The 133,423-nt window shown below is 48.2% G+C and overlaps 1 protein-coding gene across 2 annotated transcripts; it reads right to left on the reverse strand.

Moving 5' to 3' along the window:
- Nucleotides 1-19,635: 19,635 nt before the first annotated feature.
- Nucleotides 19,636-118,491, reverse strand: GALNT16 (polypeptide N-acetylgalactosaminyltransferase 16). Of its 2 annotated transcripts, XM_050797379.1 has the most exons (16): nt 117,956-118,491; nt 56,937-57,094; nt 53,014-53,112; nt 52,402-52,469; nt 51,779-51,844; nt 49,220-49,341; nt 46,239-46,326; nt 44,628-44,712; nt 44,194-44,297; nt 39,009-39,135; nt 38,166-38,258; nt 35,996-36,079; nt 29,944-30,085; nt 29,130-29,255; nt 24,752-24,891; nt 19,636-23,226 (listed from the first exon to the last, which is right to left on the reverse strand). In XM_050797379.1, the coding sequence occupies exons 1-15, from the start codon at nt 118,130-118,132 to the stop codon at nt 24,754-24,756; spliced, it is 1,677 nt and encodes a 558-aa protein (XP_050653336.1). In that variant the 5' UTR covers nt 118,133-118,491; the 3' UTR covers nt 19,636-23,226; nt 24,752-24,753. The 2 variants fall into 2 exon arrangements, with proteins under 2 accessions (XP_050653336.1, XP_050653335.1); XM_050797378.1 differs by lacking the exon at nt 19,636-23,226 and having other exon boundaries at nt 23,947-24,891.
- Between the last annotated feature and the right edge of the window lie 14,932 nt (nt 118,492-133,423).

Consider the following 133,423-nt stretch of genomic DNA (forward strand, 5'->3'; position numbering starts at 1 on the left):
TCTCAAAAGTAAAAAGTATGACAACAATAGTGTAAAGGACAATGGGAGAAATGGAATACATGGTTGAAATGTTTTTTAACGTTGAAGGTAGACTGAAAAGTTAAAGATGTCTATTTAGAGGGCCAAGCATGATGGTTAATGCCAATAATCTCAGCACTTTGGGAGGCCAAGGCAGGAGGATCACTTGATACCAGGAATTCTAGACTGCACTTCAGCAACATAGCAAGACCCTGTCTCTACGAAATAAAAATTTAAAAATTAGCCAGATGTGGTGGCATGTGCCTGTAGTCCTAACTACTCAGGAGACTGAGGCAGGAGGACCACTCAGGCCCAGAAGTTCACAGCAGTGAGCTATGATTGCACTCCAGCATGGGCAACAGAGTGAGAACTTGCCTCACAATAAAATAAAGATCTCTATTTGTAAACCCTAGAGAAATTATTAAAAAAAAAAAAAGAATCCAAAAGAAGGTAGGATATCAGGATAATGTGGAAACCTGGGGTTGGAGGAGTTGCCATGGTAATGCTAACTCCCACCTTCATCTATAGGCTTTTGTTGTGGAGTATCTACTCTGTGCCAGGATCCCAGAACAAAGAACAGGTGGGAAAATAGATAACAAATAGCAATATGGTAAATTCAGACTCAGTCACTAATAATTTCATTAAATATAAATGGTCTAAACACATCAACGAAAAGACTAGGATTGTCAGACTGGATCATGAAGCAAGGCACCACTATATGTAGTCTATAAGAAATTCACTTTACATGTTAAGACAGGATAAAAGTGAAAAGGATGAGGAAAATATGTCATGCAAACACTAAGCATTAGAAGCAGGAGTGGCCATACTTAATATAAGGCAAGGAGACTTTATAACAAGGAATAATACCAGAGATGAAGGGGAATGCTTTGTAATGATAAAAGTGTAACTTCATCAAGAGACATAACAGTCCTAGAAATATATGCACCTGCTATGGTTTGAATGTGTCTCCCAAAGTTGATGTGTTGGAAACTTAATCCCACATTCAACAGTGTTGGAGGTAAGGCCTTATAAGAGGTGACTAGGTCATGAGGGTATGAGCCTTGTGAATAGATTAATGTCATTTCCGCAGGAGTGAGTGAGTTATCATGAGTGGTCTTGTCATAAAAGCGAATTCAGTCCCCTTTGCTCTCTTTCTTGCTCTCTTTCTTGCTCTCTTTCTTGCTTTCTGCCTTCCACCATGGGATGACACGAAGGCCCCTGCAAGGTGCCATTGCTATGCTCTTGGACTTCCAGGCTCCAGAATTGTAAGCCAAATAAGTTTCTATTGTTTGTAAGAATTACCCAGTAAGTATTCTGTTACGGCAACAGAAAACGGACTAACACGTCACTCAATGACAGAACTTCAAAATACATGAATTAAAAACCTCAGGACATTCTAATGTGCAGTATACCAGTACTGTTCAAAATGTTGCACACCTGAGTATCTCGCAGATTTTTATTTGGTTGGTCTGTGGTGGACTCAGTATACAATTTTAACAAACTTCCAGGTAACCACACTTTGACTAGCAAGACATCCTACATGATACTGCTTTTCATGAGGTAGCATAGGAAAATGCCTGGTATATAGTAGGTGAACGGTAAATAGTGATAGAATCTGACTAAACAGTGCAAGGCACATAAATGGCTACAAAGTTGAACAAGAATGATCTTAGGCAGTAGGGATAGAGAAGAGCATCAACTTTAGTACATGGAGCAATATAACATTTTTTATGGGAGGGAATGCTGGAGGACTGTTAAGTTGACAAGGAATCATAGGTAAGTAACAAGCATAATATTGAAAGACTACTCACACTAGGCTAGACATTAAGACGAATGATGGGCTAGGAGATAGGAGGGGCTGAGAGGCTGAAATCATGAGGACACTTGAAAGATGGAGAAGTTGAAAGAAGCTAGGTGATGGTCTGAGGGGAATTTCAGTGATAGAAAGCTTAGAGGAGGGCCAGGCATGGTGGCTCACGCCTGTAATCCCAGCACTTTGGGAGGCCGAGGTGGGCAGATCACTTGAGCTCAGGAATCTGAGACCAGCCTGGGCAACGTGGCAAAACCCCATCTCTACAAGAAAATGCAAAAATTAGCTGGGTGTGGTGGCATATACCTGTAGTCCCAGCTATGCAGGAGGCTGAGGTGGGAGGATTGCTTAAGCCCAGGAGGTCACAGCTGCAGTGAGCCAAGCCAAGATTGTGCCACTGCACTCCAGCCTGGACAACAGATTGAGACTCTGTGTCAAAAAAGAAAGAGAAAGAGAGAGAGAGAGAGAGGAGGGAGGGAAGAGAGGGAGGGAGGGAGGGAGGAACGAAGGAAGGAAGGAAGGAAGGAAGGAAGGAAGGAAGGAAGGAAGGAAGGAAGGAAGGAAAGGAAGGAGAAGGGAAGGAAGGAGAGAGAAAAGAAGGAAAGAGAAAAAAAGAAAAAAGGAAGGGGAGAAAAGAGAAAGAGAAGAGAGAAAAGAAAAGGAAGAGAAAGAAAGAAAAAAAAGAAAAATAAAATAAAATAAAATAAAATAAATTAAAAAAATAAAAGAAAAAGAAAATAAAGAGAGGGGGATAATCTCTTAGTGATTTGCTTTCCTGTCTACTCCACTACATAGTTTGTCTCGTAAGCCTAAGAAAGATGTTTTGCCTTTGAAGATAATAGTAACCCCTTCAGCTACATTTAGAGATCCTATGTCAACATATCTAGCATACCCTTTCTTTTTCGTAATTATACACTTAAGCAGATGTTCAATTTGAGACATATTGTGAAAAGATTGGTTTAAAAGTCTCTTCTGTGCCAGAGGTAATTTTCTTTATGCTTTTCAAGAGAGTATGAAGAGGTTAACAAGAACTGATGACATCACTTAACTGAGACAGGCCCTGCGTTCTTGTCAGTAGATGTTTGAAGTTAAAGTGTGTGGACTGTAATTTAAGAGAAATGGGATAGATCACTGTTTCTTTCTTGGAAGCCCAGGGTTGGAGGAGTTGTCATGGTAATACTAACTCCCACCTTTACCTATAAGCATTTGTTGTGGAGTACCTACTCTGTTACAGGACACTTGGGCTTGGCCAACTATATTGCCTCTCTAGCATTCGAGAAAGAGAGTATGGTTGAGTCTTTTAGTGTCTGTTCCATGGTGAGTAGTTTGAAGAGTATCCAACATTTCTGGGTCCTTGCCCTGTGATGGCCCTGACCATTCTGGAGATCACTTTGTGCTTGACACTGTCAGTGAGCTCAGAGACCTGTTAGAAGCGTGGTCACCAACTTCCACCTACAATGCAACTTCAGGAAGGATTGCCACAATGTTCATCCCAATTATTTTGCAAATCCCAACGGGAGGTTGCAGGTATAATGACAGAGGAGAAAATCTCATGTTTCTTGCAGAGTGTTAGGACAAGATTTGAAGGTTCTGGTACTGAAAGACTGTTGAGGACAAATGCTCATTTGAATGAAGTTGATTAGAGATCAAAGTCCTGCTTGATACCTCAATGTATCCTCGATACCCTTGCTTCTCTAAGCCAGGCCCTCTGAATCTTTTCAGGTACTTGGATTGAGAAATTACTTCTTTCCTTCTTATAAAAGACTAATGATCCCGGGCATGGTGGCACGCGCCTGTAATCCCAGCTACTCGGGAGGCTGAGGCAGAGTTGTTGCTGTTGCAGTGAGCTGAGATCGTGCCACTGCACTCCAACCTGGATGACAGAGCGAGACTCTGTCTCAAAAAAAAAAAGCTAATGATCACTACTAAGACAATTATGTAGTTGAGCCTTGTGACCTATATGTGAATGGTGAGCATCTCTAAATACTACCCAGTATTCCTGCAACAGACCATTATAGATATTGGGATTCCACAGTTTGTATAAGATTCTGTGTCAACAGACCCCCTATCAGTGAGTCAGTGTTTGCAGCCAACACAGAGCATGTTGCCCCGAGAGCCTGTGGATAGGAGGATCACTCAGGCTTCCCAACAAGGACAACTGCCTCACCTCCCACTGCCCATCGCCAGCTTTGATAGCCACCCCAACCCCCAGCCACCCTCTGCCTAGACAAGCTCCTCTTCCTACTTGGGCTCTAACTCCTCGCTGCAGGCCACTCCTGCACAGGGATGCCCTACTTATCCTGCTCATCCATAAAGGTAATTCCACATTTATGTGACTGGCTGTCCTAGTAACTGTTATGCTGTTTCCACCTCATTTTCACTGTTTAACTTAATCCTTGGGTAAGTGTAGTGTCGGGTGAATGATAACTATTATTATTTATTGTTATTATTATTATTACTATTTGAGACAGAGTCTTGCTCTGTCACCCAGGCTGGAGTGCAGTGGTGCGATCTCGGCTTCCTGCAACCTCTGCCTCCCAGGTTCAAGCAATTCTTCTGCCTCAGCCTCCCGAGTAGCTGGGATTATAGGCTCACGCCACCATGCCCAGTTAATTTTTGTACTTTTAGTAGAGACAAGGTTTCACCATGTTTTGGACAGGCTGGTCTCGAACTCCTGACCTCATGATCCACCCATGTCGTCCTCCCAAAGTTCTAGAATTACAGGCATGAGCCACCGCGTCCAGCCAATGATAACTATTATTATAAAACAAACTCTTAGAGTTTTGCACACCTTCTATATGTACATTATACTTAATCAAATGTATTCCCCATCAATATTTCATATTGCTGTTAGGCCGGGCATGGTGGCTCACGCCTGTAATCCCAGCAGTTTGGGAGGCCAAGGCGGGCAGATCATGAGGTCGGGAGACCAAGACCACCCTTGCCAACATGGTGAAACCCGGTCTCTACTTAAAAAAATACAAAAATTAGCCAGGTGTGGTGGCATGTGCCTGTAATCCTAGCTACTCAGGAGGCTGAGGCAGGTGAATCGCTTGAACCAGGGAGTTGGAGGTTGCAGTGAGCTGAGATTGCACCACTGTACTCCAGCCTGGCGACAGAGTGAGACTCCATCTGGGGGAAAAAAAATTGCTATTAATACAATACTACCAGAAAGAAGTCTAAAAACATTCATGTTACCGTGAAGTTACCCCTGTATCTTAGTGGAGGCAAAGGACCCCAGGGGAGTCCAGTCACCAGCTTCTCAGGCAAGGAATCTTGTTCACCTTCGGCACTTCTTGATTCTCTAATAGGCTGTCCTTGGCCCTTTGGTAAGGGCCAAAAGATCTGATAAAAACATAAGGACTGTTTGTTAGGTTTTTAAAATTGTATCTATTAAGGTATTTCAAGAAATATTTTTAAATTGCTAAAGCTGCTCAGAAAGCAATAATGACCCTGGCATAGGTGGGATCTTGCCTTGTCTTGATCCTTTGCCTTTTGCCTTGATTTGCACTCGGCGCACTGTTCCTGTTGGAGATGGAGGGCAAAGGAGAAGATAGCACCAGGAGGCTCCTTTGCCCACCAGTATAAGATTCCAGCAGTATTAAGGAATTACTGTGATTTTTAGATTTGATAATGCCATTGTGATTATTTTTTCAAGTTGTCTTTTAGAGTGTATACTGAAATATTTACACGTAAAATGACATATATGAGATGTGCTTCAGATAATCCAGTGGAAGGGTGTAGATGAAACAAGATTAGCCATCAACTGATAACCTGAGTGGTGGATTTTCACCTCTTCTTTTTCATATGCTTGAAATTTTTGATAATGAAAAGTTTAAAAAAAAAAAGATTCAATAACAAAGTTATATCCTGTCTTGGCTACTGCATAGCTATAGTGGTAAAGCCAGTAGGAACACTTCTGAGACTGGCAATGCATCCATGACCCTTACTCCTCCGTAGGACTTTACTGTTCACAGAGCACGTTCACTGCTCCACTCCACCTGGATATGCTGCCCTACCCTCTCCCCTCAGCCTGAGCAGAAGAGGGAATGATGCATTCTCAAAGCCGGGCATATTTGGGCCACAAAAGAAGCCTTTGTTGAGGACGACTTGTCTGGTTGCTTGGCAGGGGGAGCTTTCAAGGAAGCTGAAGTGGCTCTGCTGTGTCAGGGTGGCATTCTGTAAGCCTGGGAGCAGTGGGGAATATTTGGAGCCGCTGAAGCTGCATTTCTGACACATGCTAATGAGCTCGCCCAGGGATGTAAACAGAGTCAGTACTTCAAACTAAATTCTGGTGAAATTTAACAACCCTTGCTTAACCACCTCCCTAGACTGCTTCTGACTGGGCACAAGATTGCCAATAGAAAAGGGGGCATTTCCCACCTCTGACAGCTTTCCAATGCCAGTTTGTAAAATCCTGCCAAATGTGCCCAGCCTCACTCAGTGTGGGCATCCCCAAAGGAGAAGAGCAAATGTGTTTTCTGAATTTCCAATTTCAGGCCTCTCCACTCATCTCTACAATCTTCCACAGTCTGGTCGGGAAGTAAGCTGTCCTGGGGGGCGGACCTTAGAGAGATCCTTCAGGGAGTCGGAAGACTCATCAAGCTGACAGTTGACAGCTGATTTTGTCATGCTAACTTTAGACCGTTCCTAATCAGGAGCCACTAGTCCCTGAGGTGGTTGTGATCATTGCCTATTTGCAAAAGTAGGTCTTTCTCTAGTTTTGAGTGCACGTGGTTGCGTCACTCTGTAGGTAACGTGGACAGAGCTGGGGGAGGCCAACAACATGGACGTTCCTCATGAAGAAAGGTTAACCACTCCATTCCCTCAGACCAGCCACTCGCCTTGAAAACACATGCCAGTGGTTCACAGTGGAGCTCAGCACCCCTCCTCATGGACCCCACCCAAAGCGGCTCTTCCTGCCTCAATGGAGTTGCTAGCCAGCCAGCCTTTCAAGGCTGAGATCTGGGTACAAGCTTTCATTTCTTTCTTCTTCACTTTCCGCATCCAATTGGTCAGCAAGTCTTGCTTTTATCTTTGTCTCTCTGCCTTTGTTCATTTATTTAATTATTCATTTCCACAAATATTTACTGAGCACTTACTATGTGCCAGACACAATGTTAACATCTGGAGATATAATGGAATAAGACAGTCCCCCATAATCCCTCTTTCCATTCCTATGTGTTCTCCTGTTTGGGCCCTAATCACAACCCCAGTGCCTTCGTCAGGCCCTCATCAGTTATCATCTGCAATAGTTTCCTAATTGACCTTCCTACCTCAGGGTGAGTCTCAATCAGTTAGTCAGTCATCACTCTCATTATGAATGACAGAAACCCATCTTGACTTAGTTCAGGCAACAAGAGTGAGGGGTATAGTTTATTGAGTTGTGTAAATAAATTACAGGAATGGCCAGAGCGCAGGTGAGTCTTAGGATCAAATGGAACCAGAAGCTGATGGGCAGCAGGAATGCCTGCTATTTCTGGCCCCTGCTTCCCTTTAAGTGTTAGTGTCATTCTCCCCAGAGGCCAGCTTCTTTCCCACGGGGATGCCCAATGTCTTGGAGTTTTACCAGTTTAGAAAGATTCCTTCTTTCTAGTCGAGTTCAAAAATCCCAAGAAATGTTCTGACTGGACTGGCCCAGCTTGAGTCACCTGCCCTGAGGACAAAGTGGGATCTGTGTGGTGGGCAGCCTTTGAGATGGCCCAGTGATTCCCGCCTCCTGGTAGTCATGGCCTCGTGGAAACCCTACTCTTAGGGGAAGGCTGAACTTATGAATGACTCTCCTAAAAATGGGATACAGCAGAAGTAATGAGGTCTCACTACCAGTATGAAGTTACAGAAGGACTGTGGCTTCCATCTTAGGTGCGCTCTCTCAGTCTCACTGGGACTGTTGGCTCCAGGGGTAGCCAGCTGCCATGTGAGACAGCCCTATGGAGACAGCCCATGGAAGTGAGCTTGGAAGCAGATTCTCTAGCCCTGCTTGAGCCTTGAGATGACTGCAGCCCCGGCTTGACACACTGATTGCAACCTCATGAGAGTCTGAGCCAGAACCCTCAGCTAAGCCACTCCTGGATTCCTGACCCATGGAAACTGTGAGATAATAAATGTTAATTGTTTCCAGCCACTAAATTGTGGGGTAATTTGTTACACAGCAATAGGTAGCTAATAGAGTCTATAATAAAATGGAAGCTTCTATTCAACCCACAAGAGAAAGAGCTTTTCCCAGGAAAAGGAAGCAGGCGGTTTTGGCTGTTAAAGAATAGACATCCATCACTACCCTCTAATAGTCTGTCCTCTTCCGTGCTATGGAAGAGGACGTTTTTCATAATGAAAATCTGATTATGTCACTTTCTTGCCATTCTTCCTCTTTTCTTTGTCTTTTTTTCTTTCTTTAGAGATTGGATCCTGTTCTGTTGCCCAGGATGGAGGGTAGTGGCACAATCATGTCACTGTAGCCTCGAACTCCTGGGCTCAAACGATCCTCACACCTCAGCCTCCCAAGTAGCTAGGACTAAAGCTGTGCACCACCATGCCTGGCTAATATTTAATTTTTTATTTGGTAGAAACAGGGTCTCCCTATGTTGCCCAAATTGATCTGAAGCTCCCAGCCTCAAGCAGTTCCCCCCTACCCTGCCCTGCCTCTGCTTCCCAAAGCGCTAGGATTATTTAAGTGTGAGCTGCCATGCCTGGCCTTCCTGCATGTAATTCTTTTTTTTTTTCCCCCTGCACAGCCCCTGCTTGGAATTCTTGAAACTCTCTATCACTCTTAGTTTGTTCGTGCTGTTACAACGAAGTACCATAGACTGGGTGGCTTATAAACAACGGAAATGTATTGCTCCAGATCTGCAGGCTGTAAGTCCAAGATCAGGTGGCAGGATGGTTAGGCGCTGGTGAGGGGAGTCATCCTGGTTGCAGATGGCCACCTTCTTGTTGTATCCTCACAAGGAGGAAAGACAGTGAGAGAGTTCTCTAGGGTGTCTTTTACAAGGGCATTAATCCCATTCATGAGGGCTGTCACCCTCATGACTTAATCACCTCCCAAGAGTCCCCACTTTCTAATACCATCACTTTGGGGGTTAGGTTTCAACATATGAGCTTGCAGGGGTGGAGCACAAACATTCATCCACTGCACATTCTTAAAATAAAATCCAAATTTCTTAGCTTGCCACCCAAGGCCCTTCATGATCAGCACCTGCCAACTTGTCAAAAATCAGCCTCCACAAATCCCACTCCCTGTTCCCTGTACAGACCATACTTCTCGTGGTTCCACTAGTACACCCCACACTCTCTCCATGCCTCTTATATGTTCTCCCTTTTAGGGGCACATCTCATTCCTCAAGGCTCATACACTTTAACCCTTAATCATAGGTTAAGGATCCATTCAGGCATCACCACCTCCAGGAAGCCTTCCCTGATAACCTAATCCCTCCACCCCGCCATGTTCTGTCATGGCTTATATCGCACTGTGTGGGATTGTTGGTGTGACTGTCTGCTTCCCTCAATCATCTCTGCTCTTTGAAGAGTGAACCACATCTTTCACATTGGAATCCCCAGTGCCTTCTAAATAATAGGTTCTCAACATATGTTTGTGATTAATCAATTAGCTAGTTAATTGATTTATGGTATCAGGGAATTACTCTCACTTGTGTCTGCCTATTCATACTGGTTCCATTATAAGGGAGTATGGGGCAGGGAGGGAGGTCAGCCTTCATTTTTATTAACTAAGGTTCATAAATAAAGTACACATGACCCTTGATCCATGATACCCTCAGAGAGGTTTACAGCAAAAACTATAAGCTAATTTGGTTGTTGTTATGAAGGAAATCATCAGGGTTTTATGAGAGAGAATAATATTTTGAGCTGCTTGAACATGGATGAGCAGAGGCCCCCGTAAGCCCTGACATTTAAGCTGAGATCTGAAAGATGAAAAGGAGGCCCCCAGGCAGAGTCGGGGAAGCACTCTACAGGCAGAAGATCTGCTGTGGGAAGGCGCTAAGCAGAGAAGAGCTTGGTGCCTTGGAAGGATTCAAAGAAGACTGGCACAGTGAGTGAGAGGGAGGCTGGATAGGTAGGCAGGGGGCATCATGGGTTGAGGTGGTGGATAGCCAAGAGACTGGAGCTTACTACATGGGAAACCCCCGTGGGCATGCATCCACTCTACCCATGCTGCTCATTCATTCATGTCATTCATTCATTCCTCTATGAAACCTTGCGTGTACTACTTCCTCTGCCCAGAATGCTCTTCCCCAGTCTCTCTGACTCCTATCACCCAAGTCTTGCATCAAATGCCAACTCCTGCCCCATCTGAAGTTAGCCCTTACCCCTCCACACCATCTTCCTAGTGACTTTCCATTGTCCCATTTTATTTTGTACATAACACCTATTACTATCTTGGAATAAACTTGTGCATTTTTTGGTTTACTTGTTTCTCTGTCTCTCTAGACTATATGTGCTACGGGGTCAGGGACCTTATGTATATTGTCTGCCGCTGTGTCACCTGTGCCTAAAGCCTGCTTGGTATGTAGTAATGATAAGTATTTATTGCATTATTTCATTCAAATAGCCAGCAGTGTTTTCTTTTTCTTTCTTTTAAGCTCGGGGGTACATGTGCAGGATGTGCAGGGTTGTTACATAAGTAAATGTGTGGCATGGTGGTTTGCTGCACAGATCATCCCATCGCCTAAGTATTAAGCTCTGCATTTATTAACTATTCTTCCTGACGCTCTCCCTCCTCTCCCTGAGCCCTCCAACAAGCTGCAGTGTGTGTTGTTCCCCACCAATGTGTCCATGTGTTCTCATCATTCAGTTCCACTTATAAGTGAGAACATGTGGTATTTGGCTTTCTGTTCCTGCATTAGTTTGCTGAGAGTAATGACCTCCAGCTCGATCCATGTCCCTGCAAAGGACATGATCTCGTTCCTTTATATCAATTAGCCAGTAGCTTTGAATGTCTACCATGTGCCAGACCCAATGCCAGAGACCAAGACAAAATAGACGTATATTCCACCCAGAACCCTGACTCAGGGCCAGTTTCATTGGCATGCAACTTGCGTGCTTGTACAGGGCTCTGAGCTTAAAAGAGCCCCACACTTGGTTTAATACTCTGCTGTCATCATTTTGAAATTATTATTTATTAATTAGATGACCCATATTTTCATTTTTCACTAAAGCCTCCAAAGTATATAGCTGATCCTACCCCCACTTTAACTCCAGAAAGCTCCTAGCACATTCGCATTTGACAACAGTTTAGGGACAAGTTGGTAGACTTGGCATACTATTGTTAATAATTTTAATAGAATTGCCTAATATATTTAAAGAGACATAAAGAGTAAGTGGTTTACAGAAATAGCATAGGTTAAGACTCAATTCTGGGAATCAGACATCGTTGGATTCCAGGCTCTGCCATTCCTAGCTGTGTGACTTTGAGAGATTCACATAACATCTCTGAACCTTGATTTCCTCATTATAAATGGGTACCATGATAGTGTCTACCCCGAAGAGCTGGCTTGATAATTAAATGAAATAATACTTAAAACACTTAGGTTCTGGGTGTCCTGAAAAATGGGTTCCATCACTCAGCCACCCGCTCCCCTTCCTTTGGCTCCTTCCACTCTCCTGCACACTCCTGGGGTGGGAAATCTGGGTCAATGTGAGTGGCTCCTAAGTGAGAAGAAAATTGAAGAGAAAAAGCAAGGAATTATGACCTTCAGGGAAGCAATAACATTTTGCTTAAAAATTGCTTGAGCAAAGAATTTGTAGATATTTGCAATTTGCATGCAAATAAACTAAAGACTCCTATATCCTGAGCTGAGACATGGCCCTGGGCAAAACCTTGCAGAAGACGACTGTTGGACCACAGAGAAGCCTGCATCAGTTTCTCTTTGCTGCCAGTTTAAGTGAAGACCTTAGATAATTTCAAAGCTGCAGTTTCCACTGCCTTAGCCTTTCAACAAATCCATTAGTATGGAAGGCAGCTTTCTAGCAAGGTAGGTGCATCCCCATCTGTATGTACTGCATCATCTCTGCTGTATAATCTTTATTCTCACATTCATTGTCTGTTTAATCAAGCACTGATTTGGCATCCACTTGCAAATGCTGCGTCTCCTATGCCTGATGAAAAAGAATTTTCAGTGGGTCAAACCTCACCTAATTTCATGAAAACGCAAGTCAACAGCCAAATTAAAAGAGGAAACAGAGAACAAACTGACAAAGAACAAACCCCCAAGACTCTCAGAATTGAGGGAGAACAGTAGGTTTATTGTACTGATCGCCACTTGTTCATTCATTCAAGAAACACTTACTGCAAGCACCCACTATGCACAGGGTATTATACTAAGTGCAACAGACAAGTCTTCGTCTTCATGCAGTCTGCAATCCACCTGGAGTACAGAAAAGCACAGGCCATTCCAGTGCAACCCTGATTCAAGGTAAAAGCAGGGAAGTACAGGCACTCAGGGAACCTCTAAGGGGGCCCCTCATCCAGTGGCTAGGGATATGGGTGGAGAATCTCAAGGAAGCTCCTGGCATTCTTTCCCTTGAATTGCATCCATTTGTCCAATCCATCCCTGACAGGATTCCTCTGTCTGCAAGGTTAACAAGCTCGGCATGCCTCTGTCTTGAATGCGTGCCGCCTTTTAGAGCCCGGGAACCAGGGCTAGGACTGGGGTTGGAGTCAGCGCCTTCCAGGAGAGGCTCATCTTGCCTCAACAGAGCCTCACTCATTCATTCATTCATTCATTCGTTCATTCATTCATTAGCAAACACTTACTGACCACGTCTTCTGTACCAAGCTCTGGCAGGCCAGCCGTGAGCAGGACAGATACTTCTTCCTCAGGGAGCTGGGGCACTCTTTTGAGCACCATGCCTCTTTTTCTTTATTTACTTCTGCTCATTGAAAAATGTTATTTAAATCTCACAGCACCCCTAAGAAGCAGTTATTATTATCGCTGCTTTGCTGGTGAGGGGACCGAGGTTCAGAAAGTTCGAGTAACTAGCTACAGGTTGCCCAGCTAGGAAGAGAAAGGCTACAACTCTAGGTTAGACCCCAGCCTCTTCTCTTTCTCCTCTGCTGGGCAGACAGAATCCTGGGCTGGGAAGGGGCTTTCTGACAGCAGCTTTCTCTGTGTTGTTGATAAATATGTGTGGGTCCTTCTCGGCAGCATGACTGCCATCCTCCCTCAGGCCTGGTGATGGCAGCAAGGCCATGCGCTGCATGGCCCGCACAAGCAGAGGGCACCGGCCGAGGACTGTCTCCACAACCTGCATCTTTTCTGCTCCACGAGGCAGGCCCAGGGAGCCCTAAATCATTTCAGGCAGGGATGCAGACAAGGGTGGGACAGCTGTGCTCTGAAGACCCCAAACAGAACCACTCTTCCTGCCTCATAACCTTCCCTCCTGGCCCCAATATTCAGAAGGTTTTCAAAGCCTTGTTGGAACATCAAGTCTCCTGCGGAACTCACTTTCCTTTCTTCACAAGGTAAAAGCAAGTGCCATGAAACAAGGTTTCAAAGCCAGACCAGCAGTCTTCCACTCAGGAACTAAGTGGGTGCCGGGACTCCCCAGCCTCCTCTCTCTGGTTAACTTCCCACCATTTCAGGCCACCATGTCTGAGCTGAAAAGTCTTGCCCCGATGGCCCGAGAAAGTCCTGACCAGCTGGAAAATTCAAAACTTTAGGGGCTAGCAGCTCTGGCCTGCCCAGGGTCGCATAAACATATCCCCAGGATTTCCAGACTCTGTTTCCAGTGTACAAGGCCTGACGACGGAAATTTTCCTCTTTGATCTGCCCCCACATCATACCCATTTTTCAGCTGAGAACAGTGAGGCTCAGGATGCCTAAGTGGTTGGCTGAAAGTCTCCCAGCTCAGAAATAGCTGGGCCAGGCTGGGCGCGGTGGCTCACGCCTGTAATCCCAGTACTTTGGGAGGCCAAGGCGGGCGGATCACGAGGTCAGGAGATCGAGACCATCCTGGCTAACACGGTGAAACCCCATCTCTACTAAAAAATACAAAAATTTAGCCAGGCGTGGTGGCGGACGCCTGTAGTCCCAGGTATTCCGGAGGCTGAGGTAGGAGAATGGCGTGAACCTGGGGGGCAGAGCTTGCAGTGAGCTGAGATCATGCCACTGCAGTCCAGCCTGGGCAACAGAGCGAGACTCCATCTCCAAATAAAGAAAGAAAAGAAAAGAAATAGCTGGGCCAGAGCTACAGCAATTGTTCTCTTACTGTAAGGCTGAACTCTCCTCTCCATCCCTGCTGTCCAACACAGAAAAGCAGCCAAGAAATAACTGAGATGGACACATTAGGTTATAATAATTTTAAATAAGCCTCACTGCTTAATGAGCATGCAGAGATCCAGGCACTTGGTGGAAGCTGTGGGGTTCCACAAAGCACCCTGGAGCCTCCACCTCAAGTGGACAAAGCCACAAGGCAGGGTACACACGGGTCTGAACAAGCACAAGATGTCTGAGGACAAATAAGGCACAGCAGAGAACCTTGAGGCCAGAGGGACATTGGGAACAAATAGTCCTGGCCAGGAGGCAGGGAGAAAACAGGCCATGCTGGTCATAGCCCTGGGCCCTGAGCCAGCTCAGTCAGGGGGCTCACCCTCCCCAGCCCCAGAGAAGATGCCTGGCCCCAGGCAGACCATTCGCAATCGCCTCCAGAGCTGCGTCACGGGACATAGTATTCTCGGGTCTACCGTGTCCTGTACTCCCAATTTCCTGCCCTGTGACTTTATTATTTATTTATTTATTTATTTAGAGATGGAGTCCCCTTCTGTCACCCAGGCTGGAGTGCAGTGGTGTGATTTCAGTTCACTACAATCTCCGCCTCCTGGGTTCAAGTGATTTTCCTGCCTCAGCCTCCTGAGTAGCTGGGATTATAGGCGCGCGCCACCATGCCTGGCTAATTATTGTTTTTTTAGTAGAGACGGGGTTTTGCCATCCATGCCAGGCTGGTCTTGAACTCCTGAACTCAGGTGATCCACCCGCCTCAGCCTCCCAAAGTGCTGGGATTACAGGCATGAGCCACTGCACCGGGCCCCCTGTGACTTTAGGTGCTTCAGCCTCTCATCCTGTTTCTACATCTGCAAAATGATGACTGTGGAAACAACCTTGGCCCACCCTACCTCCGTTCTAAGAATCAGCCATGTAAGCATATGGGATGTGGGGACAAGAGCTCTCAGCCTGTTAGAGCTTTGCACAGGGCCTCAGTGTCCTCAAGTGCAACATGGGGATAACAGGGCATACACATCAATGTTCTATGAACATACAAACTGATGCGTGAAAGGCAATAAGGAGCAGCAAGGAGCATGGACCCTGGATCAGACTTCATGATTTTAAATCCTGGCCCTCCATCCTGCTAGATGGGCAATCTTGGGCAGATAGTTAACTTCTCTGGGCTTTAATATCTAGTTTGTAAATGGGGTGGTATTGAAAATACCTGTCTGATAGGGTTGTAAAGATCAAAGAAGATAAAATGTGTGTCTCAGTGTTTGGTCAGTGACTGACAGGACCAGTTATAAATGTCATTGAATGGAGTGCTCATAGAAAGTACTTTGCCATGTAACTCATGATAAAATGTATGCCCGTCCTGCAGGCTGGAGGATGCAGCACCGATTCCTTGATTAATCGATCTTCTGAGGCAGAGGCTCTTCTAGAATGAAGTCAGCCATATGTGGCTGGTATTGGGGAAGAAATTCATAAATCATGCAAAGCGAGGCTGGCATGTGGCAGCTGGTTCAGCAGCAACCCTCTGCCCAGCCCAGTGCCCACTCTCCCTCCGCCTCAGAGGGATCCATCACTGCCCAGAGCTCTGTGGCAGGCATTTTGCTTAGCAGAGGCAAGGCCCGCAGCACCCAGCTCTCTGAGCCTTCTGCACCACGTGCTGACACATGGCCCCCATCAGGGGACCAGAACCCATCTCAGTCACCAAAACAGTGGCTCTCAAACCTGAACATGCATCGGAATCCCCGGGAGGCTTGTTAAACTCAGAGGGCTGGCCTCACCCCCAGAGTATCCGATTCAGTAGGTCTGAGTGGGGCCCAACGGTTTGCATTTCATTTCTTTCCTTTTCTCTTTTTTCTTTTCTTTTTCTCTTCTCTCTTCTCCTCTCCTCTCCTCTCCCTCCTCCTCCTCCTCCCTCCTTCTCCTCCTCCTCTTCTTCTTCTTCCTCTTCTTCTTCTTCTTCTTCTTCTTCTTCTTCTTCTTCTTCCTCCTTTTTTGAGATGGAGTCTCACTCTGTCAGCCAGGCTGGAGTGCAGTGGCACAATCTGGGCTCACTGCAACCTCCACTTCCTGAGTTCAAGGGATTCTCCTGCCTCAACCTCCCAAATAGCTGGGACTACAGGAACTTGGCACCATGCCTGGCTAATTTTTGTATTTTTAGTAGAGACACGGTTTCACCATGTTGGCCAGGCTGCTCTCGAACTCCTGGCCCCAAGTGATCCACCTGCCTCAGTCTCCCAACCGGCCTCTTTTTATTCTTTTCTTTTCTTTTTGAGATAGGGTCTCGCTCTGCTGCCCAGGCTGGAAGTGCAGTGCTGCAATCATAACTCACTGCAGCCTCAATCTTCTGGGATCAAGTGATCCTCTCGCCTCAGCCTTCTGAGTAGCTGGGACTACAGGCATGCGCCACCACACCTGGCTAATTTTTAAATTTATAGTATAGATGAGGTCTCACTATTTTGCCCAGGCTGGTTTCAAACTTCTGAGCTCAAGTGGTCCTCCCACCTTGGCCTCCCAAAGTGCTGGGATTATAGGCAGGAATCACTGTGCCTGCTGGCCAAGAGTTTGCATTTCTTTCTTTCTTTTCTCTTTTTTTTTTTTTTTTTTTTTTGAGACAGAGTCTCACTCTGTCACCTGGGCTGGAGTGCAATGGCACAGTCTCAGCTCACTGCAACCTCTGCCTCCTGGGTTCAAGCGGTTCTCCTGCCTCAGCCTCCTGAGTAGCTGGGACTACAGGTACGTGCCACTACACCCGGATAATTTTTTGTATTTTTAGTAGAGACGAGGTTTCACCATGTTAGCCAGGAAGGTCTCGATCTCCTGACCTTGTGATTGCCTGCCTCGGCCTCCCAAAGTGCTGGGATGGCGTGAGCCATTGCGCAAGGCCAAGAGTTTGCATTTCTCATAAGTTCCCAGCTGAAGGGGCTGGTCTGTGGGACCACTGACAGATGCTCCTGTGGGAGTGAGTTTAAACCTAGCTGTTTATCCTTGGGCAAATTTCTTATCTCAACTGAGCCTCCCCTCCTCATCCATAAAGTGAGTGTATCAGAATCTACCTCGTTGGGGTGCCTATGGTAGCCTTACTGAGATTCTGGGTACCCAAAAAGTGCTCAATCTGTGTCAGTCCTCAGCATCACCAACACGTTGTTGTTGAGACAACTAATGAACAGGGAGGGTGGAGTTGTGACGATATCAAACTTGTAAGAAGTGAGAGGAAAAATGGACAAATGTATATTGTGTGCTTTCTGTATGCAATATACTAATTCCTAAATGCCAAAATGCTTTATCATTAAAAGACAAAACAAAAACAAACCCAGTTAGAATGCTTTATCTTTAATTAATTCATTCAGGAAACAAACATTTGCTGTAAGTCTGAGAAGCAGGCTCTGTGCTACAACAGTGGGAGGTATGAAGCTGGAGCAGGCATGGTTCCTGTCAGCAAGGAGCTACAATCTAACAGAAAAAAGAGGATGAGACTAGAGAAGACGGGAACATGCCACAGCGTACGGAGGAAGGTGATGACAGGCTGGGAAGGAACACTCAGCACCCTGAAGAAGCAAGCTGGAGAGGTTCTTTTCAGACAGGTGGGGGATCAGGAAGGGGTTCCTTGTGGAAGCAGCATTTATTTGTCTGGGAAAATGGGTAGCATTAACCCATGGAGTTAACAAAGTATGAGGCAGAAGAAACAGCAAAAGCACAAACAGGAGAAAGCAGAAAGCAACTTCACACTACATGACTTAGGTCAGTTTGGCTGACTGTGGGGTGAGGAAGAGAAAGTGGGAGCTGAGGTTGGCCTGGCTGTCTGCTGTCAGGCATTGGATAGTTGTGACCATCAGTGGTTCACGGGCTCCTCCGAGAGCATTCCACGTCCTTTGTGGGGCAGGTGTTCAGCACACCACTGTGGGCTTGATGATGGGCGTGATGATGATGCACAGGTGTGAGAGCTTGCATGGTCTAGGAGGGGGAACCCCCAGGAGCTCTAAGCACTGCCAAAGCCAGCTCAGCTTCCCAGCATCCTTCAGAAGGAGAAGTCAGTCCCAAGCCCCCACCTGATGGCTGCAGGACCAAGGCCACACCGCACACCCAAGAGAAAGCCCCCAGTGCCACTCTGCTGCTCCACCTGCTGTCCCCACAACTGACTGTGACCTGATTTAACCTTAGCATCCCCCCACTCTCCTACCCCCATGGAGACCAAGGCTCTGGAAGGCAGAGTCATCCTGGGCAAGGGGCAGCCCCTGCCCTTGTGAGCAAAGAAACCTGGGGCTCTGCAGCTGCCCGACAGAGTTGTGGGACCAGAAGTCCACCCATGGGGAGAGCGGCAAGCCTCCTGCCATGCTGAGAGCGGTCTCTGACTCAAAATGTGGGGAGGGGCCCAGAGACCCCATTGAAGTGGCCCTACAGTAACTGTCTCCAGAGACTGTTACCTCCTGGTTCTCCTGCCAGAGAGTCCCTCAGACTCTACCGCCATCCCTGGTTTCCCATCCAATTGAGGGTCTCCCAGCTGGGGACCTTCTCCACCACTGCTGGGCTCAGACCTTCAGGTCCAAGATGTGGTCCCTACATTCTTCTGGCTCCTGGGGAATTACAGTAAGGAGTACAAGGGTAGCCTTCTTTCCTCTTGACTTCTCCCTCTTGTGGTGAGTCCAGTGCTGAGTGTCAGGGTACTCAATCCGGGGCCCAGCTCATCTTGACTCTCTCCTGCACAGCTGCCCCTCCCTGGGCCTCCAGCTCTCCTTCCTGGTGCATGGGAGTTGAAGACTTAAATGTGCAAATGCATCACTTGGGCCACTCAATACAAACACAGGAATTTTGAGCCTCCCAGTCTTGGTCACACCCAGGAGCATACAGGTCTACAGTCCCTCCAGGGATACTGAGCAGGTTATCTGGACCACATCTTGAGACACATATTTGAAAGACAAACCGTTGAAAGACAGGCTTTGTTTGCAGATGGCTTGAGGGGATCAGAAGCAACTTGAGAGCATGGCAAAAACAAGTCTTTCCTGGAACACCTCCACTATGAGTATCGTTCTCTCCAGACAAGCGTCACTCATTCCCATGACTAGTCCCACCTTCCCGAAGGAAGAATACCGAGTCCTGGAGGAATGGTCCCTAGCTCAAGAAGCACAGGCTGTGTCTGTTGGGGTTGAAATGGCTCCCATAGCTTCCTTCTAGAATTCTCCTGTTGTAAAGGCTGGTCTACATCACCATGATGCTGCCTGCAGGGTAAAAAGCCCAGGCCACCCAGCAAGGTGCCAGCTGAATTGCCAGCTCTGCTAGTGTGGCCAGTGGACTTCACCGGACCTTATCCAGCCCAACCTTTATCCAGCCCTGAGGCAGGCATTGCCTGGAATGTCATTTCAAGCTGTCTTCTGGGAAGAGAGCACCAGCTCACTGACACCCTGGGTGAGAGCTCCCTCTCCTTGCTCCCATAGCTCCTGCCTTCCCCTGTAGCTTTTATCATGTGGTATCACAGTTGCTGCTGATTGGTCCATCTCCTCTGCTAGAATATTCGTTCTCGAGGGCAGGGACCATTTCTGTTTTGTTTACATTTGTGTCATCCCCCCTAGCGAAGTGTTTGGCATGTAGCAGGCACTCAGAAAATGTTTATTAATAACAGTAATAACATATTGATTAAGCATTTGGAAAGGGCCAGATGCTTTGCGATCAGGCTTCACAAAAAAAATCCTTTAGGGCTATGAGTACTCCATTTAACAGGTAAAGAAATCAAGGCTGAGAGATGAAATAACTTATGCAAGAGCTTGGCCGGGCACGGTGGCTCACGCCTGTAATCCCAGCACTTTGGGAGGCTGAGGCGAGCGGATCACAAGGTCAGGAGATCGAGACCATCCTGGCTAACACGGTGAAACCCCGTCTCCACTAAAAATACAAAAAAATTAGCCAGATGTGGTGGTGGGTGCCTGTAGTCCCAGCTACTCGGGAGGCTGAGGCAGGAGAATGGCATGAACCCTGGAGGTAGAGCTTGCAGTGAGTGGAGATTGCGCCACTATACTCCAGCCTGGGCGACAGAGTGAGACTCCCTCTCAAAAAAAAAAAAAAAAAAAAAAAAAAAAGAGCTCACAGCTGATAAATGGCAGAGTAGTGAGGGATCCAGCTGACTGGGTATTTTTTTTTAATTTAATTGAATTTTTATTTATTTGTAGAGATAGGGTCTCGCTATGTTGCCCAGGCTGGTCTTGAACTCCTGGGTTCAAAGGACTCTCCCAACGCAGCCTCCTGAATAGCTGGGACTACGAGATGCAGAGGTGTGAGCCTCTGCATCTGACTTGAATGGGTCTTTAGAGTCCATGCCCCTCGTACACTCTTCTCCACGCTTCACAGGGCTGAATTCAGCAGGAGAAGGTGTCCTCAGATGGCTCTGGAGCCTCAGTCCAGGTCAGCTACTCAGACAGCCCAGCTGCCAGGCCAGGAGAGAGTAGGCCCTCCCCTGCTCCATCTCCAGGTCTTTCCTAAGGGCCTGGCAGTGAAGACCTCTTCCCATTAGAGAAGCTGGCTGGGTCGCCCCCTCCTTCTGGAGGAGCACTGACTCAGACCATCACAGGGACACACAAATACCAAACACACTGAGAACATTGTTGGCAATGAAATTACAGACGTTATAAATGCCAGCCTTTCCCTTCCAGGTTTCCTTTCCTGTTCCCTGGTGGGAGAGGACCACACCCCATGCAGTGCTGGGAGACATCCCCTGCAGGCCTTGGGGTGCTGGAACCCTGGGAGGACAGTCATATTGTCCAGGTTGTTTCTCCCAGCTGCAAATGGAGACAGCCTTCCTGAGGGGCCAGGGGGAAGAGCCCTTATAAAAACTGAAGCCAAGTCACAGAGGCCCAGGGATCCAGGAACTGCTCCCTGCTGTACAAATGGGAGTCTGGCCCCGGTGCAGAAGTCCCTCCTGCCGCCCCGCCCATAGGCTTTTGGGGGACTCTCCTGCCAGTGACTCAACTGTTAATACCGAGCCTGGGGCTTTTGCTGATTCCTCCAGGGGCTGGCTAAAGGCTGACAGCCTTAGCTCCCAAGAAAATAACTGGGTGGCACAGAAAATGGCCTTTGGGAGAGGTAGGTTTGGAGGAGAGAAGGCAAGAGGAGAGAGCCTGACTCAGGAGGAACAAGAACCAGAGCCCTCCAAGGCTGAGAGTGAAAATAGATGGAGAGTGGAAATGGGGCTCAGTGCGCCAGGAGGGAGCCCTGAGTAGGCGGTGGGTGGTGGGCTGTGCTCCCTGAGAAGATGGAGAGATGGATGGGGGGATGGAGACTGCAGCCAGGGTCTTTTACAGTGACTTGCCTCCCAAGCCCAGACCAAGCTGGACATTGTAGCCAAGGCGTATTCTCTGCAGCCAGTGAGGGCTTTGCTCCAGGCTCTTCAGGCCCAGGGGTCAGAAGTTCTGGGTAACTCCAGATCAGCAGCCCTACGGCAAAGTGGGGCTGAGGGCAGAAATGGCTGCGTCCAGGAGAAGCTAGTGGTGTGCTGGCCTGCCGACGGCAGTTCATATGTGTGTTGAAGCAGCGTTTATTTTTACCTGGGTAGGTTCAGCTTCTGATCACAGATATGGTGGGGGTTTTCCATTGGTTTCCATGGGAACATTAGGCAGAGCATCTGCTACCCAATCAAGCAAAGCTGGTCTGGTAAGACTCTTTTCAGAATTATTTTGCTGTTTTTACCCAGGAAGTGTGTCCTGCCTGAATTTGTACCACTGCCTTCTTGTGTGGTAGAGCAGGGGAGGGCAGCTCCAAGGGGACAGGGCTGGCTCTCAGGGAAGGAGAGAGGGCTGGCTAAAGGCAAGCATGGCGGCAGGGCCATACCTATTTGGAGAAGCAATTTGCTTTCCATTTCTTTCTTTTTTTTTTTTTGAGACGGAGTCTTGCTCTGTCCCCCAAGCTGGAGTGCAGTGGCGCGATCTCCACTCACTGCAAACTCCGACCCCCGGGTTCACGCCATTCTCCCGCCTCAGCCTCCTGAGTAGCTGGGACTACAGGCGCCCGCCACCACGCCCGGCTAATTTTTTGTATTTTTTTAGTAGAGACGGGGTTTCACAGCGTTAGCCAGGATGGTCTCGATCTCCTGACCTCGTGATCCGCCCGTCTCGGCCTCCCGAAGTGCTGGGATTACAGGCGTGAGCCACCGTGCCTGGCCTTGCTTTCCATTTCTAAGCCCCAAGTAGGATCCTGTGATGAGGCCACAGGAGCCTGGACTCTGCCCGACCTGAGCTGGTTCCTGGTTTTGGTCCAAGGCCTGCCCTTGCAGTAGGGCCACCTGTTGGCCCCCACCAACAGGAGCAGTCAGGAGTTCCTGGGGCACCACAGGGCATGGAGGCCGACGAGCAAGCTACCAGGTGCAGCAGAGGGCTAGACTTGAGCACGTACAGTTTCACTTTTACAGAAAGGAGGCCCTGACTTCCCCCAGGAGGCGGCGGAGGGTGGTGCTGAAGGGCTAGGCCTGGAGGCAGAAAGGAAGGCGCTGGTGCGTGTGGACATGTAAGAAGTGGTTTTATTCCAGGTGTGTGTTTCATAAAGACGAGGTCCTCAAGGACAGCTAGTGGCACATGCTTTGGTCAAGAAGAGGAAAAGCAAAAACAGAATAGGGCTGAGTTGCCACAAGGGACTGGCTGATAAGTGCAGAGCCTGATCTGACCACAGCAAAGGAGAGACCCTTTTGAAGGCCCCCTGGCCAGCAGTCCTCTTATATTCAAGAGGAGAAGCCCCCGCTCCCCAGCCCCAAAGGTCCATGCCCGAGTGTGGCCCAGGCCTTCTAGTCCATCCTCTGGGGAGAGGCCTTTGCCCTGGGCCCGGTTCTGTCCTAAGCTGTGGCTGGAGGCTTCCCAGATGAACAGGGGATCTGAGGCTGCACCTGGCTGTGGAAGAAACATCACAACAGACGACGGGCAAAGCGTGGCCCTGGGGGCGAAGGGCCCTGCACTGGCAAGTCCAGGGGTGTGCACTCGGGCATGGGAGCGCTGCTGAGAGGACGCTGGTGAGAGTCAGGAGGCGAAACTGCTGGAGAGCCCTCCAGAGCAGGTGCTGCGGACCACACACACTCGGCTGCCGACCCCAAGGGCCGCGTGGAGGGAGCAGGCGATGGCAGTTTGAGCACACCAGGGAGGAAGATTAGGGGGTGGCAGCTTGGGCAGGCAGTGGCTTCAATCCAGAGCAGAGGTTCAGGCCCTTTGGGGATCAGGGACCTCTTTTAGAAGCCATGGATGCTTTCCCCAGGAAAATGCATGTATGCACACACAGGCAGTATTTTAGGGACAATTTCAGGAGATTCCTAGACCTTCTGGAATCCATGAACTCTACAGGTGTGTGGATCCTTGGCCTATGAAAGACAGGGGGCTCCTGTGGTAGGTATATCTGCCCCAGGCTGGTCTGCTTTGTAGGGGAGACCCCCAGGGTCCTGGTACCAACAATCCTTTGCCCAAGAGCCAGTGGGGCGAGGGAAGCAGGGCGCAGGGATAGCAGGAGCAGTTCCAAGACTAGGCCATGGGGTAGATGTGTGAATGTGTTCTCAGCGGCTGTGAAAAGGAACTGGGAGTTCTCTACACAAACAGGAGCCACAGCCAGGCTCCCAGCCCAGTGCAACAGCTGACACTTCAAGAAAATCCCTCCTGTAGTGGGGAGGGGAATAAGGGTGATGTTGAGCCCTAATGACTTAGGGGCTGTTCATGGTCCAGAAAGGAGGTTCCCTTCTTTCCAACCACCCTGACCCATGATGCTGTATTGACAGAGGCCAAAACCTTTGAGAAAGCAGGAGTCAAAAATGACAAACAAGGCTGGGGCTACTCGGGGGTGTGTGTGGCTACCCGTCCTTTCAGTGGGTCCTGGCCGCAGGGACAGGGCACTAGCTGTTCCAAGAGAGAGGTCTCAGCCTGACACATGGCCAAACAGAAGCGGAATCTGTTTAATAAACTATGCCTGAATCTTCCCCTAGAGATCCCTCTGCAGCCTTTTGCTAAGAATGTGGGCACCCTCAGGCACAGGACCGGAGGCACAGTGCCGGGCTCAGACCCCGGGGCTGGTAAGGTGTGGAAGGGACTGCGTCCTGGGTAAGAGAACTTGTTCTTTTGGTGCTTTGCTGCTCTTCTATTCATGTTCATTTGCAAATTACCCATCCTTTGCTGCCAAGATACCATCCGTCCCCACCCAACCCAGTGCCACCCTGGGCTTGGCATCACTGACAGGTCACCAGGCTTCTCACCTCCTTCCTGTTCTTTACCTGCTCCTGCAGGCTGCCCCTCTCCCTTCAGCCTCTCCATCCACACTGCCCAATTCCCCCGGCCCTGCCTGCCCACACAGCTGGGCCTCATGACCCAACAGACCCCTGTGTGGGCTTCTGTCCTTGCTCTCTCCAGGCAACAAGGGGAGAGACCACACACTATTGTCCTGGCCCCAAGAAGCGCCAAGGGAGAGGACAAAGAGCCAGGGGCACCTACTCAGTCTCTACCCAGCAACAGTCCAGCACCCTGACCATCTCCTCTCCCGGGGCACGGCCAGGACAGCGCTGAGGGCATCGGGGCGTGCCCGCCTGCGCCCTCCTGGAACAAGCTTTGGAGAACGTGTGTTGTGGTGGGTATTTGCTGATGGTCCCGGCGGAAATGTGGGAGATGGGAACAGCCTGCTTTGCACTCCCCCACCCTAACCCCCTTCCGGTCCCAAAGTCTCATGCAAAAGGTACAGGAGGCCCCGGGGCTACCGTCATGTGTGTGGCAACAGCTGCCACTGCTGGGCCTGGGCGTCAGCCTGACACTTGCTGGTCACCAGCTGGGCAGGCTTCGTCTCCAGGCAGAGGCCACTGACTGAATGCTGGATGAAAGATCCTTTTCTCCTCCATTTCTAGGAGGAACGGAGATGGGTTAAGAGAGGAAGGAAAAAACAATGATTTAAAAAAATAATGTTGTACTTTCATTTCACATGCATGTACTCAACCCTTGTATATAACTAGGACACATCCCCCTCCTTTTTTTTTTAGGCATGATCTTGTTCTTGCAGTGGTGCCACCATAGCTCACTGCAGCCTCGAACTCCTGGGCTCAAGCAATCCTCTTGCCTCAGCCTCTGAGTAGCTAGGACGATACATGCACACCACCATACCCAGCTAATTTTTAATTTTTTGCAGAGACCGGGTCTCGCTATGTTGCCCAGCCTGGTCTAGATAGATCCACCTGTCTTGGCCTTCCAAAGCACTGGGATTACAGGCATGAGCTACCATGCCCAGTCATGCCCCTCATTTAAATCAGGCTGTGTATTCCTACGTAAGAAGCTGCCCCCATCCTACCCTAACACCAGCCTTAAGCCCTGCCCCTCCCAGCAGGGGTCTTGCTTCTGTAGTTTGCAGAAGTTCCTGTCCAGATCAGAGGAGGCAAAGCAGAAGTCCCCTGTGTTTATTTACAATTTAGCTTGGTTGCCACATGCAAATCTGCATTTCTAGCTTCTGTGTAGTTATTGGGCCCAGTTTCTTACATGGCATCAGTTGCTGGGGCTGAGGATTTGCCCTCTGCTTTAGATGGGCTCTTGTTCTTCAGGTCACCATAGATCCTGCCTGGTCCCGACTTTTCTCCTATTGGGGTTTTCCCACCAGCTCCCTGTAGGCACTCGAGCTTGTCAGTCCTGGCCTAGGTAAATCTTTTACTTCTGCAAACATGATTTCTTCTTCCTACAGTCCTAAGCTTCTGACCTGTGAGGCCAGTTATCTACACCCCCTAGTGGGAAGCTGCCTTCTTTGTAGGGATGAAGTGTGGGGCCAGCAGGGTGGTGGGAGACTGGATGTCTCGCATCAGAGTCATGCAGGGGCTCCTGGTCAGTGCCTTCACCTCCTGGTGCCTCCCCGTCCCCGGGTTTGACAAGGGGGAGAAGAGTTGCTCCTGTAGAACATTAGGGAAGTGCCTGGATGGAGGATGGAGTGTTGCTTGGAACATTTATGAGAAGGGATGAGAGGCAGAGACCTAGGTTTCAAGGCTCAGGGAAAAATAATAGTAAGATAGGTCCATTTTGGGTTTCTCTCCTATTTGCCTCCCATGCAACCACCTCCCCTCTTCCTTCTCCTCTCATTCACCGTGTCTTTGATTAGAGGCAGGAGTGCTCGTGACCATGTGGAGGCAGCCCAGAGGGCTCTGAGGGCAGTGGGTGGACAGGGAGCAGCTAGGGGGAGAGAGATGAACCTACCTGGCTGCAGGGATAGGGCCAGGGCTGCAGGGATAGGGCCAGGGCTGCAGGGATAGGGCCAGGGCTGCAGGGATAGGGCTAGGGCTGCAGGGATAGGGCCAGGGCTGCAGGGATAGGGCTAGGGCTGCAGGGATAGGGCCAGGGCTGCAGGGATAGGGCCAGGGCTGCAGGGATAGGGCTAGGGCTGCAGGGATAGGGCCAGGGCTGCAGGGATAGGGCCAGGGCTGCAGGGATAGGGCTAGGGCTGCAGGGGGTTGTGCACACAGGGTGGAAGGCAGGTGCGGAGCCTGGGCTCCCAGTGGGAATGCAGGGATGTGAGGGGTAGGGCCAAGACTCAGCCTCTCTGGGCCCACATGGTCTCCGCAGGAAGCCTAAAGGTCAAGGGCCTTTGGATTCCCCCTCCTATTTCTTCATGCTCTTCTAGTCCTTGACATTTACCTCACGTAGGCCAAACCTCCAGCAACACCCAGCTGGAGAGAGTATGGCCATCCTCACCCCAGGGAGTCTTGGTGCTTAGTGCCACCTCAGCATCTAGCCTTCTGTAATATAGCGGCTCACTCCCTTCTTTCTCTTCCACTAAAGTGCAAATTCCCTGGGGGTCAAGGACCATGTCCTTTCATCCTTGTGGCCAACATGATGTGTACATTCTCTGGTACAAGGTAGGCACCCAACGTCATTTTGTTTTTGTTTGTTTGTTTGAGACCAAGTCTAGCTCTGTCACCCAGGCTGGAGTGCAGTGGCACGATCTCGGCTCACTGCAAGCTCCGCCTCCTGGATTCAAGCGATTCTCCTGCCTCAGCCTCCTGAGTAGCTGGGATTACAGATGCATGCTACCACACCCGGCTAATTTTTGTGTTTTTAGTAGAGACGGGGTTTCACCATTTTGGTCAGGCTGGTCTCGAACTCCTGACCTCATGATCTGCCCACCTGAGCCTCCCAAAGTGCTGGGATTACAGGTGTGAGCCACCGCACCTGGCTGTCATTTTGTTTTAAGATGAATGAATGACTGAATCACCCAATCATTAGGAAGTGCTCCCTAAACAGCAGGATTCTCATTCTCACTTACTATCAGTGCTATTAGGCACAATCTCAGGGTTTCCTGACTCTCCAGGCCGCTCAATTCTGGGCTTGTCTGAGAAACAATATCACATCACCCACTGTCCCATCTCCACATCTTGGTTCTTACAGATTCCTTGTAAGAACCTGTAAGGGGAGGGAGCCTCTTATTTTGTAAGTGAGGAGACTGAGTGAAGGGAGGGGGAGGGAAGACTGAGCTGGGGCCTGCTGACTCCATCACACCAGGTCTGAGGTACAGGAGCCTCTCGGATACAGGAAACCCAGCTAGCCTTGGAAACAGGACCAGCAGGGGACCAAGAAGGACGGCCGGATTCCAGAAGGCATTGGCAGTGGGATAGCTGCTCATCCTGGCCTCCAGGGAGAAGAGGGGCACAGGTACCCAGAGTGCCATCAGGAGCCTGGCAGGACTTGCAGGGGCAGAATGAATGGGGCCAGGGAGATTCCTACACACCCCATAGGCTGCGTCAGCACAAGGGGGGAAATGGGTGACTCAGCCCCAGAGGGGCAATGGAGTGGAGGTTTGCTCGGAGATAATTCCTCAGTGGGAGAGGGTGGGTGTGGGCTCAAGGATTTGCCCTCAGAGAGGTGGGTGCTCTAGACGCAGGGGACACTGCAACAGCCCCACTGCAGGGCAGGGCCGAGGGTGGACTGCATCCCCCCACCATCCAAATGTGCTTCAAGTGTCCCACAGGTCCAGCAAGTGGGCTAGGCACACAGATCCCTCAGACACACACAGGCTGGAGGGAGAGGATGTGGCTGCTTTCCAGAATGGCACAGCAAACTGCTGTTCATCCTTTAAAAAACGTGCCGACTCAAGCAAAGAACAGGGGGGTAGGTGGAAAACCCTGCAGGCCAAATCAGCGAGGGAGCACCGTCCTCACTGCCTGCACCGACGGAGGTGGGCACAGGGATGGCTTCCAAGGAGCGTGAGCAGGGGAAGCGCTGGAGCAGCCTCTGAGCCTTGGGTCCCATTCCCTGGGTGGCAAGGGAGCCCTCCAAGACAGGAAGGGAGCAGCACAGAAGGGAGCTGGCTGGCTCTGGAAATCCAGCCTTTGGTTCCACTGTCACTGGTTGCTGTGTACCCTGAGCAAGTGACTTCACCTCTCTGTGCATCAGTTTCTTCCCTGACCCTGACCTGTCTCCCAGGATTAGTGGTGACAGTGTGGGTGAGAGTATCGGACGAATGGAAAAGGCAGTGCTCACGTGAGGCTGGTCATGCCAGCTTGGACATCACTGTGTCTGGATCTCAGTTTCCCTAGTCTGCCAGCAGTCAAGAAATACTTATTGAACATCTACGATGTGCTGGGTTAAGACTGTGCGCCTAGAAGTCACACTGACCTGGGTTTGAATCCCAGATCCACCCCTTCTCAGCTGTGTGATCTGACTTACATTCTTTAGATTCAGTGAGCCTCAACTTACTCACCTATAAAATGGAGGTAGTACTAGAACCCACGTCACTGGGTGGCTGGGAGGATTAGATGAGATGATCTATTTCAAATTTCTAGCACAGGCTGTCAGTAAAAGCTAACACTTATTTGAACTGTGGTGGTTGTCAGGAGCCAGGCATACAGTGTTAACAAGACAAGTGGTCCCTGCCTTCATGGAGCTCACAGCCTGGCAGGATGGCATTAAACGAATAAGTACCCAAAGAAGTATTTCCTCATGGGCAGAATAATTGGCTTGACCTGGACGCTGACTTTGCTCCCCTCCCCGCAGATCCTCCTCTGAAGGGCTTATTTGAGTCAACCAGGGGCTCCCCTGCCAATGTCTGCCACCCTGAAGCATGGTCCCCTGGGGCTGCTGGGCCTCTGTGCTGTAGGCAAGGAGACTCACCTGCTTGCCTTCTCTAGGGTTGCACATCTGCAGTATGACCGGGGATCCGGGGGAAGACATTAAGGTGGAGGTGGCAGCCAGGCACTTCCCCTGCTGCTGGATAAGGTGGTCACTGAACAGCCATGCCTGCAAGGCAGGGAGCAGAAAGGCCAAGTCAAAAAGTACAGCGATGGGTGGGGAGATGGGTAGATAGGGAATAAATCAAACACATGGCATATTTTCGTAAGATTTCTACAAATAATTGTAGGAGCTAGGGTGGTTGTATGGGTATTCACTGTACAATTCTTATTATTTTTCTATATGTTTGAATTTTTTGATAAAATATTGGGTTGGGGGAGCTTAGCTGGAGCTGGCCAGAGGGCAATCAGGGCTGTGCCAAGGGACTGCGGGGGATGAGAGAGAATGACAAGACATGGAACCAGGGCAGCCGAGAGCTGCTCCTCACTGGAGTCTCCATGACCTGCTTTAGTTTCGATGTGGGTGCAACACTCATGTGTTGGACCCATGTGTGCACAGAAATCTTGAACATTGCTTGTCGCATGAGCTGAACCCAGCTGGATCTCAGGAGAGAACGGGGCACTATCTGGGCAGCACTTCTCCCTCGGCAAGCACAAAGCAGGTGGTGCACACGAGTGACAGGCTGGAAAGGGGATACGAATGTGTAGGACCAGAGTCTAGGGGCCCCTGGCAAAGTGGGTTTGTGTAAGGTGTAGACAGAGGAGAATGAGTAGGGGGAAGTCCCTCACCCCACGCCTGGGCAATGTCCCCAGCTCTCTCCCACTCCCATTCCTACCTGAGGTCCTAAGCAGCTTACCTGGGCGGGCTGAGGGTTCTTGGCAGACCCTCTGCAGATCCCCATTCCAAGCAGGAAGTCACCAGCTGTGTTCTGGCCCTGAGATTCTAAGCAGTTCGGCCCCTGCTTAATGATGCCAGGGAGTGCTTCCTTCACAGGGATCCTGAGAGAAAAGACAGCAGTCAGGCTTGTTCTCTGCGCCCCGAGGCTTACCTTCACCCTCCGCCAGACGCCAGCATCCCATCAGCTCCGGGAGCGCCGAGGTGTCTGCGGGAAGGGGCCTGGGAGCAGCCTGGCCAGCAGGGGAGGGGAGGAGCAGGAGTGGCCTCTAGGAAGGCTGGGCCTGGGCCCCAGGAATTCTTCCAAGTGGCTCTGGGAGCCTCTGCCCTGGAGGCTGGGCCTGAGACAGAGGATGGGGGAGCCATGGGTGGAGCTCAGGCTGGAAAAACAGAGCCCCTCAGTCCAGAAAGAGGAAAGCCTCAGGAGAGCCTGGGGCCAAAATGTATGCTCAATAATCAATCCCAAAATGACAGGGAAGGGGGCGCTTCGAAGAGGCAAATTAAACACAAATATGAAAATGTGTTTAATCTCAGTAATGATTAAAGAGCTACATATCAGAGTCACCAATGTTTATTTACCATGCATGTACATTTGTACACACACACACACACACACACACACACACTCTTAATGACAATGCCCAGTGTTGGAAACAGCTGTGAGATTGAATCTTCTCACACCTTCCTGGTAAGAGCGTTGATTAGCACAGCTTCTCAGGAGGGCAGTGTGCTATTACTTCTCAGAGCCCTTAAAAATGCAAACACCTTGGACCAATATTGCCCCTTGTAGAAACATATCCTACAGAAATAATTATAAATGTTGTAAAAGATATTCATCTCAGAGTGATTGATTATATTGAAAACACCAGAAATTTCTAGATATCTAACAACAGGAGCTGGGCTAAATAAATTTGGATTCATCCATAGGATGGAAAACCCTGTAGCCATTAAAAATGACTTATGGCTGGGCATGGTGGCTCACACCTGTAATCCCAGCACTTTGGAAGGCCAAAGCAGGAGGATCACTTGAGGCCAGGAGTTCAAGACCAACCTGGGCAATACAGAAAGACCCCATCTCTACAAAAGTAAAAAAAAAAGTATCCAGGCACAGTGGCACATGCCTGTAGTCCCAAGTACTTGTGGGGCTAAGGTTGGAGGGTCACTTGAGCACAGGTGGTTGACGCTGCAGTGAGCCGTAATGCCACCACTGCACTTCAGTCTGGGCTTCAGAGTGAGACCCTGTCTCAAAGTACATAAATAAAATACAATTTAAAAAAATGACTTTGTGAAATAATACTTGCCAGTATGTAAAAATGTTCACAGCACACTATTAAGTAAAACAGGCAAGTTTTAAAACATTATAATTATTATTATTTTATTTATTTATTTTTAGATGGAGTCTCATTCTGTCACCCAGGCTGGAGTGCAGTGGCACGATCTCAGCTTACTGCAAGCTCCGTCTTCCGGGTTCACACCATTCTCCTGCCTCAGCCTCCTGAGTAGCTGGGATTACAGGCGCCCGCCACCACGCCTGGCTAATTTTTTTTGTATTTTTAGTAGAGACGGGGTTTCACTGTGTTAGCCGGGATGGTCTCAATCTCCTGACCTTGTGATCCACCCGCCTCGGCCTCCCAAAGTGCTGGGATTACAGGCATGAGCCACTGCACCCGCCCAAAATATTATATTATTAAAACACTGGTTTTAATAATATAAATCCGGCCGTCCTTCTTGGTCCCCTGCTGGTCCTGTTTCCAAGGCAAGCTGAGTTTCCTGTATCCAAGAGGCTCTGTGTCTCAGACCTGGTGTGATGGAGTCAGCAGGCCCCAGCTCAGTCTTTCCTCCCTCTCCCTTCACTCAGTCTCCTCACTTATAAAATAAGGGGCTCCCTCCCCTGCCTGCCTCACATATGCACAGGAAAATATGCTTACACACACACACACACACACACACACCCCTTATAGGTAATAAACCTGAGGACGCTGCTGGCCCCAGCTGCTGCAGGCTTGCATACCTGAGTTCAGGTTATGTTCGTTCTTGGATTAAGGACTCACCAGGCCTGGGAGTTATGGGAAAGCAGGAGGGGTTACAGTCTAACTGTGTGCCTTCTCTGCCTCCTGTTACCTCGGTCGGTGAAATAATCCGGGCCTGGGGGGTTGGGCCATTATAATATGTTTGGCATTCTTTGATGTGGACATTTGTAGGATCTAGACCGAACCAGGTCTTCCTTCCTCAGGGCTGGCTAGAAGCCGCAAAGTGCCAGAATTGATCTGCTCACAAAAGGCTCAGAGAGACCCTTTTGATTCCTCTCCCACACCCCTGGCAGCAGCCTGTGCCTCTCCAGACTCCCTTTGGGAGGCCGTGCAACTTTCTAGCAGAGGTGGCAAACCGCCGACTGCCAAGCTGAACCTGGACCCTGGACATGGTCTGGCCTGCATAGCGTGGTGGTTGTTGCTTTTAATTAGTTGGCAATATTGAATGATTTTAAGGTTACATAGAAACCTTCAAATCTGAATCTAGCTTCTCTTGAGAAAAATGGAATATCAGGCCACAAGGAGCTTGCATTCCAGCATGGCACTAATCCGCCGCGGTGAGTAGCCGCTGCCCCTCTGAGTGGGGCTTTTGCATCACAGTTTGCCACAGTCCCCACAACTCTCCATTGTCTCATCCCTACCCATTTGACTTATTGACATCACCTGCCTGACCACTGTAAGAATTTGAGTTCGCAAACCCTGCCACGTGCAAGCATGTTGAAGGGCAGGAGCTCCACACTCTCGGCCTCATCTAGGAGCAATGTGTTACATTTCCCTTCTCTGTAGCGACAAGACGGGTACTGAGACCTCTTTTATAACTGCTCAGGGGGAATACAGCACGAGGGCCAGGGGTTGTTCCAGACCCTGCTACTCCCCTGTTGCTTAGGGTGTTGTGCAAGCTGATCAGCTTTCAGAGGTGAGGTGGACACTGACCAAGGTTGGTAATGCCCAGTGATGCTTACGGAAGAAACCCTAGGCTTGGGAACAATCTCAAGATCAGACGCAGCTCCTAAGCTGTCACTGTGGCAGCAGTTGTGGAACAGCTGGGATAGCAGTCATCGCCACCCTTCCCCAGCTCCCCAGCAGTGCCAGGCTAAGCTGTCCTGTTTGTCAGCAGACCTCTAAACTCTGCATCCACTTTCTTCTCTATGGGTCTCTTCCGTGTACACAGGCTGCCATTAGGTCCATTCCCCAAGACACTACTTCTTTCTGTTTGACAGAAAATTGACATACTGGTTTTGTTAGAAGAAGAATGCTTACTGCCATTTGCTTGGAATTACTGTCATGGACATGCCATGTCTACTATGCAACTAGCACCCTCACAAACATGATGTGCTTGTGCAATGCACAGCCTGAACAACAGTTCCTGACAGTCCTAATGCAAGTAATAAATTAGCAGTTGCTGAGGCCAGCTGCAGAGCTTTAACCTGGAGAAGGGGCAGAGCCATGGCAGGCATAGGAGAGCAAAAGCCTCTTCTTTCAGCCTCCTCAGTCTCCCCACTGACTAGGCAACTATTTAGGGACCCCCTATTTGGAGGAAAGTTGGTATCACTCAGGCCTATGGGTCCCCTTTCTAATCAACAAATTGATCCACTCCTGGCCCCTCACCCTGGGAACTGGGGGTGAGTAATCCAGATAGGAATGAGGTTTGGGGTTTCCATTTTAGCGACAAAAAATTATTTTAACTTTCACACAGTGGCAGAACAAACAGAAGAAGACTTCTGCTCCTCATCGGCGTAGCTGGTTCATCTCCTGCCTTGTGATGGAGCCAGGTTTCTGAGAGTTATGAGACATTTCTTCCCCTTGGTCCTTGGGGGTGTCATCAGACCCTGTGGCAGGGCACTGGGGTTGGAGAGGAACGGCATTCCCAGGCCTCCCCCACTCTTCCCACAGGCTGCCCAGCTCATGCCCTAGGACTGGAACTAGTGGGCTTCACCCACATGTTGTATGAACGCTGACACAGCATAAAGAAGTGACTGCTCTTTTTTCTTCAGCGCCTCAGAAATGATGCATCTGAATGAGCACTGTCCCCTACAAGTGATCACTTCAGGAAGTTGCATTTTCATAAATTAATGTTCTTCCCATCACAGCTAGCGTCCAGGGAACTGGGGTTATCTAGGCCACTGACTTTCTCCCAGTGACACTGCCATTGCTCACATTGTTCTGGAACTTCTTGGAAATTGCTCTCAGGGTCAGTTTAATCTTGTTCCTTTACAGTCATGCTGTATTTGGGACCTGGGATTATAATTATCTGGGTTAATCATCTAGCTTATTCACTGCACTTGGCTACAACTTAATGGTGGCTGTTGGCCAAAAATCAAACCTGTCCTCAAAGGGACAAAGATTTGCCTCTTTCAAGGATATGCAAGCTCTGAGGGGTGAAGTGTTCCGGAAAGCCACGGCAGCGTCCTTGAGAGAAAGCTGGCAGTAGTGGGAAACGTGTTCCCCAAGGTGACAGCTATAGAGGGAGCATGTGGCTTTTATACATGATTGAGGTGTACGGACTGTGCAATTTATTCCATTAAAAATATTTACTGAGTGCCCATTTTATGACAGGCACTGTTCCAGGTGCTGGAGATAAAGCAGTGAACAAGCAGATCAAAGCCTCCACCCTCATGGAACTTACAGGCAAGTTCAGGGAGATACAACAAAATTAATTGACCAGATAATGCCGATGATAATAACGGCTACAAGGAACATGAAGAAGACGATGCTGGGGAGGGAGGTGGAGCTGCAAACTCAGAGTGTTCAGGGAAAGTCTCCCTGGGAAGAGGACGTTTGAGTCAAGACCTGAGGAAGGTAAGGAAACGAACCACGTGGATGTAACCAAGACACTGAAAAGGCCATCGTAGCTTATTGCCCACAGTCCTGTGAGAGTGGACACATATTCCTGGGTAAGTACCGCCTGAGTGCACATACCATTTGCATTTTGTTTTCTCATTTGCCAGAGCAAAAATTTCCCTGTGTTTTCTTCACAGTTTCTATGATTATAATATTAATTGGTGCATAATATTTGTTTAGATCTATGTATGGTGATTCACTGAACCCAACCCCTATTGTTGATTCTCTCTCTTTTCTTTTTCTTTTCCCTTCCCTTCCCTTCCCTTTCCTCCCCTCCCCTCCCCTTCCCTCCCCTACCCTCCCCTCCTCTCTCCTTCCTTCCTTCCTTCCTTCCTTCCTTCCTTCCTTCCTTCCTTCCTTCCTTCCTTCCATCCATCCTTCCTTCCTTCCTTCCTTCCTTCCTTCCTTCCTTCCTTCCTTCCTTCCTTCCTTCTTCTCTCCCTCCCCTCACCTCCCCTCACCTCCCCTCACCTCCCCACACCTTTCCTCTTCCTCACTCTAACACCTAGGCTGGAGTGCAGTGGCATAATCAGGGTTCACTGCAGCCCTACCTTTCGGGCTGAAGTGATCCTCCCACTCACAGGTGTGTCCCACCATGCCTAGCTAATTTTTTGATTTTTAGTAGAGACAAAGTCTCATTATGTTGCCCAGGCTGGTCTCAAACTCCTGGACTCAAGCAATCCTCCTGCCTTGGCCTCCGAAAGTGCTGGAATTACAGGCATAACCCACTGTGCCTGGCAGTTTCTCATTTTTTCATGGCAGCTGTTGATCTACTGGTTAACAGCTTCTGCTTTGGTTGCTTTATTTCCTTAGGATAAACTCCCAGAAGGGAGAGAGCAGGGCTAAAGGGGACGAATGTCCTGCAGCCTTTGCTATGTAATGCAATGAATGTTGTTTCCTAAGGGGATAATGTCCATTTCTAGGTCTGAGACCATTAAAAATTTGGTTCCCACCACACCTAATTTATAACTCCTAGTAATGCCCTCTCAGTTCCCCCAGAGCCTTCACATGAAGATAAAACCTGGCAACTAGAAAGAGCCAGACCACCGGTGTTGAGGAGATCTAAGGGTGGGGTGGGGACCAGGGTGCTGGCCCCAACCACCCCCTACCTGCCTGGGGGATGAGAAGAAGGGGTGCACTTACGTGAGCTCTGGGTAGACGTTCTCCAGGTACCAGCGGAAGGACTTGCAGTTCATCTTCTTCCTCTGCTCTATCCGCGTCGCCACACTGTAGGAGGAGGCAGGGCTCGGGATTTGGCCTGCCAGTGTGGAAGGCAGCCCCAGGGAGGACGCCAGAGGCCCGTCCCCCAACCCCAGGAGTCAGCCCCCTCTTCCCATCTGTCTCAGGCAGGCAAGGACGAGGAGCCTTCCAGCCTGCCATGTCCAGCCCTGGCCACTTGTCTGATGTCATTCTCTGACCTGCAAGCTCAAGTCAGGTCTCCTGGCTATTCCTCACTCCTTAAATTCCTGCCTGGAGCTCACCTTTCAGGGTGAGCACAGACCATACGGGACCACATCTTTCTCTCAGCGTCTCACTCCTTGAGACCTCAGTTAGCAGACCATGAATTGGTCTTTATCTGTGCAGAGTTAACGAGAAGTACAGGAGAAAGGTCTAACAGCAGGAAGAGCAAGCTTTAAACATCTTTCAGGTGTGCTGGCAAATAAAACCATTAGATGTGTCCTTGGGACACTGCCACCCTCACCTTCCTCAGGTACACCCACCACAATGGCCACTGGTTGACACCCTCGTCACCAGCTATCTGAGCCTCAGTGTCCTCTACATTCATCTGGGGACACAACCACTCGTCTGAGAAGGCTTTTGTGAGAATCAAGCGAATTAAGGGGACATGAAGCACTTAGCACAGGGAAGGTGCTAAGTAAATGTCAGTTCCTCATTACAAAAAATATTTAGTGACATAACTTTTTTTTTCAAAAAAAGGTAGATATGAATAAATAGGGAGACGATTCCTTGATGATCATTAATTGTGTTTTCAAACTGTTCTGACCACAAGCTTAAGTAGGAGATAAATATCTTACATTGTAATCTAACATGCCCCATGTACAGTCGGCCCTCAGTATCCCTCAGTATCTGTGGGTTCCGCATCCATGGATTCAACCAACCTTGGATCAGAAATACTCAGGAAAAAATTCCAGGCCAGGTACAGTGGCTCACGTCTGTAATTGCAGTACTTTGGGAGGCCAAGGTAGCCAGATTGCTTGAGATCAGGAGTTCAAGACCAGACTGGCCAACATGGTGAAACCCCATCTCTATTAAAAACACAAAAAATCAGCTAGGCATGGTGGCACATGCCTGTAATCCCAGCTACTCTAGAGGATGAGGCAGGAGAATTGCTTGAACCTAGGAGGTGGAGGCTGCAGTGAGCCTAGATTGCGCCACTGCACTCTAGCGTGGGTGACAGAATGAGACTCCATCAAAAAAAAAAAAAAAATTCCACAAGGTTCCAAAGCCAAACTTGAATTCACCATGCATTGAGTAGTACATTGAATCCATGCAAATGAAGTGATGTGTAGGCATTGTATTAGGTACTATAAGTAATTTAGAGATGATTTAAAATATTCAGGAGGTTGTGCATAGGGTATCCAAATACTACACTATTTTATATCAGAGACTTGAGCATCTGTGGATTCTGGTATCCATGGGGGGTCCGGGAACCAATCCCTTGTGGATGCAGAGGGGCGACTGTACATGTGTAGGTACATGCATGCACACACATGCACCCACAACTGAAATAAGAGTTTCATAAGGACAATACTAACCCTTAACTACAATCAACTCTCATTTTCTATCCTGCTCTGTGCTAATCTAATCTATAGTGTTCTACTTCTCTCTCTCTCTTTTTAAATGCTGGTCACAACCCACTAAATTGATTTCACAACCCAGCTGCATTTTGAAAATGCTTAACTAGACCGTAGTCATAACAGTCCATGACAGGAAAATAGGCTAACAGATCTCAATTTTGAACAGGGGGTGGAGGCAGAACCCCAGATGCTTTCTGCAGGCAGCCCCTTCCTAAGCACTCCCACAGATGCCTGTTTTCCTGCAGGCAGCTGTGGACAGGCAGCAGTTTTTCATAAGTGAGCCTTCTCTCCCCATGCGATTTCATGCTCCTCAAAGCCTAAGTCTTGTCTCTGCATTGCATTCCCTCCCAGGACCCAAAGAAGCCCATTAGAGTGGGAGCTCAGTGGCTGGGGAGGTTGTGGGCGGTTCCCTGGCGTACACACCACTTCGTATTTTGCTGGGGTTGTGCTAATGTGGGTAGAGAGAGTCAGACAGTGGAGTTGGAGGGGCCTACCTGCCGAAAGCTTTCCCGATGGCCGAGGGCCGGGCCTCATAGTAGTACTGCTTGTATTCATCCATCCACACTTCTGCAGTGCGCTTGGTGTTCCTAAAAGGAGAGGAAAGAGCAAAATAAGGTCACCAGGGAAGCCACAGGGTTAGCGGTCAGGGTCAAGATGAATTGATCCATGAACGCAGGGCGATGAGAATCTCAGGAGCAAGGTGACACTTGGATGGTATAGATGAGCACAATCCTTTTGGAAGACAGTCTGTCAATACCCATTGACTTTGTAGGTATGCAGCTGGACTTGGGCAGCTGCTGCTCCAAACCCTGTACAAATAAGCATGAGCTCGACAAGGTGAAGAACCATCCACATGTAAGAGGGTGCTCATGACAAGCCCTTCATCCTCCCCTGCCAACCTCCTCAGGACAGCAGACCATGGAGTGGTCTTCCAGGACATTACCCACTCTCCCTTGAGACTAGTGCACCCTGTAGCTGGGGATAGGGATGGACAGATGGTTGATCAAGTCAGGGCTGAGACACTGGCATCCATGACCAGCACTCGGGGCTCAATGAGTGGAGAGCATGGCTTAGTTGGCGATTTGGCCAATTTTCCGAGACTCATATGGACAAAGGAAGTCAAGGCAAGAGAGACCTGGTGGCAACTCCCATAACTTCATCCCTCCACCCCTGAAGGTACCTGCAATCCCAGGAGGTTACCAGAGGGGGCAAATGGGGAAACTGAGGCCCAAGAAGTGAAGTGGCTGCCCACAGTCACATAGCGATAACTGGCAGGGCTGGGGGCTTGGGCCTTGGTGTCCTGCTCCGAGTCCCGTGCTCCTTCCTCGGTGACCTACCTGATGTAGGTGAGGGCATTACCCTCAGGGAAGTTGTAGGGGTGTCGTTTCCTGAAGACATGGCCCACCCGGCTGCAGGGGACGATCTCCAGACTGCCACCACACATCCACACCCTGAAGGAGAGCTCTGCAGGAAATGGTAGCCATCAGGAGGAGGAAGGGGCTCCTTGGCAAGTGAGGGTGGGAAGGGGCTGACTTCCCTTCCCTTTGGTGTCTCACTGGAGGTACATGCTGGGGTCGGGGCTCCTGGGCCTGCTCAAATGAAGTGCTTCCACTTCTTGCCAATGTTCCTGACTGCCCACTCTACGTGTGCATGTGCACACGCACACACACATATACACATGATCCCTGTGGCCCATTCCGGGAAGAGCAGTGGAAAAAGCTTGAAGGAACAGCAAGAACATAAATAGGAGGAAAACAACCGAACAGCAGCATCATTTCCAGGCTCTGTCTAGAAAGCCCCGGCCAGACATGAGCTAAGGAAAAACACATCTGCTCATCAGCCAGCTCTGTGCACCCGCGAGGTCGGAAAACCAGCTGCCAACCAAACCACAGGCTGCTCCAGCTGGCACCTCTTGGGCTGGCCCCAACCTCCCTCTTGGCCCAGCTGGTCTCCTTGTACAGGCTCTCACTGGCCCTCTTGAGCCATGCCTCCTTTTGACGGTGGCGATGGAGCTGAACCAGCTTTTGTGGATGACTGTGGTCCCCAGTGGTGTCGGGAGAGCAGTGGCCATCCTGCTGCCCAGAAGGGGACCTCAAAAGTTACCACTCTGATCTCCACTCACCAGTTGCCATTTATGGTAAGGACCCACCTTGACAGCTGGCTAAATCTCACATAATCTCTTTTGATTTCCTACCTTCCTTCATATTAACCCTATAGTCTCTTCCCACTCCTCAGTTGGCTGTAAGGACACTCATGGTCTCCAGCCAGGCCTGGGGGCTCTCACCTGGTGTAGCTGGTCAGGACCCTCCCAGTGACTAGCAAAGGGCAGAGTGGAGGAAGCAGGACTAAAGCCCACCTCTGGCCAGCCTATGTGCACCAAGCAACATCCAGATGTGGTTCAGGGCCAGGACTGGACACTTGGCATGCCTGGACCCACATGTAAGGATGGCTGTATCAATGGGCTTCCCTAGGTCTGCCTATAAACTGCCAGGCATCCATCCCTTCTCCTGGTCAGAGGTCTGTGTTGGCCTCAGTAACTAAGGTTTAGAACTGGGGACAGTCCTGGGGGACAGAAGATCTGCATTCTGGTTCCATTTCTGCCATCCCAACTTTGTTATGCTAGTTAGGTCACTTCATCCCACTCAGCCCAGATTGTCTATAATATTATTAACTATTGTTATTATTATCAACAATGGCCATAACAATAGCAGTAACCATCCATTTATTGAGTACTTACTACACACCATGCTCTTTCTATCCAATGTCTAATTCTCATTACAACCATGTGAAGTCAGGACTATTACCCTTATTTTTTTTAATGAGAACTTTGAAGCTCAAAGATGTTAAATAACCTCTCCAAGGTCACTCAAATATTCAGTTGCAGAAATGCAGCATCAAGTTCACACTGTGTCCAGCAAGCCACACAGCCAGATTCTTTAGCTCACTCAGCAAACTTTCATTATATGTCAGACACTGCTCTAGATTCCCTTGTACTCTAGCAGCGAAGCAGGGAGAAAGGAACTCCGTAAAATAAGAAGCAAAAAAATACAAGTAAACAAGAAAATGCATAAAAATGTAGCATATCGGCTGGGTGCGGTAGCTCACGTCTGTAATCTTAGCACTTTGGGAGGCTGAGGGCGGCGGATTGCCCGAGCTCAGGAGTTCGAGACCAGCCTGGGCAACATGGTGAAACCCCGTCTCTACTAAAATACAAAAGAAATTATCCAGGTGTGGCAGCATGCACCTGTAGTCCCAGCCACTCGGGAGGCTGAGGTAGGAGAATTGTTTGGACCCGGGAAGCAGAGGTTTCAGTGAGCTGAGATCACGCCACTGCACTCCAGCCTGGGCGACAGAGCGAGACTCCGTCTCTAAAACTAAATAAATAATAAATAAATAAAATGAAAAAAATAAAAATAAAAAATAAAATAAAATAAAATAAATAGAGCATATCAGATGGTAGTCAGGGCCATGGAGAAAAATGACCCAAGCTGGGAATTGAAGAGGGCCAGTGGATGGTGCTGGGGGAGGACTATGACTGTGTTTTAAATTCGGCTGATAAGGAGAGTTGTCACTGTAAAAGGGACATTTGAGCAAAGACCTGAAACAGGTGAGGGAGCAAGTCCTGTGGCTGGCAGGAGAAGAGCATTCCAGGCAGAGGAGCCGGCAAGGGCAGGTCCCTAGTGGTAAGGGCATAGCTGGCAGGTTCAAGGAGGCTGTGCTGGCGGGGGCACGGTTGCTCATGCCTATAACCCCAGCACTTTGGGAGGCCGAGGTGGGTGGATCACTTGAGAGGTCAGGAGTTCGAGAGAAGCCTGGCCAACATGGTGAAACCCTGTCTCTACTACTAATACAAAAATTAGCCAGGCCTGGTGGTGTGTGCCTGTAATCCCAGCTTCTCAGGAGGCTGAGGCAGGAGAACCGCTTGAATCCGGGAGGCAGAGAGTGCAATGAGCTGAGATTGAGCCACTGCACTCCAGCCTGGGGAACAAGAGCAAGACTCCATCTAAAAAACAAAAAAAGAATGGAGGCCATGCAGCCCACGTGGAGTGAGGCAGGTGGGGTAAGTGGGAAGTGAGGGCAGGTGTGTGGCTGCAGGGACAGGCAGATACCTTAGGGCCTCGTAGCCAGTAAGGAGTTTGGGTTTTCCTCTGAGTGACATGAGAATCCTTGCAAGGTTTTGAGCACAGGAGCAACATAATTTATGTTTGAAAAGGATCCCCAACATGAATCCCAAAGTTTGCACATCTGCCAGCCACACTCAAGGTGGCCTCTGGGCTCCCGAGTTGGAATTCTTTGGGCACGAAAGAACACATCTTGGTGTGGGAATCTCCCTTCCTTCAATAAAGGAACAAAAGAAAAGGCTCAAACTCGCCAGCGACAGGAGTCTCACAGCTCAAAACCGGTCCCAGCGACTGAACGTCTGAGCACTGCAGCTAGCCTAGACATTTCTTTGAATTTCTTCTAAGAAACAAAACCCTCGCCAGAACCACTCTGTGGTTCACCTTTCAAGTTCTCCAACCACGGAGCCCTTGCCTCAGGCAGAGTTTGAAGTGAGCTATTTGATCATTCACTTGTTTCTCTGTCTCTAGCCTCAAAAGAAAAAGAAAAAGAAAAAGAAAAAAAGGCCTCTGGAGGCAGAGCAAGGAGACTGTGGGTTTCCCAGCTTTCCAAGTCTTCACAGGAAACTGGTTTTGCCAAAGCCCTTCAGGCCGAGATTGAGGACACAAAGCAGGTCACTTGGACCCAAAACACATGAAAGGGGTCAGAATGGAGGGGTCACTGCACCCCAGTTCCCAGAATTTACTCCTCCAAACCCTGCCTGGAAACAGCCTCCAAAAGCAAGTTACAAAGCAGGGGGAGTCCCATGCCCATTCCCATTCCAGCTGGTTTTGATTCGGGATCAGGCCTGTTGCAAGCCCCCTCGCTGCTATTTTCCTGATCAAGGAGAAAGACTGAAAGAATCCCTGCTCCTCACATCTCAGAGACATAGACTGTGACTTTGCCAACATCCCACAAACACATAAGTGGCTCTGGTAAAGGAGCTGCATATGCCCGTTACACGTGGACTTTCCGGACTGCAATGTGGAAGGCAGCATCCGCCTCAGTCTTTCCACCTGTCAGATGGGTGAGACACCACCAGCCCTAGTTACTGCACAGAACACCTGGTCAGGAAGAAGAAGGAAGCAGTGGGACAGGGCTCTGTGAAGGGCTGGGTCCACCAAGAGGGCAAGAACAGGCCACCAAGTACATGCCCCTGCTCCTGGAGACCCCAGAATGGCGCTCCCCACCGCCCCCATCTCCACATCGCTGTTTGTGAGACTGCCCCTGAGGGCTGCACCATGGAGTTCCCTTCCTCAGGCGGACAGGGAGGCACCAGCAGGAGATGATGGGGTTGGGGTAGAGTGAGGGGGACACTCTCCACCTGGTGCCATGGGCTGGCTGCATGTGCTCCATGACCACAGCTCCATCGTGGGGTGCTCCCTTACCCTGTCTTTCAGACATCGGGGTGGTTACAGCTCCCAGAATTCACAGTCCTGCCCAGTACTGCGCTGTCCCTGCGGTTCCCTCTATCCTGCCTGCACTGTGTAAATAAGGCCTTTAATAAACACGCACGTTGGGCGCGCCTTCCGTATTCTGCCAGGACCCTAACTGATGATGCTCACCCTTATCTCACTTCCATCTCACATGCAACCCTGTTTTGCAAATGAAGGAACTGAGATTCAAAGAGTTGACTGGCTTGCCAGCCCACACATAATGGAGTCCAGAGTTTGGGCTCCGATCCCACTTGGTAACCCTTCCTGGTACTCTGTGGTCCCAACACCATGAGCTGAGAAGCAAGTGTGTGAGGGCCCAGCCCCTCCAGCTCCCTCCTGGAACAGTTCGCCCCCACCTCTGTCTCCTTCGCTGCTGCTTCAGGGCAGGGAGGGGCAGCTTCCTGTGCCTTCTGAGTCTAGAGACCGCCTAATGACAGTGACCACCAGCACTGTGACCTGCCTTTAACTCATCACCTCATTTAGTACTCATAACAACCTCTTGAGGAAAGTCAGACTTTAAAGGGCTTTAACTTGCCCAGGGCCAAACAGCATGCAGGTGGTAGGGCCAGGGTTTGTACCCAGGCCATCTGACTCCATTACTTAGCATCTCACCACCACCCTCTACCACACACCTCCCAGCCTTGCTGGTAGGGAAGCAGCCACGTGTGTAAGCTGTGGTCTGTGATACAGTTGTGTGTTCTTCCACACACATGTCCAGCCATGTGACCACGGGCTCCCCCGAATAGAACCTCTTTGTTTACTAGCTGTGTGGCTTAGGACAAATTGCTTAACTTCTCTGTGCCTTGGATTTTAAAATCAGTAAAATGGAGATCATGATACTTACCTCAGAGGGTCCTTGAGAGAATTAAATGACCTCATGTGTGTGAAGTCCTTCGATCAGGTCCTCACGCATAGAAAGTGCTCTGTCAGGGTTAGCTATGGTTCTTACCGCTTCTGTTATTTTCACTGTCACTATTTCCCAACTCACCAAAATTCTCTCCTCCCCAGATGTCCATCTGGGCATCATACTTTCCCAGGTGGTTAAACCAGGACTTGTCAATCACGAAGATTCCTCCAGCTATGACAGGCGTCCTGGGAGCAAGGAGAGGGAAGAGGCAACACATGAGCTGGAGAAGCAAGGAGGCCCTTTAGATGGCCCCAGGACCCAAGACCGCCAGCCTCTAGATCCCTCCCTGCAGAGTCACTGGGGCAGGATGTCTGGCCAGCTCCCTGGCCCCCCACATCTGTTCCCATGGCCTCTGTCTGCACCGTCCCTGCAGACAGGCTCTGAGGGCCCAGAACAGAGTCGGCACTTGACAGTGCACCTCAGGAGCCCAAGCGACTGATGTAGCCTCTGAAGAGCCTCCCAGGCCCCTGACCCAGGGAAGGAAGGGGTCCCCCAGAGCCCACAGCAGCCCTGACCTTATGGGCCTGGTGGGGTCTGTCCGGGTCATCTTCTGCTCAAGAGGGATCTGCTCCCACTTGAAATGCAGGCTCCAGTCGAACCCTAAGGGACAGAGCAAGGTGAGGACAGAGCTCAGGGCAGAGCTGCGGGCTGCTGAGTCCCTTCACTCCACCACCCCTCGGAGTCTCCCCTGATCAGAGCCCTGGCTACTCGTGCAGCCCCTCCTTCATGCGGAATGAGCCAAGCCCCTCCTCTCAGGAAGTGCACCATCTACTGGGTAAGACAGAAACTACAAAGATAAATAAATCAACGGAGGCGATGTCTGCTGGGATGAAAGCACTAAAAAAAAAAAAAAAAAGAAGGAGTGCCCATACTATTAATATTATAGTTAGAATAGTCAGGAAAGGCTCTCTGGTGACTTTGGAGTAGAGACCTGAATGAAGGATAGATCCATGCAGATACCTGGAAAAAGGGAATTCCAGGCAGGGGCAGCTGCCAGTGCCAAAGCCCTGAGGTGATTTCCCAAAGGAGAAATGCCTGGCTCCCTTCAGAATCCCACCCAGACTCGCGATCTAACTAATGGCTGGGTCCATATACTCGGAGTCCAGATCCCAAATGGGGAATCCGCTGTGCCCACTAGCTCCCAGCACCAGACTCTCTAGAGCAGCACAGTTCCATAGAACTCTCTGCAACGGTGAAATGTTCTATATCTGCACTGTCGAATACCGTAGCCACTAACTTCATGTGGCTACTGAGCCTTGAACTGTGGCTAGTACAGTTAAGGAACTGCCTTTTAAGTTTTATTTGATTTGAATTAATGTAAGTTTAAGTAGCCAAAGGTGGCTATTATCTACTGTACTGAATAACCTGGCACAGTCCAAAAGAAATATAATACAAGCCACAGATGTAAGCCAAATACGTAATTCAAATGTTCTAGTAATCACATCAGAAAAAGAATATATGAAATTAATTTGGATGAAATTTTTTAATGTAATATATCAAAAATATTGTCATTTCAACATGTAATCAATACAAAAAATTACTAATGAGGTATCTTACATTCTTTCACATTAAGTCTGGGAAACCTGGTGGGTTTTCTATGTCCACAGCACTCTCAGTTCCAACTAGTCACTTTTCAAGACTAGTCACACTTCAAGAGCTCAACAGCCAAATGTGGCTGATAATTGCCATACACAGCACAGGTCTTGACCATCTCTGGGGCACACGTGTTAGGAAGTCATGCAAGGCCGAGGGATCCCCACTCAAGACATCCTCATCCTCAAGACAGCTGTCACATCATGGCCTTCTGCCAGGACTTGTGACCATGATCCCTAGGCTTGAAGCATTTGGGAAGAAAGTGTCAATATTTGGAGGGAGGGAAAGATGACAGACTAGTCTGGCTCCGATATTGATTGAACCAGAAGCCTGCAACTGCCAGTGCTGCTCCTTTGTCCCCAGTCCCAGGGCTGCGCCCAATCCCTCTTCATTTTCTCTTTGGAGGTGGTGGAAGGGGTGTGCATGAGGCTCTCTGGCACAGCCGGAAAGAGCAGCAAGCAAGGGTTTTTGCCTGCCTAGCCTCACTTACCTCCTTTCATGTCTACAGCCCCATCCCTGGGAGTAGAACTCACCTCCACGAAGGTCAGCAGATGCTGCAAGGTAGGCAAAATTATCCAGACTGATGACATCAATGATGGGACTCACTACACGGGTGTGGTCCTAGGAGAGAGATGCGAGATGGTGTGAGGCCTGGGACTCCTCTGCAGAAAAAGGCCTAGCTGCCTGCTCTGGGGAGAAGGCCTCTCTGAGACATGGGGCACTCAGCACTTCCTGCAGGGTATGCCCAGGGCCGCCCCTCAACCCTGGCAGGCTCCTGGCAGCTGTCCCACATCATCACACCCAAGCTCCTGGATGTTCCTATTTGGCTCCCATGTACTCTCCCAGCCTCTTCCTCACACATCATTTTGAGCCCTGCTAGAATCTCACCTACTCCATGAAGTCTTCCCTGACTGCTGCAGGCTGAAGGATTTTTTCCTCTTTTAAACTGCTCTTACAATGACAGCCTAGATGATTCCTGGGACAGTGACTCACTGTGCTGCCTGAGGTGGCTTTTCTATTTCTGGTCTGAACTGTTGTTTTATTAATATCATTTACCTTTGTATAATAGTTGTTTGAGTCTTCCCAACAGGACTACTAGTGGCTGGAGGGCAGGGGCTCTGTGGTCCCCACGTAATCTGGGTGCTATCTCTCTCATACCACATCCACTGTTACAAGGTCAGACTCACCACTCCCTGCATCACCTCCCAGAACACAAATCCAAATCCAAAACCTTGAGGAATAATGTTGATTTTGCTGGTCTCTTTTTTTGGGTGGTAGATTACATCATATACCACATGCAAAACTTCATCACCCTTCATGAGCCTTCTCGTCTTTCGCCCTCCATGGGGGACAGGGAACAGAGCCCCTTCTTTCTTCTCTTTCTCCACTCTGCTTTTGCCCCCCAAATCCTCTTGTCTGGAACTTGGAATCCAGCTCTACCCCTCAGTTCGCACCCTAGATCAAGATAACGGAAGCCTGAGATGGGGCTGAACAGCGGAGACCTTTGATGGTTTTTCAATGCTCTGTGGAGGGCCTCACCTCATCCTTTTTATAGACTTTTTTGTGCTGAGATATAAAATCACAGGTTTAAAGTGCACAATTGATGGTTTTTAGTATATTCACAAGATTATACAACTACCACCACTATCTTGTTCCAGAACATTCTCACCACCCCAATAAGAAACCCAATCTACTTGCTATTTCTATAGATTTGCTTATTCTGGACATTTCCTATGAATGGAATCATATAATGTATGGCTTTTCGTGATTGGCTTTCACTTCACATAGGTTTTCAAAGTTCATCCATGTTGTAGCATGAATCAGTTCTTCATTTTTTTAATGACTGGATAATTCTGTTGTATGGATACATTACATTTTATTTACCCATTCATCAGTTGACAGGCATTTGGATTTTTCATACCTTTCAGTTATTCTGAATAGTGCTGCTCTGAAGTTACTGTGTGAGCATACGTTTTCATTTCTCTAGGGTATACACCTAGTAGCTCCACTGCTGGGTCATATGGTAACTAACTTATGTTCAAACTTTCGCGGAACTGCCAGACTGCCTTCCAACGTGGCTGCCCTACTTTACTTTCCTGCCAGCAATATATGAAGGCTCCTGATATGGTTTGGGTATTTATCCCACCCAAATCTCATGTTGAAATATAATCCCAAGGTTGGAGATGGGGCCTAGTTGGGGGTGTCTGGGTCATGGGGGTGGATCGCTCATGGCTTGGTGTTGTCTTCGAGATAGTGAGTGACTTCTCATGAGATCTGGTTAGTTTAGAAGTATGTAGTACCTCCAGCCAACTCTCTCTTGCCCTCACTCTTGCCATGTGAGGTACCTACTCCCCCTTCATCTTCTGCCATGAATAAAGCTCCCTGAGACCTCCTCAGAAGCCAAGCAGACGCCAGTGCCATGCTTGTACAATGTGAGCCACTTAAACCTCTTTTCCTTATAAGTTATCCAGTCTCAGGTATTTCCCTACAGCAGTGCAAGAATGGCCTGATACAGCTCCTATTTCTCCATGTCCTTGCCAGCACATGTTATTGTCCATCTTTTTGATTCTAGCCATCCTGGCAGGTGTGAAGTGGCATCTCAGTATGTGTTTGAGTTGCATTTCCCTAATGACTAATGATGCTGAGCATATTTTCCTAGGATGATTGGCCATTTCTATATCTTCCTTGGAAAAATGTCTACTCAAATCCTTCGCCAACTTTTTTTTTCTTGAGATGGAGTCTCGCTCAGTTGCCCAGGCTGGAGTCAGTGGTGTGATCTTGGCTCACTGCAACTTCTGCCTCTCAGGACCAGGTGATTCTCCCGCCTCAGCCTCCCAAGTAGGTGGGAGCATAGGCACCCGCCGTCATGCCCGGCTACTTTTTGTATATTTGTAGAGATGGGGTTTCACCATGTTGACCAGGCTGGTCTTGAACTCCCGACCTCAGGTGATCTGCCTGCGTTGGCGTCCCAAAGTGCTGGGATTACAGGGGTGAGCCACCGCTCCAGGTCCCTTTGCCAAGTGTTAAATTGGGTTATTTGTCTTTTTATGGTCGGGTTGTAATCATCTCATCCTTTTCTGCCATCTGTCCAAAATCCTCCCTGTTCTGGAGAGCAGTAGGTATGTGGCAGGGGCCCTCCTACCCTCCCCTCTCTTTGAGAACAGCATCCTCTCCTCCCTCCTGCAAGGGCTTCCCAGCCTGAACAAAAGCTCTCCCAGCACAGGACCCTCACTCTCTCAGGAGAAAAACAACACCCATTTATAGTAGGAGCTTTGTAGCTCACCCAGGCTTTCATCCAATTTCATTCTCACAATAACCCAATGGGATAATTATTACAATTATCCCCATTTTCAGATGAGAAAACTCAATAAGGTGAAGTCACTCGGGGGAAGTAGACTATTTGGGCTTCCTACGATGCCTGCCCAGCTTCGAAGACTGTTCCACAGGCCTCGGTGCTGGGAATGTAGCGGCTGAGTCCCCAAGGACGCCCAGCTCCCCAGAGACGGCGGCTCACCTCCTTCACCCGCTGCAGCATGGGCGGCAGCCACTCGGTGTTCACTTCGCAGTGACTATCCAGAAATGTGAGGACGGTAGCTGCAGCCACATCCGCCCCACGCACTCGGGACCGGATCAGCCCTGCAAGGGGAGTAGACAGGGCTCGGTGCTGGGACTGGGCCAACTGGCTTCCCACCTGTCCCCCAAAGTCCCAGGGCTCTCCTCCCCTTCAGGGGCTGAGGTTTCCTTGAGGTTTCCTGAGTTATTGTGATTAGATTTGTCTTTGTACTTCTGCTTGTTTCCTGCCTCCCTCCCTTGCTTCTTCTTATCCACCCATCAACCACCATCACTCCAGGGTCACACCCCGAGTGCCCTCTATGTGCCAGTCACTGTCTGGGCTCTAGGGACACACTGATGAACAGTCACAGTTTAGAGCATGGAAAGGGCAATAAAGTATAGTTTGATCCTAAAGGAGAACCGGAAAACAAAACTTTTTCCCATGAGAACCTGTGGGTGGTCCCCTCCAGCCATACCCCTATGTGTAGCATGGAGATAATCTTCGAGACTAAGATAGGCTGAAGTCTGTATGGCAGCCCCTTCCCTTCCCTTCAGCATGTTATTTAACCGCTCTGAGCCTCAGTTTTCTTATCTATAAGATGCAGAGAGATAATAATCCCTGACTGTCAGGATCAAACAAGACGACAGGGATAGAGCTTGTGCCTGGGGGACCCACACACGTCAGATTCTGTTCTTCTGTGCCTGTCCCTCAACAGCCTCACCAGCCTCATTTTGGGCAGCACTGTGCCCAGGGCTGGGACCCGCCTGGTCAGGAGGGAGGAGGCCCAGCTTCTCCTGCCTCTGCCAGAGTGGCCATGCAGCCCTGTGAGCTGTGGGAGGGAAGGACTTACTCTTAGAGCTCTGAGTATAAGCAGCTCCTTGGAGACATTTCCCTAGTCATGCCTCTGCCCCACACTCTGCCTCTAGCTGCCTACCAGCCCGCCCTCCAGCCAAAAGCCCATCAGTCTCCACCCCAAAAGTGTCTACAAAGCCTCTAGTCATAAATTTACATTTACTGTTGTCAAATCCAGGGACAGCATATTCCCAGACCCGATGGTACCTACAGCCCAGTGGCTTGGGAAGCATTTAACTTTGGCCACTTCCATTCCGGTTTGAAGGTCTCCGTCACTGATATCCTTGTGGCCCCTTAGCCTGACTGGTCTTTCTTTCTCTCTCTTTTTTTTTTTCCGAGACAGTGTCGCTCTGTCACCCAGGCTGGAGTGCAGTGGCGTGATCTTGACTCACTGCAATCTCTGCCTCCTGGGTTCAAGTGTTGAAGTGATTCTCCTGCCTCAGCCTCCTGAGTAGTTGGGGCTAGAGGCATGTACCACCACACCCAGATATTTTCGTATGTTTAGTAGAGATGGGGTTTTAGCATATTGGCCAGGCTGGTCTTGAACTCCTGACCTCAAGTGGCCTGCTCACCTCGGCCTCCCAAAGTGCTGGGATTATCTTAAACATATCTATCACATCCTTCTCTCACTCTAAAACCTTCAGTGGCTCCCTGCTACCTCTGCCTTATGAAGTCAATGCTTTCTTCTGGCTTCCAAGGTCTTCTATCATCTCAATTCACTCCACTCATTCCCCTCGCTGACCATGCCTGGGGTCTCGCAGGAAGGGAGTATGAGTAGAGGGAGGTTAGGAGGCTGGCCTTTGGGTTGGGCCCCACAGGTTGGAACCATGGCTGCTCTATTCATCACCCTGGGCAAATCGCTGAAGCTCCTTAAACCCCAGTTCCCTTGTCTGTACAACGGGCACAATGGGCTTAGTACAAGGACTGAAAGTAACAAAATGGATGCCCGCAGGGGAGGAGCCCTCAGGAAAGGGGCTGTTAGTATTGCACATGCCCATACCCCTGACTGATGCCTTTGCTTGCAGAGTGCACAAGCCGGCATGCCCTCCCTTGCTACCCTTTACCTGTCTCATGACGCCCCCACACGCCATTGAGGCCCATTCCTCCACGGAAGCCTTCCCTGCTCACTCCAGCTCTCCTCCGATCTCCATGCTACTCATACACAACCACAACCAACCTGTGGCTGCAGTGGATTCTGACCCCTTGGCTATGTAGTAGCCCTCCGAGGGCAGGGACCACACTTCGTATTTCCTTCGTGTCCCCTAGAGTGCCATGCTATAGTTGCTACTCCAAAACACGTCTGGATTGGAAGTGAGGTCACATCTGCTTTATGCTTCTGGATTTTTCTGAATTTTTCTCAAAGCCTTTCCACACAGCCAGTCTCATGTAATCCTTACAATCACCTTGCAAGGCTGAAAGGGACTGTCTTATCCCATTTCTCAGGAGAGACAGCTAAGGCAGTCAGAGATGGAGCAACTTGCCTCCAGTTGTGCCTTGATGGGGCTGATCTGGGAAGCAGGAGAGTCTTCTGCAGAGCCTGGTCCCAGCCATCAGGAATGCAGCAGGGCCCTGGTGGCTTGGTGTGCCACAGCACCAAGAGAGAGTGCGGAGGTGCAGAGGATGACACCAAGATGGGCCCTCGGCAGGAACCAGGGTGCAAGGACTCACCTTCTCGCCGGTCATTGCGCAGGCACTTGACCTTGGGGATCCTGGTCAGGAGTAGACAGTCTTCCGCTGAGGACGTAGAGAGGAAGGCAAGCTCATTTAGACATGGGCATCAGGCCACTAGTGGTTTGGCTGCCATGAAAATTGCCCCATACTAAGCCCAGGAAAGGGCTGGGGATGGGAATGGGGAAGGGGTATGGTCATCATTACTGGCGGAAGGGTTACCCTGCCCCACTCTCAGGCCAGATTGAAGAGTGCCTGTACCTACGGCAGTACTCCACTCCGCCTCAGGGAGCACCAGAGAGCACGTTTGGAGGTGGTTACCAGCCCAGCTAGCATCTGCATTTGGCAGTTGTAATAATGAAGGATGCTGTTGAGTTTCTTTACTTTAAAAAAAAATATCATCTCACAAGTGTCCCATCCAAAGCAACACCCACCCTTCTTTCCCCTCCTTTGACACCAGGAAACAGGACCAGGGAAGGGTCCTAGAAAAGACAGGATCCCTGCCAGGGACAGAAAGGTGTCTGTGATGGTCAGGACAACCTCAGCGGTGCTTGCCTTGGTGTTCTGGGGAAACGGAGACGAGGGTGGAATGCAGGGCTGCAAAAAGGAAGGTGACTACTCACGATCTGAACTGAAGTCATCCACTAAAATGATCTCCTGGATCAAGTTGGCAGGAGTTCGGTTCAGGACACTAGAGTAGCAGTGGAAACAGAAAGAGCCTGGATTTAGGAACCACCTCCCATTTTTACCCCTCCCTGGGCCGTGGGACTCCCCAGCCGCCCAGCTCCAGGGCCAGCACCCTGGGCGCTCCTACCTGAATCCCATTCTTGTCTAAGTTCATTAAGGAAAAGGGGAGATGGGAGTTCAACTTGACCACAAGCCCAGGCTTAGCAGGAAGAATCCACCTCCAATCTGCCGCTCTGTGACACCGACAGACGCTGCTGGGCTTCCATCACCCTCCTGAGGCCTCCTGTCTAGCCCGGCCTCCCTCAGCTCCTGACACCTACATTTCTGTCCTTGTCCTGGACACCTGACCTGGTGTTTGACTATCACATTCCTCTAACAGTTGGACTTCTGGGGTCTTCCTGGCCCTGATTCACCAGTTTCACCTTCTCAGAAGTACAGGACTCAGCCTCCAGCACCTGCTGAGCTTCATGCTGTCTGGCCACAGCGCCCGATCCCAATATCCTCCCCTGCCAGCACCACTGAGATGACAGTCCTGTGGCTGGACTTACCTCTTCACCGTGCGCAGCAGGGTGGAGCGGGCCTCATTGTGGAAGGTGATGATGACGCTGGTGGCCGGCAGGTCCGAGGAGTAGGACACAGACGGGCAGCTGAGCAGGGAGCAGAGGTCAGAGCCAGCCATGAGGGCATCCTCAGGGCAGGCCAAGGTTTTTCTTTGTCCAGTTTATTGCACCCGAGAATACTTCTGCAAGGCAGAGAAGGCACACCCAAAGCCAGGCCAGAGGCCCCGCCCCTCAACCCCCATGCTGTATCCCACACTGGCCCAGAGCCCAGATGCCACCCATCCTGGGGTCCCGGAAGGGAAGCAGCAGGTTGGGAGACCTTCCAAAGCCTGAGGGCTCTTTACCAGGGATCCAGAGCCCCCAGAGGGTACAGCACCAGGCCCCAGGATACAGCCCTGACCACACAGGCAGAACTCTCTGTCCTATGATAGGGGGGGATATGCGAAAGGGAAAACCACCTCTTTGTTTGTCCCGATACCCTGGAGCTTCTTCCTTCTCTCCTCCCACCTCAGGACATTTGGTAGCATCTGCAGAGGAATCACCCCTACCCTGGCTGCCAGGGAATTCCTCCCTCTCACTGCCCAATACTGACAGCCCTGCTGCAGACAATGGACTGGGGAGCAGTCTCGCTCCTCCGGGGATCCTGGGTCCCCTGGAAGAAACAAGCCTCTGATAAGACACCAAAGGCCTATCCCACCACCCCCTCCCTCCCCAGCCATCCATATACACCATATTTTCTGGCCTACTGGCTCCCTCTCCTCTAGAAAGGGAGTGAAAACAATTCATTCCTGCCACACTTCATCCCTGTTGTTTCTGTGCATGCATTTATTTGCGCTCCTGGGGCGCTGGAAGGCGGCCTCCATTGCTGGTTTTCATAGCAATCTTCTTTATTACAATTGCTCTCTGACTATTCCAGCAGTGACCATTTTTTCATTATGGCATTCATTCTACTGACAGCAGCTTACAGCCCGAATTCCCAGGCCCGTTTCCTGCCCTGCAGAGCAGACCGGGTCAGACAGGCGGGAGTCCCACTAGCCTGGGACCCCCCTGGGGGAAATCTTGAGAGGCTGTGCAATAATTCTCCTGGAGAGGGGGTGTGGGGTAGTGGTGGCTGAGGGAAATTTGCCTTCTGCCCCTTGAGAAACCATGCTGCTCAAGGGCCTACGAATTGTAGGGGTGGGAGTAAGCTTGGCTGGCTGAGCTGGGGTGTGCTGGGAGCAGCAGATACCTCCTAAGCGTGTACCCTCCCAGTGCTAACCTCCAGGGCCCCAGTCGTTCTGTCCTGATCCCCCAACCATCCGGTGCCCAGGAAGGAGGGAATCGGGACAGCGACGTCTCCCTGGAGGGGGCAAACCCACCCACACCCCATCTGAAGGGTGAACTTGACCTCCCCTCCCCACTGGCCCCCTCTAACCCTTTCCACCATGTATGCCTCTGGGATTCATGTATTGATGTCCCTGAGGATGGGGGTTTATCTGGCTCTCAGGAGCCAGGAGTCTCTAAAGGGGTTTGTCCCAGCCCTGAGTTTTGAGTTTGGAGCTGGTGGGGTTTTCTCTGTGATCCTCCTTGGGCTGTCTTATGTGGTTTATGTCCCTTTGCTTCCCTGGAGGGGGCTCCCTAGATTGAGGACTGGACCAGAAATGAACCTGACAGTTTGGAGTCCAGCAGACACTATAGCCTGCAGGGCTGCAAGGAAGAGCAGCTCCTACCAGTGAACTGGCCCCATCATGGTGGGAGGCCTGCCCACCAAAGCCAGCACATCCTTTGCTTCCCTACACATGTGCACACACATGCACACACACACACACACACACACACACACACACACACACACACACCCCGTGAGCCACCTCAGCTTTCTTTTTTTTTTTTTTTTTTTTTTTTTTGAGACGGAGTCTTACTGTGGCACCCAGGCTGGAGTGTGGTACTGTGATCTTGGCTCACTGCAACCTCTGCCTCCTGGGTTCGAGAGATTCTCCTGCCTCAGCCTCCTGAGTAGCTGAGATTACAGGTGTCCACAACCACACCCCACTAAATTTTGTATTTTTAGTAGAGATGGGGTTTCACTATGATGGCCAGGCTGGTCTTGAACTCCTGACCTCAAATGATCCGCCCGCCTCGGCCTCCCAAATTGCTGGGATTACAGGCGTGAGCCACCGTGCCCGGCCCACCTCAGCTTTCTGAGAGGGCCCGGCAGCAGCATATGGACCTCATCCACCCACCACTACCTTGGATTTAAAGCATCTCATTTAAAAATCTACGTAGCCCCCAGGGCAATTCCCCCTTTAAGTTTCTCAGTGAGCACCTGAGAAGGTTCAGAGTCAGGTAAGCTGGAGGGTGAACAGAGATTACCCAGGACAAGCCCTCGATTTACAGATCGGGGCCAGCAGATCCTCCAGACCCTGGGACTAGGTCGGCCATGGCTAGGGCTGCCCACGAAAGGCCTCCAAGTGGAGCTACGTGGATGTAACCTCTTCTCTGGCACAGGCAGACAGGAGGGGACACTGCCCAGGCCTAGGTGAGAAAGAATTTCTGAGGCCCAGAAACGGCCAGCAGACCTGGTGTTGGCCTTGCCGCGTACCAGGAGTACTGCCTTACTTGGCTGCATGAGTGGTTTCTGGAGGCTGACAGTGCTGGTGTTACAGGACAGCAAGGCTGAGGTCTGGGGCTCCTCCAGCCCTGTGTTCATCTCACCTTGCACGGGCTACCAAGCACCCTGGACTTCAGGCATGCGTCTGTGAGTGACAAGGAAGGTGCTAGAACCAGGCCCTCTCGTACCCTCACCTCACCTATACCCTTTGTGCTGTGGAGTAGCTGCTTCAGAATTAAAAGCAACCTTGATCCAAGTCATTGTTCCTACCCTCAAACCAGGACCAGATGGAGGCCCAGCCTAGCTCTGAGCACATAGCTGCAGGCACAGCGTTGGGTCAGCTCCAACAGCGCCCTGGTCATTCTGTGAGATGTCTGCATAGAGTGCAGAAGAGGGGCCCAACCTAGCCGGGGTTGGGAAGGAGCCTTCCATGGAAGGGAGGACAGTGAGCCAAGTGTCCTTGAAGTGAGCCAAGTAGCTCAAAGGGTAGGTGGGGTGGAGGACGTGCGTTTGGGCAGAGGAAACAGCACATGTGAAAGCAAGGAAGGAAGGAGGGAGGAGTCCGGGACTGCTGGACCATCAAGTGCTGGGGGAAAGGTGGGTAAGCCCAGGTCACGGGGAGGGGAGGGTGGTGCTTCAGCATCAGGAACTCAGACTGTTCCTGCAGGTGACAGCAGGAAGAGGAAAGACTGCAGATGGTGACTTTCATACTCTAGACAGAACACACAAAGGCCTAAACCTGGAGAGGGGCTAATGCCTTGCTTAAGGCCGGTCACTCACACTGAGCTGGGATGAGAGTGGAGGCTTCCTTGGTCCCGGTCTAAGGCCTCTCCCACCTCACTACACGGGGAGAACTAAGAACAAGACTGGGAAGCATTTCTGGGAGTTGCTGAGGAGGTGGGGCTGTGGTGCAGGAGGAAAGGTAGGTCAATGGGGTGGGGCACAGCACCCCACTGTTTGCAATGGGCAGGGCTGTGACTCTCTCCACTTTAGGCACCACCAGTAAGGCCCCAAGAGCGCCTGGCTCACCCACCCCCACGGACCTCCTTTGGTCCCCTCCCAGGTCACTTTTGCTGGGACGCCAGACTGAAGTGCCTCGGGGCCTCCTTGGCCTCAGCTGAGCAGTTTCCTTGGTCTTCGCAGGGCCTCAGTAGGTCAGATAAAAAAACAACAGAGGGTGAGGGTTTTTGAATGTCTAAATCACTGGACACAGTCTGAGGAAATCATCCTGATTTCTTAGATACATGTAAAATAAGGCAAACTAAACAATGTTGGCCTTTTCTCAGACTTTCTTCCTCCACCGACACGATGGAGGCCGTACCTGTAATGGCGGGTGTCCCGGATGGGCCGGTCTGGGCTCAACTTGTCACTCTCCAGCTGGTTGAAGGCGTGCTGCCTGTAGGGGTCCTCTCCGGCCTTCAGCTGCTTGGCCGACAGATAGGCCTTCTCATCAAAGCCTTTCGAGGGAGTTCCTGTCACCTGAGATGAAGGTCAGCGTCAGAGAGGACCACAGGCAGGAGGACCCCACCGTATGGCGAGCACTCAGCACACACCAGGCGGGAGCCAGCCGCGTGGCCTCATTTGTGCCTTACGCCAACTCTATGAGGAGGAGACCGTTATCTCCCCCATTGTACAGGTGAGAAAACTGAGGCTCAAGAGGCTTTTTTTCTTTTCTTTCTTTTTTTTTTTTGTTGACACAGGGTCTCATTCTGTCACCCAGGCTGGAGTGCAGATCTTGGCTCACTGCAACCTCCGCCTCCCAGGTTCAAGCGATTCTTCTGTCTCAGCTCCTGAGTAGCTGAGATTACATGTGCGCACCACCACACCTAGCTAATTTTCATAATTTTGGTAGAGATGGAGTTTCGTGGTGTTGGCTAGGTGGGCCTTGAACTCCTGACCTCAAGTGATCCGCCTGCCTCGGACTCCCAAAGTGCTGGGATTACAGGCATGCACCACTGCACCCAGTCATCAAGAGGCTTCTTAAAAAGCATCCAGGGTCAGAGCTAGTAAGTCACAAGGTCTGGATTTAAACTGGTTATTCTGACTCCAGAGCCCATGCTCTTAACCAATGCTCTTGGCAGGATTACGGGGAGGGTGAGTCCTGGAGTGCCTAAGTCAAGGTGTCCTGAGGGGACTACAAACCAGAATGGACACTTCTAAGCACCTGCAGATTGACAGTCTCCTAGGGAGAAACCTGGGCCTAGCCTTGGGCTAGGCATTATATGAGGCACCGATCAGTAAAACACCAGGGCTTGGACAAGCTGCTACAGAAAGAACTACCTGTAAGGACAGCAAACCCCTGCAGGCTGAAGCCAGAGCTACCAGAACTCAAGTGCTCAGACAGTGGTGCATCTTCTCTGGGACTTTTGCTTGCTCCTGAAATGGCCCCCTGTAAGATCCACTGGTCCCCAGGCACTAAGTACTGGGCAGTGATGGATGGTAGATGCCATCGCCCATCCCCTTCCTTCACGGCCACACCCTACCCTGTGCTCCCAGAGTCCCCATCAACAGACACTGGGGAAGGACACATCTGAAATGCACGGATGGATGCACACACCTGACATCTCATTACTTGAAACAAACTGCTGACTAGATATTCTCCAGAGTGCCATGAAATATCACCAACTGTGGGTACATCCCAACTCCAACTTTCCACCCAACCATCAGCCCTGGGCTGAAGCTGTAGCCCCAGAGGAAGCAGAAAGGAGGGTGAGAATTGCCCACTCACAAAACTCTTGCCTGAGGATGCTATCACAGGCTAGTCCTAGAGGGATGCTCCCAGCAAGGCAGCTGGACCTGTGGGGAGTGGACCGCTGTGTGGTATGACACTGGGACTATCACCAGCAGCTCAGGGTCTCTACATTCCCCTGAGAGCCTAGCCCCCAACCTCACTGGACAGGCATGCCCAGGGTCCAGGGAGCTCTGATCTCTGGAACTGCTGCCACTCTGTAGCGATGCTACCTTCTCAGGTTGCCTCCTGTCCTAGGAGCCAGTTGGAGGCTCCCTGAGGGCAGAACAGTGAGGGAGATGTCCTCGTGTCCGCTGGGCCTACCCCATGCTAGACAAAGATGCTCATGATGGTAACACGGCTGTGGCGGCTGTGCTGGAATGTTGAGGTGGTGCCATGCCAGAGACTGAACAGATGTGGCAGAGCCCCGGGTGAACTCAAAATCCATTTCAGGAAAGACGGAAGGATGGAAGGAAGGAAGGAGGGAGAGAGGGAGAAAAGGATTGTTTTGGCTTGAGGATCGCCAGAAGGATCCAAGCCATCCAACTCTGAAAGTGAGAGTGAAAGGGAGAGTGATTCTTTGCGTCCTTCCCACCTGGGAGAGCAATGGAGGCCCTCTTCGCTCTGGGTCAGGGAAATGGAACGGAGCCTCCAGTTGATGGCAAAGGAGCTATAATTAAAGAAAAACTGCAGAGGGATGATTTGCTGAGGCTCCCAAAGGGAGAGTGTGCACTTCATTATCCTCCAGGTCAGCGGTGGGAAATAGCCATGTTTGTTTATTTAGGACTTACGGCCGCTCTGTGGGCTCAGGAAAGCTCTGAGTCGTCATCCCACACTCATTCATTGCCCAGTGAACACTGACAGTCACTCATCTACCAGGCACTGGGGCACCCTTCTGAATCACCTAAACATGCATTCATTTGTTTATGAATGCTTGCATTCACTCATCCATTCATTAATGCATTCATTCCACAAAGCTCCACCGAGCACTTCCTATGTGCCAGGAAGCAGAAGTAAGGTTTCTGAGATGGTTCCCCCTGCCCCAGCCTGCTGCCTTCCCCACCTCATTCAAGGCTTCCTCAGGGCCATGGAGACGGTTGTGGAAGAATGTCTGCTCAGGCCCAGGCTTCTCTAGAGAGTTCCTCCCAAACCCTTGAAATTGAGTTACACATCCTCAAAGATGCTATTGGAAAAGTCTGCTGTTCCCTTCCACAAGCCATACTCTCTGGGTGGTCCAACCCCGCTCCGGGTGGCATCAGGGTTTGGGGTTTGACTCTTCACCTGTGAGACAGCTTGTGAGACAGGTATCATGGAAACAGTAGGCCCAGAGGCCTTAGCTCTCCTTTCAGGATGACCCTGCTGTCCCTTGGGGTTGGAGCTGAAATGTCAGTGGCCCTGAGCCAGTGAAGTGGAGGGGATCCTGAGGAAGGGTAGGTTGTGGCTCCTGGCAATTCCATGACCTCTGAAGGGCTTTCATTTCCTCTCTCCTCAGCTCTCTCCGGCCTCACCCGGGTCACCACCCAGAGCTGTTCTACTTCTAATATGTAACCCCAGTTCCCATGCCCAGACCGTAATCACCCTCCCAGCTCTTGAACTCCTCCTTTTGCCTTTAGTTCCATTCTTTGATCTTGAGACTTCAGGTCTTTGAATGTCCCATGGGTGCCCCTAACTTGGCATCTCAAAACAAATTCCCCACTTATCCCAAAGTTGCTGCTTCTCCTGCATTCCCTGTTGCAGAGATGGGCAGTTCCACCCAAGTCATGAATTCACCAAGTCATCCTTGATGCCCTCCCATGCTCCATAGCCTGATTCAACGTCTGCCCTGTGTATTCATATAGGCAGTGTACTTAACACCACTGGTATTAACTCAGCAAACACTGATTGAAAACCTACTGTGTACATACACTGGGTAAAAGGCTGGGAATGTGGAAATAAACAAAAGGCAACATGACCCCTAGAACAGGAATCCAAGCATCTGGTCCCTTTCATGCCCCATCCCATGCCAGGCTTGGCCATGTCGGATCAGGAAGAAGAAACCTCCAATCCCAAGCTCAGAGCGGGGGCAGCTGGGGAACTGACCACAGAACCTCCCCCCACCCCGACTCCCACTGGAGCAGGAGTCTGCAGATGTCATGTGACCAGTGGATGCTGTTTCCCTCCTCCCCTCTTCTAAAGGGGAACTGTGCTGCTGCTTGCCTGCATTCCATCCACATTGCTCACTAAGCGCGTATTGGCGAGGGAGTAAATGCATCATTTGGCACTTGGCTGCAGGACCATGAGGAGCTATATCTGGACCAGTTCAAGAGACTGGAGATCCTGGGCTTGGAGCCACTGGATGGGACTGGCTTGGCTGCCCTCTCTGGTGGGGGTGGTGAGAGTATTTTGGGTTGTTGGTGGAATTCTTATGTCAGGCAGGGGCACATGTCACATGACACTGACATCTGTGCTTTACTTCTCTTTCTTTTCCACTAGACGGTGAGCTCTTCCTCACGGGGCTCCCCGCACCTGGCACATAGTAGGTACTCAATAGGTGTTTGCTGCATCAAGGAATAGATGAGTAAATGAATGAATACCTAAATATTGTCCCTGCTCTCAAAGGACCTATAATCAACTGGAGAGAAAACAACAGCAAACAAATGGGACCCTGTGATACATCACGTGACCTTCAGTGCTCCCCCGACCCCCACCCCCACCTGCTGTCTCACAGACCACGAGCCCCCAAGCTCACAATGGCCTGAGGCACTCTCTGGGCAGGTGTCACCTTGCTGAGCTTGCTTTCACTATTGCCCCTTATGTGCTCTGCTCCAGCCACACTTTCTTTCTGTGAAAGGCTCTTCTGTGTGGCTTTCTCCTTCACCTCCTGCAGAGCCCTGCTCAAACCTCGCCTCCTCTGTGAGCCTTCCCCCACCACCATATGTAACTCTGTGATCCCAACCCGACCCTCACATTCCCTGCCCTCTTGCACTGTTTTACTTCTCCTATGGCACTCATTGCAATCTCACAGTCTGTATGTGCTTGACTTATTTATTTTAGGTTTTTGGCTACTTCTCCTGATAAGATTATAAGCTTCACCAGGGCAGGGGTTTTCTGTTTTGTTCAGTGCTGAATCCCAAAGCCCAGAGCAGAACCTTGGTGATTGTAGGCACTCAAAAACAATAGCTACTGAATACATTTGTGATCTCAAGCCTCTCCTTCCTCCTTTCCCCACCTGCACCCTTGGCCAAACACAACACTTGAAACTGAGGTGGGCCAAGCTGACATAGGGTAGTTTTTGCCCGTCTTAGAGATCTTCTTCCTCATTCATAGGCTCCTGGAAGGACTGTCATTCGCTGTCCCCTGCCCCACCAACACCCCAAGCACCACCACAAGGGTGAGCACAAGACCCTGGCTAGGCCAATCTTATTGCTGCACCTCTAGACACAGTGATTGGTTCAGGAGTGGTCATTTGATTTGATCTGGGCCAATCAGAATCTTCCCTGAGACTTTTCTATACAATGAACTTTTTTTTGGCCAGCACTGCCAAGCGTGCAAAATGAGAATCTTCTTGTCCATCACATGGAGAAACCTTGTCTGAAAAATTAACCAAGAAGAAACAATCAGAACCAGGAGATGTAAAGTATCTATCTACCTACCTACCTACATTTTTTTTTTTTAAAAAACTAATTTGAGTTGGATGTTCTTCTCTAGTGACCAAAAGTTCAGAGATATCAGTCCTTCAGTTATTTCAATAAATAGAAAATCATTCTCCACAAGGAAAAAGCAAAATCAAACCCAAATCTCAACAAGTGAGTCACTGACAACAATCACAGTCATTGGTGGCAACGTTCCATTCCAAAATATCAGGCCCGTCTTTGGCATTTGGCCAGTGGCTTAAGTCCACAGTTGGGTGGGGCATTCCCAGCCTTCCCCAGCAGGCAGGGCTGTGTTCAGGCTTTGAGACTGGGGGTACCATCTGGACCATGGCTCCAGAAGCCCTGGTGTTGCCATGGTGAGGAAGGAAGGTTGGGGAGATGGTGAGTGACAGGCTGATGAGCCTCCCACATCCTTCCAGCCTCCCGCTGAGAGTTCTTGGCTGATGTTTAGACAGTTGCCTCCCTCCCCAGTCTTTGCACTTTTAGGGAGTGCCAAATCCAGCACTTCCGTGTCCAGTAGGTCAATCACATCTGAAATGGTTTAAGTTGAAATAATGACTTTTTTCTATAAAATGGGAAGAATTACTATCTCACCTTGGACAGCTTTATTTTCAGTCTGTCATTTCAATTAGACCTTGAAACTTCCCTGACTTGTTTCAGTTTTTTTTTTTCCAGCTTATTTTTTTGCTTATTGCTTCCTGCTAAATTTAGGAAACAAACAGCAAAGAAGAAGGTTTAAAATAAGAAAGGAAAATATTTTCCATGTCATTTTCATCAAAAACAGTTCAGTCCAAATCTCCAAGCCTTGTAAACTTTCTTTTAAAACATACACATGCCCCTAAGTTTTAGATTTAAACAGCTCTGACTCATTTTAAATAATTGTTGCCCAGTGTTCTTTTACTGCCAGTAAAACAGGTACCTGCTGGGTTTGCCTTTCACTAAATTTCAATGAAACTGCAAGTGAAAAGGATCTGGCCCTATTTTATGGATGGCCCCTGACTTTTTTCCTGAGTCTACTATAAACCAAAAACACCTGGTGAATAAAATGTGATTTCCAACCACTCCCCTCTCCCCGGGAGTAAAATCTTACCTGATTCTCTGTACCAAGTTGAAAGACTGCCATTCATTATGAGAGCTGGGAAGCTAAACACATAATTCAACAACTCTGAGCTCAAGGTCTCAGGTTCCAGCTCTTCCAAATGAAAAGGAGGGTTCCACAGGGCCTCCCTGAGCCTGCCTCAGGAAGTAGCCAACCCCACTGGGCTGCCAGTGGTCTCATCCAACCAGACAAGGTGCTGCGGGCTGAGTGGGGTATCAGGGGTCCCTCAGGAGTCTGCTCCAGACATGTCCCCATCTTCGGCTGCACATTGCCTCAAAAGTGGCAATTACTGTAGTGACTGGCCAGGGCTTTGAACTCTCATGGCCCTGGAGTAGCATGGCAGTTCTTACTGCTCTCTGGCCTTGCAAAGTCACTTACCCTTTCTGAACATGTTTCTTCTTCATCTGGAGAATGGAAATTATCAAGAATACAATGTATATAATGTGCTTTGCACAGTGCCTGGCACATGAATTATGATTAATTATTATTATTAAATAATGAATTATTATTAACTATTATTATAATATTATGTTATCTGCCTTTTTATCAGTAGTTCTCAACCTTGGCCACGCATTAGAATCACATGGGAAGATGGCAAAAAGCCTGATGTCCAGGTCATACCCAAGACCAGCTAAACCAGAATCTCTGGAGGTGGGATGAAAGCAGCAGATGTTTCTAAAGCCCTCCAGGCAGTTCCAGTGTGATACCAAGTTGAGAGCCGCTGCTTTATACAAACTCATGATGGTGAGGGGCTAATCATGGGCTGGTGAAATCATAGGATCTTGGAACTACAAGGGACCTTAAAGGCTGTCTCCTCTGACCCCGTTCCCAGGAAGGCTAACCGTGAGTCTGGTTTTTGGCCTCTGTTTGTATTGACCAGAAACTTCACCATCAGCAGAGCCAACTGAAACTCAGCTAGAGCCACTATGGTTACTATGGAAATCCACTACCTTGCAACACTTCTGTCCCACAGGCCTGGGAGGCCCTAGTTTAGTTACATATCCAGAACACGAGATGGGAGCTACCTGGGGAAACCCACCTAAGGCCTCCAGTTAGATTTCCCAACACATTCTAATACGACTCCTCCAGCGGTACTGAGGACTGCAAAGCTTTCCAACACTAGTGGTTTCACTGAGAAAGAGTTCCTGTGACCTTATGAGTGCTTGTGGTTCCAGTGATCTCACCAAGAAAGTGGAGGGAGGCCCACTGCTTATTCCCCTAGGGATATGAGCCAACCAGCGTCCTCTACCTAAGGCTGGGCCAAGGCAGCAGGCCCGCCATTCCAGGCAGTCTCTGCTCAGACCCCAGGGTCCCCTCCAGGCCCACCAGGCTCCCCATGTCTCCATTTCCCACACTCTGCCCAGCCCAGAGGCCATCTGGGGATGGAGGGAGTGTGAGGCTGGTCCATGCCAGAGATATGTGATGCTCAGCTTGCACCTGCTTATCAGTTTCGCCAGTGCAAGTCGAGCATCCCTGGGTCTGTGAGGGGTATAAAAGCCTTGCCTGATCCTTCCAGCCACAGCTGCTGTAGCCCAGGGTGTGAGGGAAGACTGGGCGTCTTCAACAGGAATCAGCTGATGCTGACGGCTCGTTGAGGCTCTACTGTGCAGTGGGTGCTATGCCAAGGGCTTATTTCTATCTCCAAATGCTCCTCTTTTCCTTATTTTACAGAGGTGGAAACTGAGGCCTAAAGAGGTACAATAGTATGCCCAAGGTCAAATAGCTGCTGAGTGGCTTAGCCGGGACCAAAATTGAGGCTGTCTGGCCACAGAGCCTAAGCACAAAGCCTTCTCTGTGTGTCTTCAGACCAGCTCGTGGCTCAGATGTCCTTGGCATCCCCCCTTGCCAATACTGAGTCCTGAGCTCCAAAGCAGGCTGGCCTCTGGTGCCCGGCATACAGCTGGGTCCTGACAAGCTCAGGCTGGAGGTTGCTTCCCTCCTTGGCTCAAGGATCAGGGCATCAGCTCCTGACTCAGATAGGGACTTGCCCAGTGCTGTCACTTCTTGGCCTGGACATGCGCTTCTCGACCATGGCTCAAAAGAACATGGAAAAACAGAAAAATACAAGAGTTTGTGTACTCAGACCAAATCAGCACACCACCAGATTTCCTGGGTCCTCTCAGCCAGCGACACTCTCAGGGTCCTGATGACCCTCAGCAGCAGTCACATCTAATGGGAGACAGTCGTTCTTGCTCAGGGTACCAGTCCCCTAAACAACCTGGTCCTGCTCTGTGGCTGAGGAAAAGGACATGAGCAGCATGAATTGCTAAGACAGGACAACCTCAAGGCAACTGAGGCCCCAATAAACACCCTCTGGGCCAACATGGGGTTCAGGTCAGTGCCACTTCGGCTGTAGTCACAAGCGTAAAGCGTCAAGGTCTGCATGCCACCATTGTACTTCAGCTATTTCACAGTCAGTATCTATGCAACATGGACTGATCACACTTGAAGTTAAAAAAAATGTTTTTTAGAGATGGGGTCTTGCTCTGTTGCCCAGCCTGGAGTGCAGTGGCATGATTCTAGCTCATTGCAACCTCAAACTCCTAGGTTCAAGTGATCCTCCTACCTCAGTCTCCCATAGTAGCAGGACTATATATATTATAGATAGATAGGTAGATAGATAGATAGATAGATAGATAATTTTATTATTATTATTTTTATTTTTAGAAATAGGATCTTGCTATGTTACCCCAGGCGGGTCTCAAGTTCCTGGCCTCAAGTCATCCTCCTGCCTTGGCCTCTGAAAGTGCTGGGATTATAGGCGTGAGCCACCCCAACATATTAAGGGGGGAAAAAGTAATAATGGGCCATATAACATATAGAACACATACAGTGTGACTATTGCAAAGATGGTGACAGCCTTCTGCACCACTGACTGAGGTCAGGACCAGTGGGGGCCAGAATCCAATTCAACACATTAGAACTCAGCAAGGCTTTGATTGCCAGCTGAGTGTCTCGGTTTATAACACTTTTCAGAAGAGAGAGCCAAAAACAGAGTAGTGGTCGATGTGGCACATTATTGGCACGGTGGGTCAAATTTAGAAACATGTTACCTGTGGTTTGTGACTTGTAATTAATTGGTTAGGCTATACTCTCACAATAATGTCCACCAATAGGACACAGCATGACAAAGGCAGATTTTTTGAGTCAGATTAAACATAAGGAAAAGGGAGAGGGGAAGGAGAACTTGGGAAAAAATCAGCCTGCCTCTCATGTGACTTTCTTTGAGGCTCTGCTGTGGTTCGAATATGTCCCCTCCAAAATTCCTGTTGAAACTTAATCCCCACTGTCGTGGTATTAAGAAGTAAGGCCTTTTGGGAAGTGATTAAGTCAGAAAGGCTCCGCCCTCATGAATGGATTAATGCCTTTATAAAAGAGGCTTCAGAGAGAGTTCACACCTTTACGCCCTGTCACCTTCTGCCATGTGAGGACACAGCATTCGTCCCCTCTGGAATACACAGCAACAAGGTACCATCTTGGAAACAGAGAGAACAGCCCTCAACAGACACCAAACCTGCTGGTGCCTTGATCTTGGGTTTCCAGCCTCCGAAACTGTAAGAAATCAATTTCTGTTGTTTATAAGCCACCCCGTCTATGATATTCTGTTACAGCAGCACAAAGACAGGACCGCTGCTGGAGCAGGTGTGACCTGTCCCCTCAATAGGACCATGCCCCTGGACTGCCTCTACCCCTGTAGCCCAGTATTTTATCAACGCACAAAGTACCCATAAATTTTGGAAAGAGGGATAATACTATTTATTAAAATTTTATTGATTTATTGAGCTAGGGTCTCATTCTGTCACCCAGGCTGGAGTGCAGTGGTGCCACCATAGCTCACCGCAGCCTCAACTTCCTAGGCTCAAGTGATCCTCCTGCCTCAGCCTCTCAAAGTCTTGAGGTTACAGGTGTGAGCCACTGCATCCAGCCTTAATTTTTTTAGACAGAAAAAACCCTTTTGATTACTTCTGGGATACCACAAGGGCAGTTTTATTCCATTAGAAAACAGACACAAACGTTCCGATCATAGCACATTTTAGATGCATGTGTAGGGATCAATAGAAATGGGGCATTTATTGCAATTTTGCACAGTACACTGAACCATACGTTGTTAGTAAAAACAACAGTTTCATGTATTGTAATGTGATAGAAATAAACCACTGATTAGGTATGTTTGTCCGTGTTTCCCTTTATGGCCACCCACCCTGTAGTTAAACAGACCTTAAAGGGAAGACACAGCTCATGCTTGAAAAAGGTTCAGTGATGTAAAGACACACATTCTCCTTGACTTAATCTATGAATTTAATGCAACTCGGATAAAATAACAATTGTGTTGGGGGAAGGGAGGTTCAGCTGGAAGAGTTTAAACATGAGAGAACAATTAGAGAAAATCTGAAAAAAACTACCTACAAGGTTTTAAGACATACCATAAGACTACAGATGCTATTCATATAATAGTATCCTGTATCTATAGGATATAAATCTATATCCTATATAGTAGCATATAGTAGAATACTACTATACTAGTAGTACCGGCAGTCTTATAGCATGTCTAACTAGTATAAGGCCAAACAGATCAACAGAGGAGAGATCAGAAATAGACCCAAATACACGTGGAGGATTGGCGTAAGATACATTTGTACTTCAAATGGCAGCGGGGAGGGAGAGCTTTGCCATTCAGTGAATGACGTTAGGAAAAGTGACTAGGCAATGTGGAAATCAGTAAAGCTGGACTAATTTCTTCAACAAAAATAAATTTCAGGTAGCTGAAATATTTAAACTGAAAAAGAAACTTAAAAATATAAAGAAAAAAATTGGTCACTTTTCATTTATTTTCAATCTTGGCCATAAAGCCCATATGTCATAAAATAAAGCACTATACAAAGACTTAACATTTTTATATGTCAAAAATGTCATAAAATCAAAATACAAACATTACATTGGGAAAAAATATTAAATAAAAATATGACAAAGAACTAACTTCTTTAATACACAAAGAGCTCTTATTAATCAATAAGAAATGAACCAATACTTAAAAAGGAATGTAAGCTTAAAGGATATGAAGAAGTTCATAGAAAAATGTGTGGCTGGGTAGTGGCTCATGCCCATAATCCCAGCACTTTGGGAGGCCAAGGCAGGAGGATCACTTGAGGCCAGGAGTTCAAGACCAGTCTGGGCAACATAGCAAGACCTCGTCTCTATAAACACAAAAAAATAATAAAAATAATCCAGGTATGATGGTGCATGCTATAGTCCCAGCTACTCAGGAGGTTGAAGCAGGAGGATCACTGGAGCCCAGGAATTCAAGGTTGCAATGAGCTATGATCGTACCACTGTACTCCAGCTTGGGTGACAGAGTGAGACCCTGTCTCAAAAAAAAAAAAAAAAAAAAAAAAAAAAAAAAGAAAAGAAAATAAAGAAAGAAAGGAAAAAGAAAGAAAAATGAAATGTAGGTGGCACATCTCAAGAGGTCATGAAAGCTTTGTGCCCCTTTCCCCATATCTTGCCTTATGCATTTCTTCCATCTGGCTTTTCCTGAGTTACATCCTTTTATAATAAACATAAGTACATGTTAAAAAAGGAAAAAAATAAAAATAAAATGCAAATGGCCATTAATAAATGAAAAGATGTTCAACTTCATTAATGACTAAATAAAAAATGCAAATTAAAGCAAGACATATCTGGTTGATTCTGGTTGAATACAGAAAACAAAAGTCAAAAACTAAAATGAGACATAATGTCTTGCTAATTCATCTGGCAAAGTTCAAGAATAATTATTAATGCTCAGTATTTTGACAGTTCGAACAAATAGAAGCTTTTATACATTGGTGAATGATACATTGGTATAACCATGATGGAAGGCTATTTGTCAACATCAGCGTTTAAAAATCTCACTCTTCGACTTAGCAGAAGTTTCATATTTAGGCAAAAATACATTTGATTTCCTGAGACAATTCCAGTGTACATTCCTGTGCTGTCTGTGGAGCCCTTCTGAATGAGCACTTGTCCTGGTTTAGGCAATAGATTATATGATCACCTTATATTTCTAGGCATTAACCCTACAATTAAACTCATGTAAATGTGTGAAATGTACAAATATATTAATTACTGCATTATTTTTAATAAAAATGGTGGAAATATATGTCTATCAGTAGACAACTGATTAAACTATAGTTTATCCTTATACTAGAATTCTAAAGGAGTGTTAGAAGGAAAAAGTTAAGTATATACAGTATGATTCATTTTATATAGTTTATAAACATATGCATGTGTAAATGCATAGGTATACCTGGAAAAATACACAGGAAACCGCTCAACAGTGGTCATCTCTGGAAAATGGCAGGGGGGTGAGATAGAAAACTGAAGAATTGGCCAGGCGTGGTGGCTCCCTCCAGTAATTCCAGCACTTTGGGAGGCCGAGGCAGGCAGATCAGGAGGTCAGGAGATCGAGACCATCCTGGCTAACATGGTGAAACCCCGTCTCTACTAAAAATACAAAAAAATTAGCCGGGCGTGGTGCCGGGCGCCTGTAGTCCCAGCTACTCGGGAGGCTGAGGCAGGAGAATGGCATGAACCCGGGAGGCGGAGCTTGTAGTGAGCCGAGATGGCTCCACTGTACTCCAGCCTGGGCGACAGAGCGAGACTCCGTCTCAAAAAAAAAAAAAAAAAAAAAAAGTAAATATATAAAAAAGAAAACTGAAGCATTTAACCGTTTCCTTCATATATGTCAGGTTTTTTTTTTTTATATAAACAAGGATTTTTGTTTGTTTGTTTGTTTTTGAGATGGAGTCTCACTTTGTCGCCCAGGCTGGAGTGCAGTGGCGCGATCTCGGCTCACTGCAAGCTCCACCTCCCGGGTTCACGCCATTCTCCTGCCTCAGCCTCCCGAGTAGCTGGGACTACAGGCGCCCGCCACCACGCCCGGCTAATGTTTTTGTATTTTTAGTAGAGACGGGGTTTCACCGTGTTAGCCAGGATGGTCTCGATCTCCTGACCTCCTGATCCGCCCACCTCGGCCTCCCAAAGTGCTGGGATTACAGGCGTGAGCCACCGCGCCCTGCCAGGATTTATTTTTTATAATAAAATTTTTAAGAAACAGGTGAACCTTAATTCTTCTCTACCTAAGATAAAGGATTGAGCTAATTACTGTCATCATTATCATCATCATCCTCAGAGTGAAACTCAGGGATAAATACATTGATGAAAAGTAAGCCCCTCCTCAGCTGTAACATCTGAGGGCCGAGGTACATCCGGAGTAGCTTAGTCCCGATGGACAGGAAGGAGAGGAAAGTGGAGGAGGGAGGGGAGCAGGACATGGAGGCTGAACTGCAGTGTCAGGGCGGGAGGTGCTTTTGCAGGTGAATTCATCATTCATGTGATGGTTGGCAACCCAACTTGACTTTGCCTAATATCTCCCCAAAGCACAAGCCTAACAACTGAAAACAGGGTGGACTGGGGGTGGGGGCCGAGAAGCCAAGCCTTTCCTCACCTGTACTGCAGACATCAACCACAGAACACTCCCAAGAGGCTGGTACTTAGGTACTTAGGCACATGGGCAATTGGTGCCATTTCCTTTTCCGTCTTGACCATTAAAAGCACTTTGGGAGGCCGAGGCGGGCGGATCACGAGGTCAGGAGATGGAGACCATGCTGGCTAACACGGTGAAACTCCGTCTCTACTAAAAAATACAAAAAATTAGCCGGTTGCGGTGGCGGGCGCCTGTAGTCCCAGCTAGTCAGGAGGCTGAGGCAGGAGAATGGCGTGAACCCGGGAGGCGGAGCTTGCAGTGAGCTGAGATCGCGCCACTGCGCTTCAGCCTAGGCGACAGAGCGAGACTTCGTCTCAAACAAACAAACAAACAAAAAACAAACAAAAAACCCCATCTTTTTCTAAAGTGCCTGGTGTTGAGTGCTTAACTTAGTCACTTAGTTGAAGGGGGCAGGCAGGGCAAGGAGAGCTGAAAAGGGAAATCAGTCAAGTTCCTCCAGCTAGATCACAGCCACTCCACAGCGGCAGTCGAGTTAACCTCTGAGTGAAGCAGTTTCCACAGCTGCGAAAAGAAGGTAATGGTACTTCCTCGGGGTGTCAAGCACCTCGGGTCATGGGAGGCTGTCACTAAATGACTGTATAAAAGGAGGGGTTTCAGCAAGATGATCTCTGAGTCTTCTTCCACCTCAAATATCAAATGAGCCGGAACAATACCCACTCATCCTATCATTGTTCAATACATATTTATTGCAGATCATGGAGCAAATGCCGAAACAGTGAGGACTAGGTCTCTGGACAAGCCAGCTGAAGAGCTGAGAGCTTCTTTGTGACCTGTCGCTTTGCTTGGCACACAGTAGCTGCTTGAGGTATGTCTGTCACGTGAAAAAGTGTGTTCATTGTGCCCCAGAGACCTAGGCTCCACAGGAGCTGAAGGAGTTTCAGCAGTTCTGATTAGGTGTCACTAAAATGGGACTTGCTCCCTTGGGGATCTCGAGCTTTGGACAGGAGATAAAAATACAAAGGATTCTAGAACAGAGGAGCCCCAGGAGATGAGCTACCCAGTGAGTTCCACAGGTGGTTTCTGCCAAGTGCATGAGCTAGGCAGATGCACACGCTAGCTGTAGGTCCGGGAGGGACAGAGATGTGTGTTTTATTGAGGTCGAAGGGTCCTCTGTGAGGAATGACATTATTGCAGGTTAATGGTGGATAGTGCTTTTCTTCTTTACTTAATATCTTTGAATACTGCATTAAATTGTTTTTAAGCCACCGGAATGGTTATTAAATTAGTACCCTTTTGGAAAACAGTCTGGCAGTACATTTCTAGTGCTTTATCCTTTGGCACATGGCCTCTTCTATTTCATTCTGTCCATTACCTTCCCCTAGGCATGGCAGGGTGCCCCAAATCTCCCATCTACCCAGAACATTTCAATTTAACCTTTGGAAAGTACAAGCGACATGTGTAAATAGGCCCTCTCACCCAGGATTCCTATTTTAATCATGATTCAACTTATAGACAAACATTAGGCAGAAAGATGTTCACGATGGTCTTACAAGAACGAAAATTTGAAAATAATCTAAATGTTAACAGCAGGAAAAAGTAAATAAATTACGTTCTCTCAACTGAATAGAATATTTAGCAATGATTTACAATATTTGATATAGGCTGTGGGGAAGTAGGTACTCTTTAATACATTATTAGTGGGAGTATAAACTGGTACAAATCTTTTAGAGGTAAATTTAACAGTATGATCAAAAGTTAAAAAAAAAAGTGTGCACGTGATTCAATTATAGGGATTTTTCCTAAGGAAATGATTAAAATTTGGTTTCACTTATAATAGCAAAAGATTGTAGGAAAAAACCCTAGTTCCAACCGTAGGGAATTGGCTCAGTAAGTTATTATGTAACCACAAACAGCCAAATTAATTTTGAAAAGGAAAAACGAAGCTGGAGGCATCACACTTCCTGATTTCAAAATGTATTTTGATGACCTACAGTCATCAAACAACAGTATGGAATTGGCATAGACACAAAGAGACCACTGGAACAGAATAGATACCCCAATAAACCCATGCATATATGGTCAACTGATGTCCGACAAGGGTGCCAAGAATACACACTGATGAAAGGATAGTCTCTTCTACAAATAGTGCTGGGAAAACATGATATCCACATGCAAAATAATGGAATTGGACCCCTATCTTATGCCATACACAAAAATCAACTAAAAATGGATTAAAGACAAATATAAGACTGGAAACTGTAAAACTCCTAGAAGAAAACATAGGGGAAAATCTTCATGCCATTTGTCTTGTAATGATTTCATGGACATGACATCAAAAACACAGGCAACAGAAACAAAAATAAACAAAGCCAGACTGAATCAAACTGAAAAAGCTTCTGCACAGCAAGGTACACAATCAACAGAGTGAAAAGACTGAGAGAAAATATTTGCAAATCATATTTCTTATAAGAGGTTAATTTCCAAAAAAACATAAGGAACTCCTACAACTCAACAGTAAAAAAAAAAAAAAAAAAAAAAAAAAAAAAAAAACTAGTAACCTGATTTAAAAATTGGGCTCAGAACTTGAATAGACATTTCTCCAAAGAATATACACAAACAGCCAACAGGTATATGAAAAAATGCTCAGTATCACTAATCATCGAGAAATGCACATCAAAACCACAATAAAATACTTCTCAGGGCTGGGCGCGGTGGCTCACACCTGTAATCCCAACACTTTGAGAGGCCGAGGCAGGTGGATCACCTGAGGTCAGAAGTTCAAGACCAGCCTGGCCAACATGGTGAAATCTCATCTCTACTAAAAATACAAAATCAGCCAGGCATGGTGGCACATGTCTGTAATTACAGCTACTTGGGAGGCTGAGGCAGGAGAATCACTTGAACCAGGGAGGCAGAGGTTTCAGTGAGCCGAGATCACACCACTGCACTCCAGTCTAGGCAAGAGTATGAGACTTTGCCTCAAAAAAAAAAAGAAAAAAAAAAAATACTTGTCAGGATGGTTATTATTAAAACAAAAACAAAAAACAAGACAGACAAGTATTGGTGAGGATGTGGAGAAACTGGAACTCCTGCATGCTGTTGGTGGGCGTGTGAAATGGCGCGGCTGCTACAGAAACAGTATGGATGGAAGCTCTTAAAAAAAAATAAGAATAGAACTTCCATAACATCCAGCAAGATCACTCTGGGTATTTATCCAAAAGAGTTGAAATCAAGACTTTGAAGGGATATTAGCCCTCCTGTGTTCAATGCAGCATTGTTCACAATAGCCAAGATGCGGGAACAATCCGAATGTCCATGACAGATGAACAGATAAAGAAAATGTGGTAGATGCATACAATGAACTATTCAGCCTTCAGAAAGAAGGAAATCCTGCCATTTGCAATAATGCGGATGAACCTTGGGGACACTATGCCAAGTGAAATAAGCCAGTCCCAGAAAGACAAATACTGCATGATTCCACTTACATGAAGTATCTAAAATATAATGATGTCAAATTCATAGACATCAAAATGTCAGATTCATGGTTGCCAGGGGCTATTGGGAAGAGGTGTAGAGGAAACAGGGAATTACTAATCAACAGCTATGAAGTTTCAGCCAAGCAAAATGAATGAGCTCTAGAGTCCGCTGTACAACATCGTCCCTGTAGTCAATGATATTGGATTGTACACTTCAAAATTTGCTAAGAAAGTAGGTCTCATGTTATGTGTTCTTACTACAATAATACAAAAGAAAAAAGAAAAAAACTACATATGGAATTAAAAGGCCTACATTTCTCACTCATTGACATATGATCTATTAGAAGTTACTTACATTTTCTGAATCTCCATCTCTTCATTTATAAAATTAAACCATAATAGAACCTGGACTGAACTCTCCAACTCTGTCAAGAGGGCAGAAATTTACTGTTGGCTTTTACTGGTCTGTTTTATATTTCAAAAGAATATTGGGTGTGGCAAATTGGAACTGAAGGGGTAAACTTATTAAACCTGTGATTGGTTGGTGTTTTCCTGTCATTTTAACAGACTAAATTTGTAGTGGGCAAATGGGAAAATACTTGTACAATTTAAAAATGTCATCATTAAATATGAGCTGATCCCTCACCCCCACCCCTAAAAAGAGCCTGGAAAAAAAGTGATGGAAGACTCCTTAAATAGAACATACTGCAGTTATAAAAATGATGCAGAAATCAACATTTTTTAACATGGAAAGATGTTCACTAGACATAGTTAAATGGGAAAAAATAAGCTACAAATTAATATGTGCATTTTCATCCCATTTTTGTTTATCTGGATGTTCTCATTTATCTTGCTGAATAATTATACCTCTGAAATCAAGAAAAAACAACAATAATAATATTAGCTATAAAAGCTCTGTAGCAGTACAAAAAAACGCTTGCACAATAAAGGGAGGAAAGGGCAGGATAAAATTGTATACACTGTGTGATTGCAGTTATGTAAAAATTACGGACCTTGACAAGAAGGGTATACTGAAAACTAAAAACTGTGATTTGTTAGGATGGGAAGATTATGGGTGATTTTCCATCCTTTCGGTTGTTACTATGTTTATGTAATTGTTATTTTTTTTTCAGATCTTTTCAGACTTTTTCCTCTGTAGCCTCTCCTCTCCTTGGAATGGTTGTCTTTATGGTAAGTAAGGCTGCTTACTAAATATAACGCATTCCATGGGCCTAGTGTACAGCTTACTGTTACTTTCATGGAGAAAGGATGGTCTCTGCAACACATGGTTGGAGCTGACTCTCCCTGGGTGAAGTCTCTGCCATCTCTACCCTATTTCTTATCAGCCCTGATCCCTGACCCCAAGCAGCAGATGCTGTTGGGCTAACCAGCCCCTCCCTTTGGGTTCTTCAGCACCTTCAGGCCCCCACCCATTTTGGCTATCTTGGATCCCACCTGGAGGCTCAGGCCCTTGCTGGGGCAGAACGGCGAGCAAATGTGAACCACTAACCACGGGTCGGGGTGCCCTCACACACAGCTGTGGAAGGTACATTTCTTGGTAGAAAACAACTTGGCAAATGCATCAAAAGCCTTTAAAATGTTCACAACCTCTGGTCTAGTAATTTTGATTCTAGGGTGTTATAAAATAATAAGTAATGAAGATGTAGGTACAAAGACACAGGCTTAATATTTTTTATAATAGTAAGATATTAGAAATAATCTAAATGTCCAATAATGGGAGAGTGGTTACATTATGGCATATCATAAGGTTGCCATGTAAAATACAGGATACCCAGTTAAATTAAAATTTCAGATAAGCAACAAATAATTTTTTTGGTATAAGTATGTCTCAAATATTGCTATAAGATACGTTTATTCTAAAAAATTATTCTTTTTTTATAGTATTTGTTTATCTAAAATTCAAATTGGGATAGAGTTATACTAAAAATTTATTCATTTTTATCTGAAACTCTAATTTATCTGGATGTCTTGTATTTTCATGTGCTAAATCTGGTCACCCTATACATCCATATGATGGAATATAATATAGCCATTAAAATTCATATTTTTAGCGCAGTAGCTTTCAAATTGTGTTTCTTCTCTTCCTGCGCTTTAACTAGAATGTCTCACCTTTTATCTCTTTTATATTTTAGACTTCTGTGCGAGATTTGGTTTAAAAATAAGAGTTCCATTACTAAACAAAGTTTGAAAAACACTGTTTTAGAAAACTAACAACAGGAAACAGTGCTCATAAAATAGATACTACATAGATAAAAATCATGTTAAAATCAGTATGATTCTAGGTCTGTGTGTACATGCACATACACACACAGAGAAAGAGAATGAGAGACAGACAGACATCAGACACACTGGAAAAACCTTTTTTTTTTTTTTTTTAAAAAGTTATTATTTCTGGGTGTTGGAATTATAGGTGATTTTTGGAAGATTTCCAGAAGATTTTTTTCAAGTTTTCTTCAATGAATAAATGCATTCACATTTTGAAAAAGAATCACTATTAAAAATATCTACCTTCTCAGATGACATTAATACTTTAACATCATTAATTCTCTGTATCTGTGATTATTAAATCAGGGAGTTATGAACGCTCTGGGGATCTAATGAAATCTGTATCCTATTCTCAGAAGGCAGATTTACACTATGCATACAGCCCCCCAAGCTAAACTTCTTGTTAAGAATCTGTCTTGAGATTCTGTTTTCTTTTTGTTTGTTTGTTTGTTTTAGATGAGGTCTCACTGTCACCCAAGCTGGCACCATCTCGGCTCACTGCAACCTCTGCCTCTTGGGTTCAAGCGATTCTCCTGCCTCAGCCTCCTGAGTAGCTGGGACTACAGGCACACACCACCATGTCCAGCTAATTTTTTTGTACTTTTTGGAGAGATCAGGTTTCACCATGTTGCCTAGGCTGGTCTCAAACTCCTGAGCTCAAATCATCCACCTGCCTTTGCCTCCCAAAGTGCTGGGATTACAGAAGTGAGTCACCACGCCTGGCGCCTCCCTAGATTCTTGATTCTAGAATGCAATTACTTAACTCTGCCTGTTTATAAAGCTACATACTCTGGGCTGGGTGCAGTAGTTCACGCCTGTAATCCCAGCACTTGGGAGGCTGAGGCAGGCGAGTCTCTTCAGATCACCCTGGCCAACATCGTGAAAACCCGTCTCTACTGAAAATACAAAAATTAGCCGGGTGTGGTGGCATGCACCTGTAATCCCAGCTATTAGGGAGGCTGAGGCAGGAGAATCACTTGAACCCAGGAGGTGGAGGTTGCAGTGAGCAGAGATGGCACCACGGCAATACTCTGTCCCTGAGGCAATGGTTCTTAAGCTTTTCTGGGGGATTTGGGGAATGGTGATCGCACACCTGCTGAGACCCTGTTAAAAGCTATGGACTCTTTCCTCAGGAGAAAAGCACACATGAACACATAAACTCGCACGCAGCTGCAGGTGGTTTCAGAGGCTCACAAACCCCTGAGGTCCATGCTTGGAGTCCAGATTCAGAATCCCTGGCGCAATCCCAAGCCTTTGGCACTCCCTGGAGCCCTGAAATGCCCAACTTCCTTTTGGGCCAAACTGGTTAAACGTGAATTTTGAAAAAAGAAACAAAGCCAGGGATAGAATTAGCTCAGCACTCCCAGGGGGCTGCCTCACAGCAAGCACTTTCAAAGTGTGTGTGAGAGAATACGATGCAGAGGAAGAATTTCTTGTACTCTGAGTACCGCTGAAAAGCATTCAATTTGGGAGGGCTCCACGGACAGGAAGAAGAACCAGAAGGTAAATCCCAAGTTGGTACCTCTTACTTCCTATGTCCCATGCCTTTGGGATGGGGCGGGGAGGGGAGTGTGGGGGTAGGAACAGGAGTCTTGTTTTAATTCTGAGTTGGATGTCCTCTTGCTTTGAAAGATCTCTCAAGCAGCTGTACCAAGAACCAAACCCCAAGACCTCTACCAACTGTCATGGCAAAGGGGACTGCTAGGACCTGGGAGGAGGGCCTGCAGGAGGGGTGGGCGATTTGGCAGTAGCTCTCCAGAGGTTAAATGGGCACACCCCAAGTGAAACGGAAGATTCTGCAGATGACTCAAATCAACATTTAAAACCATTCCTGCAGGCTTCAAACATCACCCCAGACCCTGATAGGCAAGAGCAAGCATGGTTTTCTGAGGTCAGAGAATGCTGCCTGGGCTCCCTAGGGGGCAGCAGCTCTTAGAGGTGGCCCTGGCAGCAGCAGAAGCATCACCAGCCACAGCCCCAGTGACGGCAAGGACAGGAGTGGCATCACCCCAGTGCTGATGCTGCTCAGTGTTTCCATTTCTGGGTCTGCATATTTGTGTGAATATGTGAGTGTGCTTATGTGTGTGCGCAGGCACAAGCTTTGCTGTGGACAGGGATGTGTCTGTGTGTATCAGAGCAGATGCATGTGTGCGGGTGTGGCACCCACATACTTTCAATACAAAAGTTCTTCCAGGGGGCACAGAGGGGTTCACCCAGTGGTTAGAGATTTGCTTATTTTGGAATTGACTTTTTTTTCAAGTTTCAGAGCCATTTGTGGGGAAAGCAGGCAGCACCCTAGGAAACATCCCTTCCTAAAATGTGCATACACATGTGCCAAATGCAGCCGCTGAGGGGCTAGGGAAGAGAGGCCTGGCGCTCTGGGGCCTCATCCCTGCATCCTGCTTCTGAGGCTGCTCGAACTCTTGCAACATCTCAGAGTCGCTCCATCAGACCCTGTAACATGGAGGCCTTGGTGTCTTAGAAGGAGATAGGGACAGAATCTGTGGGAAGCCTCCACTGTAGCCTGACAGTTCCATGGTGAAGATGAGATTCCCAGCAGCCAGCCCAGGGGAGTGACAGTCACAGGCCTCCCAGAGACCTGGCCCAGGAGTTTCCTCAACACGCTTTTTGGAGGCTTTATGAAGCAGAAGCGTAGCTAGGGCTCTGGGAGGCAGGAAGACTGGGTTTGAGTCTCAGATCCCCACAATGGGCAAAATGTATTATTCACTCAGCCTCCACCTCTGCACCTGCAAAATGGGGACAATGACAGAACCTCTTCCTTAAGGATATTAGGAAGACTCAAGGTAATGCCTCCACAGTACACTGCTCAGCACTCCCCATCCCACCTTACGGATGAGGCTGCCCTGGCTCTGGAGCACCCTTGGAGGTCAGCCACAGCCTTTGCTGCAACACCATCGCAGGGGAGCATCTCCCTCTGCGCCATCCTGTGTGCCTTGTAAGTATGCATTCCAAAGTGCTGCCACACAAACCTGCTGCACGTAAACCTCCATCTCAGAGTCAGCTTCCTGGGAACCTAAGACTTGAGGTGAGATCCCTTAGGGAGCAAATGAAGTGAGAACAGCCTTGACAAGCAATTTTGGAGGAACAGTAGGGACAAAAACCTCCCTGGAGTGGATTCAAGAAAGAACGAAAGGAGAGAAACAGCACAGCAAGTGTAGGCAACTCTTTCCAGGAGTTTTGCTGTTTTACTAGGAGCACAGAAATGCAGAAACAGCAAGCCATTTCCCCAGGGCTACTGCACGTGCTGAAATCGGGCCCTAGATACGGACACCTGTCCCGTCTGCCTCAGTCTCAAGTGCACACAGATGTTTCTCAGCAGTCTTCAGCAGCAGAACTGCTCTGATACAAGCTAGTTCATTCCAGCTGGGAGCAGAAGTGCAAGGCCTCAGCCTTGGGTGATGTCCAGAGCTGAGTGTGGGGACCTCTGAAGACACAGGAGGCAGCTCCCTCTTGGCTGCGCCTACCTCTGCAGGACAAAAGCCTCTAGCCCTTGGGTAAAGGCAGATGCCTGGCCTCCCCCGACTCCAACTCTCTTCAGTTACACACCCCTGCCTACAGCTCCAGCACCACAGAAGATACCCAGTAAAGCCACTAGCAACCTTCCCACTAGGCCCCCAGATCTGGCTTATTAAATTGTCTCCTGTCACAAGGACCACTTACTTACAACAGCTGTTGCTGTGGCAACCAGGCAGTCAGCCTTCCGCTCCAGCTAACAGCCATGAACCTCCTGCTGACTACTTGGCTTAGGCAACTGCAGAAGATGCCCCCAGAGTGTCTGTGAGGCTGGAACACGGTGGAGGACGTGGGAAGTGTGGGACAGGGAACGGGAGGCTGTGCAGTGCAGAGATTTGGAATTGTTCTGTCATTCGCTACCAACAGGTTGGAAGAGCTATGAGATGACTCCCGCCAGAGGGGTTCCCACACCTCGCGATGCAGGCCACTTCTCCAGCCACACCTCCTTCCCCACTCCACTCCCCATCTACAAGCTGAAGGAGGGAGGGCCCTCCAGGGACGGAGAGAGGGCCACACACAGCTAGGACAGAATCCTGCCAGTGCAGGTGAAGGGCGCTGGGCACTCACCAGCCCTGAGAAAGAGGGGGGCATCAGGAACTGGCATTGGCGGGCCCCAACGTTGCTGTTGAGAGGCTGTAACTCCGCTGCCCTCCTGACTCTTCCTGAGTGAGGGGCTGCTTTCTTTAACCAGTCCTGAATTCAATAATCTGAATTTGTAGCTGAGTGACTAGAGATTTTGAAGTTGCATAGATGAGTGTTCAAACCTTAGTTCTTTCACTTGCTACCTGTTTAACATAAGGCAAATTACTTAACCTCTCTGAGCCTCAGTTTTTGTGGCTGTAAAATAGGGATGAGTACAGTACTGACCAACAAACAGTTTCAAGGATTAATTGAGGTAGAGCACATAAAGTATGTAAGATACAGTGCCTGGCACATAATCAGCTCTCAGTAACTCGGTACTATTATTGCTATTACTGCTATTGTTATCATCACTGATGATTATGTCACTAGAAGACCTAGAGGCTGAACACATAATTGAGAGACAGAAGAACTGAGAATGATAAAAGCAAACTTCAGCATATGATCTACAATATGGTATTATTTTTGTTTTAAAAAAATGTTAACAGTGGATATCTCTAAGTGACAGTGTTATATTTTTCTTTGTAGTTTGTTTTTTCAGCTTTTCTGAACACATAATACTAACGTAATTAGAAAAAAATACTCTTAAAGGTTGAGGATGAGCATTAAAAGTGAGTTAAGTACTGAAAACCATGGACTGGTACACTTTAATGGGTGAATTGTATAGTATGTGAATCATGCTTCATTAAAGCTGTTATTTTAAAAAGCCTTAAAACATGAGTCAAGGTGTACAAGAATAGCCCATTCAAAAATTCTTAACATAAAAATGTATTAACTAAAGAAAAGAAAGTAAAAGAAAGAAAGAAAATGAGGCAAAAGCTGAAAAACAGAACTATTATGTAACAGTTAAAAGGTTCGATAACTCACTCTATTGGTGAGGCAATAGGAAATCAAGACTTGCAAGTGTGTACAGCTGCTGGGAGTGTCAACTGATGTAACTGCCAAAGAGGGCAAATCAGTGAAAATTACAAATGCTACAAATGGACATACTCTCTCACCCAGCAATTCCTTTTTAGGAAATGTATCCTAGAGATGTTTTGCATGATAAATGACGTATGTACAAGGCAATGAACCACAGCATTGCCTGTTAAGAGTAAAAGACTGGAAATAGTCCAAATGTCCATCAGTAGGTGGCTGATTGAATAAGTTATGGTATAGCTACACAATGAAATAATATGTAGCTGTAAAAGGTAAATAAAAGAATGCAAATAAAAGACTGTCTTCTGATATGGAAAGATTTCCAAGCTATACTATTAAGTGCAAAAGAAATCAAGGTGCAAAATACTATATGTAATATGCTACCTTTTGTATAAAAGGTGAGAAAAGACATCTATCTATCTATCTATCTATCTATCTATCTATTTATCTATCTATCTATCTATCTAGTTTTATTTTGTGTTAAGACAGAGTCTGGCTCTGCCACACAGGCTGGAGTGCAGTGGTGTAATCTTGGCTCACTGCAACCTCTGCCTCCCAGGTCCAAGCAATCCTCTCACCTCAGCCTCCTGAGTAGCTAGGACTACAGGTGTGTGCCACCATGCCAGGGTAATTTTTATATTTTTTGTAGCGATGTGTTTTTGCCATGTTACCCAGGCTGGTTTTGAACTCCTGAACTTAAGTAATCTGCCCACCTCAGCTTCCCAAAGTGCTGGGATTACAGGCATGAGCCAACACACCTGACCAAGACTATATATTTATATTTTCTTGCATACGTGATATGGTTTGGCTTTGTATTCCCACCCAAATCTCATGTTGAATTGTAATCCCCAGTGTTGGAGATGGGGCCTGGAGGGAGGTGATCGGATCATGCGGGAGATTTCTTACAAATAGTTTAACACCATCCCCCTTTGTGCTGTTCTCATAATAGTGAGTTCTCATGAGATCTGGTTGTCTAAAAGTGTGTAGCACCTCCTCCCTCTTCTCTCTTCCTCCTATGCCGGCCATGTGAAGTGGCACACACCACCTTTACCTTCTCCCACGAGTGGAAGTTTCCTGAGGCCTCTCCAGAAGCAGAAGCCTTTATGCTCCCTGTACAGCCTGGAGAACCGAGAGCCAGTGAAACCTCTTTTCTTTATACATTACCTAACATCAGGTATTTCTTTACAGCAATCCAAGAATGGACTGGTAATGATATGCATAAAGAAATTCTGGAAGTTTCCATGGACAAAACTGTGGTTGGAGGGAACTGAGAACTAAGCAGATGGGGGATACGACTTTCCAGAGTGAAAGGAATACCTTCTTATACTCCTTGGACTTAGAACCTGATTAATATATTACCTATGAGAAATTAAATACTCCAGAAAAAAACGAGTGGTTTCAACGAAAGAACAATAGCAAAATGTTAATGTTAATTTTTTTTTTTTTTTTTTTTTTTTGAGACGGAATCTTGCTCTGATGCCCAGGCTGGAGTGTAGTGGTGTGATCTTGGCTCACTGCAACCTCCCACTCCTGTGTTCAACCAATTCTCCTGCCTCAGTCTCCCATGTAGCTGGGACTACAGGCACGTGCCACCATGCCTGGCTAATTTTTGTATTTTTAGTAGAGACAGGGTTTTGCTCTGTTGGCCAGGCTGGTCTTGAACTCCTGACCTCAGGTGATCCGCCCACCTTGGCCTCCCAGAGTGCTAGGATTACAGGCGTTAGCCATCTTGCCCAGCCTAATTTTTTTTTTTCTTTTTTTTGAGACAGAGTCTCAATTTCACTTTGCCCCTCAGGCTGAAGTGCAGGGGCACAGTCTCAGCTCACTGCAGTCTCAACCACCCCAGCTCAAGTGATCCTCCTGCCTCAGCCTCCCAAGCAGTTGGTATTACAGGCATGCACCACCACACCCAGCTAATTTTTGTATTTTTGGTAGAGGTGGGGTTCCACCATGTTGCCCAGGCTGGTCTCAAACTCCTGAGCTCAAGCAATCCACCCGCCTCAGCCTCCCAAAGTGCTAGGATTACAGGCGTGAGCCATGGCACCCAGCCAATGTTAAATGTTGAGGTGGTTGATGGGCCCATGGGGGTTCATTGTATGTTTAAATTTTTTCATAATAGATTATTAAAATTTTAAAAGGTATTCATAAAGATCAAAAGGTGGAAAAAATCCAAATGTCTATCATCTGGTGAATGAAAAAATATGAGGCATATCCATACCATGGAATGTTATTCATCAATAAAAATGAACAGACTACTAATATAAACTACAACACGGGTGAACCTCAAAAATATCATGTGAGCCAGCGTGGTGTCCTGTGCCTGAAATCCCAGTTCCTTGGAAAGCTGAAGCAGGAGGATCCCTTGAGCCTAGGAGTTCAAATCCAGTCTGGGCAACAAGATGAGACCCCCCTCTTTAAAAGTAAATAAACATAAAAAAAAATCAGGTGACGTGAAAGAAGCTAGTCACGAAAGACTGCATATTGTAGGTTCCATTTATATAAAATGTCTCCCCTAAAAAGCAAATCCATAGAGACAGAGAGTAAATTAGTAGTTCCCTAGGGCTGGGGGTGGGAAGGGGAAGTGACTGTATATGGGCATGCGGGATCCTTTTGGGATAACAGAAACGTTCCAAACTTGATTATGGTGATAGTTGCACAAGTGTAAATTTAGTACAAGTCCTCAAATTGCAGTTAGAACTAGTGAATTTTTTGGTATGTAAATTGTACCTCAGTAAAGTGGCTTTTTAAAAAGGTAAAAGAGGGCTGGGCACAGTGGGTCATGCCTGTAATCCAGCACTTTGGGAGGCCGAAGTGGATAGATCATTTGAGGTCAGGAGTTCAAGACCAGCCTGACCAACATGGTGAAACCCTATCTCTACTAAAAAATACAAAAATTGGCCAGACACAGTGGCATGCACCTGTAATCCCAGCTACTTGGGAGGCTGAGGCAGGAGAATTGCTTGAACCCAGGGGGTGGAGGTTGCAGTGAGCCGAGATTGCGCCATTGCACTACAGCCTGGGTAACAGAGCGAGATGGGAGGCCAAGGGGGTGGATCACAAGGTCAGGAGTTCCAGACCATACTGGCCAACGTGGTCAAACCGTCTCTACTAAAAATACAAAAATTAGCCAGGCATGGTGGTGCATGACTGTAGTCCCAAGTACTCAGGAGGCTAAGGCAGGAGAATCGCTTGAACCAGGGAGACAGAGGTTGCAGTGAGCCAAGATCATGCCACTGCACTCCTGCCTGGTGACAGAGCAAGATTCCGTCTCAAAAAAAAAAAAAAAAAGTGTGGGTTCTGGCATTGGCCTCACTGGGTGAAAATGCCAGCTCTCCCAGTGTAGCTGCTCCTTTATCTTCCTGTTCCCTTATCAGTAACGTGGTCCTGGGAATAACTAATGCTTACTATAAAGCCAGGCATTGGTTCCAGCACTTTACATATATTAATGCGCTTAAGCCTCATAACTTTCCTATGATCATCATCATTTTACAAATAAGAAAACTGGGCACAGAGAGGTTAAGTGACTTGCCCGCGGTCACACAGCTAGCAGGAAGTAGGGCAAGCAGTAGCCAGATTTTAAGGGCCAAATGCTTAAGCACCATACTGCACCACCTCACAATGACACCACCTATTTCAGGTTGTTATGAGAATTAAATAAAAACAATGAATACAAAGTACTTGACATAAAATAGGTGCTCAATAAATGCTAGTCAGGGAAGAAACTACTACTCAACTGACTCAAATGGTTTGAATTGGTCCAGTTGTATTTTGAAGTGATTGGGGAGAAAAAAGCCAAGCCTGTTTAAGAGGTAGTTTGTCTGAAAGAAAAGTGCTTAAATCTACAGAGCCTCTGTAAAGAAATCCCTTTTCTATCTGGTTTAGATGTTAAGAGGTGGAGTAAGAAGTCAATGCAGTTCCTACCGCACCTGGGTTTCTTTGCAGCAGTGAGGCGGTGTGCTGAGGAGTTTAAAGCCCAGGCTTTGGGGCAGGACAGAACAGCATTTGGTCCCGGCCCCTCTACCAACATGGCCATCTGATCAGTGACAAGATACTTAACTTCTGTTCAGTCTCAGCCTCCTTGTCTGTAAAATGGGTTGGGGAAAAAAAAAAAAAGAAGAAAAAAAAACCTGCTTGGAGGTTGCAAGGATGACATATTGTAATATGTGTAGAGTGCTCAGCATAGGCCATGGCACATATTGAGGGATTAACAAGTTCAGTCAATGATCTTCCACCTAATTTTCTTGTCACCACAGATGCATTTCTCATTACAGCTCATTAAGGAAGTGTAGCACTTTATCGAGGAAGGTTAACAAAAGGTCTTGTGCTCTCAGCACTGTGATCTGACTCTCCACACTGGGAAAAGGCTGCCCAATGGGCCAACCCTGTCATCATCCTGGAGGGACGACAGGAACTTTAGCCCCTGAGTACTGCAAATCAAACTGGTAGGGGGACGCCACCATCACTAGACTAATCGAGAAAAGGATAAGGTGCTTTAAGTAGATCTGTGAGTTTGGTATAAGAAAGGTTATTGTGGGTAGAAGGAATGATTCTCCGTCTCCCCAGAGAACAGAGAAAGAGCCACTGGGTCTAGACTGGGGCAGGAGGCTGGCTAGGTTAGCCTTAAAGGACTTTCCATGGGCCATTAAACCAGCCAAGGGTATGGAAGGAGGCCCGCCTTGGTGTCATTAGGGCGGAGATGCGCTCAGGAGCAGTCAGCTGTGCTCCTTCCCCGGGGCTCTGGGATGGCACTCCCATTCCCTGCCCTGCCTGCGCCGGCCTCAGGCTCCTCTCGTAGGAGCAGGGCCCAGCAGGGGCAGCAGCATTAAGCAGCTGACTCACCTTTTCCCCTCTGTCTCAGGGCAGAGTTCATAATGGGAAACAAAGATGTGGTCCAGCATGCTAGCTAAGAGCACTAAATCGGGAATGAGAGGACCTGGACGGGAGTCCCGGCTCTGCCACTCACCAGCTGTGTGACCTTGTACAAAGTACTTCGCCTCTCTGTGCCCATTTCCTCTGTGCCCCAGGCCCTACCCCACATGGATATGGGGAGAGGAAAATGGCTTAGCACGCCTGGGGACAGAGTTAATGCTCCATAATTAGCAGCTACTGTTAAGCTTGTGTTGAAATTAAGACAAAGCCACCCACAGGTCCCCTTTCCCACCTGAGGTTCTTGTCTTGAGGAAGGACTCAGGATGCCATCAGGCCTGTGCCCAGGAGGGGTATCTGAACCCCTCCCAAGTTAGCAGTGCCTGTGGGGTCACACCCATTACAGGGCTTGGGGTGCCTACTATAGTAATGACTGCTTTTATGGCACTGAACAGTTTGCAAAGCAATTTCACACGCTTGCTCAGTTGAGCTCTTATCTAATAAGCCTGTGAGCATTCTCATGGTAGCCATTTTACAGATGAAGAAATGGGGGCAGTCAAGGGAGGCGACACAGCCAGTGAAGAAGGACTGAAGTCCAGGGGGTAGAACTCCCGTTCCACGTGACTTCGAGCCCTTCCTGGCAGAGGTGAGGATTGTCTTTCCCCACCCCACTCACTCTCCTCCTGAGTGCCTGTGCCTGGTGGTCGCTGAGGGCAGCAGAGAGGCCTGGCAGGCTGGCTCAAGGTCAGGGCTTGGCGCATGTCTGTGGAAGAAGGTGCCTTTCCCACTGTTCTGACCAAGAGCAGGGTGGGTGGCGACAGACCCTGGCCTCACTGGGTTGTGTCCTTGTCAAGTCAGCTGTATGAATAGCTGGTCTACTGGGAGCCACCCAGCCTAGAGACTCGGAAAGTCAGAGCCAAGTCTCCCTCTTATCTAATAAGCCGGGGAGGGGCGCTTATTAGATAAGAGTTTTGGGGACAAACTTCAAATGTTTCCACATAAAATTTTATTTTACTTTATTTTTTGAGACAGGGTTTCATTCTGTTACCCAGGCTGGAGTGCAGTGGCGTGATCTCGGCTCACTGCAACCTCTGCTTCCTAGGCTCAAGCAATCCTCCTGCTTCAGTCTCCCAAGTTAGCTGGAACTACAGGCATATGCCACTATGCCCAGTTAACTTTTTAAAATTTGTCGTAGAAACGGGGTTTTACTATGTTGCCCATGCTGGTTTTGAACTCCTGGCCTCAAGCAATTCTCCTGCCTTGGCCTCCCAAACTGTTGGGATTATAAGCATGAACCACCACGCCCAGCCTGGAAGAAGTGTACTTGACACTTGAGCTTCAAACCCTGTCTCCTGGCCAGTGGGCTGCCGCGCCCCAGAACCATGTCTCTCAAGGGAGCTCTGTGGGTCCTGAAGCTTCAGGGAACCTTCTCTGGCGATGTTACCTTCTTCTAACACAGTTTAACTCTTGTCAGTCATGGAACCTGGATGGAAGGTTTTGGCACTTAATTCTTCCCATTTAAGGCTGAAATAGCATTTCCATTCTCCAACCTCATTTTCGAGGGCTGGTAATTTTCCGAGACCATTACCATTTGGGCTGTGATGGTTCCAAGCCCAGAGGTGAATGAAGTACACGAGTTATTTTCCTAAGCCAGTCTGAATTCTGGGAGGCACTTTCAAGAGTCACATTCTTAACGTGAATCTTTCAATCACTCTCTGCCATAGCATCTTGGGGTCAATGAGAGCCTTACTATTTTTGCAACCTTTTCAACTGCTTTTGTCAGTTTAAAACCATCAACAGTGAAACCGAAGGGCAAAGCCCCTGCTAACATCTTGTCTCAGCTCCTCTGCAGGGGCACCAAACACAGATGATTCGGGGAGTCTGTCCCTGCTGTGCTGTTCCCAGCCGCAGGCAGCCTGGGTTCAATTCCGATGTCTTGGGACAGCTTTTTCTTCCCCCGCCTTCCTGTTTGCTTGCAAGGCCATCCAAGATGCTGGTTTCCTGAGGCAAAGGGTCCTTCTCCTGGGAACACATATTCGGTAAAACAACAGCTGCCTCCTAGGAACCTGGCAAAGATCTGGCAAGATTGTGTGGGTCAAAGTGCAAACTTGAGAGCATCTCCAAATTGCAGTTCCGGTGAGAAAGATGAATACGTGGCGTGCGACAGTAACTACCACCGTGGCACTGTCCCTTGCTTTTTAAAACCTTACACATTAGATCATTGACATTGACCAACAAAGCATAGTTCATATGAAATTAATTAACAAAAATAACTCAGAACAGGCCGGGTGTGGTGGCTCATGCCTATAATCCTAGCACTTTGGGAGGCTGAGGCGAGTGGATCGCCTGAGCTCAGGAGTACGAGGCTACCCTGGGCAACACAGTGAAACCCCGTCTCTATTAAAATACAAAAAAAAAAAAAAAAAAAAAAAAAAAGTAGCCGGGCCTGGTGGTGGCACCTGTAGTCCCAACTATTCAGGAAGTTGAGGCATGAGAATTGCAAGAACTGCTTGAACCTCGGAGGTGGAGGTCGCAGTGAGACCGTGCCACTGCACTCCAGGCTGGGCGACAGAGTGAGACTCTGTCTCCAAATAAATAAATAACTCAGAACAATGTCCACAATGGGTTCTGGGGACAGCGTTTGTTCTGGGAAGCCTAGTATCCATTTCCTCTTCCTAAGAGCATCCGGGTTTCACTCCGGGGAATTGCCTCTTGTTTCTGAGGGTAACGTCACCAGGAGGGTGAATGCAGGAGTCTGGCCCACTACCACTATCACCACCATGGCAGCTGGGGCAGGCCTTGCAGGCCCCTGTGGAGACTGCCCACTTCTTCCCACCAAAGGGCAACCACAGGATGTAGGCTGAGCCAACAAGACCCTCTCAAGCCTTAGGCCTGAGACCAGCAACTGAGATTTGTAGAGTCTGAACCTTCCAGTGAGCTGAAGCCCTCAGAAGTTTGGCCACAGAGACCTTCTGAAGCATCCTGGTTTCCAGTCTCCCCTGCATCACATTCCCTGATGACTTGTTAGTTGTGTAAACTTAAAACCAGAGACTTCAAAATGGATTCACTGAGCCTCATACAAGTTCAAGTGTTACATGATGACTTCCACATGGATCTGCCACTCTCAAGACTCTCCAGCACCTCAGCATCCCTCAGAGGCCCCAGAAGGGAAAACAGTGAGATTTCTATTTGACTGAGTGCAGTGACCCATGTCTATAATCCTAGAACTTTGGGAGGCTGAGGTAGGAGGATGGCTTCAGGACAGGCGTTTGAGACCAGCCTGGGCAACAGGGTGAGACCCTGTCTCTACAAAAAAATTAAAAAATTAGCCAGGCATGGGAGTGTGTGCCTATAGTCCTAGCTACTCAGGAGGCTGAGGCAGGAGGATCACTTGAGCTCAGGAGGTTGAGGCTGCAGTGAGCTGTGATCACACAACTACACTCCAGCCTGGGTGGCAGAGTGAGACCTCGTCTCTAAAAAAAAAGAAGAAAAAAACCTCTATCCACTCGCTAGGATGACAGACTATGCCAATATCAGACCCAAATATGGCCCTGGTCCACATGTGGCTTCTCTCATTCTCCAGGCGTTGGCTTTTCCAGACCTCATATTGAGTTTTTGAAGTTTCTGACACTGTGGAAACTATTTTCCAATCTACAGAGTTCTGGGTTGATTGAAACCAACTGGAAGTTCTGATGCTTGAAGAGATAGCCTAGGAAGGGCCCATTAATTTCATTTTCTCTGAGTAATTCCAGGTGGTAAACTAGTGAGGTCTGGGGCTGCAACTCACCAGGACTGGCTAGGTGCTCAGTCAATGCAAAATGAATGAAGGAAACGTGGCCAGCCTGCTGGGTGTTGGGGAAGCATGGGGGCCAGGGTTACTGGTGGGAGAGCCACTGTTTCACATGGGCCTCCTGTGTCAGCGGGGGTCGGGTTTGGTAGCATCCCCACTAAAATTCATTCACCACCAATTGCATCAGAGGTTTCTTTGCTGTGGGCTGTCAGCCTGTTCCAACTGCCTTCTGGTTTGCCTTAATGCAGAACAAGTGCCCTGTGGCTTTTTAAAGAGGCAGCAGAGGGTAGTGGGAAGAGTCCTGCCGGGATGCTGGAAGCCAGGAGGCCTGGATTCCAGCCCTAGTCTGTCCAAACAAGCTGTGCAACTTTAAACAAATGATACTCTCTCCTGACCTTCACTTCCTCCCCTGTAAATTAGGCCACCAGGCGGCTGTCCAGGTCACTTCCTAGATTTGACTGGCCCTTCTTTCAGTCCCTGCTGGAAAGCAGTGCACAAAGAATTAAGCTAGGCAGTGGCAGACACTGTTAGTTTGCTTTGGACTTGGAGGGTCACTGATCCCAAGAAACACTTTCAGTTCTTAGCACTTCAGTTTTTGAGGACTTGAGAAGCTTGAGGGAGAATTCAGAGCTCCTGGTGCTATGGAGGGTTTTCTCTGAGTCCTCAGAATTAGTCACCAAATACCCAGGTGAGGATCAAGAGGAGAATTTTCTACAGGTTTTAAGTCCTGCAGTTGAGATTTTTGGTTAGCATATCTCACTCAGAGGCAGCTGCATCATTTCCAAGCTGTGTTTTCACCTCAAATCTGAACACAAGAGGCAGTGTGGTCCAGGAGAAAGAAGTGCGGGTAGGAAAGGTGGGCTCTGTGTTGGCTGTGCTGGCCAGCAGATGGCTGTTTGCCTTTGGACAAGTCACTTAACCTCTCTGGAGGTTGGACTTGATTTCTGTTCACTTATTATGTATTCCCTGGAGCATTAGTCACAGGGAGACAAAAATCCAGAGACGTGTAAGGGAGGGAGCAGGTACCCCTCCCACTTCCAGTGAGGGAGCTCAGGCTACCGGAGCAGTTGTAATTGCTATATTGCACCAAAAGGGAAACACTGTGTGCTGCTCAGTTCTGTTTGCTGAAAAGAAAGATTACCCATCCGCCAGGAGAGAAACGCTTCTTTCTTGCACTGAATTCTACAATTCACTCATCCTTGCATTTAGCCAGTAAACGCTTACTGAGCATCTGGCTAGGCCACTGTGCTGGGCCTGCAACAACAACCAGACCTGAGGCTCTTGTGCCCAGGGAACCAACAGGGATTTTATCTCTGGGATGTATTTCACACAGTGGAGATACAATGATGTCAATGGCAATTGTACAAAAGATGCTCAAAGGGGCCCTATGAAAGTGAAGGTTGTGGTGCAGAGTTGTAATTGCACAAAGATGGACCAACAGTGGGCAGAGCCACAAACCATGGTGAGGTGTGTGGGGACTTGATCTGGAAAACCAGGAATGGTGAGTGACTCATATGTCTTGGAAAGTCTCTTGATTCACTGATGGGAGCTACACTGGTCAAGAAGATGCAGAGTGTTCTGTGGCAGGCCTGGGGCAGAAGGGTCCTATGTTTTTGACTGGAAAAAGGGCAAATCGTGTGGAGATGCCAGTCAAGACCTGTCTGCTTACACTCCCTTTCATTTTTATTAAAACATTTATATTTTATTATAAAAATTTTCAAACATTCTGAGGTTGAAAGAGTTGTATAGTGAACATCCATCTGGATTCCACTGTTAACATTTTGGTATATTTGCTTGATCATACAACTCTCCTCTATCCACCCTTTCATCTGTCAATCAACCCATCTTGATTTTTTGGTGCACTTCAAAGGAAGCTGTAGATCTCAGTATATTTCACTTAAACACTTCGCATGCATATTACTAAGTAGGAGTTATAATATGTGTGTGTAAAATGAACAAATCTTAAGAGTGTCTTTGGCCAGGCACAGTGGCTCATGCCTGTAATCCCAGCCCTTTGAGAGGCCGAGGCAGGCGGATTGCCTTATGTCAGGAGTTTGAGACCCCTGACATGGTGAAACCCCATCTCTACTAAAAATACAAAAATTAGCCGGTCGTGGTGGCAGGTGCCTGCAGCTACTCCAGAGGCTGAGGCAGGAGAATCACTTGAAACCTGGGAGCCAGAGGTTGCAGTGAGCTGAGATCACGCCATTGCACTCCAGCCTGAGCTACAAGAGTGAGACTTCGTCTCAAAAAAAAAAAAAATACCTTTGGATGAATTTTGGTAAGTGCATACACCTGTATAGTCCAAATCCCTACCAAGAAATGGAACAGTAATATCACTCCAGAAAGTTCCCTCATCTATCCCTTCTTAAAGGATTCTGCACTTGTCCCCCATGCCCTACTCTTTGCTATCCTACCCTATGAGTTCTTTGCCCTGTGGTTCTGAGTACCTGGCCACAGCGAGTTGCCCAGGCTGGGCACCTGACCCAAAGGCAACCCAGCCAGGTGCTGGTTAAAGAGCGATCTTTAACCTCTTTGGCCTGGCTTAGCAGGGTAGGCCACAGCCACTAGAGGCTCTTTCGAGAAGTGGGAAACTGGTTGCACTGGGGCGGGTGCGGGAGTCAGACCAGGATGCTGAGCTGAGGGGCCATGAGGCAGATCTGGGTTGGCCATGATTGCATGCCATGTGCCAGCAGAAGTGTGGAAAAGCCAGGGCTAGTGAGGGGTAGGGGGTGTGTACCCAGAAGACGAAGAGACTCTGTGTGAGAGATGGCACCGTCCCTGAGGGACAGATGGAGATGGGGGCTCAGCTTCCTCCCCTTTCAACTGCAGTTCCAGTTCTCTGGTGTCCTCACAAAACCCTCTTTCTCTGAGGGTCAAACAGGCCCTTCCTCCATGTGACTGCCACAGCCCCAGCTACAGTGGTGCCTACAATGGAAATGTAGACGGCGGTACATTGTGCAGGTGCAAAATTGACAGTGTGGCATGAAAATTAAAGTATCTTTCTTAAATGGAAGTCATCCTACTTCCATGTGTGGTTTATCGGCACGACCTCACTGCTCCTGGAAGATGACAATAATGACGACAGTAATGATGAGAAAGGCACACAGGATACTACACATTTCAGAGGTGTAATCTCATTTGATCCTCCCAACAATCCTATTCCCATGGCAGGCACTTTTATAGTCCCTGTATTAGTCCATTCTCATGCTGCTATAAAGAACTGCCCAAGACTGGGTAACATAAAGGAAAGAAGTTTAATTGACTCACAGTTGTGCATGGCTGGGGAGGCCTCGGGAAACTTACAATCATGGCAGAAGAGGAAGCAAATACGTCCTTCACATGGCGGCAGGAGAGAGAAGTGCCAAGCGAAGGGGGTCAAAAGCCCCTTATAAAACCATTGGATCTCATGAGAACTCTCTCGCTATCAAGAAAACAGCATGGGGGAACCACCACCATGATTCAATTACCTCCCAGCTGGCCCCTCCCATGACACATAGGGATTATGGGAACTACAATTCAAGAAGAGATTTGGGTGAAGACACAGCCAAACCATATCAGTCCCCATTTTGCGACTGAGGAAACAGAACAGAGGTATACTTTGCCCAAGTTCACACAGCTAGTAAGTTGTGGAACCAGAATTCACCATATTATGAAGCCGCAAGTCACAGCATTTTGCTGAATGAGAGGCTCCTGTACCTAAACGGGTGCTCAGTGGAGGCCCCAGAGTCCTGCCGAGGGTGGGTGGCAAGTTTTCCGCCCAGGAGCATTATTTGTCATGAGTGAGCAGCCACGTGTAAAAGCCTCCTGGCTCTGGTTCCCCAATGTCACCTTCGTCTGCACATGCCACACGGGGTGAGTTAACTGGAAGTTACAGCCCCAAAGCTGACCCGCTGCTGGGAGCTCCTGTGTGCAGCTCCTAAGACAGGTGCATTGATCTCTCTCTCCTTGCTGCTGCTGATGGGCCCACTTGCCTCTGGAGTCTGGAGGGTGGCAGGATGGCCTGGCTGCTGGCATTGAGGTGGTGCCTCTGCTTCCTTGTGCCTGAAGAGCAGGCATCCCCTTCTCGAGGAACTGCAGCAGGTGTTTGGGGGAAGATAAGGAAGGGGTCCAGCCCTGAGAAGTCGAGTCTAGTCTCAGGAGAGGGCCAAAGATTGTATAGCAGGGCAAGTGTGAGCACCAAAAGGCAGGAATCCATTTTTCCAAATCAGGATGGGTAAGGATGTGCCACATCATTCTTAAGCACACCCTCTCCTGGTATTTATCCGCACCTCTGTTATCACCAATTCCCACCTTACTGTAAGCAACTTGAAGACAGGAGCCAGAATGTTGTTCTTGTTCTTCTTTGATTTGCCAGTCCTTTGTACAGTTCCTGATACATAGTAGGTGCATAATGAAAATATCTTAAATGAATGAATACATGACACAGGGAAGCTGAGAGAGCAGAGGGATAATAATACAAACAAAATTAATGCAGCACTTACTAAGTGTTGGGCACCATTCTAACAGCACCACTTAGAGTAAATAATCAAATCTTCTTAACTACCCTGTGATGTAGGTATGAGGCATAGAGAGGTTAAGTAACTTGCCTGAGGTCACACAGCTAGTAAGTGGTAGAGCTAAATTTGAACCCAGACAGCTAGATTCCAGCATTGGTGGTCTTCATCCTTGTGATGACTACCATCCTATCTTTCCTACCTTGGAAAAGCTCCCTGGCACATTACGCAAAGCTACTCACCAGCCTGAGCCCAAGAGTCAGGACTTGTAATAGGCCAAGTGTGACCATGGCAGACAAACCAACATCCTAGCAACCACGACATGGGTGATGCAGACTATGAAGGGCCAAGTGAGCAAAGAAACTGCAGCCATATCAATACTGGCCAGCCTCCCTCCGATTCAGGCAACATTTACTGTGTGCCCACCAAGTGCCAGGCACTGTCCAGGCCCTGATGCAGCTAAACAGGTGCACTCCCTGATGTGCTCAAGGAACTCAGGTGAAAGACATTAATGATCCATCATTTGTGATGTGCTTGTTCTGTTCCAAGATGTACTAATGTGTGCACAGTGTCTCTTTTCATGTAATTCTGTGACTATAATCATGCTCATTTTATTGATGAAGAAACCAAGTCTGAGAAAAGTGAGATCACTTGCTCCATGGTAAATGCACAAATTTACAGGTGTCTGCATGGCAGGGGCTGATCTGGTGGTACAGAAGTGCACACCACAGATGGCCTTGCCCCTCATAGGCTGTAATGCTAGTGGAAGAGGTGGGATGGAGAGCAGTAAAGAACACATAAAAATCATTTTGGTCAGGCGCGGTGGCTCACGCCTGTAATCCCAGCACTTTGGGAGACAAAGATGGGAGAATCACTTGAGGTCAGGAGTTTGAGACCAGCCTGGCCAACATGGCGAAGCCCCGTCTCTACCGAAAATACAAAAATTAGCCGGGTGTGGTGGTGTGCACCTGTAATCCTAGCTACTCAGGAGGCTGAGGCAGGAGTATTGCTTGAACCCGGGAGGCGGAGGTTGCAGTGAGCCAAGATAGCACCACTGCACTCCAGCCTGGGCAACAGGGGGAGCCTCTGTCTCAAATAAATAAATAGGACAAATTCTTAAGCCTGCACTTAGAGCAGATACAGGGCTCACGTTCACATTATCTTTATAAAAGGGAACCCTAAAAAAATCATTTCCGAGGGTGATCACCGTGGGGAAGGCAATACAGCAAGGTACAGGCTGGAGAGGACTGGGGAGAGGAGCCAACCTTGGTCAGATCTGAGGAGCTGGGGGTGTTGTATTGTAGGCAGAGAGGATGGTCTGTGCAAAGGGCCCAGGGCAGGACAACTTGAGGTCCTGTTGGTCCTGTTGGAAAGAAAGGAGGGCAGTGTGGAAGGAGCACAGTGAGTGGAGGGAACAATAGATGAGGAAAGTCGGGGACTCGAATCCAGATCTGGTTGACTCCAGGCCTGTGCACTCCAGTGCCACTCAACACGGTGTCCACGCAGGCAGCGTGCAAGGGAACTATGCGAGGAATCGCCTCCAGGGGACGCGGGTGGTCCCAGGTTACAAGCCCCTCTGAAAGTGATGAAACCTCACCATGCAACTTGAGTTGTCTTCACATAAAGAAAAACAAAGTCCAGCTAGTGCAGACATCCTCTTCATCAAGTCTGATGTTTCTCATAGGTTCTTTGGGACAAACCCCACAACGAAACATATGAAAATTCATAATCCTAACACTTAGTCTTTGAAGTGCTCTGTGCATGCAAATACCAGCAGGAGGCAATTTCAAAATGAGTGTTGTTTCTTTAATGACCATCCTGGTTACTTGGGGTTTAGACAGGCCCTGGGGACAGTCTCAGCTCCTACCCAGCGCCCACCCTTGGGCAGAGGACTGTGTTTGGAGTAATGGGAGACTGTATTGGGTCCTTCAATACAGGCTTGTAAAATATTAGGTCTCAGAAATGGCACATGCCTGTGTGCTGGGATGGAGAAAGGCTGACGTCAGAGTTCTTTAACAAGCCACTTCTCGTTGGGGTCACGTGAGCACATGAAACCCAGGAGTGGAGGGTTCGGCTGGTGTCATGACTACATAGGGATGCAGCCTCCAGCCCTGCTGGCAACAAAGGAGAGAGATTTCCACCACCAGGCTCACAGAACATTGAAAGCGGGGAGGGCAGACAAGCAGAGCACTGGGTCCACCAGCTTTGCAATTGTCCCTCTTTTCCTCTCATCCTTTCCTCCATCCCAATCCAGGGTTCTTTAGGGGCTTTGAGTGGGACCCTGCACACCTAACAAGGTCTGGAGCTGAATGAGGTCCTCCTCCTGTTTAATATGCCTGTGTGGTTAGGAACCCAGAAGCCTGCTCTATATCCTAGCACTGTGACTGATATAGCTGCTCTATATCCTAGCACTGTGACGTCACACCCTCTCTGAGTCTCAGTTTTTTCATCTGCAAAATGGAGATACTGACAGTTCCTAGTTCACTGCATTAAATCAGAGAATGTGTCAAGCTTTTTGCTCTGGGTATGACACACAGTAGGCCCTGTAGGTTCAATCATTGCAGAGTCCCCAAGTGCTCACTACTGACCAGGCACTGTGGAGGTCAAGTACAATCTCAGACTCTGTCCACTGGGTATACAAGGAACAGCTAACGAAAAGCAATCTGCAGCACAGTTGGGTTGGTGCACAGCAGCTGCTGCCCTGGTCTTGGGCGTTGCTGTGGGCATGTGGTGAAGACTCCGTGTTTTTATTAGCCATGAGCAGTTTGGCCACCTTTGCAATTCATTGCAGCGAAGGCAGTGGGGGCTCCCCTAAGGGCTGTAACCTCAGTTTCTTCTCCAAGGGGAGGAAAGGGAAGAGAAGACATCATGAAACTGATGGAGCCGGGCCCTCTCAGGGAGCTGTACAACCTGGAGGTAAAGAGCCTTTGGGCCCTAGAGTTGCCCTCTGGATTCTAATCTGGCTGTTCCCCGAATCTGGCACCAACTCTGGGACCTTGGGCAAGTGACTCAACTTCCATGAGCCTTATCCAGTCAACAATGTTCATTGTACACTTTCTAGGCGTGGGCACTGTGCTGGATGCCTCAGCTCCCTTATCCAGCAAAAAATGGTAAGAAAAAGGTACGGTGATTCCTCAACAAATTAAAAATAGAATTACCATACGATCCAGGAATTCCACTTCTGCATATACACCCAAAAGAACCGAAAGCAGTGTCTTGCACAGATATTTGTACACCGTGTTTGCAGCACCGTTATTTACATTAGCCAAAAGGTTGAAGCAGCCCAGGAGGTTCACTGATGGATGAATGGATAAACAAAATACAGTATAGACATACATAGGAGTATTTATTATTCAGCCTTAAAAAAAGGAAATTCTGACACACACTACAACATGGATGAACACTGAGGACACGACGCTAAATGAAACGAGCCATCACAAAAGACACCACTTACAGGATTCCACTTATATGAGGTACCTAGAGTAGTCACGGTCATAGAGACAGAAAGTAGGACAGTGGCCTCCAAGGGCTAGGGAGAGGGGAAATGGGGAGTTAGTGTTTAATGGGCATGGAGTTCGAGTTTGGGAAGATGAAAGAGCTCTGTAGATGAATGGTAGTGATGGTCACACAACAACGTGAATGTCTTTAATGCCACTGAATTGTACATTTAAAAATGGTTAAGATGGTAAAGTTTATCTTATATGTATTTTACTACAATACAAAATTTTAAAAATAAGAAAAATAAATCAATACTAGGCACCATTATTTCTGTTGCATGGCGGGGGGGCGCCCCTGGGAACATGAGTAGGTTATTCTAGGCTGGACCCTCCTGTAGTCTGTGTGGCTTGGGAACAGAATAAATGCCAGCTTCAGGGTGAAGCTGCAGTCTCTTTCCCCAACAGCGCAGTTTTATTTCTCGGCCTAGTCCCCCTCCATTCAGGCTATGACCCCATGAGATGGCCCTAGGAGACGACCCTACAAGATGTAATTGGGGTTACTATGCCAAGCCTTTGCTTAGGCCACACCCCTTACCTGATGTTCCTTCCCCTGTCCACCAAGCACGTGCTCATCTTCAAAGATTCAGCCCTCAGTGAAGCTGACCAAGACTATGCTATACTCGGCATACGCCCTGCCATGGCTCCCACAACCCTTCCCACACTCACTCGGTCCCTTACAGGGCTGAGCAACTTGAGGGCAGGAACTGCATCTTACTCATCCTTGTAAACCAGCTTCTAGCTTAGTGCTTGTTGCACACAAGAAAATCAATGCTGTTGGCCGGGCGCGGTGGCTCAAGCCTGTAATCCCAGCACTTTGGAAGGCCGAGACGGGCGGATCATGAGGTCAGGAGATCGAAACCATCCTGGCTAACACGGTGAAACCCCGTATCTACTAAAAAATACAAAAAAACTAGCCGGGCGAGGTGGCGGGCGCCTGTAGTCCCAGCTACTCGGGAGGCTGAGGCAGGAGAATGGCGTGAACCCAGGAGGCGGAGCTTGCAGTGAGCTGAGATCGCGCCACTGCACTCCAGCCTGGGCGGCAGAGCGAGACTCCGTCTCAAAAAAAAAAAAAAAAAAAAAAAAAAAGAAAATCAATGCTGTTTTAGGAGATGTACATAACATTTATTGAACACACTTACTATGGACAGTGTTCTGAGATTTACGAAAGATTGACTCATCTTAACGACTCTAAAAGGTAGTGCTATTGTTACCTTCAGGGTAATGCAAGTGAGGCACTCACCTCAGGTGCAAATGTAAAGGGACCCTCAAAAACTCAGTAATTAAGTACATAATATTTTAATGAAGTATTTTTAAAAATCAAAATTAATGCAAAAAATTCTTAATGAACAAAATATTAAAATTTAAGATAAATGGCCAGGCTTGGTGGCTCACGCTTGTAATCTCAGCACTTTGGGAGGCCAAGGTGGGCGGATCACCTGAGGTCAGGGGTTCGAGACCAGCCTGGACAACATGGTGAAACCCCGTCTCTACTAAAAATACAAAATTTAGCCGGGCGTGGTGGCGGGCGCCTGTAATCCCAGGTACTCGGGAGGCTGAGGCAGGAGAATCACTTGAACCTGGGAAGTGAAGGTTGCAGTGAGCCGAGATCGCGCCATTGCACTCCAACCTGGGTGACAAGAGCAAGACTTTGTCTCAAAAAAAAAAAAAAAAAAAAAAAAAAAAAATTAAGATAAAGACAGGATTTGGCTCTGTGCATAGATAATTTGCCTCACCCTAATTCCAACCCCGTCACATCCTGTCTTTATGTTCAACAATTCATTTCGAGGTATTTATTTAAGGAATTAATCAAGGCTACGTGCAAAGATTTGCCTTCAGGAATGCTCATTGTGTTGTTTATAACAGTGAAACACTGGACAACATATTTGGTTAGATCATATGAAACTGCCAATTTGACAATTTTTTACCTAAAATACAACGTCATATAGTCCAACCTAATCTAAACATTCATCATTTATGAACTGTGATTATATAGTCTATGGAACAGTAGACAGCAGTGAAATTCCAGACAGTCATTTAAAAATATTTGAAAGAAGAGTATGATACAGAAGAGTATTCATGATATAGTGTTAAATAAAAAGAACAAGTTACAAACAGTATGGAACCTATAATTTCCTTTTTAAAAAAAACAATCAAAAAAGATCTGAATCAATTATTTGCCAAAACATTAATAGCAGTAACCCTGAATGATAGGATTTGGGGTGATTTTTATTTCCTTCCTTTTGATTTCCTGTCTTGTGTATTAAACACATATTATGTCTAAAGGGACAGAACATGACCAGTGTGGTGGCTCACACCCATTATCCTAGCACTTTGGGGGGCCAAAGTGGAAGGCCTGCTTGAGCCCAGGAGTTCAAGACCAGCCTGGGCAACGTAGTGAGACCCTGTCTTTCCAAAAAATTTAAAAATTAGCCGGGCATGGTGGTGTGCACCTAGTCCTAGCTACAGGCTGAGGGTGAGGTGGGTGGATTGCTTGAGCCCAGGAGTTGGAGGTTAGTGAGCTTTGATAGCACCATAGCACTCCAGCCTGGGTGAGAGAGGGAGGCCTTGTCTCTTAAAAAAAAAAAAAAGGAGAAAATATAATAATAAGGGCTTTTTGTCTTTGACCTCCTACCTTTCTATCAAAAGGATTTGTCATTTGTCCTTTGTGAAGACACACCCAATTTTGACAATTCAGCCCTTTTACAGATTGGCCTTCAGGTCCTGGGATCTTGTCTCTCTTGCCTTGGCTCTCAGCAGGGAAGTCCTTTCTCCATGACCAGTGCCTTCAATGACAGTCCATCAGGGTTGATCTTCAGGTTCAGAAGAATCAAGAATCACTTTGATTGTCCTCCAGGCAGGTGACCACAGTGCCACATGAGTGACAGGCTTGGGGGAACAGGAATTTTGCCTTCAGTCCTCCACTGCATCCTCCTTCTCAACCTTCATACAGCTGAGATCCAGCAACCTTAGTCACAAACTCTTTCTTTCCTTTTACTTTAAACATGTTTTAAAATTAGAGTTTTTTTTTATTCCAGAAAGGACAAAGACAAAGAATAGAATTACTTGTACTGCCACCAGAATTAATAACTGTTTCTATTTTGTTAGATTTGCTTCAAGCTTCTTTCTTTTTTTTCTTTTTTGAGACGGAGTCACTCTGTCGCCCAGGCTGGAGTGCAGTGGTGCGATCTCGGCTCACTGCAACCTCCACCTCCTAGGTACAAGCGATTCTCCTGCCTCAGCCTACTGAGTAGCTGGGATTACAGGCACCCGCCACCACACCCAGCTCATTTTTGTATTTTTGGCAGATACAGGGTTTCACCATGTTGGCCAGGATGGTCTCGATCTCTTGACCTTGTGATCCGCCCGCCTCAGACTCCCAAAGTGCTGGGATTACAGGCATGAGCCACCATGCCCGGCCTTCAAGCTTCTTTCTTATTAAAAAACCACAGCAAACAAAACTACAAAAACAACAGAAACAAAACATTACAGATAAAGTCCCACTCGCTTTTGATCCTCTCTCCCGTCTCTCTCCATGACACTCACTGTCATAAGTGTGCTGTGTATCTTCTTTGGTCCTCTTTTTTTTTCTTTTTTTGGAAACAGGTGATATGGTTTGGCTGTGTCCCCACCCAAATCTCACCTTCAATTGTATCTCCCAGAATTCCCACGTGTTGTGGGAGGGACCCAATGGGAGGTACCTGAATCAGTGTGGGTAACTGAATCATCTTTCCTGTGCTATTCTTGTGATAGTGAATAAGTCTCACAAGATCTGATGGATTTATCAGGGGTCTCCACTTTTGCTTCCTCCTCATTCTCTCTTGCCACCACCTTTCATCCTCTGCCATGATTGTGAGGCTTCCCCAGCCATGTAGAACTGTAAGTCCAAATAAACCTCTTTCTTTTGTAAACTGCCCAGTCTCGGGTATGTCTTTATTAGCAACGTGAAAACAGACTAATACAACATGTCTCACTTTGTAGCCCAGTCTGGAGTGCAGTGGCATGATCGCAGCTCACTGCAGCCTCATGACCTCCCAGACTCAAGCAATCTTCCCACTTCAGCCTCCAGAGTAGCTGGGACTACTCTGGTGCATGCCTCCATGCCTGGTTAATGAAAAACAAATTTTTGTAGAGACAGAGGCTTACTATGATACCCAAACTGGTCTCAAACTCCTGAGCTCAAGCAATCCTCCTGCCTCAGTCTCCCCAAGTGCTGGGATTACAGGCATGAGCAACTGTGCCTGGCCAGTTCCACTTTTATACTTTGAGATGTTTATGGGCGTGCGTGCACACACACACACCCCCAAGGACTATATACGGAACTGTTTTGTATTATTTTAATTTACATAAATGGTATCATACTAAATAATCAATTCTGCAATGCAGTTCTTTTCCCCCCAACATCATATTTTTTAGCTCCATTCATACTGATATATATACTGATCGATTTCATTTATTTTACTCCTGCAAGGTACTCCAGCCCAAGTGGGTGGTCCCACTTCGTTTGCATGGAGCTCTCTAGGGTATAATAAATAACACCAAGAATTTCCCTGACCTCAGAGATTCTAATTTGGAGAGCCTAAGTCAATTGCAGGGGCTCTCCCCAGGCTGCATCCTTCTACTCCCTAACACCTTCCAAACTCTGCCCCCGTCCCTCTATCTTCCCACAGCTATGGCAGCTGCTACGGTCACCCCTTCCTCACTCCAATCCTTTGTCTGACCCATGAGTACCTCTCGGCCCTCTGAGGCTCCCCATCCGGACTTGAAGGTATAAGGGAACTAAGATCCTTTGCAGAATCTGTTTTCCCCTTGTAAGCTGTGGGTGGTGGGTATCCTGACAAGTAGGCGTGTCCACGGCTTTGAAGCCCGGCGGTCCTGGTAGAATCCTGGCTCTGTTGGCAAGTAACCTGCCATCTCTGAGTCAGGTTCTGATGTGTAAAATGAGGACAGTAATAATCAGCTCGAGGCCTGCTGTGCTGGTCAAGGGGGAAAGTACCAGAACAAACCGGACAGTCAAAAAGTGCTTCTATCCCTGCTGTCTTCTGATCTATTATCAAACCAGCAGCCGCAGCAATCTCTCAAAATCATATTACTCTTCTGTTTATGAGATTTCCAAGACTACATTCACACATATACAAGGCTCTGCAATATTTGCCTTGGTCTCCCAGATTGCTTACTCAGGAGGAAGCCAACCACCATACTATGAAGACACACAAGACACACAAGGAGGCCTGTGGAGACCCACGTGGAGAACTGAGGTCTTCTGCCAACAGCGAATGCCAACTTGCCAATCATATGAGAGAAACACCTTCAATCCTTTAGATAACGACAGCCCTGGCTGACATCTATTTGCAACCACATGAGAAAACCCAGAACCATTTAGCCAAGCCACTCCCAAATTCCTTGACCCAATGAGAGAGAATAAATAATTATTGTTTTAAGTCATTAAGTTTTGGGGTGATTTGTTACATAGAATTAGGTAACTAATACACAAATTAACAAATAATAACTTATAGTACAAATTTGTATATTAATTTGTATAACAATTTGTATTTGTATACTCCATCTCCAAAAAAAAATGCTTGTACAGCATTTACTATGAGTTAGGCACAATTCCAAACTCTAGATGGGAATTAACTCAATCTTCAGAGTAACCCTCTAAAATGAGGATTACTAGTATCCCCATTTTACAGACGAGAAGCCAGAGGCACAGAATGCTTAAGTAACTTGCTAGTAAGTGGCAGAACTAGAACCCCGACACTTTGGCTCCAATGTCTATGGCTCCAATGTCCACTATGCTATGCTGCATCCTGAACAAAGCCATCATCAGAAATTTAGCACCAAGAAGCAGGACATGTTCTCAAATCCACAGCTCCTGTTTTTAAGTGAAGAAGAGGAAAGACAGAAAAAGAGCCACCCCCTCCCATTTCTCCCAGACCCTGCAGATTCCTACTCTTCTTGGGTTTATGGCTCTAACGATGTCCTATGTTGCCAGTAAGCTGACCCCGGATCAGAGCCAAGCTCACCCTCACCAAGTAGGTGAAGGGGGTATTGAGATTTTCCCGATAGGAATGCTTACTAAAATGTCACACATCTCCTTAGCTAGGATTCTGGCCCAAGGAGATGAGAATGTGTCTTCTGCACATGTTCTGGCTCAATGTAAGCCTCATCTCTGCTTCTTCAAAGTGGCCGATGTCTTAAAGCATATCAGATCTCTAAAGTGGAGAAAAATCACTCCAAGAAGACATCCTCACCTAATGCAGGATTAGTAAATACAAGGTGCATGTCCTAGGGTCCCTTTCCAAGCCCTTTACAGACATGGCGAATCGATCATAGCCTCTTTCCCGCTCGGCCTGGAGGCAGCTCCAGAATCCTCATCGCAGTGCTCCAGGCTGCCACTTCCACAGGTTCTGAGTTGGCATTAGAGCTGAGACCTACTTGTCATTCTGGCTCTAACAGGACAAAGACAAAACACCAAAAGCAACAGACTGGAACTAATCCCTCTACCTTCCAGGGGAGTAAAAATCTTCTCGCCTCCACTGCTCCTACCCCTCCTCCAAAACCCATTTTCATCACAGCAAGAGCTTAGAAGGGATTTCTAAAAGAGAAGACACTGCAAAAAAAATATTGACCTTGTTTTTAATGATGATATGAGGACTAGGGCCCATGCTGGGAGGTATCCCATGCTCACGGATAATGGTGAATTAGGAACCAATAGCTCAGCAGCAGCTGGACTGGAAAGATCTAATCCTGAAGTCAAGGTAAACTAGGATGCACAGCCAGATTCTTCACTTTATATATGGTCAAGCATTCCTTATCCATTCTGAGAAATGCGTAATTAGGCAAGTTCATCATTGCAAACGTCAGAGTGCACTTACACAAACCTAGATGGTATATATAACCTCCAGCACAACTAGGCTATATGGGATACCCTGTTGCTCCTAGGCTACAAACCTGGATAGCATGTTACTGTCCTGAATGGTAGGCAACGGTAACACAATAAGTACTTTTATATCTGTAGGTATCTAAACCTAGAAAAAGTAGAGTAAAAATACAGTACAGAAGACAAAAAATGGTAGACTTGTACAGGCCACATACCATGAATGGAGCTTGCAGGACTGGGAATTGCTGTGGGTGAGTCAGTGAGTCCGTGATGAGTGAATGGGAAGGTCCAGGATGTTACATGACTGTAGACTTTATAAACACTGTATATGTAGTCTACACTAAATTGATTTTTTGAAATAAGTTAATTGTGCTGCAACATTACAATGGCCATTACAATAGGGTCAGTAGGTGAGGACTATTGCAGTTCCATTATAATCTCATGGGACCACTGTCGTGTATGTAGTCCATGGTTGACTAAAACATCGTTGCAGCACATGACTGTATAACCTTCCTTGGACAATCTCCTAGCATTTTTTGATTATTTATTTATTTGAGATGGAGTCTCACTCTGTTGCCCAGGTTGGAATGCAGTGGTGCGATCTTGGCTCACTGCAAGCTCCACCTCCCAGCTTCAAGCAATTCTTGTGACTCCCCTTCTTGAGCAGCTGGGATTACAAGTGCATGCCACCAGGCCCGGTTAATATTTTTGTAGAGATGGGGCTTCACCATGTTAGCCAGCCTGGTCTTGAACTCCTGACCTCAGACGATCTGCCCTCCTCGGCCTCCCAAAGTGCTGGGATTACAGGCATGAGCCACAGCACCTGGTCCCTCCTAGCACTTAAGAGAGGGCATATGCATGAATGTGAGTGCCAGCACTGCCCAGTGGAAATAGACTGCAAGCTGTGTATGCAAGTTAAAATTTTCTAGTAGCCACATAACATACAAAGAAATAGATGAAGTTAACTTGAATAATATGTTATTTCACCTAATATATCCAATTATCATTTCAATATGTAAAAAATACTAGCAAGGCATTTTAGTTCTTTTTCTAAGTCTTTGAAATCCGATATCTATTTTACAGCAGATTTCAATTCAGATACTAAATTTTCAGTACAGATACTTGATCTGTATTGAGATTTCACAAAAATTTACAGTTGAAAATATAGATTCCACACACCGAAGTTCTAAACATTCCCAAATATTTTCCCAGAGCTAAAATGAGAGTTGTTTCAAAACTTAAATCAATGAGAATCAAAATGAAAAGTTCAGTTCCTCAGTTGCACTAACCACATTCCAAGCACTCGGTGGCCAAGCACACTGTGGCTGGCGACCACTGCATTGGTGAGCACAGTCTGGACCCTGTGCCGAGGAGGGCTCTCCCCAGCCTTGGGCAGATGCCAGCCTCCCATTGGAGCTCCTGTGACTCGGCTTGGTTTCAGGGATCCCAGGGACTGGCTCCTCTGAGCACTCTTTCAGACCTGTCACCTTATGCCCAGTTTTCCTCTCTGCCAGGGATCTTTCTTGGGATCTCTGGTTGGCCTGCCCTCAGCTTTGCCCCAGCACTGGCCTTCAGATCTCCAAGCTCCATAGGCCTTGAGCTAGCCCATCCTTACCTCGCTGTGAGTCCCAGCCCCAGAGCCCTGGCCCTGGTGTGGTTTAGGCACCCTGCATTGTCTGGAAGATATAGTTGGGTGATGCTGTGTTCTCTGGTATACAAAAAAAAAAACAAACAAACTGGAGTCGGCAGTCTTGGGGTGCATCCAGCGATGAGCCATTTCCCATTGTTGTTTTGGGAGAAAGCCTCTGCCGTGTTCATGCCCCCACAAGGCACCACCAAGACTGCACTCACCCATCACCGTGGGTAGCCTCTGCTTTCCACTTGGAGAAGCGCTTTGGCCTGCTGTTCCCTTGCCTTCCCTGGTCCTTGCGGTGTGTTTACCCTGACCTTTGGTTCTCCTTCTTCATCCGGCCTCCAGGTTGGTGCGGTGTTTGTGGGGGCTGTGCTCAGTCCTGACTGCTTCGCCCCTTCAAACCACCAGATCCCCAGCAAGCCATCACTAGGCGATCACATGTTCTTTCTCCCTGAGCCCCAGGCTGCGCTGCCCCCCATCCCTGGGATAGTACCCCAGGCCTCCCACACTCCCTGCATTTCCCTATCCAGTGAGAACTTCCACAGGGAGGGGAAAAGATGACTTCCAAGCAAATAATCAGGTCACAGACGTGTGAGGCGTCAGAAGCGGAGCCCCCTGGAGCAGACCGCTCACCTGGCAACTTTGGAAGGCAACTCGGGTTGCCTCAGTGGGCTGTGGCAGCCCAAGGCCAGCTTCCCTTACTTGACATGAAAGACCTTGAAGTAACAGAAGCCCTCCCCTACAGTTTGTTTAAAGAAGCTACAGGCAGAGCTGCTGTGAGAAGATGAAGGGATGAAAATCTGAACTTTGACAAGCAGCATCTCACAGGGTGCGACTGCCAGGGGATTGGAACTGTGTGTGACCCAAACCACAGAAAAAAGGTGCCTGCAGCTTGCCAGAGACACACGACGCTGCGTCATACCAGTCACCTGGGCACTGGGGGAGCCACTGAACCTCAGAGGACACACCTCAGAAGGGCCCGGCAGAGCTGTCTGCCTCCTGAGGGCAGCCCCTTTTATCCACTGCCGGCCCGAAAAACAGCTGCACAGTGCCCACTCCCGCCCAGCAGTGACTACCCGCCCCACACGAGTGCCTGCTCCGTGTCTCAGGGAAGGCCCCGGAAAAATTCAGCCTGCAGGGGGTCTGCTCGAACAGAGGAAAAGCTGTGGGGAGGGGCAGGGATTCCAAGTTCCTGCATTGCCAGAAAACGATTTCCAGAGTCCCAACTGTACCAGAAGAGAACACCACGAACCAGACAAGGAGACAAAGGCGGGTTTGATCAGGTACCACCATTCAGAGGAATTCTCCATCCCACACAAAACTCTCCCTCCAGACAGAGTCCTCCCCAGCCTGCCCCACTCCGATATTTCAACAAGGCCTCCATTATCTGTTCCCTTTTACATCGCTTAGGGCACCAGCACCCTCCACCAGCCTCACATCACACACTACGCCCCCTACGCATACATCATACACACACACACACACACACACACACACACACCCCTACATACACAGAAACCCCACATCTCACACACCACACATATACACAAACCTCACACATCACACACACACTACATACACACAAACTCTACATCGCACACACCACACACACACACAAACCCCACACTATATACATACCACACATACCATACACCCACACACACACAACATATAACACACATACATACAAACCCCACAAATCACACCCACACACTACATACACACAAACCTCACATCACACACACCACACACACACAAACCCCACACACCACACACACACTACATACACACAAACCTCACATCAAACACACAAACTCCATACATCATATACACACCACACATACCACACACACACCCCCCCACACACAACATATAACACACATACATACAAACCCCACAAATCACACCCACACACTACATACACACAAACCACATCACACACACCACACACACACAAACCCCACACACCACACAATACACTACATACACCCAACCTCACATCAAACACACCACACACACACAAACCCCACATACCACACAACACACTACATACACACAAACCTCACATCAAACACACAAACCAATACATCATATACACACCACACATACCACACACACTCACACATACAACACATAACACACATACATACAAACCCCACAAATCACACCCACACACTACATACACACAAACCTCACATCACACACACCACACACACACAAACCCCACACACCACACAATACACTACATACACACAAACCTCACATCAAACACGCAAACCCCACACATCATATATACACCACACATACCACACACACAACCCACACCCCACAAACATATAACACACATACATACAAACCTCACAAATCACACACACACACTACATACACACAAACCTCACATCACACACACCACACACACACAAACCCCACATATCAAATACCACACAAAACCACATACTACATACACAAACACAAACCCCACACATCACACACACCAGACATACCACACATACACATACCACATACACACACTACACCACACACACACACAAGCCCCATATATCACACACACATCACACATTCCACACATACCCATACAACACAACATACACACTACACATACACATACCACAAACACCACACACCACACCCCACACATACCACACACAACACACATTGATCCCACATTGTAAGGAAATGAAGTGTTCCAAGACACAGAACATTTTCCAACGAACCTACACTTACCTCCTTAAGAACCAACACTTTTATACACACACATATCCTGCAAAGGAAAAAAGTCTTAAAAAAAGAAAAAAGAACCAACACTAACAACTAAATTTGAGCATCTTGCTGGAAAATTTTCTGAAATGAATGACACAGTTCCCTGATTTACCAAGCCTGTGCACCGAGTGGAATTTATCACTTCCTGATGATTCAGGGACGGATTTCTGAGCCTATCTTTACCACAGTCTGCAAGGCCTAATGGTCTGGCCTCTGCTGTGGGCACTTTTCCTCCTGCTCCAGCTGCCCCTCTAAGCACACACTCTCCGGGGATGGCGCCCTGGCCTAGGCTGTAGGGAACACTATCTTCCTAGAGGTCCGCATGGCTCACTCTCTTTGCATGCCAATGCCATCTCCAATGAAGTCTTACCAGAGGCCTTTCCTGGCCATCCTTTTGCCATCTTTCTGCCCCCTTATGCTGCTTTACTTTCGTAGTATTTGCCACCACCTAATATATCTTTCTCTGTTTATTTTCTGCCTCTCCCTGCTAGAATATGAGCCCCTTGAGAGCTTGGATTTTACCTGGTTTGTTATTTCCAGGCCTGTAACAGTCCTAGAACATAGTACGTGCTCAGTAAATAATTGTCAAGAGAATGAATAGATGCTGCCTTCAGCATTCTGATCTTGTGTGTATGTGGAGGCAGCAGGGGCCAGGGCCACTCCTACCTCACACAGCCCTTCCTGGCTAGGCCTTTGCTGTCAGCTGTCACTTCTCAGTGTGTCAGCAGCTCCTAGTAATTCCCTCATCTTGCTTCATCCAATCTACTATATTTGTAACCTAGGAAAACTGAAAGTTGCCAGGAGATGACCAACCCCCTGAACTACTGAAATCAATTGTTATAAACAATGTTAATTTCCAGACTGTGGCCTATGGGCGATTCCATGCCTGTCTTCTGAGTAATGTCCACGGGTGTTGTGGCTATTTATGCTCTGCAAAGGGGTCTTTGTAGCTTCCTTCTGGTCTTCCAAGATTGTTGAGATATCTGAAGTCTACTTGTAGACACTTCTGTATACATGCCTGTGTGTTCTCAGACACACTCACAAATATCTTAGGCTTCTAGTACAGCAGGCAGGGAGCTGCATAACTCCATCAGACAGTGTTTCAAGGGAAGAGAAAGGGGAAGGAGGAGGGCCAGTTTATTCCTTATGAGAATTTAAAGGTTACAGCCCTTCTCAACACATGTGGTCGAGGTCTCTGTACACCTCACCCTCTGGTCTTAGTCTCCTTAATTCAAGCACTATCAGGACTTAAGCCCTGGCTGAAGGCCACCTCACTTTTGTGTGAGAAGTTCAACAAAGTCCAAGATGATTTCAGCTGATAGGGACCTCCGACATCCTGTAGTTCAACCCTCACCTGACAGATGAGGAAACTACGGTCCACAGAGTGGAAGTGACTCACCTAAGGAAACACAGTCCCTTGAGGGCAGAGCTGAGCCTAGAAGTGGGATCCCTTGGCCTTCATTCACATCCTCTCTCCATTCCCTCTCTCCATCCCCTGCTGACAGCCAACATCTGTTTCCATCCTGAGCGACTCCATTCTGCCTGGCCCACCTAGGGGCCTAGGAAAATCCTGCAACAGCACAATTCACATGAAGGCATGTCACCCGCCTCTAATTCTGAGACAATGTTGTCCCTGCTCTACAGAGAGCCACACCTCACTTTGTGAAACAGCAAGAAAGAGGAGCTGGTGCTCCCCAGCGAAACGCAAAGTTATTCCTAATGGGTCTGGAAAAGTGGGAAGGCGGTACCTGGGCAGACCTGCCTCAATGCCTCCTCAAATTTTGCCTGAGCCTTATCTTCCCTACATAATATGATCGACAAGCTTCTTCCAGTCGCCCCCTCTTTCCCAAAGTACCTCTGGCCTGCCACTCCTGTCTGGTGTGAAATGTTCACAAAAGTCCCCTGGGTGACCATACTGTCTCTAGCCAGATACAGTTCAAGGGTGCAGCTGAAGTTTAGGGGTGTGGGGAGACAGGCAGGCCAGGGCTGTGGCTTCTCCATAAGCACACAGTTCAGGGGCACTGCCAGCCAGCGCCACCCCAGGCAGCAACAGTCAGGGCCCTGGGAGACAGGACAGGTAACCTGGAAATCACACCTGGGTTGGATTGGGAAAATAGAAGTGGAATATGGGAAGGTCAGACTCGAGTTGCCTCCACCAGGCAGAAACACGTATGCAGGCCTCAGTCCTGGGAGAGGAAAGATGCTAAAGACCAGTGCCTCCAACTTTGCAGCTTTGCCTCTGACCAGCCTTGGCTTCCTCTCTCTGTCCTTGTTTGGCAGCTCCAAAGGAACAGGGCAGAGAGGAGTACAGCAGAAGTTATGCATTTCTGGTCGTTACCCTGTCCTGGGCTGGCCTCAGTGCATGGGGCCCGCCTATTTCCCGGGGTGCAGGGCTCTTGCTGTGCAATAATTGGGCCCTATTTCATGACAGAGAGTCTTTTTTCTCCCTTTCCCGCTGCTGTTGGGTGCACTTTAGGGCCAACGGGGCGCGTGGAGAGAAACCCTGGCCGGCCTTTGGACTGCTCCGATGTTGGATGGTTCTGTGAGAATGTTTTCCTTCTGCTGCAAAGAAATTTCTCTCCCTGCATCTTTCACCTCCTGGCTCCAATTCTATTCCTTGGAACCCTACAGAATAATTCAAATAAAGTCTCTTGCCTTTTCTGAAAGTTGGCTCAATGCTAAGTTTTGATGGGGAGTCAGAAGTGTGAGATGTGGTTAAGAAGGTTATACTTTGATTTTGGAGTCAAGAGTGATCTTAAACAGTCATCAAATATGTTTTTAAAATAATTATCTTTGTTGGTTTGAACACTGTCATGTCAATGGGTGCTTATTACAGAAAATGTGGGGGTAAAAACCCAAAAGATGGAAGGAGGGATTGCCCATAATCCTGCCTCCCTACTGCCAACATTTTGTTCTGTATGGTTTTTGCATTTTTTTCCCCAACAAATGTTTGTGGAGTGAATACAAAGCAAGGTGCTGATTCAGGTGCCCCAGAAAAGATGCACTGATAGACCAGGCTTGGATCTTGCCCAGAAGATGCTCCAGGGGAAGGAAGACATGAGCCCGGGCTTTGGAGTCAGAAACACCTAGTGTCAGGCACACTTACTAGTTGTCAGAGCATGAGTAAGTGTGTTTACTCATATGAGAACTTAACAATGGCACCTATCTCATTAGGTTGTTGAGGGGATTCAGAGAGGTAAGCTTGTAAAACACACAGCATCCAGGTCTCCAATGAATGTTGTCACCATCAACATAACAGAGTATACAGTGACTATGGAGGCTAGACAGGTAAGCTTTCAGAGAAGAGGGACTAAACCACTTGACACCATTTTCAGAGTGGGCTACACATAGTCGGTGACCATACCAGGCAAGCACACTGATTAACTGAACCGAATTTACTGCCCAAGTATAATCAGTGTTGACTCATGTCTGAAAGCTTGGCTCCTCTGTTTCTCTCCACGTCTGTTTAGCCTCCTGTGTCTTTGCTTTACTGTTCATGGGGAAGGTGCTTAAGGTCTCCTCAAGAAGCAGACAGGGTATAAATCTTCAATCTTGTAACTGTAATGACGACTTGGCTATAGGCTCCCCTCTAACCTCAGGGAAGCTTCCTCCACTACAGTGAGACAGTCCCGTGGGCAACTCAGCCTGGTCCTGGTCTACCAGGGTCCCCCTACCTCTACCTTAAATGGCATTTCCAGGCCTAAGGGTTTCCTCTGCCTGCAGAGAGGACAAACACAGCCACCAGGGAAGGAAGCCATGCTCCCAAAGCTCTTGGAGCAGCAGGTGGGGGGGAAATGCTGTTACAGCACAGAAGTAGAAGACCTGCAGAAGAATGAGCAGCACCCTAAAACTAGTCCTGCGCCCTTGGATCTCTGGCCTTCCAGGAAGGTAACTCTCGGGCTGGCAGCCGAGAGTCACCAACAAAGACCTCCCCACCCCCAGTCTTTGTTGCCTCTGGGCTGACCCCGTGTCCCAGAGGCAGGTCTCGAAATGGCCCAGGAACAGACCCCATTGACAGGAAATCAGGCCCTTTGTATCTGAACATTTTTGGCTGGGCACGGTGGCTCATGCCTGTAATCCCAGCACTTTGGGAGGCCAAGGTGGGAGGATCCCCTTGAGTCCAGGAGTTCGAGACCAGCCTGAACAACATGGAAGGACGCTGTCTCTACAAAAATTATAAAAATTAGCCAGGTGTGGTGGCACACACTTGCAGTCCTAGCTATTCAGGATGCTGAGTAGGGGAATCGCTTGAGCCCAGAAGGTTTCAGTGAATCATGACTGTGCCCCACGGCACTCTGGCCTAGGTGACAGAGTGAGACCCTGTGTCCAAAAAAAAGAAAAAAAAAGAAAAGAGGAAAAAAAAGAAAAGAAAAAAATCCGAACATTTTGACAAAGGGAATTGTGGGTGTTTGTGCTTCTTCCTCCTCACTGTCTTTCTCGAGTGTGGTACCTAAACCAATTAAATACGAAATCACTTTCTGTTATTATATTTAGGCAAATCATATTCCCACAGTTCCAAAATGCACACATTATAAATAAAATATAAATTCTTCTAGATCTTATTAAAGCATCTGCTCTCTGAGAACATTACCAGAAAAGCCATCATTTGCATCCCCTTCTGCTAGGTAAGCGGGGGCTTCCTACAAGGCCCCAAGAGTTCCTGTGGGAACTTCCCCTGACAGGAGCATGTCCCTCCATAAGCAGAAACTTCACAACACCTTTCAGGAGAACTCCCTTAAAGCCATGTATTTACATCTAGAAATGGAGCTATCATCTGCTTATCTCAGGATCAACAAACCTTGCACATCATTAACTCATCTTCAGCAGACAAAATAACCAAGGTCCAGAGATGTTAAGTATTGTGTCCATGGTCATTCAGCAGTATCCCAATTTCAGGCTAAGAAACTCCAGTTTAAGAAAACTCTTGCCTAAATCTTTCACAATTCTAAATAGGAGACTGTTGACGCAAATGAGTGCACCTATACCGAAAATGAATAGTCTTTTTAAAAATTGTAAAGTGAAATTCCATGTAACACCTTAGCCTCTCACCCATGCCTGTTAGCGAACTGGCATATGGAAAACCTAAGTCCCAAACCAAAACAACCACAAATGTTCTTCCCAACTGTGAGGACTGAAGACTCAAGGCCAGCTGTGTCTGCCCTGCCTCCCAGTTTGGCTGCGGTCCTGTCCCAGCGTGCATCAGTGTAGATTCAAGGGGATGTCCCCAGATCTACTGCCTCGCCCATCAAGTACAGCATAGAAAAATCACAAACCTTGCCACATCGTAAGCAGCCATATAGGGATGGAATCAGTATCTCCCTTTAGCTTTACAGATTCCATAGCCAAATTTTTCACATCAAAATTGGTGACACATGGGCTGACAGCAGGACAGAATATTAAAAATCAAGACCTCCTTGAGAAATCTGGCCATACGGTTGCCATGCCGACACCCTATAATGCCAAACAGGCAGCGCCAAGGTCCAGAAGCAGCTTGGCTGGCTTCGAATAGTCCAGACATTGTGAAAGCAGAGCTGCCTCCAGGTCCAGGCGCTTCTGCAGACCCTCCCTTTCCCAGCTCAGCTCTCTGACTCCCCAAGGGAGTGATGATGACGCCTGTCTGAATTTGCCAGTCTCTGACAGCAGGGCTAGCCACATCATTCTCTAAGAATCTGAAAATCCACATGCAGCGTCCTGGCCTAACTAGACAGAGAAATGTTTCTGAATAAGTAGTTACCACAAACTGCAGGGAGAAAGTAAATTCTCAGCTGCACCTGCCCCTTTTAAGTTGAATAAAGGGTTCAATGCCTGCAGAAGCTTGAACATACATCCCCCTACCTCCTTACTTAGAGCCAGGTTACAGTTGATAATAAAATATTAAGGTGATATGAATACAATATAATAATATTAAGGGGATATGAAGCATTGACTGCTCCCAGAAATGGGTGAGAATCCTATTTCACTCCTTTAAGAAGCCTTGCTGTGCACTTTGGGAGGCTGAGGCAAATGGATCACATGAGGTCAGGAGTTCAAGACCAGCCTGGGCAACATGATGAAACTCTGTCTCTACTAAAACTACAAAAATTAGCTGGGAGTGGTGGCGCATGCCTGTAGTCCCAGCTGCTCAAGAGGCTGAGGCATGAGAATTGCTTGAACCCGGGAGGTGGAGGTTACAGTGAGCAAAGATCATGCCACCTCACTCCAGCCTGGGTGACAGAGTGAGACTCCATCTCAAAAAATAAAAGAAGTCTTGCTGTGTGCATCAATGTGGAGATGCAAGGAGCTTCCAGCATAGTTCCTGCATGCGTTACTTACATTCAGCTGTGAATCATATGGAAGTAAAATAACTGGAAGAGAGGAGTACAATGATACAATGCAAGGCAGTTGTCAAAAGTGGTGCATGACTAGGGGGTCAGTGCTGGTGGAACAGGCATCTAAAGCTTAAGAACAAAGAGGGAGCTGGTTGTGCCCCTAAGTGGCCACAGAAGGCTCTGCCACTCCCAGGGACTTCCATCCTCCCTTTCTTCCTGCACCTTCACTTCCCAGCTCCCAAGTATCTCCCTGATACTCCTTCATACTTTAAACTTAGCTTCCCTCTCTGAGACCTTTTCTTACCTGCAGCAAGTCAAACCCTGTGGGAATAAGCATGGACAAGAGGATATTTACTGGTGATTCTCATGACCTCCAATTCCCATCCCTCAAAATCAGTGCTGAATCCTTCCAGCAGGTCCCCTACACCATTCTGGGACTCTTGAGAAATGTGAGCGGCCCTCCCAATGGATCTTGCAGGACTCTGGAAGGAGCGGGAGAGAGGTGCATGGGCCAGGTCAGGGTTTAGGTTCCGGGTTCCGAAGCAGAGGATCTGAGCAGCAGTCCCCTGTGCTCTCTTCCTTCTTCTCCTCCCTGCCCAGCCTCTTTCTCCTCCCCTTCCAACTCAGACCCTCCTCCCATCACCTCACCAGAAAGAGGGACACAGCACTAGGGCTGTTTCTGTCACAGAGTATGAATGTGGCAGCTTGGGCTCCTGGGGAGGAAGCTCCCTGGGGTCTGGAGGCCACTGCTGGTTTGGACAGTTCCAGCTCCAACCTGTCCCTCTGCTCAGATCATAACACTCTGGGGTCCTCAGCACAGGAGGCTTTTCCTCATCAGCTTTTTGTCCTGGGAGGACAGCCCAGAAGGGAACAGTGCACCTAATCAGGCTTGCCCCCAGAGAATTCACCCAGACTGGTAACTAGGACAAAACCCACAACCTCACCCCCCAACCCCCCAGGTCTCCTCAGGCAAAGCCCTGAAATAATGGTTCCTTTGCAGGGGACTTGGAATCTGGGGTAGGATGGGAATATGAGGGGACACTCTCCAATGAACTTCCCGATATTCCTGGGGTTCAGATCCGCGTCTGGATGCGTTTCTCGGATTCGGCTCCACACAAGCCTCAGCCCTCCCGACCTTGCACCTCCCCTGCAGAGCTCCTCACCCCCCCCGCCCCCAGGCCCAGATCTTTCCTTGTCGAAATCGCCACGCTCTCTCCCTCCCTTACCCCCGCCCCACTTGGCTCTCCTCTTCCTGGTCCTCATCCGGCCAGGCTGCCCCGCCCTGGTAGGTCCCGAGGGTCGCCCGAGGCTCCCGTGCACCAACCGCCCCCGTCTGGAAGAACGCGCCCGCTCGAGCGCGCTCTCGGCGGGTGCCAAAGCCTCCCGCCTCAACAGGTGCCCCTGCCTGACCACACACAGCTCTGTCACCTGGGGCTCGGACGGAGACAGCTACAGGATCGCCCCCTGCAGGGCGGCTGCGGCTCCGCACGCCCTCGCCCGGGTCCCCAGAGCGCCAAGGGCCCCCGCAGCCCCGCCGCCGCCCCCGCTGTGCCACACCGCCTTTGTTTCCCCGCCCGCTTAGATGTCGCGAGGCTGACTTCATGCAAGGGTATCGCCAAGCTCGGGCGCTGACACTGCCCGCCCACCCGTGGTGGCAGACCCTAATGTTGGGAGTGAGGGACTCGTACAGTGAGAGACCTCTCCCCAACCCAGAGAACTCTAGGGGAGCTGAGTGTCCGCGCCGAAGAAGCGGGTTCAAGTTGACCCGGGCTCAGAAGGGGGCTCGAAGCTAGGCGCAGCGCCTAGAGAGCCTTCCCTACGCACGCCCCCACCCGATGTCCTTTGCCCCCAGAAGGCTGGAGAGGGGCTGCGCACTGCCACCTACGCGCTCGGCTGCGAGTGGCTCCCACAGCCCGCTCGCTGCGCGCTGGGCCCGGCAGCCTTCCGGGGCACACGAGGCTCCTGCAGCCCCCAGACCCCCGGCCCCAGCAGCGCAGAGCCGGGAAAGCCGCCACGTTCCCAGCCGCGCGCGCACGCCGGGCCCACCAAACTTGCAGCACTTTCTCCCAGCCCCCACCCTCTGACACCCTCCCTTAGTCGGTGCGCCCCAGCCCCGCCGCCCAGCAGAGGTTGCCATAACAACGGGCAGGAATGCTCCAACATATACAAAGCCGGCCCGGCGCAGCGGGCACTCAGCCCCTGGCCGGGCCCCGCGCCCCCGGCCGCCGCGCAGGGGCTGGACGCGCGCCGCGGCTCCCTAGCCGGCCGCCCGACGCTCGGGGCGTACTCACAATGAGCGGGATGGTGCGGTCCTCGCGGAGCTGCTCCGGCCTCCCGCCGGCCCTCTGCGCGCCCCGGCCGCCTGAGGATGCTGCGTGGGCTCGGTTGTCCTGCCATAAGTAGTAGAAAGTGCCCAGGATCCAGGCTACGGTCAGGATGGCGATGGCATTGGCGCGGATCTTCCTCATGGTGGGCAGACGGGCGCCCCGGGTGGGGGCCGGGGCCGGGGCCGGCGTGCTCTCGGGGCCGGGGCGGGGGCGCTCGCAGCCCCAGCTGTTTGTTTTTGCTCGCGCCTAGCTGCTCAGTCCTGCAGAGCAGAAAAAGGAGAGAGGTGGCGGGGGGGCGGGGGGGTGATAGGGAGAGACAGGATCGCGGAGCGATCCTCACGGTCCTAATGCCCTTCAGCCCCGAGCGCGCGCGTCCCCCGGGCGCCCATTCATTCGCGCGCAGGGCCGGCCCCGCGCTCCAGCCGCCGCCGGCTGACCCACCCGGCTACTGCGCACTGGGAGAGGAGCGCGCCGGGTGGGAAGCTGCGCGGGCCTTCCTCCCGCGCCCGGGAACCCGGCGAGACAGACGCCCGCGGCGGAATGGCGACTGGCCAGAGCCAGCCTCGGCTCCCACCGCTAGATGACCGAACGCCCGGCAGCTGCCCCCGCGCGGCCCTGGTCGGTCCTGCCTACCCACACCCACCCCCGGACCGAGTGGCCCTGAGTCACCGACTGGAGATGCGCGACCCCCGACCTGGGCCAGCGCCGCGGAGCTGCAGTTCCGGGCTGCGCTTTGGCGCGGGATTCAAGGTGTGTTCGGCGAGTCCTTGGGTAGGGGCGGCTGGGCGGGGGAGAGTCCTGAGTTTGTACTGGAATCTGCAGCCAAGATTAGCCAGACAGGGCCCGCCCAGAGGAGGGATTGGAAGCTGGTGCACTTGACATTCGAGGAGAGCGAAGGGGAAACGACGCTGCCTCACAACCAGTGCTAGGAGAGTGGGGGTACAGCCATTCCACATTTTTCACTGGCCTGGGGCTCCCGGATTTCACGATGCTTCCCCCTATCCCGCCCCATAGACCCTGGACAACCCTGAAATATCATCGTCAGCATTATTTCATCGGAAAGAAGGGAAGCAAGAGAGGCCGGATGATTCTCCCAAGGCCACACGGCTAATTAGTGGGCAGAGCCCAGTATGGAAGCCATCTCTCCATCTGACACCTTTCGACAAAGTGCAAAACGTGGTGGTGAGAGACGAGGACACAGACGCTGAGATTCCGCTCCAGCCCTAGAGGCACTGGGAATCAGGCGTGAACTACTCTTCAGGCAGAAAGCAAGTGACTTAGATGAGTTTTAGGAGACTAGCACAGTGTCGGGCACAGAGCGCTCAATGAATAGTTGTGTAACAACAAAGTAGGGATCCAACAGAGGAAGAAATAATTTATTGTAAAGTGGTCTTTGGGAAAGCTCCCAGAAAGGTGGATGAATCACTTAAGAGGCAAGGAAGGGGGAGGTGAGGGAAGGGGAGGGAATGCAGGAATAGGCCTTGCAAAGATCCAGAGGATGGAAGAGCTTGATGTGTTCAAGAGAGAGAGCTGCAGAGTGTTGCAGGAGGCCTAGGATTTGATGGGAGTTGAGGTTGGCCAGGCTGGGTGGGTCTGAACTCAGGAGGTCCTTGAATGCCGGGGCAGAGTTGGTGAGGAGCCTGCTTCCTGCTGGCACTGCTGGACACCATGGCTTCTCCGAAGACCCACATAGGGTCCAGCCTCTAAATGAAGCCACCTGGGGAATCAGGCAAACTGAGGTCACAGCATCATGCCCCCCACAAGCATCCCATGAGCACCACCCTGACAGATAGAGGTAAAATCAGATGGCTTTTCTCCATTTCTCCAGCACTCGAGACTAAACTGCACACATAGTAGATGCTCAATGCATTTCTGTTGAGGTGAAGAAACCCCTAGTTGGGTTTTTGCCGCGGAAAACCCAGGGTCATCGCTGCAATACGATATCCTCACTCAGAAGACTAGTTATGAGGACACTGAGATAAGTCCAAAAGTGACCCAAGTGGGAATGGGCCTAGAAAGAAGAGAATGCACAAAAGAGGGCCCCAAAAGGGTCTACACAAGTAGCAGGGAGTTTCAGGCATAAGGTGTGGCAGTCACAAGCAACAGGGGCAGGGGTGTGGAGACACCAGATGCTCTCCCAGGTGGTGTCTCTCCCCTGTGGAGTTTAATAGTGCGCCAGGGGCCAGGGCTCGTTTGCATAGATGGAGAAAACCAATGCCAAGCCACCATCTGGTTTCTGCAGGAATCATGGGGCAGATCCAGTGGTCATGCCATCTGTAGGAGGCCAGGAAAGACCTTGCTCCTTGGTAATTAGGCTCCACAGGCCTCTCAGGTCAACCAAGAAAATGTAAGGGAACTACGTAATCTCCTGGTGCCCCCATTTTCACACATCTCTCAGGTGAGCCAGGTAAAAGACTTGGGGAGTAGCCCTGTTGTCATAGGCTGCTCCCCTCATCCCAGCCTGGTGTGTGCATATCTAGTTGCCTTTGGATGTGGGATCCGAAGACATCATATCACCTATCACTTCCTGGTGAAAGGCTCCAAACTCACCCCTCGGCATGGGGATGAAGCTGGACCATGCTGACTGAAACCAGGCGGATGGGGCTTCTAGTGACTCCAAAAGGAAGGCTCCATGGGGAGAAGGAGGGAGGGGAAGGATGGGCTACAATGTGGCAGGGTTTCTCACATCTCACCACTTACTGCCCAGGGCTCAGTGGTGAGGATGCTATATTTCTGCCCCAAATGGTCACTCCTGGTAGTTCTGTCCCTGACAGAAGGTTTCCTTGGCCCCCACCACCAGAAAGACTGCACAGAAGTGAAGTGTAGCCTCTCTAGATGACTTTACCACAGCTCTTCCTTAGTTGGGCACTTCCCTGGGGGATGACAGGGGTGGGGTGGGGGTAAGACAGTAATTACCGTGCTCATTTGGCTTACAGGAATTCCACATAGACAGAGGTGGAGTAATGTGCCTGAAGCCATAGGCACTCTGGCAGAGCTAGAGACCAGGAATTGCCACCTTGGCCACAGTCTGTGGTCTTTGTTTCAGATTCTAATCCCAAGTGGGTGCAGAACTGGCCCTCCCTGGGATAGGTTTCAATGCTCAGAAATGACCATGAGTATTGTTTCCTTTCTGGTACTAGGAATGGATTCCAGCAGCATCATAGAATCAAAGCAACACCTAAGGAATTCACTGTTTCTTCACGTACTTTGACCTTTGAAAACAAGAGTCATCATAATAGCTACAGTTTACTCAGTACCTACCAGATGCCAGTCACTGTGCCACCACTTCACCTAAACTGTCTCTAAAGCCCATACAACCCTGAGCGAAGGATGATCATATCCCCAACTGCAGACGATGACACTGAAGCCCAAAGGCTACTCAACTTGCCTGGAATTCTACAGCAAATAAGTGGTGAAGCTCAGTTTAAGTCCCGTGCCATTTTCAACGCTTGTGTCTGGGTATGAGTGCAGGGCTTCTGACGCCACTGGGAAATCTGCAGTGTGGTCTGAATTTCTGTATGCAGGAGCCTCACTTCCCCTGCCCACAGTTCTCCGTTTTCTCATCCATAAAAGGAGGGATACGAGATGTCCTGGGGGAAGCGGGGGTCCCACCAACTGTGCCACTTAGAACTTGCATTTCCTCCCTTTCAGGATTTCTCTTAGGCACAGGATTTCTCTTAGGCACATTGTTTTAAAGCTGTCAAAGCCAGCACTCAGGGTAAGCTGGGCAAAGTTCCACAAGCCCTTGGGGCTCCCAGATGCCCCAGGGAGCTCTCCGCCTCCGTGCCTTTGGTGTGGGGGTTGTAGAGGAGTGGATAACCGAGGGGGAAAGGGTACAGCTCAGTGTAAGGCCCTGGCTCTGGGGCTGGACAACCTGAACTTGAATGCTGATCCTGTCACAAATTAAGAGAGTGGCTTAGGCAAATTCTTAACCTCAGTTTCCTCAACTGCAAAATGGGGCACTGACAGCTCTCACCTCACAACTTTGTTGGGAAAGATAGGATGAAATAAAGTCATATAAAATCCACTGCCTAGTAAGCACCCCAGTCCCCTGGGGCTCTTTCCCGCAGGCTGTTGCTGGCTGCTGGAGGTGAAAGGGGCCTCCTGAAAGGGATTGCTCACTATTGCTGCCAAGAACAGATCTGACGTGAGCCTCTTTGGCCATGGCTAATGTCCAACATTCATAGACTGTCCTGCCCGTGGGTGGTGGCTGCCTCTTCCAGAGCCTCTGCTGAGCAGGCTGGAGGCAAGGCAGGGGAAAGGCACAGAGCAGGGCCCCAGCCTCCCATTCATTACCTTTGAGATGCTGGGCCAGCTCAGAAGCTCTTGCTCTGTCTGCAGCAGTAGGGCCCAGAAGGTAGGGAAGGGACCTGACTGGATACCCTCACGGGCCCATATCTGCTCTAAGCAGGAAAGAAGGCAGGGATGGTGGACAGAATGTATGTTACCATGCAACAGGCAATGTGCTGACACAGGATCTCAGAATACTCACAACGACCCTGTGAAGAAGGCGCAATCATCCCCTTTCCACAGGGGAGGATACTGATGCCCACGGAGGTGCCAGCATAAAGTGGAGCATGCGCTGCCCACTGCCAGCTGAGCGCACTCAATGCACCAATCGTCTCTAAGGAAAAGATATTTATAAGGTGAGTTTCTACAAACCATTATATATGGAGGAAAGGACTGAGCTCTTTGAAAGGAACTTGGCAGCTTTCTTATTGTCAATCTTCCTCCTCCTATTTATCTGATAACCGTGGTTTATTAGTTATTAGTTTCTGCCGCTGGAGTATGTGTTCCAAGAGGACTGGGGTTCTTGTATATTTTGTTTACCACTGTTTTCCCGGTGCTTATAGTAGTGGCAAATAGTACATGCTTGTTAGTGTGCAGTATTTGGTTTTTGTTTGTTTGTTTGTCTAAAGCCCTTGGAATGCGATATCATAGGTATTTGTTGATGGAAGGAAGGGAGAGGAAGAGGGAGGGAGGAGAAAAGGCAGGGTAGCTTCATGAAAAATGCACTTCTCTCTTAAGCCAAGCACTTGAGAAATGAGTACAGGACTAGAGCACAGACAAAGCGGGTGACTCATCTAGGACCAGGATGGACCAGTGTAGTGAGTCCCCTGCCAGTGCTTCCTCCCCAAGTCATGGAGCCAGGGCCAAGCCCTCCTGCCCCAGGATGACTGGGGAGAGAAAGTCCTTTGTGGTCCCATCAGAAGTAGCAGAAGGAATGACCCCAATTCTGGTGGACAACTGCAAGAACCATAAATGTTACTAGGGATCATGAAATAACCCAGGTGTTGCATTTGAGAATAATAGCATTGCAGAGGCTGCAGGCTAATTAGAAATGTGTCAAATGATTTTCATTAACAAGCAAGGAATTTGTACAAAGGAGAAATACATAAATAAAACCACTCCTCAGCAGAACTGATCCCAGAGGCAGAGCCCTTTCCAAGGCCTCTCTGACCTTCCCGTCTCCACTACCTTCTCCTGAGCCCCTTCCCCTTCTCCGTCGCCTCTGCAGAGCTGAGTGGCCAAGGTCCTCAGATCAGACTACATGACCCAAGAGGCCAGGTTAGTGCCTGCCACATGCCTGTCTCTCCCTTGAATGGGAGCTCCTCTGAGCAGAGCCTGGCAGCCTCCTTTTATGTATCATGAGTTTCTAGCACAGTGTTGGGCATCTTGGCAGCACTCACTAAATATCTAGGCAGAGTAAATGAATGAATGAATATTGAGGGTGGCAGCTGCTGCTACTCCCCATTCTGTCCCATGAAAATGCCAAATAGCCCACTCAGACTGTAAAGCCAGTGCCTGATTGCCCATTGGCGTGGAATTTTCACTCCCTTCCTTTCCTTTCCTTCTTGAACACCTACCATGCCAGGCAATTCTAGGTACTGGGGATACAAAAATTAATAGAATCTGGTTGTAGCCTCTGAAGAGTCCAGTAATTGACAATGGGGAAATAAACACAGATAATCACAAGATGAGTCCGGGTGTGGTGGCTCGTGCCTGTAATCCCAGCACTTTGGGAGGCCAAGGCAGGAGGAATGCTTGAGACCAGGAGTTCGAGACCAGCCTGGGTGACATAGTGAACTCTCATCTCCACTAAAAATTTAAAAATTATCTGGGCATGGTGGTGCATGCCTGTAGTCTTAGCTATTCACGAGGGTTAGTTGGGAGGATAGCTTGAGCCTAGGAGTCTGAGGTTGCAGTGAGCTATGATCATGCCACTGCACTCCAGCCTGGGTGACAGACCAAGACCCTGCCTCAGAAGAAAAAAAAAATCACAAGATGATATAATAGAGCTCCACAGAAGTACAGATGAGAGCAGTAACACTGAAGCAGAAGAGAAAGAGGGTAAGATTTGGTGGTGCGTTGGAGGTGGATTGAGAGAAAGGATTTGAGAATAGCATGTAAGTTTCTTGCTTAGGAGACTAGTGCTTTGGTGTAATGTAACCATTAACTGAAATGGGGAATATAGGATGAGGAGCCAATTGGGGAGGTGTGTTCAGTGAACTTGAGTTCTCTGTGGTTGGTCCAGGAAGGCATCTATAAATCCAGATCTGGAGCTCAGGGAGACTAGATGGCGCCAGTCAGGTAGAGATGAGAAAGCCAGAAACACAGCTGGGGCGAATATGTTGCTGGGTGGCTGCCTATGTACCCAGCACCTAGGCATGGCAGAAAGGCCATGTTGTCAGAGATGAGGGCTTCCGGATGCCTCGTGTGAAGATGGAGAGACAGAAAACTGGCATTTTTTTCTGCCTCTGTCAAATGCCTTAATTCAAGTCCCTGGACCCAGGCTCTTAGGAATACTCATTGCTTTATTGGGCATCTCATCTGGTACATATCAGGATGGACCCCTTGACCTAGGGTTTGAATAAGATTTGGCTCAATATCAAAAAGGTCAGGTGACAAGACCAAAGAGAATTTGAAGAGAGATCCATAGTCCTGGTCCTGCATTTCCCTCAGTCTAATGGTGCTTATAATTGATATCTCCATTTTCCTTGTGAAACTGGGAAGTAGAAATTAAAGCAATGTTCCCGGGATTGGTACATATCTTGAAGCTCTCAGCAAGGCTGAAAATATCCATCGATATATTTTGAAGTGTAATTTCTACTCCCTTACCAGTCAAAATAATTGAATGGGAAGAAAAAGCTGTTAATGCAGGAGGCATATAACATCAGATCCACATTGCCTGGAAATTTACCATTTCAAAGCAATTGAAGGCTTTTACAGCCGATGTTTACAGTCCTACATGTCCCCTTCTCACTGAAGCCACCCTCTGAAGCCATCAAAAGGCCCATCAGTCTGGCTTGGACACTGAAATTGCTCACAGTGTCTGGAGCTGATGCCAAAACAGGGAGGATTTTAAAATATCATCCTGCCATTTTATCAGCATGTAAATCTTATGGCGTTTCCTCCTGGTAGGTGGTAGGAAACAGCTGGGGCTGTCTGTCAGTGCTCATGGAGCCAGTGGTGGCAGAGCTCCATGGTGGCATGGCCAGGCACATCCTCCCCACGCACAGCTTGTCTTCTTCGTTGTCTAGTCTAAGTTGACATTTCTCCCTTTCGCCCAACAAGAAAATACCTGCCCAGTGACAGTAAGCCAGAGGGCTGCAGGTTTTTTGGCAAAGGGATGGCACTATGCTGCCTCTCACAGCCTCTGCCTGGACCCTGAATCTCAGCCTGGAGCCCAGCAGGATAGACAGACAATAGACTTTGCCGGCAGTCATCTTCTGTCTTCTGCCAGTACTTGTGTATGGGTGGGCGGGCGGGTGCATGTGTGCGCATGCTCTGTTTTCAATTGGAATTTGACTTCGGGCTTTTCCTGGAATTACTAATTTCTTTTCTCCTATTTGTGTCCACCAGAGGAAATTTCTAAATCCATGTCTGATCATTTGTCTTTCCTTCCACCTCTGAATCATCACTTATCTTTACAAAGACCACTACCTAAAGATGGAGCACTCAGTATTTTCTTGGGCAACTGGGACAATTGGGAGTTGGGAAACCTGGGTTTTAGAAATTATACTTCAGAATGTATCGATGAATATCTTCAGCCTTCCTGAGAGCTTCAAAATATATACCAATCCCAGGAACATTGCTTTAATGTCCACTTTAGTAGCTGATGTGCTGTCAGCTAGCACGGTGACCCTGAAAAAGTCACTTATCTGGGCCTCTTCCTCATGTTTATAGGGAGGGCTTTGGGAAAAAAAAACAGAAGAAAGAAGAGAGGAGAGGAGGGGAGGGGAGGGGAAGGCAGGGGAGGGGAGGGGAGGGGAGAGGAGAGGAGAGGTACTTGGAAGGTCCTTTCAAGTGCTAGCATTTTAGAATTCTATTTACTTGTTTTAATGTTTTAAACCATCCCCTGCCTCAGCAAGAATAATGGGCAATCAACTAGGATACAATTTTATTTATTATCATTTGATTTCCCCCCCTACATCTTACACACACACACACACACACACACACACACACACCCCAACAACTTAAAATAGTCCATTTGATCAAGAATCTGGAAACTTCTGGATTACAGCAGACTAAAAAAGGAGAAATTGGAAGAATGTACAAGAAATTGGTACATGTGGGGATGCCTCTGATGAGGGGAATTTGAGGGGAACAGGAGTAGGAGAGAGACCTTCATTGTATACCCTTTTGTGCCTTTTCAATTTTTTTACCTCTTTACCTAAAATTTTTTTCCAGCAAGAAAAAAGTTTTCCTACCTCTTTCTTCTACCACATGTCTCTCTGCAGCTCAGTGCCTAGGGGAAGAGGAGCCCAGTGACTGAGCTGGACTCACACACTGGAAGCTGCCTTCAGACCAGGCCCTCCCTAAGGCAAACACCCCTCTCTAGCCAGGATGGCCAACAGCCTTGCTCCCCTGGCTGCCCCGTGGGCCTGGAGGGGTTCTGTGGGTGCACACCCACTGCTGGCTACCCCTGCCACCGGCACTTATCTGAGCTGTCGAGCTGTGTAGGGACTCCATTCAGAGTGCTCCAGTAAGGGGCCGGCCCCATAGCTCCAGCACCAGATGGGCAAAGAGGCCTAAGAATTCAGCAAAGGGGGAAATACATCCAGCCTTAAATTCTCCAGGCTGTGCCACCCCCTTTCAAAGGCAGACTGCCTTTGTTTTCTACTACTAATATAACATGAGGACAGGCTCATAAAAAAGAATAAAAGGGCGAGAGATGAGTAGGAGACAGGGTCCTCACAGATCCCTTTGCTCCTCGCCTCATCCCCAAACTGCTTGCCTCCATGTGGCAGAGCTGGGCTGCAGGGTCTCTGGCAGGGTCCCACTGCCCTGGTCTCCCCAGTGCCGGCTCCTCATCAGCTTTCCCTCATGACATCCAGCCTCCACCTGACTTTCCTTTTCTGATTCTAACCTTGAATGGGTGCTGGCCCATCACTTGTGTGTCCTACTTCCCTATGCCCCTCCTCAGATTTCTGATTCCCCCATTACCTGTTTGGCCAACTTATGGCACTGCCACACTGCCAAGAAATAGCCGTCATCACTGATGACGGCTTCCCAGTCTGGAGCTCTCCCTCTCCCCAAAACCGAGATTGTTCGAGGTAGGAGCCTCTACCCTCCATTCACTTTCCCCACACCCTACCTCTTTCCGGAATCAACATAGCCAATCTCCCCTTAGTAAGTAAAAAATATTCATGTCCTTCCTTTGTATGACCCCTTACTGGGAAACCAGAGATCATGATGCTTAGGTCTTGTAAGTGGTCTCCGTGATAGGGTGGGAAGAGGCCACATTGGTCCTCTGAAGTCCTCTCTCTGCTAAAAGATACTCTTCTGAAAACGGCTTTACGTGCTGCCTATGCTCAATCTGGGGTGTCCTGGCTGTAATTTAGCACTGACTGCTGACCTCACATTGCAGGCCCCAATGTTTGTCACTGCAATGAGCAGACTCTCCTGCCTGTCCAACTGCACACAGGCCCAGATGGGGCTGGGCTGTCCCCTAGCAGGCCACGGGAAGGTGGAGGCAAGAAGATAATTGAGAAGCCATGAGAGTCAGACAAGCAGCAGCAGATGGGGATGTGCACTGGGTGGAGTGAACAAATAGCACGAGGAAAATCAGCTTTGCAGACAGAAAAAGCCAAGTGGAAAGTGTAATAAATACTAAAACCAGAAAAGCCTGAAGAGAGTCCATCTAGGGAGCAGCAGGAGGATGGCTAACATCACTGGAGTTTAGGTCGGAGGGGAGGACAGCAGGAGGGGCCGGGGTGGTCAGTATTCCAGGGGCTAGGGGCAAGAGAAATGGCACAACGTAAATCTCGGAAGGGTCATTCACCTTCCAAGCTGTTGGATTCATTGGCTGCCACAAGCAGAATCTATTTAAAACACACCAGGCATTTTGCCTCGTTCTGTTTCCCTGCCCAGAAAAGGCTGGAGCCAAAGGCTGAGGGAAGGATTCCAGCATCAGGACCCTGAATGGATGACATGGCTGAGACCATGAAGATCCCTGCCCCATCCTGAATGACCCACACTTACATCTCCACCCCTACCCAAGCTGCCAGGTCACTAAACTCCTCGCATATCGAACACAGTCCCAAAGGCAGCTTGTGGTATCCATTTCCACTGGGAAAGACTCAATGGCTTCCTTCATCCTGTCTTCAAACTTGTCAGAAAGCAGATACTGCTCAAATCTGATAGCTGCTCTTAAGGGCACACTCAAAGGGCACTCCCTGACCAGTGGGAATATTCTTAATGATGACTGAGAGGCCTTGGGTGTTAAGACTATGGCAAGACCAAGGAGCGAGCATGAAAGGGCACCAAGGGTAAAATGGCCCTAGGGAAACTATACGGGACTTGAATTGGAAAACACCAACAGCCTCGCTCCTTTCTCTGAACTGTGTATCTTCGGGAAGTTCTAATTTGGAGAAGATCTGCCTCCTTATCCACCTGCCACAGAGAAAGTATTAACAAAATATAAGGCTAGGGTCTAGGAGAAGTGGCCCAGGAAAGCCATCTATGCAAATTTTGTTTCCTTCCTACTTGAGAGGGTTGGGGATGAGAGGTCCGCCCTTCCCTGGCTCATAAGCCCATGAGTTGTGTAAAACCTGTTCAAGAAGGCAGAATATAAGCCCTCTTCTGCATGAGATTCATATTCTTGAAAGAATTAGTGTATAAATCAAATTTTACCTGCCAGAGAAGCTGGCTTTTCAAACTAAATTGGGAGTCAATCCTATGTTTAAATAGAAGGATGGCTTGTGAAGGTGAATAACCATCCTAGGTCACATTTGCAAACTGGGAACTCTGAATGTCTGACTTGGATGGTGGGGCAGGGGGTTCTGTCTAGAGATTAATCTATAGTTTGCTTCTAGGTTGCAACTAAGCATTATTTTAAAACAAACAGAAGACTGAGTTTTTTTTAAAAAAAACATTTTTAATGGAAAATTTCATATATATATATATATATATATATATATAGAGAGAGAGAGAGAGAGAGAGAGAGAGAGAGAGAGAGAGAGAGAGAGAGAGAGAGAGGGCCCAACATACACAGCTTCAATGATTCTCAACCCATGGCCAATCCTGTGAGAAACATGGACTTTTGAACCAGCTGACAGATACAGAGGATGAACTTCATGGTACAGAACAAAAAGAATTAGTCCTACTGAGGCTGCAGTATCCAAAACGTTTCTGTATAAATGCCCTAGAGTCTAAAGTATGAAACAAAGGGGTGGAGAATATTATTCGTTCGCGACCAAATAAGAAACCTGGGAATTAAAACACAAAACAAAACCGCACATACATACAATCTCTCTGAAGGATACAAATTAATAGTAACACTGGTTGCTTTCAAGGAGGGCGGAAAGACTGGAGCGATTTTCCTTTCATTATATATTTTTTTAAAATTTCATACTATGTGTACGTTTTACCTATTTTAAAAAATCAACGTATTAAAATCAAACATGAAGCTTTGCAATAACCAAATCCACTAGATGTGACAAAAGGGAAAACTGCCTGGACTCAATATATAAGAGCACTTATATTCTGCCTTATTGAACAGTGTTTTACACAACTCATGGGCTTGTGAGCCAGGGAAGGGTGGACCTCTCATCCCCAATCCTCTCAAGTAGGAAGGAAACAAAATTTGAATGGATGGCTTTCCTGGGCCACTTCTCCTAGACCCTAGCCTTATATTCTATTAATACTTTCTCTGTGGCAGGTGGATCTTCATCACATTTTGATCTGGATTTACTGTTTCATAGTAATTTTCTCAGCTAGATGAATGCACAACCTTCCAATCCCAAAATGTACATCATTAGAATAGGTGTTTCACATAATATTACCACTACCAGCCCCTGGTGGTTATACGGATATATGCATTTGTCAAAATTCATTGAGTTGGGTTCTTCAGAGTTGTGCACTTTATCATATGTTACTTATACTGCACTTTATAAAGTATTGCTAAAAAAAAAAAAAAAAATCCCAGTCCTTGTGGACAAAGAAGCCAAAAACTCACCACTTAAGAGGTTTGTTGGGTTGGTGGTTCAGAGAAAGCTGCTGTTATGAGGAAACATTATGTGGACTTTTTGCAAAAACTTACTCTTTGGAAACCACCACGACAGCATGTGCTTTTGGTTAAGCATTCCATGACTGAAATGCAACTCTTTGCTGAAATGCCGAGAGGATGAGGCAAAATCTTGGCCAAGGTCAAGCTCTGCTGATGGTGTGAGAGGGGGATGGCAGCCAAGTGCTCTGCACTTGTATAACATTGAAAAAAGAAAAACTAACCTAAGTCATCTTCTGTTCCTTTTCGTAGCCAACTTTTGTCCTGCTCATTGTGTCCAAGAACTCAGAGGGAGCCATATGTGCAACAGCTCAGGCTTACCAAACCTCCAGGGCCAAACATACATATCTTGATTAAGAAATGAAGCCAGCCAACAGGGCTTTAGTTGATTCCATGGGATATAAGGAGAAATTTCAGAATTTTAGATAAAGTTAGGGTCCATCGAGGAGAGGACAGAGAAATGTAGTTGAGCTTCCTGTTTGGCTAGCTGCCTACTTTTTCTGAAACAAACAACAAAAGGACCCCAATTTGGTAGAAAGCAGGGGCTCATGTCTAGATCTAGGTGACTATTGTGAAAAGAGCTCCATGATGAACACACTTGGTACAAATCTGTGTTACACAATGAAAAGCCAATCCACTTTGGGACTGAAACTAAGCACAAGGATGGACTAGAAATTGTATTTTCTGTCAGGTCATAGGGGATGGATATATAGAGATAAATGTCTTCAGCAGCTTATAAAATGCAAACTTTAGATTTTGCACATGTCTGTCTAGCTGATGCCCAGGCAAAGGCAAAGGCAAGCAGGACAAAGTCCAAGGCAAGTCAGGGTTATACAAGACAGGCTCCAGAGATGCTTCCCTGTCTCCCTGTGAGTTCTTCATGTCTTAGGACTCACGGATGGATAAGAACGTGTTAACACTATGGATGCCTCCAATGTTCTTGGGCTGTCCCAACACTGCACACAAAACACAGAAAGAGTATTTTTACTTACTGGTTTAAAGTTTTTTTTTCTTTAAGTACCCAATTCAATTCTCCATTACATACATATATACACACATATATACATACATGTATGTGTGTATATATGTGTATATATGTAATGGAGTATATATGTGTATATGTGTATATATGTATGTATATGTGTGTATATATGTATACATGTGTATGTATGTGTATATACGTATGTTATATATGTATATATACATATATGTGTGTATATACATATATATATAATCTTTATTTACCCTTAAAATGAGAAAGTCTTTCCCCACTCAATATCCTCCCATCTACAACACCTGGCACACCTGCCTCATTTCCCTTTTACACTTACCTCCTATTAAATCCTACAGCACTGGCAATATGGTTAAACATACAGATTTCCCTTCTCTCTTTCTGATTATTCAGTCGACTGGGCGACAGGGAAATGTGAGTTCCCTAGAGCCACACATCTCCGGTGAGACAGGTATTCTGACACCAGATGGAGAGAGCAGGCTTCTCCCTAGCCAATGAGGCCATGGTGTGGCATCCTGCTTCCCTCATTACCCTTCTTTCCATGCAGTCTCCATTCCCAGTGCTGGGGGTAGGACGAGAGTGTGCAACAAAGCAGAAAGTACACAGTACTCAAGGGAAAGGGCCACATAAGGAAACAGTGGGGTGGATTACAGAATGCTACAGCTAGGAGGGCCCTTACGGCACATCTAATTCAAACCTCTATAGATACAGAAAGGAGCCCAGAAAAGTGATCTGTCCAAAGGCACACAGCTGGTGGCTGGAACCAGAACCTCAGTCACCAGCACACTTTTCTCTGATCCTCCAATACATGACAGAACTAGGTACAGGAAAGAGCAAAATTTAAAGTTCAGTTCATGAACAAGCTCCCAGCCCACTCCATCCCCACTAAACAAATAAATGTACCTCCTTTAAAATTATCCATGTTTCAATCTCATTCCTTTTCGCCCCCTGTAGCTTACTAAGCTCAAAATTCTGTTTCTTATCCAGGACTTAATAGATACCCTGGTGGCCTGAGTAGCTAGAATCTTAACTCCACCTTGGCGTGCTGCAGCCTGAGAAGGGAGATCTTTAGGAAGCAGAAGTAGGGGCCAGGCGCTATGGCTCACACCTGTTATTCCGGCACTTTGGGAGGCCGAGGCGGGTGGATCACCTAAGGTCAGGAGTTCAAGACCAGCCTGACCAACATGGCGAAACCCCATCCCTACTAAAAATAAAAAAAATTATCTGGGCGTGGTAGCGCACACCTGTAATCCCAGCTACTTGGGAGGCTGAGGCAGGAGAATCACTTGAACCCAGGAGGCAGAGGTTGCAGGGAGCCAAGATAGTGCCACTGCACTCCAGCCTGGGTGACATGAGCAAAACTCTGTCTCAAAAAAAAAAAAAAAAAAAAAAAAAAAAAAGGCAGCAGCAGCAGTAGATTCTAAGTAGCCATTTCAACTCAGGAATATTCTGAACCCAAACATCATGCTTATAATAATGCTGCCTATAAATTCGGCAGCTTTTGAAGCTTATGCTGAGAGAAAGGCAACAGGCTACCCATCCAGCAAGAGAGAAAAAATTTGAGAATAACAAATAGCAAAAAGCAAATGCTTTGAGTTCAGTCTGGAGGGTATGACATTATCTCCATTCAGTCACAACACAAAATGACCTTTGAGGCAGCCTGCACCATATCAGAAGGGGGTACAACCCAGGATGCATGAACTAGGTCCTTTGACAACTCTATTCCTCTGCAAAGGCAGTTCTTGATTCTCTCTTAAATGATTAACCATTTGGTCCAGTTACCCAGTTTCTTTTTTTTTTTTTTTTTTTTTTTGGAGATGGAGTCTCGCTCTGTCGCCCAGGCTGGAGTGCAGCGGCCAGATCTCAGCTCACTGCAAGCTCCGCCTCCCGGGTTTATGCCATTCTCCTG

The sequence above is a fragment of the Macaca thibetana genome, chromosome 7 (assembly GCF_024542745.1).
Source record: "Macaca thibetana thibetana isolate TM-01 chromosome 7, ASM2454274v1, whole genome shotgun sequence".
Taxonomy (NCBI): domain Eukaryota; kingdom Metazoa; phylum Chordata; class Mammalia; order Primates; family Cercopithecidae; genus Macaca; species Macaca thibetana.

What these genes read in the sequence shown, in the direction of transcription:
- GALNT16 (XM_050797379.1), bottom strand. Translation starts at nt 118,132, where the DNA reads ATGAGGAAGATCCGCGCCAATGCCATCGCCATCCTGACCGTAGCCTGG. An exon ending in CGGGACACCCGCCATTACAG is followed by an intron (nt 53,113 to 56,936) that starts GTACGGCCTCCA and finishes CTCCCTGCTCAG; the next exon opens with CTGCCCGTCTGTGTCCTACT. An exon ending in TGCTGCAGCGGGTGAAGGAG is followed by an intron (nt 46,327 to 49,219) that starts GTGAGCCGCCGT and finishes TCTCTCTCCTAG; the next exon opens with GACCACACCCGTGTAGTGAG.